The sequence below is a fragment of the Ranitomeya imitator genome, chromosome 2 (assembly GCF_032444005.1).
Source record: "Ranitomeya imitator isolate aRanImi1 chromosome 2, aRanImi1.pri, whole genome shotgun sequence".
Classification (NCBI taxonomy): Eukaryota; Metazoa; Chordata; class Amphibia; order Anura; family Dendrobatidae; genus Ranitomeya; species Ranitomeya imitator.
In genome coordinates, this window is record NC_091283.1 from 348,011,407 (window position 1) to 348,155,585 (window position 144,179).

General features: G+C 45.1%; 1 protein-coding gene across 1 annotated transcript; it reads right to left on the reverse strand.

Moving 5' to 3' along the window:
* Positions 1 to 20,430: 20,430 nt before the first annotated feature.
* On the reverse strand, positions 20,431 to 116,292 carry LOC138666534 (zinc finger protein 585A-like). Its single transcript, XM_069754747.1, has 14 exons — positions 116,215 to 116,292; positions 115,719 to 115,842; positions 115,538 to 115,635; positions 115,249 to 115,339; positions 95,164 to 96,421; positions 94,540 to 94,646; positions 38,370 to 38,557; positions 37,477 to 37,616; positions 37,133 to 37,193; positions 29,357 to 29,536; positions 29,151 to 29,274; positions 28,970 to 29,067; positions 28,517 to 28,607; positions 20,431 to 21,660 (listed from the first exon to the last, which is right to left on the reverse strand). The coding sequence occupies exons 1-14, from the start codon at positions 116,290 to 116,292 to the stop codon at positions 20,567 to 20,569; spliced, it is 3,732 nt and encodes a 1,243-aa protein (XP_069610848.1). The 3' UTR covers positions 20,431 to 20,566.
* Positions 116,293 to 144,179: the final 27,887 nt, after the last annotated feature.

Genomic DNA, 144,179 nt, shown 5'->3' on the forward strand with positions numbered 1-144,179 from the left:
CAGGAGGCTCAAGCGAAGGAACAACAGGTACCTCATACTTCCGCAACAACAACCGATGGAACACATTATGAATAGCAAACGATGCCGGGAGATCCAAACAAAACGACACAGGGTTAAGAATTTCCAAGATCCTATAGGGACCGATGAACCGAGGCTTGAACTTAGGAGAAGAGACCTTCATAGGAACAAAACGAGAAGACAACCACACCAAGTCCCCAACAAGAATTCGAGGACCCACGCGGCGACGGCGATTAGCAAACTGCTGAGCCCTCTCCTGGGACAACTTCAAATTGTCCACCACATGACTCCAAATCTGATGCAACCTATCCACCACCATGTCCACTCCAGGAAAATCAGAAGGCTCCACCTGACCAGAGGAAAAACGAGGATGAAACCCCAAATTACAAAAGAAAGGAGAAACCAAGGTAGCAGAACTAGCCCGATTATTAAGGGCAAACTCGGCAAGCGGCAAAAAGGTAACCCAGTCATCTTGATCAGCAGAAACAAAACACCTTAAATAAGTTTCTAAGGTCTGATTAGTTCGTTCCGTCTGGCCATTCGTCTGGGGATGGAATGCAGACGAAAAGGACAAATCAATGCCCATCTTAGCACAGAACGTCCGCCAAAATCTAGACACAAACTGGGATCCTCTGTCAGAAACGATGTTCTCCGGAATCCCATGCAAACGAACCACGTTCTGAAAAAACAGAGGGACCAACTCAGAGGAGGAAGGTAACTTAGGCAAGGGTACCAGATGAACCATCTTAGAAAAGCGGTCACACACAACCCAGATGACGGACATTTTTTGAGAGACAGGGAGATCCGAAATAAAGTCCATGGAAATGTGCGTCCAAGGCCTCTTCGGGATAGGCAAAGGTGACAACAATCCACTGGCCCGAGAACAGCAAGGCTTAGCCCGAGCGCAAACTCCACAAGACTGCACGAAAGAACGCACATCCCTCGACAAGGAAGGCCACCAAAAAGACCTGGCCACCAAGTCTCTAGTACCAAATATTCCAGGATGACCTGCCAACGCAGAAGAATGGACCTCGGAGATGACTCTACTGGTCCAATTATCCGGAACAAACAGTCTTTCAGGCGGACAACGATCAGGTTTATCCGCCTGAAACTCCTGCAAAGCACGTCGCAAGTCTGGGGAGACAGCTGACAAAATCACCCCATCCCTAAGGATACCAGTAGGCTCAGAATTTACAGGGGAGTCAGACACAAAACTCCTAGAAAGAGCATCCGCCTTCACATTCTTTGAACCTGGCAGGTATGAAACCACAAAATTGAAACGGGAGAAAAACAGTGACCAACGAGCCTGTCTAGGATTCAGACGCTTGGCAGACTCAAGGTACATCAGATTTTTGTGATCAGTCAAGACCACCACACGATGTCTAGCACCCTCAAGCCAATGACGCCACTCCTCAAATGCCCACTTCATGGCCAAAAGCTCCCGATTACCAACATCATAATTCCGTTCAGCGGGCGAAAATTTTCTAGAAAAGAACGCACATGGCTTCATCACTGAGCCATCGGAGCTTCTCTGTGACAAAACCGCCCCCGCTCCGATCTCGGAAGCATCAACCTCAACCTGAAAAGGAAGCGACGTATCTGGCTGACGCAACACAGGAGCAGAAGAAAACCGGCGCTTAAGTTCCTGAAAGGCCTCCACAGCCGCAGGAGACCAATCAGCAACATCAGCACCCTTCTTAGTCAAATCCATCAAAGGCTTAACAACACTAGAAAAATTAGTTATGAAGCGACGATAAAAATTAGCAAAGCCCAAGAACTTCTGTAGACTCTTAAGAGATGTAGGCTGCGTCCAGTCACAAATAGCCTGAACCTTGACGGGATCCATCTCAATAGTAGAAGGGGAAAAAATATACCCCAAAAAAGAAATCTTCTGGACTCCAAAGAGACACTTAGAACCTTTTACAAACAAAGAATTGGCCCGCAGGACCTGAAACACCTTCCTGACCTGCTGAACATGGGACTCCCAGTCATCAGAAAAAACCAAAACATCATCCAAATACACGATAATAAATTTATCCAGATATTCACGGAAAATATCGTGCATAAAAGACTGGAAGACAGAAGGAGCATTAGAAAGTCCAAAAGGCATCACCAAATACTCGAAATGGCCCTCAGGCGTATTAAATGCGGTTTTCCACTCATCACCCTGCCTTATCCGCACAAGATTATACGCACCCCGAAGATCAATCTTAGTGAACCATTTAGCCCCCTTAATGCGAGCGAACAAATCAGTCAACAATGGCAAAGGATACTGATATTTGACTGTAATCTTATTCAAAAGACGATAATCTATGCAAGGCCTCAAGGAACCATCTTTTTTGGCCACGAAAAAAAACCTGCTCCCAAAGGGGACGAAGATGGACGGATATGTCCCTTTTCCAAGGACTCCTTAACATAATTCCGCATAGCAGTATGCTCTGGCACTGACAGATTGAACAAACGACCTTTAGGGAATTTACTGCCAGGAATCAAATCTATAGCACAATCGCAATCCCTGTGAGGAGGAAGCGAACTGAGCTTAGGCTCCTCAAAAACCTCCCGATAATCAGACAAAAATACCGGAACCTCAGAAGGAGTAGATGAAGCGATAGAAATCGGAGGTGCATCATCATGAACCCCCTGACATCCCCAGCTTAACACAGACATTGTTTTCCAGTCCAGGACTGGGTTATGAGTTTGTAACCATGGCAGACCAAGCACTAAGACATCATGTAAATTATACAGTACCAGGAAGCGAATCACCTCCTGATGAACGGGAGTCATACGCATGGTCACTTGTGTCCAGTACTGAGGTTTATTCATAGCCAAAGGTGTAGAGTCAATTCCTTTCAAAGGAATAGGAACTTCCAGAGGTTCCAGACTAAACCCACAGCGATTGGCAAAGGACCAATCCATAAGACTCAGGGCAGCGCCTGAATCCACATAGGCATCGACGGAAATGGATGATAATGAACAAATCAGAGTCACAGACAGAATGAACTTAGACTGTAAAGTACCAATGGCAACAGACTTATCAACCTTTTTTGTGCGTTTAGAGCATGCTGATATAACATGAGCTGAATCACCACAATAAAAACACAATCCATTTTTCCGCCTATAATTTTGCCGTTCACTTCTAGACTGAATTCTATCACATTGCATTATCTCAGGTGCCTGTTCAGAAGACACCGCCAAATGGTGCACAGGTTTGCGCTCCCGTAAACGCCGATCAATCTGAATAGCCATAGTCATGGACTCATTCAGACCTGTAGGCGCCGGGAACCCCACCATAACATCTTTAATGGCCTCAGAAAGGCCATCTCTGAATTTTGCAGCCAGAGCGCACTCATTCCACTGAGTAAGCACCGACCATTTCCGAAATTTCTGACAATATATTTCTGCTTCATCTTGCCCCTGAGAGAGAGCCAATAAAGCTTTTTCAGCCTGAATCTCTAGGTTAGGTTCCTCATAGAGCAAACCCAATGCCAGAAAAAACGCATCCACATTGAGCAATGCAGGATCCCCTGGTGCCAATGCAAATGCCCAATTCTGAGGGTCACCCCGCAGGAAAGATATAACAATCTTGACCTGCTGAGCAGGGTCTCCAGAGGAGCGAGATTTCAAGGAAAGAAACAACTTGCAATTGTTCCTAAAATTCAGAAAACTAGATCTATCTCCAGAAAAAAACTCTGGGATAGGAATTCTAGGTTCAGACATAGGAGTATGTACAACAAAATCTTGTATATTTTGAACCTTAGCAGCAAGATTATTCAGGCTGGAAGCCAAACTCTGGACGTCCATGATAAACAGCTGAGGTCAGAGCCATTCAAGGATTAAGAGGAGGAAAGAAGCAGCCAGGCTGCAATTAAGGCTAGGCAGCAAACACTGAGGAGGGGAAAAAAAAAAGAAAAAAAAACTTCCTCAGACTACTTTTCCTCCTACTTCAGCCAAAACGATTACCAATTTTTTGGCCGGCTATACTGTCATGATACCAATGGCAGGGGATCACAAAAGGACAAGCACAAAAACAAAACAAGCTCTAGGGTGATGGAACCTGAGCTGACCGTGATCCTGAACCTAAACACACAACTAGCAGTAGCCGGGGAACGTGCCTACGATGATTCCTAGACGTTTCGCGCCAGCCGAAGGACTAACTTCCCCTATTAGAAGAAACACAGACCTCACTTGCCTCCAGAGAAACACCCCACAGAAATAGCAGCCCCCCACATGTAATAACGGTGAAATGAGAGGAAAGCACATACGTAGTTATGAAAACAGAATCAGCAAAAATGAGGCCCGCTAAAGCTAGATAGCAGAGGATACAAAAGTGAACTGCGCGGTCAGCGAAAAACCCTTCAGAAAACCATCCTGAAATTACTTGAACTCATGTGCCAACTCATGGAACATGAGGAGTAATTTCAGCCCACTAGAGCAACCAGCAGCAAGGAATCACATATCTGCAAGCTGGACTAAGACAAAAATTAAGCAAAACGGGGAACAGGAAAATCAAAACTTAGCTTGTCCTGAAGATTACAGAAGCAGGTAGCAGAGGTAAAAAGACACACTGATTACATTGATAGCCGGCGAGGAAATGACAAGAAAGCCAGGTTAAATAGGAAACTCCCATATCCTGATGGAACAGGTGGACACCAGAGACCGCAGAGAACACAAGTCACCCAGTACCATCAGTAACCACCAGAGGGAGCCCAAAAACAGAACTCACAACACCAATCATCCTGATCAGCAGACACAAAGCATTTCAAATAGGTCTCCAAGGTCTGATTAGTTCGCTCAGTTTGGCCATTAGTCTGAGGATGAAACGCCAAAGAAAAAGACAAATCAATGCCCATCCTAGCACAAAAGGCCCGCCAAAACCTAGAGACAAACTGAGAACCTCTGTCAGACACAATATTCTCCGGAATGCCATGCAAACGAACCACATGCTGAAAAAACAATGGAACCAAATCTGAGGAGGAAGGCAACTTAGGCAAAGGTACCAGATGGACCATTTTAGAGAAGCGGTCACAAACAACCCAGATAACAGATATCTTCTGGGAAACAGGAAGATCCGAAATAAAATCCATGGAAATATGCGTCCAGGGCCTCTCAGGGACCGGCAAAGGCAAAAGCAACCCACTAGCGCGGGAACAGCAAGGCTTGGCCCGGGCGCAAGTCCCACAAGACTGCACAAAAGCACGCACATCGCGCGACAAGGAAGGCCACCAAAAGGACCTAGTGTTACGCTCAGGGACCAGGAAAGCGAGATAAGTGGACCCACTGGACCGAAACAGCGAACCTCCCCAGGACGAGTGGACCAGGTGGACCGCCCCCTATACAGGGAGCGTTAGGAGCAGGCCCAGGGGAGACTACTGAACGGCAGCCGGTACCAAAGTACAAGGAAAGGAAAAGGTCAGGGCAAGGACAACGGAAAAGAGAACGAAGAAGGAAGAAGCGGAACGGGTAACGAGAACTGACAAGACAGACAGAGAATGGAAGGACAAACCGGAAGACAGGGTGGAGACACGAGACCACGGAAGCGCAGGAGACGATGGCGGAAGGACTAGGCAGAGGATCTGGAACACCAGGAAGAAACGAAGGTACAGGAGAACTGGAGCTGCAAGGGAAGCACGGAGACAGTAAATGATGATACACAGAAACGAAAAGTCAGATACAAGCAGCAGGGAGAACGTAAGGTATGCTAGGAAGCGAGGGAGCCAGAGGCATTTGCCAGAAAACAAATGACAGACAGGCACAGCCAAAAGGAAGAGGCGGCCTTAAATGCAGAGTGGCAGCATACCTTCCGTGTCATGGTCCTCCAGGACCACAGAGAGCAGGGGAAAGAGTGTCCAAAGAAAAAGGCAGAGTGCGCATACAAGTGCTCCCAGTAGAGGGCGCTGCTAGAAACGTCAGCGCTGCCAGCGAGACACAGGGCTGACCAGAGCAGGGAAGGCAGAGTGCGCGTGCGCAGGACACCCTAGTGCGCGCGCGCCCGACAGGAAGCAGGAGCCGGGAGAGCGAGCAGAGAAGGTGGCGCTGGAACAGGAGCGCGCCGGGACGCCGAGGAGCGGTAAGTAAAAGCGGACAGCAGGGGCCGCGGCGGTGATAATGGTGACCTGACAGTACTCCCCTCCTTACCTCCCCCCTTTCTAAGACCAGAAAGAAATCTAGCCAAAACTCGAGGAGCTTGGATGTTCTCCCGAGGCTCCCAGGATCTCTCCTCTGGACCAAAACCCTTCCAGTCTACCAAAAAATAGGTCCTCCCCCTCACTCTCTTCATGGCAAGGATGTCCTTAATCTCAAAAACATCATTAGCGGAGACCGGCCGGGAAGAAGGCGCAGTAGAGGCATGAAACTGATTGAGAACAAGTGGCTTCAGAAGGGAAACATGGAAGGAATTAGGAATGCGTAGCGAGGAGGGCAGCTTTAACTTGTAGGAGACATCATTAATACGGGTCAGAATCTCAAAAGGCCCAATATAACGAGGACCCAATTTACGAGAAGGAATCTTTAAGCGAACAAATTTAGAGGATAACCATACCCTATCACCGGGATGATATAACGGAGGGTCTAGGCGCCTCTTGTCAGCATGTCTCTTCATTCTGTCTCGCGCAAATTCAAGAGCGGTCTTGGTCTCCTGCCAGATCCTGGAGAACTCCCCGGACAAAAGATCAGCCGCCGGCACCCCCGAGACAGGAGGAACCGGTAGAGGTACACCAGGATGTTGACCGTAGACGATAAAGAAGGGCGACTTGGAAGAAGATTCACTGGGATGGTTGTATGCAAATTCTGCCCAAGGAAGAAGATCAGACCAGTCACTGTGATGTGCATTGGAAAAATGACGAAGATAAGTTACCAGAGTCTGATTGGTGCGTTCCACTTGACCGTTGGACTGAGGGTGGTAGGCAGAAGAGAAGTCAAGTGAGATGTTCATATATTTACAGAGCGCTCTCCAGAACCAAGATGTAAACTGAACTCCTCTATCCGAAACGATATGTTGAGGAAAGCCATGAATACGAAAAATATGGCGGACAAAAATTTTTGCCAGTTCAGGTGCAGAGGGTAAACCAGGAAGGGATAAAAAATTAGCCATTTTGGAGAACCTATCCACAACAACAAGGATGACAGTGCAGCCGGAAGAGCGAGGCAAGTCGGTGATGAAATCCATTGCTATGTGTTGCCACGGAGCTGAAGGAACTGGCAGCGGATGAAGAAGTCCTGAGGGCCGTTGTCTAGGAATCTTGTTCTTGGCACAAGACGGACAAGAAGCAACAAAATCTTGAACATCCTGGGAAAGAGTCGGCCACCAGTAGTAGCGGGAAAGAAGCAAGAGCGTCTTCTTAAGACCGGCATGACCAGCAAACTTGGAGGCATGGCCCCAACGTAAAACTCGCTTTCTGTTGCGCTCAGAGACGAAGGTCTTGCCCGGAGGCAGCGAAGACAGATTGACGGGAGCTACTACGATGACCTTGGAGGGATCCAGAATATGCGAAGCCTCTTCTTCTGAGTCGATAGGCAAAAAGGATCTGGAGAGAGCGTCGGCCTTAAGATTTTTATTGCCAGGACGAAAATGTAACTCGAAATTAAAACGAGCAAAGAAAAGGGACCATCTAGCTTGCCGGGGATTAAGTCTCTGAGCCGAACGAATATAAGCTAGATTCTTGTGGTCCGTATAGATCCTGAACGGGTGAACAGCTCCCTCCAAAAGGTATCTCCACTCTTGTAGAGCCAACTTTATGGCCAATAACTCCCTGTCACCAATAGAATAGTTTCGCTCAGAAGGAGAGAAGGTCTTGGAAAAGAAACCGCAGGTGACAAATCGCCCAGACGAGGATTCTTGAGACAGTACTGCCCCTGCTCCTACTGCAGAAGCATCCACTTCGAGAATAAAAGGTTTATTGACTTCAGGACGATGAAGTACGGGAGCTGTGGAGAAGGCTTGTTTCAAAGAAAGAAAGGCATCTTCAGCTTCAGGGGTCCAGATGTGAGGATCGGATCCCTTGTGAGTCAAGGAGATGATGGATTTGATTAGAGAAGAAAAGTGAGGAATGAATTGTCGGTAGTAATTCGCGAAACCAACGAATCGCTGGATAGCTTTGGTACCAAGAGGACGTGGCCAGTTGAGCACGGCGGACACCTTCTCTGGATCCATGCATAGACCAGAGTCGGAGATAATGTATCCCAGGAAAGGAAGAGATGACTGCTCAAAGGCGCATTTCTCGATCTTGGCGAATAGACGATTCTCCCTCAGACGTAGAAGAACAAGACGAACGTCCCTTCTGTGAGTAGATAGGTCAGGAGAATAAACGAGAATATCGTCCAGATATACCACCACGCAAGAATACAAAAGATCACGGAAAATCTCATTCACAAATTCTTGGAATACCGCGGGGGCATTGCATAAGCCGAAGGGCATGACGAGGTACTCGTAGTGACCATCTCTGGTGTTGAAAGCGGTCTTCCACTCATCTCCGGAACGAATTCGGATAAGATTGTAGGCCCCGCGAAGATCTAGCTTAGTAAAAATTCGAGCTCCCCGTAGCCGATCAAAAAGTTCAGGAATAAGAGGCAGTCAGGGCCGGCGTCAGCACCCGGCACAGCGGGCAAATGCCGGGGCCCTGGGGAGAGAGGGGGGCCCACTCATGCTGTCATAGATACAGCTGGGAGAGCAGAGCAGAAGATAACATGCTCTCTCCGCCCACAAAGTCACTGCTGGCTGTGTTCTCTTAACCCCTATGTGCCAGCTCTGACACAAGCATCTTATCACTCAGTGAGTGCAGCCAGGCAGGCACACATAGGGGTTAAGAGAAGGCAGCCAGTGTGACATTGTTTGTGGGGGGGAGAGAGCACGTTCTCTTCTCTGCTATCTGCCCCTGGCTGGCTGCCGTGCTGCTGAAGTTATGAGGCAGATTCAGGAGGAGCTCCTAGTCCTACCAATGCATGAGTGAGTGGCGCTGCTATATACTATGTGGGCTGCGCTGCTATATACTACGTGGGCTGCTATATGCTACGTGGGCTGCTATATACTACATGGGCTGCTATATACTACGTGGGCAGTGTTATATACTACATGGCTGTGTTTATATGCGATCATGAATCGGGGTATGTGTTAAAGGGGGGGCCCACTGAGACTCTTTCGCCCGGGGCCCTCAAAAACCTGGAGCCGGCCCTGGAGGCAGTGGATACTTGTTCTTAATAGTAATACAATTAAGACCACGGTAGTCGATGCAGGGACGGAGGGTTCCGTCCTTCTTCTTAACAAAAAAGAAACCTGCACCTGCGGGTGAGGAGGACTTCCGGATGAAACCCTTGGCCAAATTCTCCTGAACATACTCGGACATGGCTTGAGACTCAAGAAGATTCAGTGGATAGATTCGTCCTCTGGGTGGAGTTGAACCAGGAACGAGGTCGATCGGGCAGTCATATGGGCGATGCGGGGGCAAGTTCTCCGCTTCTTTCTTATCGAAGACATCAGCAAAGGAGTGATAGGCTGAAGGCAAACCTGTCGGAGGAGAAGTAGACATGGATGACCTTAAAGGAAGAACAGGACGTAGACATTTAGTTTGACAGGAATGACCCCATCGGAGGACATCACCAGAACGCCAATCTAAAACTGGCTCGTGTATTCTTAATCACGGAAGACCCAGGAGAAACGTATGAGATAAAGATGGCAACACGTAGAAGGCAATATTCTCCCGATGTAAAGCTCCGATTTGCAGTTCCACTTCTTCTGTGACCAAAGTAACGGTCTCCTACAAGGGCCGACCGTCAACTGAAGCTAACTGCCGAGGAGACTCCAAGGATCTGACAGGAATTTGAAACCTACTGACCGCCTCGAGTTGAATAAAATTTCCAGCCGCTCCAGAATCAACATATGCTACTTCAGAAAAGCGAGCGGAACCGATATGCAACTGAACTGAAAGAGTAAAAGGTAGAGAGGAATCACTATCACCCAGGTAAGCCTCCCTTACCTGACCTAGGCGGAAGCGTTTCCCGGCCTCACCGGACAGGAACGCAGAAGATGGGAGGCACTGCCACAGTAAAAGCAGAGACCCTGTGCCAGTCTCTCCTTACGACGCTGCTCCGCCGGCTTGATACGGTCCACCTGCATAGGTTCAGGAGCAGATACCACAGAAGCAGAGACTTGAGGAGAGCGAGGAGGACTGCGAGAAGATAGGACTGGACGAGGCGGTCTCCTCTCCCTGGCCGATTCACGGAGACGTTCCTGAAAACGCAAGTCAATGCGGGTCGCCAGGGAAATCAGATCCTCCAGAATTGTAGGAGTGTCTCTACCCGCCAACTCGTCCTTAATTCGACCAGACAGACCGCGCCAGAAGGCCCCAACCAAAGCCTCATTGTTCCAGCCCAGCTCGGACGACAACGTACGAAATTGAATGGCGTACTGGCCGATAGAAAGAGTACCTTGGCGGAGACTAAAAAGAGACTCGGTAGTAGAAGCCAACCGTCCCGGCTCATCGAAGACCTTACGAAAGGTCTCTAGAAAAGAAGAGAGTTGGGAGACGAGTGGATCATCACGTTCCCAAAGGGGGTTAACCCAGGCCAGGGCCACACCCTCCAAGTGAGACACAATAAAGGCCACCTTAGCTCGGTCAGTGGGGTATTGTTGTGGCAGAAGTTCAAAGTGCATCTGGCATTGGTTTAGGAAACCTCGACACAATTTAGGATCTCCCCCGTATCGCGGCGGCCTAGCCAGACGAGGAGGAGGGTGCGAAGCCGGAGCCTGGGCAGGGGCTGAGGTGGCAGTTTGAAGGGCGAGCAGACGATTATCCACAGAAGCCATGTAACTCAGTATGTGGCCCTGGGTATCACGTTGCTGGGCGAGCTCTTGCTGGAGACTGGCCAGCTGGGTTGCGCTCCCCGGGTCGGAGGGTTGAAGAGCAGCTAAACGGGACTCCATAGATTTAAGAAAACCCATAATTCGGCTTTGGTTCTCCCGTAAAAACAAGAGTTCCTTTTGGGTGGAAGCAGAGGTACCAGTGGGATCCATGGCCTGTCTGTACTGTTACGCTCAGGGACCAGGAAAGCGAGATAAGTGGACCCACTGGACTGAAACAGCGAACCTCCCCAGGACGAGTGGACCAGGTGGACCGCCCCCTATACAGGGAGCGTTAGGAGCAGGCCCAGGGGAGACTACTGAACGGCAGCCGGTACCAAAGTACAAGGAAAGGAAAAGGTCAGGGCAAGGACGACGGAAAAGAGAACGAAGAAGGAAGAAGCGGAACGGGTAACGAGAACTGACAAGACAGACAGAGAATGGAAGGACAAACCGGAAGACAGGGTGGAGACACGAGACCACGGAAGCGCAGGAGACGATGGCGGAAGGACTAGGCAGAGGATCTGGAACACCGGGAAGAAACGAAGGTACAGGAGAACTGGAGCTGCAAGGGAAGCACTGAGACAGTAAATGATGATACACAGAAACGAAAAGTCAGATACAAGCAGCAGGGAGAACGTAAGGTATGCTAGGAAGCGAGGGAGCCAGAGGCATTTGCCAGAAAACAAATGACAGACAGGCACAGCCAAAAGGAAGAGGCGGTCTTAAATGCAGAGTGGCAGCATACCTTCCGGGTCATGGTCCTCCAGGACCACAGAGAGCAGGGGAAAGAGTGTCCAAAGAAAAAGGCAGAGTGCGCATACAAGTGCTCCCAGTAGAGGGCGCTGCTAGAAACGTCAGCGCTGCCAGCGAGACACAGGGCTGACCAGAGCAGGGAAGGCAGAGTGCGCGTGCGCAGGACACCCTAGTGCGCGCGCGCCCGACAGGAAGCAGGAGCCGGGAGAGCGAGCAGAGAAGGTGGCGCTGGAACAGGAGAGCGCCGGGACGCAGAGGAGCGGTAAGTAAAAGCGGACAGCTGGGGCCGCGGCGGTGATAATGGCGACCTGACACCTAGCAACCAAATCTCTGGTACCAAAAATCCCAGGATGACCAGCCAACACTGAACAATGAACCTCAGAAATCACCTTACATGTCCATCCATCAGGATCAAACAGCTTCCCCACTGGACAGCGGTCAGGCCTATCAGCCTGAAATTCCCGAAGCACCCGCCGCAAATCAGGGGAGATGGCAGAAAGAATCACCCCTTCCTTAAGAATGCCAACCGGCTCAAGGACTCCAGGAGAATCAGGCGAAAAACTCCTAGAGAGGGCATCAGCCTTAACATTCTTAGATCCCGGAAGATACGAGACCACAAAATCAAAACGGGAGAAAAACAGGGAGCATCGAGCCTGTCTAGGATTCAGCCGCTTGGCCGACTCGAGGTAAATCAGACTCTTATGATCAGTCAAGACCACAACGCGGTGCTTAGCTCCCTCAAGCCAATGTCACCACTCCTCAAACGCCCACTTCATAACCAAACATCCAGCTGACGCAACACAGGGGCAGAAGTAAATTGGCGTTTAAGCTCCCGAAAGGCCTCAACAGCCGCAGAGGACCAATTCGTCACATCAGCGCCTTTCTTCGTCAAATCAGTAAGGGGCTTAACCACACTGGAAAAGTTGGCAATGAAACGGCGATAGAAATTAGCAAAGCCCAAAAATTTTTGAAGGCTCTTCACAGATGTAGGTTGAATCCAGTCATGAATAGCTTGGACCTTAACAGGATCCATTTCCATAGACGAGGGAGAAATAATAAAATCCAAAAAAGAGACCTTCTGAACTCCGAATAGGCACTTAGACCCCTTCACAAATAAAGCATTATCACGAAGGATCTGGAACACCATCCTGACCTGCTTCACATGAGACTCCCAATCATTGGAAAAAATAAAAATATCATCCAAATATACAACCATGAATTTATCAAGATAATTGCGGAAAATATCATGCATGAAGGATTGGAACACAGGTGGAGCATTAGAGAGCCTGAATGGCATCACAAGGTATTCAAAATGGCCTTCGGGCGTATTAAATGCAGTTTTCCATTCGTCACCCTGTTTAATACGAACAAGATTATATGCCCCTCGGAGGTCAATCTTAGTAAACCAACTAGCCCCCTTAATCTGAGCAAACAAATCAGAAAGCAAAGGCAAGGGGTATTGGAATTTGACTGTGATCTTATTAAGAAGACGATAATCTATACAGGGTCTCAAGGAGCCATCCTTCTTAGCAAGAAAAAAGAAACCCGCTCCCAATGGTGACGAAGACGGCCGAATATACCCTTTCTCCAAAAATTCCTTAACATAGCTCCGCATGGCGGCATGCTCTGGCACAGACAGATTGAAAAGTCGGCCCTTAGGGAACTTACAACCAGGAATCAAGATAATAGCACAATCACAGTCCCTATGTGGAGGAAGGGAACTGGACTTGGGCTCATCAAATACATCCTGGAAATCCGACAAAAACTCAGGGACCTCAGAAGAGGGGGAAGAGGAAATTGACATCACAGGAACGTCACTATGTACCCCTTGACAACTCCAACTAGTCACAGACATAGTTTTCCAATCCAGCACTGGATTATGTTCCTGTAACCATGGAAAACCCAGTACAACAACATCATGCAGGTTATGCAATACCAGAAAACGGCAATTTTCCTGATGTGCAGGAGCCATGTACATGGTCATCTGCGTCCAGTACTGAGGTTTATCCTTGGCCAATTGAGTAGCATCAATGCCCCTCAAAGGAATAGGGCTCTGCAAAGGCTGCAAGGAAAAACCACAGCGCCTGGCGAATTCTAAGTCCATTAAGTTCAGGGCAGCGCCTGAATCCACAAATGCCATGACAGAAAAGGACGACATTGAGCAAATCAGGGTCACAGATAAAAGAAATTTAGGCTGTACAGTATTAATGGTAACAGACCTAGCGACCCTCCTAGTACGTTTAGGGCAATCAGAAATAACATGAGCAGAATCACCACAGTAAAAACACAGCCTATTCTGACATCTGAATTCCTGCCGTTCTGTTCTAGTCAAAATCCTATCACATTGCATAGGTTCAGGACTCTGCTCAGAGGACACTGCCATATGGTGCATAGCTTTGCGCTCGCACAAACGCCGATCAATCTGAATGGCTAGAGACATAGATTCGCTCAAACCAGTAGGCGTAGGGAAGCCCACCATAACATCTTTAAGGGCTTCAGAAAGACCTTTTCTGAAAATAGCAGCCAGAGCATCCTCATTCCATTTAGTGAGCACCGACCATTTCCTAAATTTCTGGCAGTATAATTCTGCCGCTTCCTGACCTTGACACAAGGCCAACAGGGTTTTTTCTGCATGATCCACAGAATTAGGTTCGTCATACAATAATCCGAGCGCTTGAAAAAATGCGTCTACATTCAGCAATGCCGGATCCCCTGATTCAAGGGAGAATGCCCAGTCCTGAGGGTCACCACGCAGCAAGGATATGATTTTAACTTGCTGAATGGGATCACCAGAAGAATGGGGTTTCAAAGCAAAAAACAATTTGCAGTTATTCTTAAAGTTCAAAAACTTGGATCTGTCCCCAAAAACCAAATCAGGAGTAGGAATTCTAGGCTCCAAAGCCGGAGTCTGGACAACATAATCTTGGATACTCTGTACTCTTGCAGCAAGTTGATCCACATGAGAAAAGAAACCCTGAACATCCATGCCAGAGTATAAATCCTGAACCACCCAGAGATCAAGAGGAAAAAAAAAGACAAAAGAGAGCACAGAAAAAAAAATGGCTCAGAATTTTTTCCTTCTTTTGAGATGCATTTAATTCATTTTTGGCCACTTGTACTGTTATGATCTGGTGGTTTAGGAGCAACATGGGACGAGCTCTGAAGGAAGTGGTACCTGTACTGACCGCAGTCCCTAAGCTCAACACAACACTAGAAGTAGCCGTGGGATGCTCCTAACACTCCCTAGGCACCTCGTCACAGCCTGAGAACTAACTACCCCTAAAGATAGAAACGGGAAAACTATCTTGCCTCAGAGAAAAACCCCAAAGGATAGATAGCCCCCCACAAGTAATGACTGTGAGTGGAGAGCGAAAAGACATACACAGAATGAAACCAGGATGAGCACAGGAGGCCAGTCTAGCTAGATAGATAGGACAGGATGGAATACTGTGCGGTCAGTATAAAACACTACAAAAAATCCACACAGAGTTTACAAAAATCTCCACACCTGACTAATAGGTGTGGAGGGTAAATCTGCTTCCCAGAGCTTCCAGCATCACTGAATTAATTCATACTGACAAGCTGGGCAAACATAGAAAGCACAGAACGGATAAGTCCACAACCTGTGGACAGAAAAGAGCAAGCAAGGACTTAGCTTTGCTGAACTGCTCAGGATAACAGGGAAATCCAAAGAGATGTGAATCCAACCAGGAACCATTGACAAGTGGCACAAGCTGAAGGAAAGAGCCAGGCTAAATAGCCGAGCAGAATAGACAATCAGTTGAAGCAGCTGAAGACAGCTAAATCCAAGGAGCAGCCACTCCACTTAAAACCACCGGAGGGAGCCCAAGAGCAGAACTCACAAAAGTACCACTTACAACCACCGGAGGGAGCCCAAGGGCAGAATTCACAAGAGAGGATTGAAGAGGAGATGAACAGTTCCTTACTTGGTGTGGGGATTGGGGGAGGTAGCAGAAAGTGAAAAATTATAGGGGTGAAAGTGAAAACAAACAGAAACATTGTTTGCAGTGACTGGCCAGTTACCTTCAGTTCCAATTCAGGTTTTAATTCTAATGTAATCCACACTTTTAGGCCACACTTCTAGGATCACACTGCAGACTAAAGTCATGCAGACTTTTGCTAGGCAATATATGGAAAACTAAGTGCGTTCAGGTGTGAAGCAGAGAGGAGTGGTCTCTGCTCATCTTGGTCAGAGAATTAAGAGTGGACCAGATGCATACAATCAAGCCTGAGTAAACAAGGTGAGAAATATCACAGGGTAAGCTGGGGTTAGCTGAAAGGCATACCATGAGCAGAGGAATGTCTGTGTGCAAAGCTGGGTGATGTACTGTGTGCACTTCATAGACAGACAGCAGGAGAGCTGGGTGGATGAACATACCTGTCGGAAGAATAGAGATGCTTGTTGGAGTGCGATGGTGGCAGGTAGCAGGGCACAGTCTGTATACATCTTTCAGGTTTTAATTCTAATGTAATCCACACTTTTAGGCCACACTTCTAGGATCACACTGCAGACGCTAATATACGACTGCATAAGATCTACTAATACTAAACTGGGTGAGTTGCCCTCAGCCCCAAACTTGTAATGTCTTTTCCCTTGTTATTTCCATAATTTAGTTTAGTTTTTATCTACACTTTATCCCATTATCCTGCAGCGGTATCACACATTTACACCCATTGCGGCCATTACAGAGTCCCCAGGCCATACAATATCCCCGCCGGAGCCTTTAACTCTATCACATAGTGCCTTATTCTGAGCCACAGACAGCGCATAGTTACAGGGTTGCCACAACAGAGGCTGCGCATGCGCACTGAGGCCCCACAGAGTAGTGGTATGTCACTTCCGGTCCGCACCTTTCATTTCCGGTGCGGCGGTCATATAACACACACACGCCGTCCCTGCTGCAGACCAGACACGCGCGGAACCAGAGCAAAGCGCGGGAGCGCCACTCTATATCCCGACACCACAGGTAAACAGCTGATGTCACTTGCTTCTTCCTCGGCGCGCATTGAACAATTCAGGAGTGTTACATGCATACCATTTACCCTAAAACAGGTCCACACTATCTGATGGGAGCCTCTGCAAGCGTACTCAATACATTACTTAAGGTATTTGGTCAGTTCCCATGGGCACGTCTTTCCTAGTTTATCCAAACTAACCCTTATGCACTATCCTATTGAACTATTCAGGAGCATTACATACATACCATTTACCCTAAACAGGTCCACACTATCCGAAGGGAGCCTCTGTAAGCGTACTCAGTACATTGCTTAAGGTATTTTTGTCAGATCCTATGGGCACGTTTCTCCTAGCTTATCCAAGCTAACCTTTACTCACTATCGTCTGCAGAGCTTATACTTCACCGCTGTGACTTTTCCCTCTCTGCACTCTATTTCATAACTGGAACAAGGTAACTACCTGTGCTACTGTCTCATACCATGGGTTTTGAACCATATGTTAAATACTAATGTCATGTGATTTGCATATATGGTATCTGCAACTTATCTCGAGTATCTCCTTTTTCTCCGGCAAATGTCTGTATCGTATTTATTTATACTCACTATACTATCCCTACCCGCAGGATACGCAGGATCTTTTTGTATTCTACCCAGACACTCGATCCCTGATTCGTCACTTCTACAGACGTCCTTATATGTCTCTGTCGGTGGACATGTGTCTCTCCTTCCTTTGATCTCTAGGACGACCCATTATTGTTCTGACGATTCATCATTTTGTTTATTTATGTTATTTATTTTTATTTTGTTCTTCTACGTATTTTTTTCTTCACAGCGAATACGTGATAAAGGCTCTGGTCGAGCCGAAGCGTTGTTAATCGCATATACTGCAATATTCTGTTACGCTCCTAGTTCATATTAATAAATTGATATAACTTTTGCATAACTAATCTACAGAGAGCGCGGTGAATTTTGAAACTCTATTCTATGATTGTCAAGCATTAACACTTTTAATACATACCCATTATCTAAATCCTAATATTGTAATATAGTTTCTTATCTATGCAGATACTTTTGCAGTACATAATCATAGCACTCCATTATCCTTAATTATTTTCACCTCTCCCCTGGGAAGATACTCTTAGGGCAAATCATTGATACCCTTTAAAAGGGCCACTGTCACCCCCTCCAGGCGTTATAAACTAAAAGAGCCACCTTGTGCAGCAGTAATGCTGCATTCTAACAAGGTGGCTCTTTTAGTTTTTGGTGCATTTATTCCCAAAATAAAGCGTTTTATAACTTCTCCAAAATACCTGCCTTTATCCAGGGAGGCAGGTCCTCACCCTCCTGCTTAAAACGCCACACTGCCGTCACTCAAATCTTCAGGGGCGCTGGGCACCGCCCCCTCCGCGCTGTTTTCGCATGAAATCCGGCGCCTGTCTGGTGCAGGCGCAGTGAGCTCTGGCCGTCTGACGTCACAGCCAGGCTTGCAGACTGCGACTGTGCGGCCGCCCTGCCTGTGAATCCCAGCCCCGCACTGTGCATAATGCATAACACACTGCAGGGCTGGGATTCCCAAGGTGGGTGGCCGCACTGGCGCAGTCTGCAAGCCTGGCTGTGACGTCAGACGGCCAGAGCTCACTGCGCCTGCACCAGACAGTACTACACAGTGCAGGCGCCGGATTTCATGCGAAAACAGCGCAGAGGGGGCGGCGCCCGGTGCCCCTGAGGATTTGATTGACGGCAGTGTGGCGTTTCAAGCAGGGGGGTGAGGACCTGCCTCCCTGGATAAAGACAGGTATTTTGGAGAAGTTATAAAACGCTTTATTTTGGTAATAAATGCACCAAAAACTAAAAGAGCCACCTTGTTAGAATGCAGCATTACTGCTGCACAAGGTGGCTCTTTTAGTTTATAACGGCTGGAGGGGGTGACAGTGGCCCCTTAATAGATTTCACTTTGACATCCCTGTGGTGGTGTCTTTTTTTGCTGCTTGTACCTTCTCCGTTACATTTGCGCCTCAAACCTTCTATTGTTGTTCTATATACTCCTAATATATTCCTCTTGTATATATTTAGCCTACAGAAACAATGTGTCACAACAAAATGTTATACAGAGGTTATTACTATTTCTATTTTCAGTGGAAACCCATGAATTGACACAGAAAGAACATATGTCAGTGTAATTTTAAAAATTAACTGTATTAACTGCAACACTGACAAAATACGAGAGCAGAGTGAGCAACACCTGTCGGACAAGATGTGGATCAGAAAGAACCTGACCAGCAGGGTATGAAGGACGGCAGACAGACAAGCAGAGGAGGAAACACCAGAAGACAGATAGTTAGAAGTGTGGATGTTAATGATGAGTGAGTATACTCATTGCTCGGGTTTTCCCGAGCACGCTCGGGTGGTCTCCGAGTATTTGTTAGTGCTCGGAGATTTAGTTTTTGTCGACACGCAGCTGCATGATTTACGCTGCTAGACAGGCTCAATACATGTGAGAAATGCCTGTTTGTTAGGGAATCCCCACATGTATTCAGCCTGTCTAGCAGCCATAAATCATGCAGCTGAGACGACAAGAACTAAATCTCCGAGCACTAACAAATACTCGGAGACCACCCGAGCGTGCCCGAGCAACAATGCTATTCGCTTATCACTAGTGGATATACAAAGGAATTGTAGCTGTATAGTCAATATAGGACTTGCAGCAAACAAATGGTTAAAGGTACCTTCACACATAACGATTTAGTTAACGATATCGTTGCTTTTTGTGACGTAGCAACGATATCGTTAACGAAATCGTTATGCGTGACAGCGACCATTGATCAGGCCCCTGCTGGGAGATCGTTGGTCGCTGCGAATGATCAGGACCTTTTTTTGGTCGCTGATCACCCTCTGTCATCGCTGAATCGGCGTGACGCTGATCCAGCGATGTGTTCACTGGTAACCAGGGTAAATATCGGGTTACTAAGCGCAGGGCCGCGCTTAGTAACCCAATATTTACCCTGGTTACCATTGTAAAAGTTAAAAAAACCAAAACAGTACATACTCACATTCCGATGTCTGTCACGTCCCCCGGCGTCAGCTTCCCGCACTGACTGTGTCAGCGCCGGCCGGCCGTAAAGCAGAGCACAGCACTTAGTAACCCGATATTTACCCTGGTTACCCGGGGACTTCGGCATCGTTGAAGACAGTTTCAACGATGCTGAAGTCTTTCCCTTGATCGTTGGTCGCTGGAGAGAGCTGTCTGTGTGACAGCTCCCCGGCGACCACACGACTTACCAACGATCACGGCCAGGTCGTATCGCTGGTCGTGATTGTTGTTAAGTCGTTCAGTGTAACGGTACCTTTACTGTAGAGTTTTATGTATTAGCAGACATAGGCAATCAGCAGACAAAACGTTAATCACAGGCAGAATTGATCATCAGGCAAACTGAATACTTGCAGAAAGCTTACACACTATGCAGCAGTACTGTAGTGTAAACAGCAGAGAAGGGTTTGTTATTGTTATCATTACAACAGACAAACTGATAACTGCAGGTCTGATTCAGGAAGAAAATGCAGATAGTTGATAAACAGAAAATAAAATGGATGAGCACTCAGCTACTAGTGGGGGTGCTGGCCGAGCTGGACAAATCCAAGTAAACAAATTGAGGGTAGTCAGCTGCACTCAGAGATTTTGCAAGAAGTGTCTTTTATTGTACAAAAGGTAGTTGTACACCACAGTGTTCAATATAGTTGAAAATCTTTAGAGCTATATATAAAGGTTACGCTTCAACCCAGCCTGGGTCTTTTTCAATCATCTCTAGATCAGGTAGAATAGAGAAAGTAGGGTTGCTGCCTTGTGCGCGTATGAAGAAAGGTATATAATCCAAGGTATGATCTCCAAGAGGAGGGCGTATGTCTCGGGGACTGGGTATGAAAACGCAGAGTGCGCAATGCCACCACATTGCTTTTACAATTCTCTGTAAAACATTTTCCACATTCTTAACATGAAAATGACTTCTCTCCTGTGTGAGTTCTCAGATGTACAACTAGAGTTGATTTATAGGCATAACATTTTCCACATTCTGGACATGAAAATGGCTTCTCACCTGTGTGACTTCTCTCATGTCTAACAAGTCTTGATTTAATACTGTAACATTTCCCACATTCTGAACATGAAAAAGGCTTTTCCCCTGTATGAGTTCTAAGATGTATAACAAGTTTTGCTTTATTGCTATAACATTTTTCACATTCTGGACATGAAAATTGCTTCTCCTTTATGTGGATATTCTGATGTTTAATAAGTCTTGATTTAACGCCATAAGATTTTCCACATTCTTTACATGAAAATGGCTTTTCCCCTGTGTGAATTCTCTCATGTATAATAAGTTCTCCTTTGTAGGTAAAACATTTCCCACATTCTGAACATGAAAATGGCTTTTCCCCTGTGTGAGTTTTCTTATGTTTAAAAAGATCTCCTTTGTAAGTAAAACATTTCCCACAATCTGGGCATGGAAATGGCCTCTCCCCTGTGTGAATTCTCTGATGTGCATCAAGATTTTGCTTGTTTCTAAAACATTTCCCACATTCTGAACATGAAAATGGCCTCTCCTCTGTGTGAATTATCTTATGTTTAACAAGAGTTGCTTTGTAAGTAAAACATTTTCCACATTCTGAACATGAAAATGGCTTCTCCCCTGTATGCGATTTCTCATGTCTAACAAGATCTTTTCTGTAAGTAAAAGATTTTCCACATTCAGAACAAGAAAATGGCTTCACCCCTGTGTGAATTCTCTGATGTGCAACAAGAGTTGATTTGTGCTTAAAACATTTCCTACATTCTAAACATGAAAATGGTTTCTCCCCAGTATGATCTACTTGATCTTCATTGTTTCTCCAGATGTTTTTATTTTGATTAACAGTTTGTAATGTATGAGAGGATAGGACATGCTGAAATGTATCAGATGATGGATATTGGCTGTGAAGGTCTGTAGGTATATATGGGAAAATGACATGATCTTCATCTGGTGTGATATCAGGATTATCTGCCTTAAAATCTGAAAATATCTGAAGTTCCGCTGAGCTCCTGTCATCATCTGTCAAGAAAACAAAATCAAAATTATTGTAGTAAAATCAACTGACCAAGGCAGTGTAGGCAACAGGCAGACTAAAAGCTTATGATGTTAGTCGAACAACTTACACTCATATACTCCTTTAATAGTTTCATGCATTCTGGCAAAGAGAAAGGTACAGGGGAGAAGCAGTATGGTCATGTAACAAAAAGTCATGGCTTTGAAGCAAGTGTAGGGCTGGAGTGGCACATGCGATATGAATTGTGTTTTAGATTGTCCACTTCCTCTAAGCTCAGGTTTTAGAAAAGTGATGAGAGTGATGGAGAAAGTTTAAAAAGTTGTGCGAAAATTTGTGATTTCTGTACACCAGAAAACTGGTTATTGCATTAATAAATCTAACAAAGATAGAGCTGATCAGTTGTAAAAACAAACTTCTTACAATTGATCATACAATAAATTTAAATGCCTTTAAGTCAAATCATGACTACTCTGTAATGTACTTATATTGTCACATTCCTTCGCTGTCACTTCACACCTGCCATAAAAATAGAGTCCTTTGTCTGGCTGGTGGGAACGATCAGCCCAGTCTGTCTGCGAGCATGGCCAATTAGCCAATCTGCCTTTTCCAGTTCTGAATTTAGACTACTTGGCTCTGCTTTTGATCAGGAATGTTGATACTCAGTTCTTAGCTTGTTTCCCGACTTTGCTTTTAGCTTCACTTATGATCTCTATCTATATATTTATATACTTGCTATTGACCAACAAAACGGCTTTGATTCTCTTTTGCCTGCCTTTCTGGCACTTGTACTGCTGCTAGACATTAACCTGGTCTTGCAGTCTACCTGACTGGCTTCACAGTTTGACTACAACTTGTGACTTCAAGACTTTCTACAGCAAAATTCAAGTCCGTAATTGATGTTAAAGGGTGAATCCCAATGATTCCTTTAACAAATTGCATCAATTAGTTCAAACCAAGATGACTGGACTATGTCAAATTGCAGTTAAGCATAATCATAACAGAATAACTGACCAATACCAGTAGGAGTGCGGAGAACAAAAATTCTATTGTTACATGTGGGTGGAAGCTTAGCAGGAGACATGCTCTGAATTTATATGGTAGGCTACTGTCACAGGTGTGTCAGGTATGACAGACAGTCATCCTGGATCCGGCTGTAGAAGGTCTTTGCGAGTAGCTCAAGTACCTTATTGATTTTTACCTCTTTTATTGAGTGATATCCTTCTCCCTCTAGGACCCAACATCCAGCTTCTGCTAATTACACACCTGTGCTGTAGATTTAAATACATTCCATTGTTGCAGCGTGGTGCTGGTGTTAGCTCATACTGGCCTCTATCTTGTTGGAAGTTCAAGCAGTCGGTTAGAGTCTTCCCTGAGGACCCTTGTAGGATTGTTGGCGTGACATCTCGGTGGTCTTCTCAAGCTAAGTGTTTCCCATCATTCGTCTAGCCCCTTTCTTTACTTTCAGTGAGGACTGACTAGTGCATACCCTGTCCCCTCCCTATCTAGAGCCTATCGTCACGGTCAGGCAGGGATTAGGTTCCTGCTCGGCGATAGGTGCAGAACCTATATAGGAACATTTAGGGCAGACAGGGTGATTATAGATCTGCTTGGGGGTCTCCACTCTCCTTTTCCCTAGAGTTTTGGCTTCTCCTCCCTGTTCCCATTGTTGTGCACTTACTTATCCTTCAGCCAGGGTGACAGCTACAAATTCCCAGTGGAATTTTTCTGGCATTATAGTGCATTATCAAACACCTGACTCTCTGGACTCATCTCTGTCTGAAAGTTGGCTGCTTATTTTGATTTATTTTGAAACCAAATTGTAGCTCTAAAAAGGTCACACAACAGCAGGTTTTTAACAATTTCTAAATTTTGCTTGCTTTGTGCTTGAGCTGTTGAAAATTGCTGACAAAGCCATGTCACCATGTAGCCACAGTCTTAAAGGGGTTGTTCCATGAACAAGAGTATATTTTAATCACTAGATCCTGGAATAATAATAATTTCCACAATTGGATGTGTTTAAATAAAATGTTCCTGTGCTGAGATAATCTCATAAATGTGCCCCTTAAATGTTCCAAGATCTATTGATTAAAATGAACTTTTGTTTGTGGGAAAACCCCTTTAAGTGCATGGATTACAATTGAATAGTAACATAGTAACATAGTTAGTAAGGCCGAAAAAAGACATTTGTCCATCCAGTTCAGCCTATATTCCATCATAATAAATCCCCAGATCTACGTCCTTCTACAGAACCTAATAATTGTATGATACAATATTGTTCTGCTCCAGGAAGACATCCAGGCCTCTCTTGAACCCCTCGACTGAGTTCGCCATCACCACCTCCTCAGGCAAGCAATTCCAGATTCTCACTGCCCTAACAGTAAAGAATCCTCTTCTATGTTGGTGGAAAAACCTTCTCTCCTCCAGACGCAAAGAATGCCCCCTTGTGCCCGTCACCTTCCTTGGTATAAACAGATCCTCAGCGAGATGCTGCCTTTGACAGAGGTGTATAGTTAGCATCAGAGTTTTGGTGAGTACTATGTGAATTATTGTAAATGAAGTTAGATTTCTTTCCAGCCCATCAGCCTCATTCTAAAAGCAAATTTGAACAAGTCAATCACTCTAAACCAGGAGAGCGGTACTGAAGGTACAGTTAGGTTGAAAAATATTTGGACAGTGCCCAAATCTTCATGATTTCAGCTCTGCAGGCAACTATTTTTTATTTAAAATGAAAGTGAGATGCAATTCAATTTCATATAGATATAAAGAACCCGGCACTCAACTTGAATTAAACTTGAGTTTTTTTATTCCGTAGTATGAAAAAACGTTTCGGCCTAGTGTGGCCTTCGTCAGTTACGTACTGAAGGATGACTGAGAATAACCTCAGTATGTGTGATAGATCCTTGGGTTATCACTTAATGGTGGTCCGCTTAAATAGATATAGCGCAGCTGTGAGCTGAGAGTGGCCGGGTCCTGACGCGGTGTCCACCGCTGTCGGTGTGAAAGCTTTCACCGTGCTTTTCCAACCTTTTATTAGCACTTGCTGTTTACTGTTATTTTTTTTTGCAACAGAGTATATTTTTGGTTTTACTGTGCCTTTTTTTTGTGTGGGTTCAGTCTCCTGATGGTGTGAACAGTGTCCTTACAGACTTGTTCATTGTGTGCACGGCTCATGTGTTTGTTTTAATTGTTTTCTTGTTTCTACAAGACCAGGGAGTTTTCCACCCCTGCTTGTTGAGCCGTGCACATAAAAGCTGTTCTATGCTGCGTGTCCACACTGAACATTACCATTATTGGACTGCTCTAATATGGGTATACCTTGATGTTTGGTAGAGTGGCTTAATATACATTTTTTTTACAAAAAATGTATTAACCAAATACCCTGTGTTTTTCCATCCTTTTATTAGCACTTGCTGTTTACTGTAATTTTTTTGCAACAGAATATTTTTTGGTTTTATTGTGCCTTTTTTGTGTGGTTCCACTGGGATACCGGCAAACTATCCCGCTCTGCAGTGTGTTTGAAAGCGGTGAGGAAAGTCTCCATGTCGTCAGGACTCATTTTCCTCAGCGCTGACCGGACCCTGTACCGGGCTTCTGGCCACTGTCCCTTTATGAGGTTATAACTCTGGAACGCTTCAATGGACCCTGATGATTCTGACAATGTTTTCTTGTGACATATTGTACTTCATGATACTGGTAAAATTTCTTTGATACTACCTGCGTTTATTTGTGAAAAAATGGAAATTTGGTGAAAATTTAGGAATTTTCCAAGTTTGAATTTTTATGCCCTTAAATCGCAGAGATATGTCACACAAAATACTTAATAAGTAACATTTCCCACATGTCTACTTTCCATCAGCTTAATTTTGGAACCAAATTTTTTTTTTGTTAGGGAGTTATAAGGGTTAAAAGTTGACCAGCAATTTCTCATTTTTACAACACCATTTTTTTGAGGGACTGCATCACATGTCAAGAAACTTTGAGGGGTCTATATGATAGAAAATGTCCAAGTGTGACACCATTCTAAAAACTGCACCCCTCACGGTGCTGAAAACCACATTCAAAAAGTTTATTAACCCTTCAGGTGTTTCACAGGAATTTTTGGAAAGTTTAAAAAAAAAAAACCACAAATTTAATTCATCTCCAATTTGTTTTATTTTACCAAGGGTAACAGGAGAAATTGGACCCTAAAAATTGTTGTACAATTTGTCCTGAGTACGCCGATACCCCATATGTGGGGGTAAACCACAGTTTGGGTGCATGGCAGAGCTTCGAAGGGAAGGAGTGCTGTTTGACTTTTCAATGCAAAATTCACTGAAATTGAGATAGGACACCATGTCGCGTTTGTAAATCCCCTAATGTGCCTAAACAGTGGAAACCCCCCACAAGTGACACCATTTTGGAAAGTAGACCCCCTAAGGAACTTATCTAGATGTGTGGTGAGCACTTTGACCCACCACGTGCTTCACAGAAGTTTATACTATAGAGCTGTAAAAATAAAAAAACATATTTTTTCACAAATATGATCTTTTCACCCCAAATTTTTTATTTTCCCAAGGGTATCAGAAGAAATTGGACCCCAAAAGTTGTTGTGCAATTTGTCCTGAGTACGCTGATATCCCATATGTGGGGGTAAACCATTGTTTGGGTTCATGGCAGAGCTTGGAAGGGAAAGAGCGCCGTTTGACTTTTCAATGCAAAAATGACTGGAATTGAGATAGGACACCATGTCGCGTTTTGAGAGCCCCTGATGTGCCTAAACAGTGGAAACCCCCCACAAGTGACACCATTTTGTAACGTAAACCCCCGAAGGAACTTATCTAGAGGTGTGGTGAGCACTTTGACCCACCAAGTGTTTCACTACAGTTTATAACGCAGAGCAATGAAAATAAAAAATCATTTTTTTCCCCACAAAAATGATTTTTTAGCCCCTAATTTTTTATTTTCCCAAAGGTACCAAGAGAAATTGGACCCCAAAAGTAGTTGTCCAATTTGTCCTGAGTACGCTGATACCCCATATGTTGGGGTAAACCCCTGTTTTGGCGCACGGGAGAGCTCGGAAGGGAAGGAGCACTTTTTCAACTCAGAATTAGCTGAAATTGAGCTCGGACACCATGTCGCGTTTGGAGAGCCCCTGATGTGCCTAAACAGTGGGAGCCCCTCAATTCTGACTCCAACCCTAATCTGAACACACCCTTAACCCTAATCCCAACCCTAACCATAACCCTAACCACACCCCTAACCCGAACACACCCCTAACGCTAATCCCAACCCTAACCACACCCCTAACTCCAACCCACCCGTAACCCTAATCCCAACCATAACCCTAACCATACCCCTAACCCTGACACACCCCTAACCCTAATCCCAACTGTAAATGTAATCCAAACCCTAACCCTAACTTTAGCCCCAACCCTAACTGCAGCCGCAACCCTAACCCTAATTTTAGCCCCAACCCTAACTGTAGCCCTAAGCCTAACTCTACTCTAGCCCCAACCCTAACCCTAATGGGAAAATGGAAATACTTTTTTAAATTTTATTAGTTTTCCCCTAACTAAGGGGGTGATGAAGGGGGGTTTGATTTACTATTTATAGCTTTTTTAGCGGATTTTTATGATTGGCAGCTGTCACACACTAAAAGACGCATTTTATTGCAAAAAATAGTTTTTGCGTCTCCACATTTTGAGAACTATACTCTGTGGACCAAACTATGGAAAAATTAATGTGAGGTCTTGTTTTTTGCGGGACGAGTTGACGTTTGTATTGGTATTTCCGGGCACGTGATGTTTTTTGATTGCTTTTTATTCCGATTTTTGTGAGGCAGAATGACCAAAAACCAGCAATTCATGAATTTCTTTTGCAAAGCATTGTGTCAGATCAGCGATCTGACAGGCAGTGAGGAGGTTTGCAGGCACCTTCTCTCAGCAGGCGCTTGCAGGCCACCTCCCTGCAGGAAGGAAGGAGCCCCGTGGCCATTTTGGATCTGGGGCCTGCAGGGAGGAGATGCTCAGAACAACACGATCATATCGTGTTGTTCCAAGGGTCTCAGGGAAGCACACAGGGAGCCCCCTCCCTGGGCGATGCTTCCCTATGCTGCCGGAACGCTGCGATCGTGTTTGATCACAGTGTTCTGGGGGTTAATGTGCCGGAAGCGGTCCAAGACCGCTCTTGGCACATAGTGCCAGATGTCAGCTGTAATAATCAGCTGACACCCGGCGGCGATCGGCTGCACTCCCCCCGTGAGCACGGCCGATCGCCTATGATGTACTATCCCGTCCCTGCGAATTAAGTCCCAGGTCACCTCGACGGGATAGTACGTCATATGGATTAAGGGGTTAATGTCCAACTCAAAAACAAAAGAAATGGTGTCCTCCGGAACACAGGAAAACAGAGGGTGCTAGTTTTTTTGTTCCACTTGCCTCTGTTGCCTCACACAGATGGAGATCCGCAGAGCCGACTGCTTTGTACTCCTCCAGAAACGAAGCTGACGCACCCAAATCCTTCTTGCAGGGTTTTTTTCCTCTCAACTGGAATCTGTGGCCGTGGGCCACTTGCATGATCCGGCCAGGAGGAAACGGACTGGCCCCACTACCTTCCTGCAGTCCGTTTCAAATATAAAAGCCCATACCGGGTTTTCCTGAACAATTCCTTGGCCACATAATCTGACCAGATTCATGCTTATTTTTATTCTGCCTTGTGACCCACATACATCCTGCTGTGACCACAAGGCACTCCAGCGGATCTAATACGCTTCTGAGCGCATCCTGGGGGACACATAGCAACCCTCGCAAATAACACCAGTCACTGCCTCATGATACCTGTACCAGCCAGTGAATGAGTGGAATTAAAGAAGCAAATTCTCACCTGGATAATCATATGTAGGCATCTCCTCTTTACATTGCTCATCATCCCTCACATAGGTCTCTATAGTATTTATATGGGTCAGATCTTCACCCTGAAACAAATATTGTAAAAGTGGTGCAAAAATGGAATTAATATGACCAAAAACAACACGACAGCAATAATTATTGGAGGCAAATACTGTAGCTGCAGTTCTCCTACAGAAATCTAACCTGTTAGTTCCTTATTACAAATTTGGAAATTTGAACGTGTTTTACATCACAAAAGTGTCAAAAAAAACCTTGATCAATTGGGGGCCTAATGTCTATGGTCATCTTTATTAATGTCATTCCCACCATTTGCATTGCACAAGTTTAAAATGTATAATACTGGTAGATAAAACAAGACTGAGCACAAAACCCTCACAGCCATCTACACATCATAAGGGAGAACTTATGACACATTCACTCCATCTACCTGATGATCCTGAGGAACATCGGGATCTTCTTGTTTACAGTCCTGTGGAAGAAGAGGACTGGGACATCTCTCTGGTGTTGTCCTCTTACTGGATCGATCTGGAGGAAACACATACAGGGACTGAATTCATTCATCACATACAGATAATTATAGGCTGTGTGTATTTAGTCCTGTCTATTACCTGGTGATCTGAGGGGCTGGGGAACCTCCATCACGACGTCCTTGTACAGATCTTTGTGTCCTTCTAAATACTCCCACTCCTCCATGGAGAAATAGACAGCAACATCTTGACACCTTATAGCAACCTGACACATACAATGATAGCATCATCCCCCGATCCCTACATAGCGTCACTGTATAATGTCCCAGCATTCCCAGCAGTGTCACCTCTCCAGTCAGCAGCTCAATCATCTTGTATGTAAGTTCTAGGATCTTCTGATCATTGATATCTTCATGAATTAGGGTGTGAGGTGGAGGCCCCGTGATTGGGCTCATAGGTCTTCCCCATTCCTCAGACACAGGGTCCTGACAGTGCTCACTAGAGATCTTCTTCACTACTGTGTAATCCTGGTTATGGAGAGACACATTAATAAATCTCACTACAGACATTTCCAGAGTCCTCACCTCTCCAATTCTGTTATTCCCATAGACAAGAATGATGTAATGTGACGTCATCAGAATCTCTCACCTCTCCAGTAAGCCGGAAGAGGATCTCTAAGGTGAGGTGTAATATCCTCTCCACCATCTGGTCCTTGTTCTTATCCATCCTTGACCGATCAGGAAAGTTCTCTTAGATAGAGGTTCTCCACTGAAAGAATCCAATATTGCAAGGACCTGAATGTGAGTAAGATGAGCCAATGTAAAAATAAATAATCCCAAATAAAAAAATACAATTAATGGAGACTTTAGATCTAATCACTGACCACAGAAATTATGCTAACATGTACGGAACTTGACTATGGTAGACTATCATGTAGCATTACATATTTTTAGCTTTCAGCAGAGTCATTAGCACTGTTTGGGAAGAATGAACTGTTTTTACTTGGGACATACAACAGCCAAACACTACATCATCACAACATGAAATATACCGGTGCCATAGCTGCTGGCAGCATAACAGACAGGTAAAAAGATCATAAAACGCCAGCAAAATAACAGGGGCTTACCATATACTAGGGCAGGGTGGAGGGGCAGTCGGGAGGTGGTCCCCGACGCGCGTTTCGCGGCTACAAACCGCCGCTTTCTCAAGGGGTTCCCAGCAGCTATGGCACCGTTGTGTGCATGGGTGCTTACCTGTTAGGTTAGTGACACTGGAACCTTTTCCGTTTGCCTCTAGACCGGTGTAACCTTGGTACTATCCCCATGTTAGCCTCATGACTTCTGGTTCCCTATGGGGTCCTAATATATTATCTCACATGGCACATGGGGGCTCATGTTTCTCTGGGTGGACACACTTGTGGCTTTATTGTGATCCCTATTAGTGTTCAGTGTCTTACTTTCCTTTCTTTCCCTCCCCTAGTTTATTTGGGGAGGGCGGGCAGGGGTATGATATATACCCAGGTGGGTAGATATCATAGAGAGAGGGAATAGGGGTGTGGGGGTTATGTTTTCAGCTTATCATTAACAGTCATCTTTGTTCATATTACTTGAATATATTTGAAATGCAATTATATGTTATGTGTAGCTTTTGAATAAAGTTGATTTATATTGTTCATCGATGCTCAGTTTCTCTTCCTGGCAAATATATTGTTTTTTTTTTTTGTTTGTTTGTTTGTTTTTTTGGCTCAGTTATCGGTGGACACACTGGGGGGCAATGCTGGAGGACACACTGGGGGGCAATGCTGGAGACAGTGGGGCAGATTGGAGGACACACTAAGGGTACCGTCACACTATAACATTTCGATCGCTACGACGGTACGATTCGTGACGTTCCAGCGATATCGTTACGATATCGCTGTGTCTGACACGCAGCAGCGATCAGGGATCCTGCTGAGAATCGTACGTCGTAGCAGATCGTTTAGAACTTTCTTTCATCGCTGGATCTCCCGCTGTCATCGCTAGATCGGTGTGTGTGACACCGATCTAGCAATCTAGCGATGCGATCCAGCGATGCGTTCGCTTGTAACCAGGGTAAACATCGGGTAACTAAGCGCAGGACCGCGCTTAGTTACCCGATGTTTACCCTGGTTACAAGCGTTAAACTAAAAAAAAAAAAACAGCACATACTTACATTCTGGTGTCCGTCAGGTCCCTTGCAGTCTGCTTCCAGCACTGTGACTGCCGGCCGTAAAGTGAAAGCAGAGCACAGCGGCTGTGCTTTCACTTTCACTTTACGGCCGGCAGTCACTGAGTGCGGGAACCAGACTGCAAGGGACCTGACGGACACCAGAATGTAAGTATGTGCTGTTTGTTTTTTTTTAGTTTAACGCTTGTAACCAGGGTAAACATCGGGTAACTAAGCGCGGTCCTGCGCTTAGTTACCCGATGTTTACTCTGGTTACCCAGGGACCTCGGCATCTTGGTCGCTGGAGAGCGGTCTGTGTGACAGCTCCCCAGCGACCACACTACGATTTACCTACGATCACGGCCAGGTCATATCGCTGGTCGTGATCGTAGGTAAATCGTATAGTGTGACGGTACCCTAAGGGCAATGCTGGAGACACTGGGGGGCAATGCTGGAGGACACACTGGGGGGCAATGCTGGAGGACACACTGTGGGGCAATGCTGGAGGACACACTGTGGGGCAATGCTGGAGGACACACTGTGGGGCAATGCTGGAGGACACACTGTGGGGCAATGCTGGAGGACACACTGGGGGGCAATGCTGGAGGACACTAGGGGGCAATGCTGGAGGACACTAGGGGGCAATGCTGGAGGACACACTGGGGGCAATGCTGGAGGACACACTGGGGGGCAATGCTGGAGAAAGTGGGGCAGATTGGAGGACACACTAAGGGCAATGCTGGAGACACTGGGGGGCAATGCTGGAGGACACACTGGGGGGCAATGCTGGAGACAGTGGGGCAGATTGGAGGACACACTAAGGGCAATGCTGGAGACACTGGGGGGCAATGCTGGAGGACACACTGGGGGGCAATGCTGGAGGACACACTGTGGGGGAATGCTGGAGGACACACTGTGGGGCAATGCTGGAGGACACACTGTGGGGCAATGCTGGAGGACACACTGGGGGGCAATGCTGGAGACAGTGGGGCAGATTGGAGGACACACTAAGGGCAATGCTGGAGACACTGTGGGGCAATGCTGGAGGACACACTGGGGGGCAATGCTGGAGGACACACTGGGGGGCAATGCTGGAGGACACACTGGGGGGCAATGCTGGAGGACACACTGTGGGGCAATGCTGGAGGACACACTGGGGGGCAATGCTGGAGGACACTAGGGGGCAATGCTGGAGGACACTAGGGGGCAATGCTGGAGGACACACTGGGGGGCAATGCTGGAGGACACACTGTGGGGCAATGCTGAAGGACACACTGGGGGGCAATGCTGGAGGACACTAGGGGGCAATGCTGGAGGACACACTGGGGGGCAATGCTGGAGGACACACTGGGGGCAATGCTGGAGACAGTGGGGCAGATTGGAGGACACACTAAGGGCAATGCTGGAGACACTGGGGGGCAATGCTGGAGGACACACTGGGGGGCAACGCTGGAGGACACACTGGGGGGCAATGCTGGAGGACACACTGTGGGGCAATGCTGGAGGACACACTGTGGGGCAATGCTGGAGGACACACTGGGGGCAATGCTGGAGGACACTAGGGGGCAATGCTGGAGGACACACTGGGAGGCAATGCTGGAGGACACACTGGGGCAGATTGGAGGACACACTGGGGGGCAATGCTGGAGACAGTGGGGCAGATTGGAGGACACTGGGGGGCAATGCTGGAGACACTGGGGCAGATTGGAGGACACACTAAGGGCAATGCTGGAGACACTGGGGCAGATTGGAGGACACACTGGGGGGCAATGCTGGAGACACTGGGGCAGATTGGAGGATACACTGGGGGCAATGCTGGAGACAGTGGGGCAGATTGGAGGACACACTAAGGGCAATGCTGGAGGACACACTGGGGGGCAATGTTGGAGGACACACTGGGGGGCAATGCTGGAGGACACACTGGGGGGCAATGCTGGAGGACACACTGGGGGGCAATGCTGGAGGACACACTGGGGGCAATGCTGGAGACACTGGGGCAGATTGGAGGACACACTGGGGGCAATGCTGGAGACAGTGGGGCAGATTGGAGGACACACTGGGGGCAATGCTGGAGACACTGGGGCAGATTGGAGGACACACTGGGGGCAATGCTGGAGACAGTGGGGCAGATTGGAGGACACACTGGGGGCAATGCTGGAGACACTGGGGCAGATTGGAGGACACACTGGGGGCAATGCTGGAGACAGTGGGGCAATGCTGGAGACAGTGGGGCAGATTACTGGAGACAGTGGGGCAGATTGCTGGAGACAGTGGGGCAGATTGCTGGAGACACTGGGGCAGATGATTGCTGGACACACAGGGGCAATGCTGGAGACACTGGGGCAGATGATTGCTGGACACAATGGGGCAATGCTGGAGACACTGGGCCAGATTGCTGGACACACTGGTGGTAATATGCTGGACACACTGGGGGTAATATGCTGGACACACTGGGGGCAGGACTGGAGGCATGGGCAGAATGTAGACACGGGGCATGATTGGAGACACGGGGCATGATTGGAGACATGGGGCAGGATTGGATCATGGGGCAGGATGGATACGATGGAGACAGATGGGGCAGGATGGGGAGATCATATGGTGTAGAATGGATACTCATGAGTGCAGGATGGGAGAACATATGGCTGGAGCCAGGAATGAGATAAACGGGCCTGGGTGGGGAATATTATTACCATAGGGGCTAATTAAGGGATATTATTACTGCAGTGATGTATTTATTTTATTTTTTGAGTATACTGTTCTAAATGGGGGGGCGGTCCTGTTGCTGTGCAGAGTGACACTATGTCGCCTTTTTATCTTCATGTGGTGTAATGTAGAAGTTGTGAAAAAATTAAGTAATGTGTTCTGCAAGCGGAGCTCGAGATAACTGTGTTATTTCCTGCAGAAACGAGTCCTGGCTGGAAGAAATGATGGCGGTCTGTGCTGGATGAAAGATGAAGGACTTCACCTAGAGACGTCACTGGTGAGTCAGTGTTACCTATATACTGACACTATACACTGTATACTATATACAGCGGTCCTGTGTACAATGTCACCAGTGATCACTGTATTATCTATACATTATATACAGAGCTCCTGTGTATAATACCACCAGTGATCTCTGTACTACCTCTACACAGACACTGCATACTAAGTACAGATCTCCTGTGAATACTGGCACTTATGGTGATAGTATTGTGTTTTTTGTTTTTTTTATTACTGATCAGTATTGTAGTATTCAGTCACTATGTGGTGGTAATATGTGGTCTGGAAATGGTGTTGGGGTATTTGTCCCTTGTATGTGCTATTTGGTCACCAAGTGGTAATATGTGGTCTTGACATGGTGCGGTGGTATAGTTCCTTGTATGTGATATTATTCGATCACTGTGGTTGTAATTTGTGGTCTGGTCATGGCGCGGTGGTATTGGTTCCTTGTATGTGATATTATTGGTCAAAATATACCTAAATTGTATTGCAGATTTTAACAAATATTTAATAGGTTACAGTAGAGTAGGGCCCGGCCATTTTTCTGGAATAATCTGGTTCGGGTATATCATGACCCCCGTCACATGACCCCCGTCACATGACCCCCGTCACATGACCGGGGGGGCCCACAGTGTGTAAACAGCCCGGGGCCCTGGCTACCCTTAATCCACCCCTGTGGGCAGTATATATGTCATCCCAATCTAAACAGATAAAGTTCAGTCCATTAAGCCTAGCATCTTCATTAGCCAGGAATGTCTCTCTGGGCCGTCAGTGGAATTGCAAAAATATTCACAGCCATGTCCTCATTTGGGCAGCAATTCAAGTCTAGAAGTTCTGACTCCTGAAGATCCCTCAGAAAATAGAACCTCACCTGAACATTCCTGGTTCTTTTATTTAGTTCTTTTCATCTTTGCAAGTTCCTGATATCCTTAGTCATCCCAATTTACTGTTAACTGAAGTCTGTTAAAGGGGTTTTCCACCTTAACAAAAGTGCTCCCCAAATGCTTTTGATACATGTAAAATAACATAGATGGTACCCACCAGGGTGAGTGCCGATTCTCCATCTCTACAAAGAGACCAGAGCAGAGATGATGAGTAATGTACAGGTTGCAGCTGTGACATTACTACTACGACGCACATCACTGCTGCAGCCAGTCACTGAGTTCAGTACCTCTAACAATATTGACACAGCTAGCCACACTTAAGGCCCCGTCACACTAAGCGACGCTAAAGCGATCCCGACAACGATACGACCTGGCAGGGATCGTTGCTGCGTCGCTATGTGGTCGCTGGTGAGATGTCAAACAGTGAGATCTTCCCAATGACGCAGCAGCGATGCGGGGACCTGTAGCGACCTGTACAACGATGTCGTTATGACCCTGTCACATGGCAGCTATTTTGACGATTCAGACCTCGATGAGGGACGTCCTGGTCACACAGGCGTGCATTTGCGTTGCCTTTTCCGCGCCCATTCAGTTCCGATTGGTGGTCGCTAACTCTACAACGATCTGCAAACCACCACGCGGTCAGGAACAAAGGATGGAAGCGCTACTATGTCGCCTTCTGTTGAAGGCATGACCGCCAATCAGAACGCAGTAGCGACCACCAATCGGAGCGGAGGGGTGCGGAAAAGGCAACGCAAATGCACGCCTATGTGTCGGTGTCTGAGTCGTCAACGAGGTCGTTGGTAAGGTGTCAAACACAGCGATGTGTGCTACCCAGCAGGACCTCAACGATCAAAAAAATGTCCAGGCCATTCCGACACGACCAGCGATCTCACAGCAGGGGCCTGGTCGCTGCTACGTGTCAAACATAGCGAGATCGCTACTGAGGTCGCTGTTGCGTCACAAAACTTGTGACTCAGCAGCGATCTTGCTAGCGACCTCACTTTGTGTGACGGGGGCTTTATTTATTTTAGCGGCCTTCGGCTCAATCTTGGACCATGGCAACTTGATGCATGAACAATCTGTAGGAAGATCGATCTTGTGCGTGCCTAGTAAGGTCCACCAGGGACGTCTCTGCCGTTTCCACACTACACAGACTCATTGTCTTTCTGCCTCCTTTCTCTCTTTTATTATCTCCAGATTTTTTCTTTTCTGAAAAACCAGGACTCCTTATTGCTTAGGTTTCTTGTTCCTGTTAACCCCTTAATACATTGCCTCAGTAACCCGACAGTAATTTGAGTGTTTTATTTGGTCAATGCTACAACATATCCAATTAGAACTTCATTATTCTTGGCTCTATGCATTTATTTAGCTTTCTTGGATATGGTGAACTGAATGATCCGGTTTTTTTTACTATACATTCATGTCATATTTGAGATTTCTTTACACCTGACGAAGAAATGCGTCACAACTGTTATATATATTTTTTTCAAATTTTTTTTGGGTTGGTTTTATACTACACACTGGATGTTTCATCATTTTCGAAGTAAAGTATAAATTCATCAAAATATAAAAATAAACACCTTAAAGAAGAAATCCAGAACTGCCATTCTTCATTCGCTATACCACTCATAAATGATGTAATACGAAGAGAAATAAAATGCCAAATGTATCCAGAAATGGTAAAAACAAGATCTCACATAGCTCCATTGACAGTAGAATATGAAAATTAAAAGTTTCAGAAACCAAAATGTATTTATTTTTTCGTATTTTTACAGCTCAATCAACTCTGTAAAAACAAAACAAAGTATATTCTATGAATTGTGTATATAATGATTTCTGTCATTCAAGGCTACAAGTCAAACAGCAAAAAGACAAGTTTTCTTCACATGGCTTCGTCAACCAAAAAATAAAAAACCATGGCTCTTACGAGAAGAGGAAGAAACAGAAATGCAAAACATGAAAAGTGGCCATGTCCATAAGTGGTGCTATAGGACAGCATGGGGAAAGAGTGACGTCTCCCATCAACTTCTCGGAGTGAGACAGGAAGAGAAAAAAGGGAATTACACTTACCAGTAATTCGGTTTCCAGGTAGTCCCTCAGGACAGCACCATGGAGGACGTCCTTCCTTGACCTATAGCGGGACAGGATCATAGAGAGGTTAAAAGGACCCTCCCACCTTCAGCCTCCAGTGTTGTTTCAAAGTACCACCGAAGGATAGAAATAAATGGTCTAAACGTGCCCTTACAAACACGTGTGTAATAAACCCTTTAACGGCTCCATCTTAATTTCGTGTCATGGTTACCCAAAGGATGAACGATTTGCCGGTAGCTTAATCCCGTGCAAGCCTAAAAAGAGAAACATAAGGGAGGGAACTATGGGTGCTGTCCTGAGGGACTACCTGGAAACCGAATTACTGGTAAGTGTAATTCCCTTTTTCTATTACGTCCCTCAGGCCAGCACCATGGAGAATACCAAAGCAACTCTCCCAGGGTGGGTACAGAAGCCAGGAATCAAAGTCCAAGCCGAAAACCAGACTAGATGATATATAAATGATCTGAAAGATCAGAAAAACCATAGATATCAAAAGATATCCGCAAAGAGAATCACCGTAGTGTCTGATATACATCTATAATGGCCAATTTCAGTATGAAATGTGGTAAACGAAATAAGCATCAGAAGCAGAGAGTGTAATACACCCATTGTACTCCAAAACCAATGATGAACCACAGCAAGTTATTTATTGTGATAGATACTTATAGACATCACAGCCCCAGAATAGGGTTAGAAAACCTTATTGCCCAGCAAAATATGGTGAAAGTCACAGCCACCACACCATGAGGACTGTACCGACCAATAATAAGCTGCATGTGCCTATAACAGGACTGTTCCTTCATCGGTCTTTCTGGGCTCAGGTTAAGCCCTGGTTACAGACCAGCTTACCGTACTACACTGAGACCCGCAGGACAGAGGTCCTGAACTGCGGGAAGATCAAACCAATAATAGTTAGTACATGGATAATGGCAGAGCATTGGGATGTACGCACATTACTCATCCAGGAGATCACGTCTATTCCAAATCCTTAGATGTCTAACCCCAAGTAAGGGTTATAATAATAATAATAATTTTATTTATATAGCGCCAACATATTCCGCAGCGCTTTACAAATTATAGAGGGGACTTGTACAGACAATAGACATTACAGCATAACAGAAATACAGTTCAAAACAGATACCAGGAGGAGTGAGGGCCCTGCTCGCAAGCTTACAAACTATGGGGAAATATATATATTGTTGAAACGAAGGAATACACCATCCGGCAGGTAATATCTCCTGCCATTTCCAACGTCGGGCTTCTCTTTAGAAGCGCTGAAAGAAACGTGGATCATCACTCCTGTTTTACTTGGTGTTAGACACATGGAGTCTGGACTCTGAATCGATGAAGGTGGTGGCGGTGGTGATGCTAGTAAAATCTTCCGACACTTGAAATTATTCGAAACTGCATTTATACGAGTCATTTGTCCAGACAATATAAGTATGTCATCTTATTTGTCCATATCAGCATATATACACATATACATATCCCAAGAGGCAATCTTCCCAGGGATCTTTATACACTCAGACTGCCATTGTGGGAGTAACCATATTCCATGGCTAGAGAAAAGTAGGTTTCTTCCTCATCACAGAGGGAGATTATCTACTGTGAGGCAGTGAGACTATGGGGTCTTAACAGTAAGAGCCCTGGATACAGTTTCATTTATCTTAGGAGCCGCGAGTATGGGATCCTCAGCCACATGACACAGTGCTGCTGCTTCACCACAAGGGACAGTATGGTATCCTCTGCCACACGACACAGTGCTGCTGCTTCACCACAAGGTACAGAAGGCAGTGCTGATGTCCCTGGTAAACAAAGCGCAACAGACTTATGGGACAAGAATCTGTCTGATTGCCAAATGTGGAGTTTGGAAGGATTAATAATAATAACAACAACAATAAACTTTATTTATATAGCGCCAACATATTTTGCAGTGCTTTACAGTTTGACAGTTTCAAACACAACAGTCATAAGTAATAACCATATAATAATTAAAGCAAAATAAAACAACCCTGCTCGTGAAAGCTGACAATCTACAATGAGGTGGGGAAGATACAAAGTACAGGTGTGTATTTACAATGATGTATTTACAATGATGTATTTACAATGATGGTCCAGCCATCTTCAGGGGGTGGGGGATAGATGGAGATAGTGAATGGGCTACACACACACACAGACATAAAATAACTTTTATTAGGGAAAGTGACAGGCCGCTCTGAACAAATGTGTTTTAAAGGAGCGCTTAAAACTATGCAAATTGTAGATGGTCCTAATATCTTAGGGCAAAGCATTCCAAGGCGGAAGGAATCCTTACTTTCAACTCGTGGGATCTTCCGCTCCCAGGACAGAAGTATGTCCTTTTATAGGATATACCAAAATGACATATGTAATCTTTTAAAGCTAATTATGTAATAGACTTGCCTTTAGCACTCAAGGTAAAACCTACCTGAGAGATCTGTTCCAAACAGAAGAAATGCAAATTTTACTAAGCCAATTCAAGCATATCTGTTTGCTTGACTAAGCCCTGTTGTAAAGAAAGAAGTAACAGAAGCTGGATCTGGGTCCAGAAACACAAGGACTCCATATTCGGAGTTGAGGCCCAAGACAAAAATGTGAAGTTGTAGGCCCATGATACAATGTGCGGCCACACGACAAGGCACCAGACAGAAGGTCTAACCCAGTGGCTCACAGACAGAGGCGAAAAAAAGGCACCAAGCCCGGCACACTAATGATACCCCCTGCCTTGCAAAGGGCACCGAAACCCTATGATGCAAAATGATGCATATAGGAACTATGAAGCAATATGATGCACAAAGTTACTATGAAGTGCTATGACGCATATAGCAACTATGGAGAAATATGATGCACAAAGGCAACTTGAAGCACTATGATGCCTGTAGGAACAATGAAGCAATATGAAGCATATAGGAATCATGAAGCAGTATGATGCAATATGATGCATGAAGTAACTATGAAGCACTATGGTGCATATAAGAAGAAAGAAACAATATGATGCATATAGGAACCATGAAGCAATATGCTGAAATATAATGCACAAAGGCAATATGAAGCGCTATAATGCGTATAGGAACCATGAAGCAATATGCTGTAATATAATGCACAAAGGCAATATGAAGCGCTATAATGCGTATAGGAACCATGAAGCAATATGCTGTAATATAATGCACAAAGGCAATATGAAGCGCTATGATGCGTATAGAAACAATGAAGCAATATGCTGAATATAATGCACAAAGGCAATCTGAAGCGCTATGATGCATATAGGAACAGTGATGCAATATGATGCACAGAGTCATTATGAAGCGCTATGATTCACATAGGAACCATGAAGCAATATGATGCAATATGATGCAGAAAGGAACAATGAAGCACCATGATGCATATAGGAACCATGAAGCAATATGATGCAACATGATACACAAAGTAACTATGAAGCGCTATGATGCATATAGGAACAATGAAGCACCATGATGCATATAGGAACCATGAAGCAATATGATGCAATATGATGCATGAAGTAACTATGAAGCGCTATGATGCATATAGGAACAATGAAGAAATATGATATAATATGATACATGAAGTGACTATGAAACAGTATGATGCCGTATGAAGTCACAGAGGCACTCAATCTAATGCATAGATGTGCTATAATGCAGTATCATGCACAGAGGCACTCAATATGATGCAATATTATGCACGGAGGCACTCAATATGATGCATAGAGGCACTATGATGCAGTATTATGCACGGAGGCACTCAATATGATGCATAGAGGCACTATGATGCAGTATTATGCACAGAGGCACTCAATATAATGCATAGAGGCACTATGATGCAGTATTATGCACGGAGGCACTCAATATGATGCATAGAGGCACTATGACTAGGCCATGCCTGAAGGTGCCAAACAAGAGACCAGACTTACACTTTTAAGCAAAAGAGCAATCTATCAGAGTTCCAGATAAATCTCCACTCTGAACAGTACATCTCATTTGTCAGACTGACTCCACCCGAAGGAGCTAATTAATGAGCCACAGCTGAAGGGCAGTCTTCATGGAGACAATGTGCCAAATTAACACCTTGTGTCCCCCTATGGATGGAGTAGTTAAGTTGCAAAGAAAAGTGAAACGCTTGCTTATTGAACCAGAAAATGGAAAGCCTGCTTCCAAAAAGTCACTCTGAAGCCCAATCATAAGGCTCTGTGCAGACAAGACCTGCAACTAACTGAAGTCCAGTCATGAGATGGAGCCTGGACATATGGCCTCATCACAGCCTAGAGCAGGGGTCCCCAACTCCAGTCCTCAAGGCCCACCAACAGGTCATGTTTTCAGGATTTCCTTTGCATTGCACAGGTGATGCAATTATTACCTGGGCAAGACTAAGGAAATCCTGAAAACATGACATGTTGGTGGGCCTTGAGGACTGGAGTTGGGGACCCCTGGCCTAGAGGTCCAAGGCCTAGCTGCAAATGGGTTCCAGGTACAGCTTTGGCACCAAAGCCTGAGACTAGAGTCAGCCCAGAGGCCCAGGCCATCAATGCAACATTAAACCATGCACTCACCTGTGCTGGCTCCCTACCTGCTAGAAGACAGAGGGAGCTTGTAACGCCGAGAGCCTACCGTGGAAGGAAGCGGCGTCCCGTCAGAAATGCTGCATTACTGCCTGTGCCCCCTTCCGTGTTCCATCGTGGAACGCACGCCGATCCCAAGTGCCGGCGCCCCTCTCTGACGTCGGTCACTGGAAGCGCAACGGCCTTCTCCACCACATGACTTTCAGAAGTAGCGGTGTTTTGCTGGTCGGCGTCCGAGCCGAGAGCCCCCCACTGGGAGGAGGCGGCTCTACCCAGGAGCCCGTCCGCTCGACTGGTCTCTGGGGCTGAGGGACTCCCCACCGGGAAGTTTCCACCCTGGACTACTTGACAGGGGGAAGGATTGGACCTGCCGCACGATCCCCCTAAGCCCATTACACAGGCTGTTTGCTGAGGAACCTCTCAAAGAGGAGTCAGCCATGGTCCGTCTGACCAGGAAAAGGGAAGGCTGAGACCCCCGAACTCTGAGTCCATCTGGTACAGCACTGATAGCTGAGGGACCTCTACCCAGTGAGGTGTCAGCCACGGACCACTTGACAGGGGGAAGAGAATCCACAGGCTATCTTCGCTCTAGGAGCAACCTCTCATACAACCGTCCCTGTAGGGACAGGAAAAAACACTGGAGGGTGAAGGTGGGAGGGTCCTTTTAACCTCTCTATGATCCTGTCCCGCTATAGGTCAAGGAAGGACGTCCTCCATGGTGCTGGCCTGAGGGACGTAATGGAAAAAGGCAATAAGCTGAAGTCATGTCAGTCCTGTCAGGAAGACCCAGGGAGAGAAGTGAGAATCCACTATAGTCCTCCGACTTAAGAGGCCGCCATTTTCTTAAAGGGAATGTCCCTTTAAAATTGGCCTATAAACTTAAGGTACCTTCACACTGAACGATATCGCTAGCGATCCGTGACATTGCAGCGTCCTGGCTAGCGATATTGTTGAGTTTGACAGGCAGCAGCGATCAATATCCTGCTGTGCCATCGTTGGTCGGAGCAGAAAGTCCAGAAATTTATTTTGTCGCTGGACTCCCGCAGACATCGCTGAATCGGCGTGACGCCGATTCAGCGATGTCTTCACTGGTAACCAGGGTAAACATCGGGTTACTAAGCACAGGGCCGCGCTTAGTAACCCGATGTTTACCCTGGTTACCAGCGTAAACGTAAAAAAAAAAAAACACTACATACTTACATTCCAGTGTCTGTCCCTGGCGCTGTGCTTCTCTGCACTGTGTAAGCGCCGGCCGGAAAGCAGAGCACAGCTGGCGCTCACAGTCAGTGCAGAGAAGCACAGCGCCGGGGGACAGACACCGGAATGTAAGTATGTAGTGTTTGTCTTCTTTTACGTTTACGCTGGTAACCAGGGTAAACATCGGGTTACTAAGTGCGGCCCTGCACTTAGTAACCCGATGTTTACCCTGGTTACCAGAGGACTTCGCATAGTTGGTCGCTGGAGAGCTGTCTGTGTGACAGCTCTCCAGCGACCACACAGCGACGCTGCATCGATCGGGATCGTTGTCTAGATCGCTGCAGCGTCGCTAAATTCTGTAATGCTGTAGATAAGCCCCTGATGTATCCTGAAAGATAAGAAAAACAGGTTATATTAGGCCGGGGTCACACTAGGGAGTTTTATGAACGTATGAGAGGCGCAAAAAATACGCATTGCACACGGACCAATGATTTTCTATGGGGCAGCTCCTATCTGCCATATTTTACGCATCCGTATTATACGGCCGTGGAAAATTGCAGCATGCTGCGTTTGTCAGCGTATTGTGCAAAAAATCCGCCAATGAAAGTCAATGGAGGCGAGAAAAATACAGATTACACACGGACCAACAGTGTGACTTGCGAGAAATACACCAGACATCTCCAGGTGCAAGGAAATGTGCCAAGCCCTCAATCAGGAAGCTCAGACATGCTAATTAGCTGAAAAAGACAGACAGACATCCCGGAAGTCTGGCGCTTGCCTCCACGGAGTTGCAAGCAGCATGGCAAGCATAATAAATGTCGATATGCTCCTGGTCCTGGTCCAGGAAAGGCCCGAAATTTGTTACCAACGAGATGCCAATTATGCCAACAGGGCTCGGAAAGAGGCTGCTTGGAGGAGCATTTGTGGGATCCTTTTCCCAGAATATAACCAGCGGCCACGTGAGGTCCAGAATCAAATGAGTAAGTACTCTCATGTTTATCTATTCATTAATATTGGAAACTGCATTACCTACATGATTTGCTGACTATTGTATTTTACATTAAAATTATTATCATTTATTTATTTAGCACCATTAATTACATGGTGCTGGACATGAGAAAGGGGTTACGTTCAGAGTTTTATAAATGTCGTTTACATTATCAAAATTTACAATGACATACTGTTACAGAGGGAAGAGGACCCTGTCCTTATGGTCTGAAATTCTTGGTATTTTGCATCAGAACATATTGTGCTGTTTGTGTTGACAATATTTATATTGATGATCTTTTTTAAGAAATGCAGGTTACTAGGCCACATTAAAATCTGTAAAATCACTGTCGCCTTGTGTTACCACTGTGCACAATGACCTTATCCATTATTTTTTGCTCTTTCATTGCAGTGGAAGATGTTATTAGACGATGGCGCAGCATACGCGACCAGTATAGGTGAGAAAGACAGCAGAGGGCCAGGAGTGGGTCCGCAGCGCCTGCCAAAAAGTGCAAATATATTTATTACGACCGGCTCTCCTTTTTGGATCCCAGTATGGATCTGAGACCGTAAGTAAAAACATCAAAACACATTACACATATATTTTTTTACGGTCAAAGTTAAAATTTAAATTACTTGTTCTCATACTTTAATAACAGAACACAGTCCAACCTCGCTGAGAGGGATACCGGCTTGGACTCGGAGGCCAACATAGATCCGGTTGGGGAAGGGGAAGAGGTGGCTGGCCCATCTTCACATCCTTCCAGTGTCATCCCTCCTGCAACATCTTCAGTTGCAACTCAAGATCCGGCAACAACTGGACAAGAAACTGCACCACCACCCACAGCAGCACCACATCCAGGAAGCCAGGAGGAAGCAGGAAACAGTAGCAGCCCTACTGTTCCTCTAGAGACATCCCCACAGCCTGCTGTCATTTCCCGACATGGCCGCAGGAGGAGAGAGCTGCAAGAAAGTCGCAGGAATGTGGACACTGGTGTCCTAAATTACTGCATTTGGCCAGGGCTGCACAGGATGATGGTGAGGAGGCCTTTGCGAGGAGCCTGGCCCGGTACCTCCATCCCATACCCCGTGAGGCAAGGCTACATGTGAGAGGGTGTATTCAAATACTTATTGATTCATGCACCCCCCAAATGATCCATATGAATTGTTTGAGATCATTGAGAGGTGGCAGCTCTGATCATGTAACCTCCTGCGCATTCCATCATCTCACCAGGTGCATGATCAACAAGTATTTGAAGCACCCCCTCCACGTGTGCCTACACCTCTACCTCTTCCCACCCAAAACCAACCAAGGCCATCACATTACCAGAATCCGACTTTCCATCAACCTTCCCAATATGGCCACTTGTCCAGACCCAGTGCTGGAGGCTGGTCCCAACCTGGTTTTGGATGACATGGCCATATTGGGTGGGGTTATGAGCCAAGGCCTTTATTTCAACCTCATGAGGGCCAGACTCAAAACACGTATTTTTCTAGCCAATACCCAACTGGCCAATATGATCAAGGGCATCATTTTGAGCATGGTCAAACATCCAACACACAGGATGATGTACAATTGGCCCAACAAAGGCCACCTGAACAGAACCCTTAGCTTCCAACATCTCCTCCACCAACGTACAGAAATTTGTAATGCTTTTTTGTTTTAATTTTGCTAATTTTTTACATTTCATTTTCTTACAATTTTATGTTTTAATCTGCTGTGATAGCACTTGGTTATATATATGTTTTTATAATTTAAAAAAAAACCATATGCTAATAATATGGTGTTTAAACACAAAAAGTGGCTTGGGCTCCAAATAAAAAAAATAGCGTCCAAAATCATTTACAGTTTGCTTGACCAATCATTCCAACATCAGACTCAATTACTCGGTTGTTGAACATCTGCTACCTTAGTCAAAGAAACACACATAGTTAAGTAATGTTTTTTTTTTAAGTTTTTAACTTTGCAAAACATATATAGATATATATTAAAACATTACAACATAGAAACAGCATTATCTTGCCAGGGAGTAGCTCCATGAGTTGACACAAAATAATTTGTCAATATATCCCTAACTTTTAGGCCAGAAAGGGGACGCCGCGGAGGAAGGACTTGTGTTGTAGGCCTACCCACATATAGGCGACATGCCTTCACCACTGTCAGTTGAGGAGCACTCATGAATTCTTGTGAAGTTGTGTAGAACAACACAAGCTTTTATTACTTCATTAACATTTGCCTCACTCAACTGAATGGCAGACTGGAGAACACGCCATTTTGCTGCCATAATGCCAAAGGCGCACTCCACCAGTCGCCTTGCCCGTGAAAGTCTGACATTAAATACACGCCGCCGGTGATCCAGGTTGCGCCAGGGATAAGGCCTCATGACATGCCTGGTCAATTGGAAGGCCTCATCTGCCACAAGTACATATGGCACTGGTTCAGCATTGGAGCCTGGGAGTTGTTGTGGTAGTGGGAGGTCCTACAGGTTTTCACGTAGGCGCTGACCCATAATGGACGCATTGAAGATTCTAGAGTCTCCAGTTCGCCCATAGGCCCCAATGTCTACAATTATAAACCTGTAGTTACTGTCAACTACAGCTAACAGAACTACAGAGAAAAACTGCTTATAATTATAGAATTGGGTGCCTGAGTTCGGTGGCTTACGCACCCTGATATGTTTCCCATACAAGGCTCCAATACAGTACGGAAATTGACAAGATTGTGAAAAAGCACGGGCTATTTTGAGCCAATCCTCCATTTTAGGCTCTGGCATCACAAGTTCAGTCTGTCCCAGATTTCAACACATGTGTTACGTACAATGCCTGAAATTGTTGACCGCCCTGTTGTGAGTTCTGTTTTTTGGCTCCCTCTGGTGGTTACTGATGGTACTGGGTGATTTGTGTTCTGCTGTCTCTGTGTCCACCTGTTCTATCAGGATATGGGAGTTTCCTATTTAACCGGGCCTTCTTGTCATTTTCTGGCCGGCTATCAAGGTTATCAGAGTGTTTTGTTACCTCAGCTTCTGGCTTCAGTAATCTTCAGGATAAGCTAACTTTTGATTTTCTTGTTTTTCGTTTTGCTTTATTTTTGTCTTGTCCAGCTTGCAGATACGTGTTTCTTTGCTGCTGGTTGCTCTAGTGAGCTGTAATTGCTCCTCATGTTCCATGAGTTGGAACATGAGTTCAAGTAATTTCAGGATGGTTTTTTGAAGGGTTTTTTGCTGACCGCGCAGTTTACTTTTGTATCCTCTGCTATCTAGTTTTAGCGGGCCTCATTTTGCTGAATCTGTTTTCATACTGCGTATGTGCCTTCCTCTCATTTCACCGTCATTATATGTGGGGGGCTGCTATTTCTGTGGGGTATTTCTCTGGAGGCAAGAGAGGTCTGTGTTTCTTCTAATAGGGGAAGTTAGATCTTCGGCTGGTGCGAGACGTCTAGGATCAACGTAGGCACGTTCCCCGGCTATTATTATTTGTGTGTTTAGGTTTAGGGTTGCGGTCAGCTCAGGTTCCATCTCCCTAGAGCTCGTTTGTGCTTGTCCTCTTGTGATTCCCTGCCATTGGGATCATGACACCGCCCTATCAGAAATTCAAGATGTAATCCTGCATAAGATAAGCCAGTTGAAAGCAATCTGAAAGCACAAAACATATAAACGTTACAATGCTTAGACAAAACCATAGTAAAAGAAAGTAATATGAGTAAAAAAAAAAAAAAGGCAGAAGAACAGTGTACCTTAAAAAATTTACACTGGATAACATTTAACATTTACTACATATTTGTATAGGATTGATAAAACATATAGTAATCTAATTAAAAGAATATGCTAGGTTGTTAACATTACAAAAAAAATATCATCAACATACAGTATGTGAGGATGGTGATTACATACCGAAAGGTAAGGAGAAGATGCTCCTTTGCGGATATGCATTTCCGCATCCTGGTGTCCTGATACGTGATTCCTGGACGTACGATCTCCAACAACATATCAAAGGTGGATATTGTCATGCGACAGTAGTTGTAGAATTTTCCCGGATGTGTCCGCAGAGCTGAATAGAGCCTGTGAAATGCCCTTTAGTGGAGCGTTGCAGCAAAAGTGGATGCACCCACATTCTTCAACTCCTCCTTCGCGGATCAACTATCACAGCGTATGGCTGGCCACAGCGGCGTGACAAGACCCAATTAAATAACACCCGCTGAGTTGGTGTGAATTGCAGGAGGTCAGACATGTTGAACAAGTAACACCACAACACCTACCCTAGCACAGCAACAAAATGGCCATATGGGAGGGTTTCATCTGTTGTTGAGGCCTTAAATAGGATTAGGCTGATGATTTAAATTATTTTCAGGCCTCAAAACCGTTAACATGTCCAATTTGTGAGTTTGCGTAAAAAAAACGCATTACGGATGGCATACGGATTACATACGGAGGTAAACATGCGTAAAATACGCTGCCACAGCCTGCCTACGGATGACATACGGATTACTATTTTGGGAATATTTTTGCGTATTACGCAGGTAAAATATGGACCATATTTCCCTATGCTGAGTGTTACCCCGGCCTTATACTCACCCAGGGGCCGTCCTGCTGCGGTCCGGTCTGATGGGCGTCGCGGTCCGGGTCCAGCGCCTCCCATCTTCATACCATGACGTCCTCTTCTTGTCTTCCTAATAATATAAATTGACGGGGCACCACAGACAAATCTAAAATAGATCCAACCCCGGCCTAAACAAAAAAGGTCACACTATTACAAAAAAGGAAAAAAAAAGGAAGGAATAGGTCATGGTGAGGGGATCACCTGAGGCAGGAATGCAACGTGAAATTGATAAATTTTTATTATTTGATTCAATGCACACAAAAACATGCAAAAAAAATTAAAAAACACTAAAATTAAGGTACCGTCACATTAAGCGACGCTGCAGCGATCTAGACAACGATGCCGATCGCTGCAGCGACGCTGTTTGGTCGCTGGAGAGCTGTCACCAGCGACCAACGATCCCGAAGTCCCCGGGTAACCAGGGTAAACATCGGGTTACTAAGCGCAGGGCCGCGCTTAGTAACCCGATGTTTACCCTGGTTACCATTGTAAAAGTAAAAAAAAAAAACACTACATACTAACATTCCTGTCGCGTCCCCCGGCCTCAGCTTCCCTGATCTGTGTAAGCGCGCTTGCCGGAAAGCAGAGCGGTGACGTCACCGCTGTGCTTTGCTTTACGGCCGGCCGGCGCTGACACTGGGGGATGCAGGGAATCTGACGCTGAGGAACGTGACAGGAATGTAAGTATGTACTGTTTTTTTTTTTTAACTTTTACATTGGTAACCAGGGTAAACATCGGGTTACTAAGCGCGGCCCTGCACTTAGTAACCCGATGTTTACCCTGGTTACCAGTGAAGACATCGCTGAATCGGCGTCACACACGCCGATTCAGCGATGTCAGCGGGAGATCCAGCGACGAAATAAAGTCCTGGACTTTCCCCAGCGACCAACGATCTCCCAGCAGGGGCCTGATCGTTGGTCGCTGTCACACATAACGATTTCGTTAACGATATCGTTGCTACGTCACAAAAAGCAATGATATCGTTAACGATATCTTTATGTGTGACGGTACCTTTAGTCACACATGTGACATGACATCTATTAACCAGAGGCTCATTAATAGGGCTAACCACCTTCTGCTGAACTCCAAAAGTATATATACTGTGCACACTGATGTACTGCCTATATAAACAGCATATCAAAGATATATGTAACCCACGCACCACATCTGACAATATGTGCCATGCTTACAGCAAATAATTTCTTTGCAGAGGATTACTATCAATATATAACTCGATAAACCAAAAACTATACTACTAGCTGAAATCAACAAACCAACAGGACATACATGAAATAAGAATAATATATACAAATCAAAAAGGAACTGCCTCTTGTTAGTATGACTAATTTTAGTGTTTTTTGCATGTTTTTGTGTGTGTTGAATCAAATAATAAAAATTTATCAATTTTACGTTACATTCCAGCCTCAGGTAATCCTCTCACTATGACCTATTCCGTCCTTTTTTTAATAGTGTGACTCTTCTTGTCTTCCTGCCGCGGCTCCTGCGCAGGCGTACTTTGTCTGCCCTGTTGAGGGCAGAGAAAAGTACTGCAGTGCGCAGGTGCTGGGCCTCTCTAACCTTTCCCTGCACCTGCACACTGCAGTACTTTGCTCTGCCCTCAACAGGACAAAGTATGTCTGCGCAGGAGCCGCAGCAGGAAGAAGATGACGACATGGTATGAAGATGGGAGGTGCTGGACCCAGACCGCAACGCCCATTTGACTGGACCGCTCCTGGGTGAGTATAATATAACCTGTTTTTTTTTATCTTTCAGGTTACATCGGGGGCTTATCTACAGCATTACAGAATGCCGCAGATAAGCCCCTAATTGCGGTGGCCGCATCTTATATACGAAAAATGGGGTGACAGATTCCCTTTAAGCCGAATTGAAGAGAGTATCGTCCATTTATCTGAGGTAAAGAGAGGGAAGATCCTCCATTTTATGTGAAAAAGAAAGAAGCTTTCCCCTGATCTGAAATACAGAGCCTCCACCATTTTATCTGAGGTTCCACGAGAGACAGGGCCTCCTCCATTTTGTGTTGCACACACTGTCCGCTGAATTATTATTATTATTAACTCTCAGACTATTGTCCGTTGCGGCCGGTGTCAGACCGTTCCCTCAGCAGTTATTCCTACAGGTGGAGTTATCAGTCTGCTCAGTGTGAACGGGACGTTGTGTGTGAGGAAACCGCTGAGATGTTCCCGGCGTCCGGTATCAGGGACTCGCTGCTGTACTGAGTCCTCTTGTTCTCTCTGTACAGCAGGGGGCGCAGTAACAGCCAATATCCCTGTGCTCCTCTATAGTGGCCCTGGTATCAGTCTAATGCCGGCCCTGCTCGTCCCAAGGTACCAGGCTGGACAGACATCGGTCTGAGATGGTTTAGTGAATCCTGCATTGAGCAGGGGGTTGGACATGATGACCCTGGAGGTCCCATCAAACTCTCACATTCTATGATTCTATAGCTGAGGAGAAGGGCCCTGAAAGAGAACTAGTCTCAGCACTGAAGGAGTTACTGCCGCCCAGTAATGGAGAATCTCCAGCACCTACCTCCACCCGCACAGCCACACTCCACATATATGGCTGCTCTGTGCGCACAGGACCTGTGATGAGGTCACAGGAGGGGAGGAGTCAGGGGTCACATGATCAGGGGCCTCAGTGTATGCAGGACTCTGCTGTGCTGGTTGTCATGGTGCTGGATGAGGGGAAGTTTATGTGTGGGGTCAGGAGGGGTTTAGGCTATGTGCCCACGTTGCGGATTTGCCTAAGGAATTTTTTGTGCGGATTCTGCATCTCTTGGTAGAAAACGCAGGTGCGGATTTGTCACGTTTTTTGTGCAGATTTCTTGCGTTTTTTACCCCTGCGAATTTCTATAATGGAAGGATACAAATCTGCTACTTGCTCCTTCTTTTAATCCGCAGCGTTTCCGCACGGAATTTTCCACACCATTAGCACAGCGGGTTTTTTTTCTGATGGATTTACATTGTACGATCTGCAGCGTTTCTGCACAGTAAAAAACGCGGATCCACAGGAAATCCACAACGTGTGCACATACCCTAACAGTTTGATTGTAACAGAGCCCTGTGTGTACAAGGTGTACGGAGCAGAGCCGTGTGTGTACGAGGTGAACGGAGCGGAGACACATGTGTACGAGGTGTACGGAGTGGAGACACGTGTACGAGGTGTACGGAGCGGAGCCATGTGTGTACAAGGTGTACAGAGCAGAGCCGTGTGTGTACGAGGTGTACGGAGTGAAGCAGTGTGTGTACGAGGTGTACGGAGCGGAGCCGTGTGTGTACGAGGTGTACGGAGCAGAGCCGTGTGTGTACGAGGTGTACGGAGCGGAGCCGTGTGTGTACGAGGTGTACGGAGCGGAGCCGTGTGTGTACGAGGTGTATGGAGCAGAGCCGTGTGTGTACGAGGTGTACGGAGTGAAGCAGTGTGTGTACGAGGTGTACGGAGCAGAGCCGTGTGTGTACGAGGTGTACGGAGCAGAGCCGTGTGTGTACGAGGTGTACGGAGTGAAGCAGTGTGTGTACGAGGTGTACGGAGCGGAGCCGTGTGTGTACGAGGTGTACAGAGCAGAGCCGTGTGTGTACGAGGTGTACGGAGTGAAGCAGTGTGTGTACGGAGCGGAGCCGTGTGTGTACGAGGTGTACGGAGTGAAGCAGTGTGTGTACGAGGTGTACGACAGCGGAGCTGTGTGTGTACGGAGCGGAGCCGTGTGTACGAGGTGTACTGAGCAGAGCCGTGTGTGTACGAGGTGTACGGAGTGAAGCAGTGTGTGTACGAGGTGTACGGAGCGGAGCCGTGTGTGTACGAGGTGTACGGAGTGAAGCAGTGTGTGTGCGAGGTGTACGACAGCGGAGCCGTGTGTGTACGAGGTGTACGGAGCGGAGCCGTGTGTGTACGAGGTGTACAGAGTAGAGCCGTGTGTGTACGAGGTGTACGGAGCGAAGCAGTGTGTGTATGAGGTGTATGTACGGAGCCATGTGTGTACGAGGTGCATGGAGCAGAGCCGCGCATGTACAAGGTGTATGTATGGAGCGGAGCTGTGTGCGATCGATACATGAGGAGCAGAGATGCGTGCTTCTCCCCTCTGCAAATCCCTCCACTAACTCACAATTCCCCAACAAATCCAGTTCAAACTACTAACACTGATGTACAAAGCCATCCACAACCTGTCCCCTCCCTATATCTCTGAACTAATCTCCCAATATCTTCCCTCACGTAATCTTCGATCCTCCCAAGACCTCCTACTCTCCTCCACACTTATTCGTTCCTCACACAACCGCCTCCAAGATTTCTCCCGAATATCCCCCATCCTCTGGAATTCCACACCTCAAGACGTCCGATTATCCACCACCCTCGGATCCTTCAGACGGAACCTGAAAACCCATCTCTTCAGAAAAGCCAGTGCAGTGCCCCAGAGACCTGGTCGTTGCAGTAGTATCGCTCTGCCACTCAGGGGAGTGATGGTACATCTGATGGCACTAAAGGAGTTCATCTGACCAGGTATCACCAGCACACATTATACTTCACACTCTGGCCACTAGGGGGAGCAAAGGGTTTTATTTATTAGGCCACTCCTCACACTGGTAAAACTAGAGGTTGGATAGGAAGTTAGTCAGAAGCTGACTGGGTTTTGTTCAGGCAACATCCCGTGGCAGGGGGTGTTGTGGGGGAAGATTCAGGGGGGTCCCTGTCAGGTGTGGGAACCTGGCAGGCACCTAGTGACAGTAGGAGAACGGCAACATCCTACTGAGGCGCGTAGCCGGTGCCCGGAACACCGAGGAAGTAACTGACTTTATGCCTTACTTAAAATACCGCAGGACAGTTAATTATAGGTTGGCTGTCTACCTTACATCACCTAAGCAGACATAGGGGGCAACGCGTGGAGAGGGGCATCTCTAGGGTCCCGGAAGAGCTCCGAGCCTTCCTGTCCAATGGGTGCATCCTAGTCATAACAAACCTGGGGGACGGAGAATAGAAAGAACTGGAACGAACGAGAACAGAAGTTGTGAGGACTATCCCGAATGCTCAGCAGGGAAGCACTACAACACACAGGCGCTAGTGGTAGGCCACGATTTCCACCTGCAAAGGGAACGCTGGATGTGCCTTCGGACCGGCCGGTCTCAGACAGCCCTGTTAACCATGCTCTGGATTGAGGATCCTGAAGTCTTCAGTAAAGAGGTAAAGAGACTGCAACCCTGTGTCCTCGTTATTGACTGCACCTCACACCATCACCATCTACATTATCGGGAAGCCCTGGGGACACACTTCACCTGTGGGAAGGTATACCATCTAGCTGCCATTCCATCACCCCAGCGGACCCCTAAGCAGCGTCGGTCACCCTGACCGAACACCACAGATGGCGTCACAAACCCTTGACAAACTATCATCAACCCTTTCATTGGACGCCCCTTAGCAGGGTCACGGACCGGGTCCAGCCACCGTGACAACCCCAGAACTGACACAGAGAGGACCGGTACCGAGTAACCTGTGGCCCTGTGTGTGGGGGCGCTCCACCTACAGCCTACAATAACCATTCTGCTGCCTCACCACGACCAGAGCTGCCGACTCACCACCACCAGAGCTGCTGCACCCCCAACCTTCTGTGTCTTCCCCATTATTCCATAGAATGCAAGTCCCCAAGGACAGGGTCCTCTCCCCTCTGTATCAGTCTGCCATCTTAAATTCGTTTACTGTAAACAATATCTATAACTCTGTACGTAACCCCCTTCTCATGTACAGCACCATGGAATTAATGGTGCTATATAAATAATAATAATGTATTCAGAGCAGTGTGTATGGCGTGTGCATAGAAGAGCCACATCCATGTGTATGAGGCGTGTGGTGTTGCGCGTGTGCATTTGTCTTGTCCCTAGTGTGTGTGATGTCTGTGGAGCTGCATATGTGTCTGTGTCACCTATGCGGAGCCACGGGTGGGTACGATGTGTGTGATGAATATAGGGCACAGCTTTGAGTGTATGATGTGTCCGGAGCAGTGTGGTATGATGATCTCGAGCAGAACTGTCATGGATATTGTGAGGCAGTGACCGGTGTCATATGCGAGGGTCGCTATGTGTCCCCCAGGATGTGCTTAGAAGCATATTAGATCCGCTGGAGTGCCCTGTGCTCACAGCAGGTTGCCTGTGAGACACAGGGAAGAATAAAAGAAAGTGTGAACTGGGTCAAGTTATTTGTCCCAGAATTTATTCAGGAAAACCTGGTATGGGCTTTTATTTTGAAACGGACTGCAGGATGGTAGTGGGGCCGGTCCGTTTCTTCCAGCCCAGATCTTATAGTGGCCCATGACCATAGAATCTAGAGGATAGAAAAAAAACCCAGCAAGAGAGTTTGGGTGTGTCAGTCTGGTCTGGGATTCAGACCCAGCAGGAGGCTTGTGCAGAGCTCCTTCCGTGTGGAGAAACACGGCCAAGGCAGAGCCTGAAAAGCCAGACACCCCAGCGTACACGGGGGTGTAATACGCTCACGGCAGCGGACTGTGGACTGTTGTTATTTTTCCCGGCTGCATACCGAAGGACTTGTTTGCTTTCTTTTCCGGTTTGTGAGTATGCTGTGAAATAAACAAAACTTTGTTTGAACTTTATGTGGGTCACTGCCTATTCACTGCACAGCAAGGACATCGCTACATCACATTTGGTTGGAGAATGCGGAGCAGTGTGAATTAAGGCATACCCCAATGCCATTTGCATGTCTGTTATTAAGCCTGCTACATTGCAATTCAGGCCTACAGACAAAATGGAGGAGATCCTGAGGCAGCTAGTCCTCACACAGCAACATCAGCAACAAACTAATAATCTGTTGCTGCTGCAAATTACAGCCCTGCGAGAGGCACCTCCAGCACCAACCCCGGAACGTCGCGATGCCCGAGACAAGGTCCGCTCCGCTTTGAGGAAATTGAGTCCGGAAGATGACGTGGAAGCTTTCCTCACCGTCTATGAGCACACGATATCTGCCAGCAGCACAGTGGGCTGAAGTTGTGGCTTCGTTCTTGAGGGGTGATGCGCTAAAGGCCTACTTTGACCTCAGTCGGGAGGATGCCCAGGACTATTCCAAGTTAAAAGGTGAGATCCTTGCCCGACTGAGGGTTAATACTTATGTGAGAGCTCAACGGGTGTTTTCTTGGACTTTTGTGGAAGCCCAGCCTGCCCGGTCTCAGATTTTTGACTTATTGCAGCTTGTGAAACGGTGGCTCCAACCTGAAACTTTATCCACAAGTCAGATAGTGGAGAGGGTGGTGGTCGACCGACTGGTGAGGGCTCTGCCAGCGGCCATTCAGCGTTGGGTGGGTCAAGGGGACCCGGGTACCCTAGACCAGGTTGTAGGCCTGGTAGAGCGATATAAGGCCACTCAGGACTTTATACGGGACACTGCTCCGCTTCGGCTGTCACGTAAGGCTCCGCCAGCTCAGGAGTCTGAGAAAAGTCCACGGCCCTCCACTGGGACAAGACCGGACCGAGTCCGTGCTGAGGGGTTGTCTCGGAAAGAGAGTGACCACAGACCTGTGTCCCCTAAACTGGCTCCAAGGTTACCTCGTGCCACAGTCGTTACGTGTTGGCGGTGCCAAGAACCTGGACATGTGGTTGCTAATTGTCCCCTAACAACAGAACCCATGGACTGCGGGTATACCCGCCGCGTGTCAATGTATGCCCAGCCAGTCTGCATTGCCACTACAGACCCTGCCGGTACCGAACCTCAGCTGTGCAGAGTGCTCGTTAACGGGTACCAAACGGATGCTCTCTTGGACTCGGGGAGCTTGGTGACCCTGGTACACGGGTCCCTGGTTGCTGGGGACAGTCCTATTGGACGAAAGGTGGGGGTAGTGTGCATACATGGGGACCTCCGAGAGTACCCGACTGCGGAGGTCACATTCTCCACCCCATGTGGAGAGATAAAACATGTGGTGGGAGTGGTAAAAACTCTTCCGTATGGGACTGTGATGGGTAGAGACTTACCGTTGTTCTGGTCCCTCTGGGAGACCAGAGTTAACCCTCTCAGGGTAAAAAGCATTCCGGGTGCAGAACCCGAAGATCCCGAGTCAGGGATACCTGCCGTAGGGGTCGCCACGATAGGGACAGTGTGTAATCCCGATAGGTTTCCCCTAGAGGTATTGGCAGGGGAAGTGGAAGAGAATCCACCAATTCATGAGCTGGAGGTGTCACCTGGTAAATTTGGGACTGCCCAGCTCCAGGATCCCACTCTGACCCGGGCAAGGGAAAGAGTAATCGAGGTAAATGGGGGGGGGGGGCACTTGGGGGCCAAAAAGACGTTAGAGCGCATATTACAGAGGTTCTTTTGGCCTGGTGTCTACGCTGAGGTTACAAAGTACTGTGACACTTGTCCTGAGTGTCAACTAACCTCACCCACCACAAACTACCGGAGTCCGTTAGTACCTCTGCCCATCATAGAAGTACCCTTTGAGCGGATAGCGATGGATCTGGTGGGACCAATAGTAAAATCCGCACGGGGCCATCAGCACATAGTAGTCGTAGACTACGCCACCCGGTATCCAGAGGCGATACCGCTCCGGCACACTTCGGCTAAGCTAATAGCCCGTGAACTGTTTGCCATGTTTTGTCGTCTTGGGCTCCCCAAGAAGATCCTTACAGATCAGGGAACCCCTTTTATGTCTAAAGTGACTAGGGAGCTATGTAAATTGCTCCAAATTAAACAGTTGCGTACGTCAGTGTACCATCCACAAACCGATGGGTTGGTCGAGAGGTTTAATAAGACCCTCAAGGCCATGCTCAAAAAGGTGGTCGCCAAGAATGGGAAGGATTGGGATATGTTATTGCCATATTTAATGTTCGCCATACGCGAGGTACCGCAGGTGTCCACGGGGTTCTCCCCATTTGAGCTATTGTATGGCAGGCACCCGAGGGGACTGCTGGATGTAGCCAAAGAGACATGGGAACAGGAGCCCACTCCACATAAGAGTGTTATCGAGTATGTGGCAAGTATGCAGGATCGGATTGCAGTCGTGCAACCCATCGTAAAGGAGCATCTGTTGGATGCCTAGGCCGCTCAGAGCCGTACCTATAATAAAAGGGCCACTGTCAGGTCCTTTAAAGAAGGAGACCGGGTGTTGGTACTAGTGCCCACCCCAGAGAGTAAACTCATGGCCAAGTGGCAAGGGCCTTATGAGATACGGGGAAAGGTGGGGGAAGTGAATTACAAAGTGTACCAACCCGGGAAAAGAAAACCCGAGCAGTTGTACCATGTAAACCTGCTAAAGGCCTGGAAGGACCGAGAATGTTTGGTCATAGATGCAATTACGGTCATACAATCGGAGGTTCCTCTGGCCCTGGCCAAGGACACAGCCAGGTGTGAGGTAAAAGTCAATGATGCCCTCACAAAACAGCAGCGGCGGGAGGCTCGAGCTTTGGTACAGCAGAATATGGATGTATTCTCAGAGCTGCCGGGGCGAACCTCAGTGATTCAGCATGACATTGTCACTGAGCCCCGGGTAAAGGTGCGGATGAAACCGTACCGAGTGCCAGAAGCCCGAAGGCAAGCCATCGCGGCCGACGTAAAGCAAATGCTTCAGTTGGGAGTCATTGAGGAGTCCCGAAGTGAGTGGGCTAGCCCCATTGTACTTATACCAAAACCTGATGGGTCATTACGCTTCTGTAATGACTTTAGGAAGTTAAATGAAGTGTCAAAATTTGACCTGTATCCCATGCCACGGGTGGACGAGCTAATTGAGAGACTGGGGAAGGCCCAGTACTTCACCACGCTGGATCTCACGAAAGGTTACTGGCAGGTTCCCTTAACAGAGTCAGCGAAGGAAAAGACTGCTTTTATAACCCCAGAGGGTCTCTTTCAATACATTGTCTTACCTTTTGGGTTACATGGGGCTCCGGCCACATTCCAGAGGCTGATGGACATTGTGTTAGCACCACATAGAGATTACGCATCGGCCTATTTGGATGACATAGTCATCTTTAGTACCGACTGGGATACCCATCTGTCCCAGGTACAAGCAGTGCTAGAGTCTCTTAGAGCAGCAGGGTTAACAGCAAACCCAAAGAAATGTGCGATAGGTCTCACGGAAGCTCGGTACTTGGGATACGTGATTGGCCGGGGGGTTATCAAACCTCAAGTGAACAAAATTGAGGCCATTCAAAACTGGCCCAAGCCCTTAAGTTCCAAACAAGTGAGGGCATTCCTTGGCATCATTGGGTATTACCGTCGGTTTATACCCAATTTTGCTGGTAAATCGGCTTCCCTAACAGACCTGTAAAAAGGGAAGAAAACGGTGATGGTCAAGTGGAATCCTCAAGCAGAGGAAGCGTTCCAGTCTCTGAAGTCAGCGTTGTGTGGACAGCCGGTCCTCATCAGCCACGACTTCAAGAAAACCTTTATTGTGCAAACTGATGCCTCAGAGGTAGGCTTAGGAGCGGTGCTGTCGCAAGAGGTGAACGGGGATGAGCATCCAGTCACCTATTTAAGCAGGAAACTGACCTCGGCAGAGAGAAATTATAGCGTAGTGGAGAAGGAGTGCTTGGCGATTAAATGGGCCTTGGAGTCCCTACGCTACTATTTGCTCGGGCGTCAGTTTCGGTTGGTAACAGACCATTCACCTCTTGTCTGGATGAGAAATGCAAAGGAAAGGAATGCCCGAGTCACCAGATGGTTCTTGTCCCTACAAAATTTCAGCTTCTCTGTGGAACATCGGGCTGGGAAATCACAGGGAAATGCAGATGCCCTGTCACGGGCACCATGTATGCTGACAAATGTTCAACCCCACAAGTCTGAACAGAGGGGGGGGGGGTATGTGAGGCAGTGACCGGTGTCATATGAGAGGGTCGCTATGTGTCCCCCAGGATGTGCTTAGAAGCATATTAGATCCGCTGGAGTGCCCTGTGCTCACAGCAGGTTGCCTGTGAGACACAGGGAAGAATAAAAGAAAGTGTGAACTGGGTCAAGTTATTTGTCCCAGAATTTATTCAGGAAAACCTGGTATGGGCTTTTATTTTGAAACGGACTGCAGGATGGTAGTGGGGCCGGTCCGTTTCCTCCAGCCCAGATCTTATAGTGGCCCATGGCCATAGAATCTGGAGGATAGAAAAAAACCCCAGCAAGAGAGTTTGGATGTGTCAGTCTGGTCTGGGATTCAGACCCAGCAGGAGGCTTGTGCAGAGCTCCTTCCGTGTGGAGAAACACGGGCCAGGCAGAGCCTGAAAAGCCAGACACCCCAGCGTACACGGGGGTGTAATACGCTCACGGCAGCGGACTGTGGACTGTTGTTATTTTTCCCGGCTGCATACCGAAGGACTTGTTTGCTTTCTTTTCCAGTTTGTGAGTATGCTGTGAAATAAACAAAACTTTGTTTGAACTTTATATGGGTCACTGCACAGCAAGGACATCGCTACATCACAATATGATGTGCGTGGAGCAGTGATATCTATACACTGCTATTAAAAAGTTAGGGACAAAATTTCAGGATGAACGTAAAATGCCCTCCTAACCTTTTCAGGTGAACTTAAAGGGAACCTGTCACCTCCCCCCCCCCCCCCAGGCGTTTTTAACTAAAAGAGCCACCTTGTGCAGCAGTAATGCTCCATTCTGACAAGGTGGCTCTTTTAGTTCTGGGTGCTGTAACTGCCGAAATAATCAGTTTTGTCATTTGTCCTAAATACCTTTTCTTCAGTCAAGGAGGCAGGCCTTTTCCCCCTGCTGCAGATGCCACACAGCTGTCACTCAAGTCTTCTTGGCGCCAGGCGCCGCCTCCTCACCGCTGTTTTAAAATGAGCTGGTGCCTTTCTCCTGCCTTGGGCAGGCGCAGTGAGCGCTGCCCGTCTGTCCTCATATGCAGTCCAGCTAACTGCGCCTGTGCGGACCCCCTGCCTGTGAATCCCAGTGTCTTCTTATTTATTCATAGTACGGGGCTGGGATTCACAGGCAGGGCGTCCGCACAGGACAGACGGGCAGCGCTCACTGCGCCTGCCCAAGGCAGGAGAAAAGAGCGCAGGCACCAGCTCATTTCAAAACAGCGGTGCGCGCCCGGTGCCAAGAAGACTTGAGTGACGGCTTTGTGGCATCTGCAGCAGGGGGGAAAGGCCAGCCTCCAGGACTGAAGACAGGTATTTAGGACAAATTACAAAACTGATTATTTTGGCAGTTACAACACCCAGAACTAAACATTACTGCTGCACAAGGTGGCTCTTTTAGTTAAAAACGCCTGGGGGAGGAGGGGGGGGGGGGGGGTGTGACAGGTTCCCTTTAATGTGACCTTCTCTAAACTTTTAAATGCCTGCGTTGAAATTTTCAGTGTTTCAGTACTTTTTGCACAACCTGCTGTTCTCTAACAAGGAGCAAAATTCACAACAGGTGAATCGGCCGATAAATTTTGGGGTTCAATTAGAATTGGTATTAAACAGTCCTGCTCATCATACTGTTCTCATTTTTGCATCATGAGCCCAAGATGACACCTAACAATTGATCAACAGTATCTCGATATTGCGAGGCTTCAAGCAGGATATTCTCAGACATCCTGCTTGAATGTCTATATTGGAAACCACTGCACATGCACTATTCAGAGACCACTTTGGGTATCCTGTCTTGTGTGATCTGTCACGGGTTTTAATAGATTCATTGAAAACTGTCTGGCTATCAGAACAATTGCGTTTTATCCTAATTAATTCCCCAAAGAGAAACGATTTTTAATGTGTGGAGAGTAACAGGATTGAGCTGTGAGAATGGAATTGCTAGAAGTAGGTTTTCTATAAAACCCACCGTATATACTCTAGTATAAGCCGAGATTTTCAGCCCAAATTTTTGGGCTGAAAGTGCCCCTCTCGGCTTATACTCGAGTCACGGTCGGTGGCAGGGTCGGCGGGTGAGGGGGAGAGGGCGCTGAGGCATACTTACCTGCTTTCGGGGCTCCTGGCACTGTCCCTGCAGTCCCACGGTCTCCGGGTGCCGCAGCTCTTCCCCTGTTCAGTGGTCATGTGGGACCGCTCATTAAAGTAATGAATATGGACTCCACTCCCATAGGGGTGGAGCCGCATATTCATTTCTCTAATGAGTGGTAACGGTGACCGCTGATAGAGGAAGAGGCTCCGGCACCGAAGACCAGCTGTCCGGGGGAAGGAGCGGGACGCCGGGAGCAGGTAAGTATTACATATTCACCTGTCCGCGTTCCACACGCCGGGCGCCACTCTGTCTTCGCGTCCTCTTGCAGTGACTGTTCAGGTCAGAGGGTGCGATGACGTACTAGTGTGCGCGCCACCCTCTGCCTGATCAGTCAGTGCGAAGAGACGCCGAGAAGGGACGCTGAGGAGCTGCAGGCAAGAGAGGTGAGTATGGCATTTTTTTTTATTGCAGCAGCAGCAGCAATGGCACAGCTTTCTATGGTACATCTATGGGGCAATAATGAACGGTGCAGAGCACTATATGGCACAGCTATGGGGCAATAATGAACGGTGCAGAGCACTATATGGCACAGCTATGGGGCCATAATGAACGGTATGGAGCATCTATTTTTATTTTTGAAATTCACCGGTAGCTGCTGCATTTTCCACCCTAGGCTTATACTCAATTGAATAAGTTTTCCCAGTTTTTTGTGGCAAAATTAGGGGGGTCGGCTTATACTCGAGTATATACGGTACTTTTTGCAGGTAATATACTACCTACAAAATAAAGATCCAAAAAGTTGATTCTTGTAACATGAAAAAGTTAGTAAATTTTAAGTTGAACTGATTGTTGATATATTCCAAAAATCCTTTAGCTTTGTCTGATGTATCCAGCTATACCATGAAAAGGTCGTCAATAAAACGACCATACCACACTATCTTTGAACTATAGATATTTTTGTCAATATATAAAAATAATTCCTCCCATCTGGACATCATTATGTTTGCTAAGGAAAGAAAAATTTAGCTCCCATACTCACTCCTCTCTTCTGTAGAAAAAAATGGTTATCAAAACGAAAATAATTATATGTAAGAAAAAAATTGACTGAGGATAATATATTCCTTAATTTCAATACTATAAGTGCTGAAAGTATCTAGATGGTATGAAAGAAAAGATAAGGCTGTATAGTGTGGAATGGAAGGATAGAGAGCGACCACATCACAGGAGAGCCATTTGTAATGTTTTAACCAGGTAAATTTGTCAAAAGCCGTAACCTCATAGTTTGTGCATTTGAAGTAATGAGGCGTATCCTGAACTAGCGGTTGTAAGTAATGATCCACTCATGCCCCTAATATTTCTCCCAAAGAGCCTATACCCTCTACTATTGGTCTCAGTGGTGGTGTAAAAATATTTTTGTGTACTTCTGGTAGTGATTGGTATATACTGTATGTATAACAGGGTAATCACATATAGTGTGCTCAGCATCACTGGAAGATACCCAGCCTCCATTATTTATTTATCGCAGACAGGGGTGCTTGTTCTCGATTCTGACATGCAGGAAAATGTAGGCCACCCTCAGTCATGGAGGTCAGCTTCGTGATCTGTATGTTGGATTGCTTGTTGGATGATAGGCATATTCTTACCATCCACCAAAGGGATACCTCTTGTATGGTCATGTTTAAACCCTTGTTATAAAAGCAAAATATCAGATTTTTTTTCGGTCTTGTGAAAAGAGTCCAAATTGACTTACCGGTAATAAAGGGATGAACTGTGTTGCCTGCTTTGTGAAGCTTTCACCAAGCGGATACCTGCTGCCCATACGACAATCAGCAGACCATTCTGTGATCCATGCAGACCCAATGCTCCCCATCTTTGCCAGCATTAGGTCTATAACAAGTAGCTAAGGCAAAAGCAACCGCTACAGTGTATTTGACATGATGGATCAGATGTTGTTTCTGCATTTGCGACAACCTGACACACTTCAGCACACAGACGCACAAACTGAGCAGCCAGTATTAGTCAGACCTAGAGTGTTTCCTTTCTCAGGCAGATTCCCTGACCCCATGGACTTCTGGTCAACAGATGGGACCAGTGGCAAGAACTGTGCCACTTTGATAAAGAGCAAAGAAAAGAAAAGTCAAAAGTATGGTTCAAAGATTACCGTATTTTTCAGACTATAAGACGCACCGAACCATAAGACGCACCCCAAATTTTCAGAAGGAAAAAAAATGAATGCGTCAAATGGGGGTCTATCTTATAGTCCGAATTCAGCTAGCTGGGGGAGAAATCGGCAGCGCTGGTGGAGCGTGGTCACAGGGGGTGTTCTGTGGTCCAGCAATATGACTCCCATCCCAGACTGGTGCGGCAGGCTCAGCGGTGATTGTGGTGCAGGGGCTCCGCCAACATTTTCTGAAAGCCCAGAGTCCCCTGCACATCCATTGCTGTGATTCGGTGGCCTCCGGGAAATCCCATTCCAGGCTGGTGCAGCACATTTGGTGCTGCTCTGTGGCATGGGGGGCTCTGCTGGCATTTTGTGAAAGCTCAGAAGCCCCCACACATCCATTACTGCGATGTCGTGGCCTTCGAGAAAATGGCCGCTGGGGGCGGCGCATGCTCAGATTGAGATCTCGGCAACTAAATCTCGTCTCCTGAGATCTTGAGACAAGATCTTGTTGCCTAGATCTCAATCTGAGAATGCTCCGCCCCCGGCGGCCATTTTCCTATCCTATTACTGAAAATAATCCACTGTAGATCAGTACACCATTAATGCTTCATACAAGGGATAAATACCACCACACCATGACCAAATAATACCATCATACTGATCATTATCAAAAACCACAGTATTGACACTAATATAGTATATAGAACAAGTAAATCCAGTGACTTATCTGTGTCACCTCCAATTGAAGTAATCCAGTTTTGCTTTTGTTCTCCATCCACCACAGACTGATATTACTTCTTCTAGGACTTGTCTCTGCAGAAAGTAACACACAGATATCTATGTTTGATCACTTCTACCGCATCCCCCACTTCTACACTGTAACAGTTGAAGAAGAAAAATGCCATAGTTCCACCCTGGTGCCATGCACAGGAACAGGTCCTCCCATTTTTCCATGCGCTATAAAATTTTCCCCAAAAATAAAATATATTACAGTACTTATGTCCCCATTTGTGACCCCCTCACAACAAAAATGTCCCCCTATGTGGCCGCCATATAATATTAATGCATATATTCCCTTTTGTGGCCCCTCTGCAATATTACATTTCCTTTTATTTTTGCATCATTCACCACAGAGTCTTTTTTCACCTTCCTGACAAGGTCAGATATTATAATTCTGACCAGTGTCACTTTGTGAGTTAATAAGTCTGGAACACTTCAAAATATCCAAGTGATTGTGGGAATGTTTTTTTGTGACACATTCTACTTTGTTAGTGGTACATTTAAGTTAATATTTTTGCGTTTGTGAAAATATCGAAATTTCACAATTTTCACATTTTTCATTTTTATGCCCTTAACCTCTTCATGACGGAGGTATTTTTGTTTTTGCATTTTCGTTTTTGTGCTCCCCTTCTTCTCAGCGCCATAATTGTTTTATTTTTCCATCAATATGGCCATGTTAGGGCTTGTTTTTTGCGGGACGAGTTGAACTTTTGAAGGACTCCATTGGTTTTAACATTTAACACAGTTGGTTTTGGTTTTGCTTTTTTACTATGTTCACTAAATGCTAAAACTGACCTGCTATTATGATTCTCCAGGTCATAGATGAGTTCATAGACACCAAACATGTCTAGGTTCTTTTTTATCTAAGTGGTGAAAAAAAATTCCAAAAAAATAGTGCCATTTTCCGATACCTGTAGCGTCTCCATTTTTCATGATCTGGGGCTGGGTGAGGGCTTATTTTTTGTGCGCCGAGCTGGCATTTTTATTGATACCATTTTGGTGTAGATACGATCTTTTAATGGCCTGTTATTGCATTTTAATTCAATGTTGCGGTGACAACAAAAATGTAATTCTGGCATTTTGACTTTTTTTCTCACTACGCCTTTTAGCGATCAGGTTAATTATTTTTTATATTGATAGATCAGGCAATTCTGAACATAGTTATGGGATTATATTTTATGTATTATATCTTCAATTGAAGGAATATTGGATGACTTCCAATTGGTTGCCAACAAATGTTTCATAATCCAAAAGCTATGCATCATAATGAATCTGGAATTAGTAGGAAAGTCATCTATGTCTAGTGAAATTATTAAAAGGGAGGCTTCCCTAGGAATATTTATGTTGGTAATTTTCTTTAAAAGAACTAAGATATCATCCAATAGCTTCCTGATCTTGGGACAATCTCAGAAAATATGATAGAGGTGAGCTCTACGTCCACAATCGCTCCAACATTTGTCCAAACAGGTATTATTAATCTTGGTCAGTTCTCTGAGAGTATTCATCTGGTCTGATAAACGAAAAATGGTATCATCTGCGAGTAGGCTGATTTTTATATTGTCTAGTTAATATGAATTCCCTTGATTAGAAGGTTACTTCTTACTGATTCTGCAAATGGTTGCATTGTTAAGGTAAACAGAAGTGGTGACAAAGGATAACCTTGCGGTGTTCCATTGGAAATTCAAAATTTTTTAAATAGGCAATTATTGGCTGAGAGACAAGTAAATAATGCTTGGATGGTGTTTAGTATGTGGCCTTGAAACCCAATTTTTTTTTTTAAAAAACACAAAAGGTAAATCCCCAATGTATGTGATCGAACACCTTTTTGGCATCCATTGAGATAATTATAGAGTGCGTTCTGTCTTTCTCCATCAAATATATTTAGTCTAAAATCTTTCTAGTGCGGTCAGATGCTTGTCTTCCATATACGAAGCCTACTTGATCAGTATTGACTAGTTCAGGAATAATCTTAGTATTTGGGCTATACTTTTTGCGTAAGGTTTGAAGTCAGTGTTCAACAAGACATCTTTGTCTATAGTTGGATATATTGGATAGGTCGCTATTTTGTTTTGGAATTACTGTTATTGTGGCTTGTAATAATTCCCTGGGAAAATGCCTTTCTTGGCCGCATAGTTGAACATGTTGGTTAATGGGGTACTTAGTGGGTCGTTAAAATTCTTGCAGTATTCATTTGTTATTCTGTCTGGGCTTGGTGATTTGCTCGCTTCTAGCTTGGATAACGCTGATTTCACTTCATCTGGGGGATAAGGGAATATTTAGTCCTGATAGCTGTTCCTTATTTAAACTAGGGAGCTGTATCTTATTAAGAAATTGGTTAATAGTATCATTATTTAGGTGAGGAGTGTTCGTATCCCTATCTAAATCATATAGAGCAGGATAGTATGAGGCGAACACGTTTGAAATATTACCGTAAGTAGCTGAGAGTAAGACTGATCGTCGAATTTAATTGTGGGCATTCTAGTTTTGGTCATCTGAGTTTTTGCTTTATTCGCCATAAGTTTTGTCTTGTTTTTTTACATAAAAAATAATTATTAGCGTTGAAAGATTGAAGTAATTAATCATAAACATTTATTACAAAAGCTTCCAGTTCTGTTCTTAATTTTAAGTTATTTACATGTGTCATCTCCATGAGTTGCTTTTACATTTCAGTTCTTCAATATCATTTTTTTGTATAACCATTTGAATCTCTTTTTTAGTACTTTTCTTATGTTGGGAGTTTAACTGTTTTAATATACCCCTGATAACCACTTGCTTGGCAAGCTGCCTTTTTCATTTATATAATTTTGGGGACCATAGGAGGCTTTGATGGCTTTTCATTGTATTTTTTTATGAAAGTGTGGAGACCAAAAAAAAATAAATTCTGGCATGTTTAATTTTTTCTTGCTACGGCATTTATCGATGGCTTAATTAATTTTATATTTTAGAGATTAGAATTTCACGTACAACTATACCAAATATGTTTATTTTTTTAATTTCTTAATCTTTAACCCCTTTCTGACATGGGACGTACTATCCCGTCGAGGTGGGGTGGGCCCCCATGACCACGGATGGGATAGTACGTCCAGCGCGATCGGCGGCGTTCACGGGGGGAGCGCGGCCGATCGCGGCCGGGTGTCAGCTGCCTATCGCAGCTGACATCCGGCACTATGTGCCAAGAGCGGTCACGGACCGCTCCCGGCACATTAACCCCAGGCACACCGCGATCAAAGATGATCGCGATGTGCCGGCGGTGCAGGGAAGCATCGCGCAGGGAGGGGGCTCCCTGCGGGCTTCCCTGAGCCCCCCGCAGCAACGCGACGTGATCGCGTTGCTGCGAGGGTCTTACCTCCCTCCCTGCTTGTTCCAAGCCCGGATCCAAGATGGCCGCGGATCCGGGTCCTGCAGGGAGGGAGGTGGCTTCACAGAGCCTGCTCAGAGCAGGCACTGTGAAGGCTGCACTGCTCTAAGTCAGATCAGTGATCTGACAGAGTGCTGTGCACACTGTCAGATCACTGATCTGTGATGTCCCCCCCGGGACAATGTAAAAAAGTTAAAAAAATTTTTTCAAAATGTGTAAAAATTAAAAAACAATATTCCTAAATAATGAAAAAAATAAAAATATTATTCCTCTAAATACATTTCTTTATCTAAATAATAAAAAAAAAAAACAATAAAAGTGCACATATTTAGTATCGCCGCGTCCGTAACGGCCCGACCTATAAAACTGGCCCACCAGTTAACCCCTTCAGTAAACACCGTAAGAAAAAAAAAAAAAAAAAAACAAGGCAAAAAACAACGCTTTATTATCATACCGCCGAACAGAAAGTGGAATAACACGCGATCAAAAAGACGGATATTAATAACCATGATACCGCTGAAAGCGTCATCTTGTCCCGCAAAAAAAGAGCTGCCATACAGCATCATCAGCAAAAAAATAAAAAAGTTATAGTCCTGAGAATAAAGCGATGCAAAAATAATTATTTTTTCTATAAAATAGTTTTTATCGTATAAAAGCGCCAAAACATAAAAAAATGATATAAATGAGGTATCGCTGTAATCGTACTGACCCGAAGAATAAAACTGCTTTATCAATTTTACCAAACGCGGAACGGTATAAACGCCTCCCCCAAAAGAAATTCATGAATAGCTGGACTTTGGTCATTCTGCCTCACAAAAATCGGAATAAAAAGCGATCAAAAAATGTAACGTGCCCGAAAATGTTACCAATAAAAACGTCAACTCGTCCCGCAAAAAACAAGACCTCACATGACTCTGTGGACCAAAATATGGAAAAATTATAGCTCTCAAAATGTGGTAACGCAAAAAATATTTTTTGCAATAAAAAGCGTCTTTCAGTGTGTGACGGCTGCCAATCATAAAAATCCGCTAAAAAACCCGCTATAAAAGTAAATCAAACTCCCCTTCATCACCCCCTTAGTTAGGGAAAAATTAAAAAAATGTATTTATTTCCATTTTTCCATTAGGGCTAGGGTTAGGGCTAGGGTTAGGGCTATGGTTAGAGCTAGGGTTAGGTCTAGGGTTAGGGCTAGGGTTAAGGCTACAGTTAGGGTTGGGGCTAAAGTTACGGTTAGGATTTAGATTACATTTACAGTTGGGAATAGGGTTGGGATTAGGGTTAGGGGTGTGTCAGGGTTAGAGGTGTGGTTAGGGTTACTGTTGGGATTAGGGTTAGGGGTGTGTTTGGATTAGGGTTTCAGTTATAATTGGGGGGTTTCCACTGTTTAGGCACATCAGGGGTTCTCCAAACGCGACATGGCGTCCGATCTCAATTCCAGCCAATTCTGCGTTGAAAAAGTAAAACAGTGCTTCTTCCCTTCCGAGCTCTCCCGTGTGCCCAAACAGGGGTTTACCCCAACATATGGGGTATCAGCGTACTCAGGACAAATAGGACAACAACTTTTGGGGTCCAATTTCTCCTGTTACCCTTGGGAAAATATAAAATTGGGGGCTAAAAATAATTTTTGTGGGAAAAAAAAGATTTTTTATTTTCACGGCTCTGCGTTATAAACTGTAGTGAAACACTTGGGGGTTCAAAGCTCTCACAACACATCTAGATGAGTTCCTTAGGGGGTCTAGTTTCCAAAATGGTGTCACTTGTGGGGGGTTTCTACTGTTTCGGTACATTAGGGGCTCTGCAAATGCAATGTGACACCTGCAGACCATTCCATCTAAGTCTGCATTCCAAATGGAGCTCCTTCCCTTCCGAGCCCTCCCATGCGCCCAAACAGTGGTTCCCCCCCACATATGGGGTATCAGCGTACTCAGGACAAATTGGACAACAAATTTTGGGGTCCAATTTCTCCTGTTACCCTCGGGAAAATACAAAACTGAGGGCTAAAAAATAATTTTTGTGGGAAAAAATTTTTGTTTTATTTTTACGGCTCTCCATTATAAACTTCTGTGAAGCCCTTGGTGGGTCAAAGTGCTCACGACACATGTAGATAAGTTCCTTAGGGGGTCTACTTTCCAAAATGGTGTCACTTGTGGGGGGTTTCAATGTTTAGGCACATCCGTGGCTCTCCAAACGCAACATGGCATCCCATCTCAATTCCTGTCAATTTTCCATTGAAAAGTCAAACGGCGCTCCTTCCCTTCCGAGCTCTCCCATGCGCCCAAACAGTGGTTTACCCGCACATATGGGGTATCAGCGTACTCAGGACAAATTGTACAACAACTTCTGGGGTCCAATTTCTTCTCTTACCCTTGGGAAAATAAAAAATTGGGGGCGAAAATATAATTTTTGTGAAAAAATATGATTTTTTATTTTTACGGTTCTACATTATAAACTTCTGTGAAGCACTTGGTGGGTCAAAGTGCTCACCACACCTCTAGATAAGTTTCTTAGGGGGTCTACTTTCCAAAATGGTGTCACTTGTGGGGGGTTTCAGTGTTTAGGCACATCAGGGGCTCTCCAAACGAAACATGGCGTCCCATCTCAATTCCAGTCAATTTTGCATTGAAAAGTCAAATGGCGCTCCTTCGCTTCCGAGCTCTGCCATGCGCCCAAACAGTGGTTTACCCCCACATATGGGGTATTGTCGTACTCAGGACAAATTGTACAACAATGTTTGGGGTCCATTTTCTCCTGTTACCCTTGGTAAAATAAAACAAATTGGAGCTGAATTAAAGTTTTTCTGAAAAAAAGTTAAAAGTTCATTTTTATTTAAACATTCAAAAAATTCCTGTGAAGCACCAAAAGGGTTAATAAACTTCTTGAATATGGTTTTGAGCACCTTGAGGGGTGTAGTTTTTAGAATGGTGTCACACTTGGGTATTTTCTATCATATAGACCCCTCAAAATGACTTCAAATGAGATGTGGTCCCTAAAAAAAAAAAAGAGAAATTGCTGGTCAACTTTTAACCCTTATAACTCCCTAACAAAAAAAAAATCTTGGTTCCAAAATTGTGCTGATGTAAAGTAGACATGTGGGAAATGTTACTTATTAAGTATTTTGTGTGACATATCTCTGTGATTTAATTGCATAAAAATTCAAAGTTAGAAAATTGCGAAATTTTCATAATTTTCGCCAAATTTCCGTTTTTTTCACAAATAAACGCAGGTACTATCAAAGAATTTTTACTATTGTCATGAAGTACAATATGTCACGAGAAAACAATGTCAGAATCACTGGGATCCGTTGAAGCGTTCCAGAGTTATAACCTCACAAAGGGACAGTGGTCAGAATTGTAAAAATTGGCCCGGTCATTAACGTGCAAACCACCCTTGGGGGTAAAGGGGTTAAAAGGAATCTGTCACCAGTTTTGGCCAATATAAGTTATGGCCATTACCTTTCAGGGCTGATATACAGTATTCTATAATGCTGTATATCTGCACCCAACCCGACCTGTAAGAGAAGAAAAAGAGTCTTTATTAGGCTGCCGTCACACTAGCAGTATTTGGTCAGTATTATACATCAGTATTTCTCAGCCAAAACCAGGAGTGGGTGATACATGCAGAAGTGGTGCATATGTTTCTATTATACTTTTCCTCTTATTGTCCCACTCCTGGTTTTGGCTTACAAATACTGATGTAAAATACTGACCAAATACTGCTAGTGTGATGTCAGCCTTATACTCACCTGCGGGGCGGTCTGGTCCAAGGGGTCTTGCTCTTCTTGGTCCTGAGCCTCCTATCTTCTTACGATGCCATCCTCCTGCTTGCTTTGTGAGGATGACGTGTCCCTGCGTCATCCACACAGTCTCCTTGGCACAGCGCTCCTGCGCAGGTATACTTCTCTGCCCGTATCCTCTGCCAGTCTCTGTATCCTGCTAGTCAGTGACCTCGGTCACGTTTCCCCATGTCAGAAAACCCGACCCCTGGGATTGGCCGCTGCAGTACCGGTGCCTGTCTAGGAGTGGTACCTGGTGGCTACCTGCAGCCCAGTCTGTCTTCACCATCAGGATCTCCAGCAAACACCAGGTAGCTGCTTAGCTACACCCCTTCCTAGGCAGATCCAGCCCTGTGGCACAGTGGGTCCACAAACCACGTGCGTCACCTGCGGACGTGACACTTTTTATTGTGAAACAAACAAAAAGTAGGACAAAATAACTGTAAAATTTCAGTGTGCATCAATATTCACCCCCCAAGTACTTTGTAAAGCCTCCTTTTGCGACAATTACAGCTGCAAGTCGCTTTGGATAAGTCTCTATGAGCTTTCCACATATTGCCACTGGTATTTTTGTCTATTCCTCAAGGCAAAACTACTCCAGCTCCTTCAAGTTAGATGGTTTCCTCTGGTGAACAGCAATCTTCAGGTCTGCCCACAGATTCTCAATTGATTTAAGGTCTTGGCTTTGACTAGGCCACTCACAAACATTTACATATTTCCTCTTAAACCACTGAAGTGCTGTTTTGTCAGAATGCTTTGGGTCATTGTCTTGTTGGAAGGTGAACCTCAGTTCCAGTTTCAAACCACTGACAAACTCACTTTCCTCAAGAATATCCCTGTATTTTGCACCATCCGTCTTCCCCTCGACTCAGAACATTTTCCCAGTCCATGCTGCCGGAAATCATCCACACAGCATGATGCTGCCACTACGTTTTTCTGTGCTGTTCTTGGGGTGATGAGCTGTGTTGGTTTGGTGCCAGACATGGTGTTTCCCTTGGTGGCCAAAAAGTGCAATTTTGGTCACATCTGACAGCAGTACCTTCCTCCATACATTTGGAGCGTCACATGTCTTTTTGCGAACTCAAAACAAGCCTTACAATTTTTGTGTGTAACAAGTAAAGGATTTTTTTCTGCCCACTCTTCCATAAAGGCCATCTTTATGTAGTGTGTGTTACTTATTGTGGTTGTATAAACAGATATTCCACTCTCTGCTTGGGAACTCTGCAGCTCCTTCAGGGTTACCTTTGTGTATTGTTGCTTTTATTTACTGTTAAACTTGGATTGTGTTTTTTCAATCTTAATGCATTCAACAAAACAATTTTGTTACTCGTTAGTACCTCGCTTAGATTAAAAAACTGCAATTGAATCATTCTCATTTAATGATTCTTTCTCCTGTCTCTTGATTTGATAACATGAATCCACCAATATGCTCACCGGAACAGATGTTGATAGATCTTGAATAATGGTGCAGAGTGCACCAAAAACGCGTTGATCTTGCTAATGGACAACATGTGTCTGTAACAACGTTTTCATACTACATCAATAAAGCTGAAGATTTTTATCTGTCAAGCTGGATTATTTTACATAGTAACATAGTTAGTAAGGCCAAAAAAGACATTTGTCCATCCAGTTCAGCCTAAATTCCATCATAATAAATCCCCAGATCAATGTCCTTCTACAGAACCTAATAATTGTATGATACAATATTGTTCTGCTCCAGGAAGACATCCAGGCCTCTCTTGAACCCCTCGACTGAGTTCGCCATCACCACCTCCTCAGGCAAGCAATTCCAGATTCTCACTGCCCTAACAGTAAAGAATCCTCTTCTATGTTGGTGGAAAAACCTTCTCTCCTCCAGACGCAAAGAATGCCCCCTTGTGCCCGTCACCTTCCTTGGTATAAACAGATCCTCAGCGAGATATTTGTATTGTCCCCTTATATACATGGTTATTAGATCGCCCCTCAGTCGTCTTTTTTCTAGACTAAATAATCCTAATTTCGCTAATCTATCTGGGTATTGTAGTTCTCCCATCCCCTTTATTAATTTTGTTGCCCTCCTTTGTACTCTCTCTAGTTCCATTATATCCTTCCTGAGCACCGGTGCCCAAAACTGGACACAGTACTCCATTGGCAGGCTAACTAGGGATTTGTACAGAGGCAGTATAATGCTCTCATCATGTGTATCCAGACCTCTTTTAATGCACCCCATGATCCTGTTTGCCTTGGCAGCTGCTGCCTGGCACTGTCTGCTCCAGGTAAGTTTATCATTAACTAGGATCCCCACATCCTTCTCCCTGTCAGATTTACCCAGTGGTTTCCCATTCAGTGTGTAATGGTGATATTGATTCCTTCTTCCCATGTGTATAACCTTACATTTATCATTGTTAAACCTCATCTGCCACCTTTCAGCCCAAGTTTCCAACTTATCCAGATCCATCTGTAGCAGAATACTATCTTCCCTTTGTTTTAACTGCTTTACATAGTTTTGTATCATCTGCAAATATCGATATTTTACTGTGTAAAACTTCTACCATATCATTAATGAATATGTTGAAGAGAACAGGTCCCAATACCGACCCCTGCGGTACCCCACTGGTCACAGCGACCCAGTTAGAGACTATACCATTTATAACCACCCTCTGCTTTCTATCACTAAGCCAGTTACTAACCCATTTACACACATTTTCCCCCAGACCAAGCATTCTCATTTTGTGTACCAACCTCTTGTGCGGCACGGTATCAAACGCTTTGGAAAAATCGAGATATACCACGTCCAATGACTCACCGTGGTCCAGCCTATAGCTTACCTCTTCATAAAAAACTGATTAGATTGGTTTGACAGGAGCGATTTCTCATAAACCCATGCTGATATGGAGTTAAACAGTTATTCTCATTGAGATAATCCAGAATAACATCCCTCAGAAACCCTTCAAATATTTTACCAACAATAGAGGTTAGACTTACTGGCCTATAATTTCCAGGTTCACTTTTAGAGCCCTTTTTGAATATTGGCACCACATTTGCTATGCGCCAGTCCTGCGGAACAGACCCCATCGCTATAGAGTCCCTAAAAATAAGAAATAATGGTTTATCTATTACATTACTTAATTCTCTTAGTACTCATGGGTGTATGCCATCTGAACCCGGAGATTTATCTATTTTAATCTTATTTAGCCGGTTTCGCACCTCTTCTTGGGTTAGATTGGTGACCCTTAACCCCTTTACCCCCAAGGGTGGTTTGCACGTTAATGACCAGGCCAATTTTTACAATTCTGACCACTGTCCCTTTATGAGGTTATAACTCCGAAACGCTTCAACGGATCCTGGTGATTCTGACATTGTTTTCTCGTGACATATTGTACTTCATGATAGTGGTAAAATTTCTTTGATAGTACCTGCGTTTATTTGTGAAAAAAACGGAAATTTGGCGAAAATTTTGAAAATTTCGCAATTTTCAAACTTTGAATTTTTATGCAATTAAATCACAGAGATATGTCACACAAAATACTTAATAAGTAACATTTCCCACATGTCTCCTTTACATCAGCATAATTTTGGAACCAATTTTTTTTTTTGTTAGGGAGTTATAAGGGTTAAAAGTTGACCAGCAATTTCTCATTTTTACAACACCATTTTTTTTTAGGGACCACGTCTCATTTGAAGTCATTTTGAGGGGTCTATATGATAGAAAATGCCCAAGTGTGACACCATTCTAAAAACTGCACCCCTCAAGGTGCTCAAAACCACATTCAAGAAGTTTATTAACCCTTCAGGTGTTTAATAGGAATTTTTGGAATGTTTAAATAAAAATGAACATTTAACTTTTTTACACAAAAAATTTACTTCAGCTCCAATTTGTTTTATTTTACCAAGGGTAACAGGAGAAATTGGACCCAAAAAGTTGTTGTCCAATTTGTCCTGAGTACGCTGATACCCCATATGTGGCAGTAAACCACTGTTTGGGCGCATGGGAGAGCTCGGAAGGGAAGGAGCGCTATTTGACTTTTCAATGCAAACTTGACAGGAATTGAGATGGGACGCCATGTTGCGTTTGGAGAGCCACTGATGTGCCTAAACATTGAAACCCCCCACAAGTGACACCATTTTGGAAAGTAGACCCCCTAAGGAACTTATCTGGATGTGTGGTGAGCACTTTGACCCACCAAGTGCTTCACAGAAGTTTATAATGCAGAACCGTAAAAATAAAAAATCATATTTTTTCACAAAAATTATATTTTTGCCCCCAATTTTTTATTTTTCCAAGGGTAAGAGAAGAAATTGGACCTCAAAAGTTGTTGTCCAATTTGTCCCGAGTACGCTGATACCCCATATGTGGCAGTAAACCACTGTTTGGGCGCATGGGAGAGCTCGGAAGGGAAGGAGCGCCGTTTGACTTTTCAATGCAAAATTGACAGGAATTGAGATGGGACGCCATGTTGCGTTTGGAGAGCCACTGATGTGCCTAAACATTGAAACCCCCCACAAGTGACACCATTTTGGAAAGTAGACCCCCTAAGGAACTTATCTGGATGTGTGGTGAGCACTTTGACCCACCAAGGGCTTCACAGAAGTTTATAATGCAGAGCCATAAAAATAAAACAAAATTTTTTTCCCACAAAAATTATTTTTTAGCCCCCAGTTTTGTATTTTCTCTAGGGTAAGAGGAGAAATTGGACCACAAAAGTTGTTGTCCAATTTGTCCTGAGTACGCTGATACCCCATATGTGGGGGGGAACCACCGTTTGGGCGCATGGGAGGGTTCGGAAGGGAAGGAGCGCCATTTGGAATGCAGACTTAGATGGAATGGTCTGCAGGCGTCACATTGCGTTTGCAGAGCCCCTAATGTACCTAAACAGTAGAAACCCCCCACAAGTGACACCATTTTGGAAAGTAGACCCCCTAAGGAACTCATCTTGATGTGTTGTGAGAGCTTTGAACCCCCAAGTATTTCACTACAGTTTATAACGCAGAGCCATGCAAATAAAAAATATTTTTTTTTCCACAAAAATTATATTTTAGCCCCCAGTTTTGTATTTTTCCAAGGTTAGCAGGAGAAATTGGACCCTAAATGTTGTTGTCCAATTTGTCCTGAGTACGCTGATACCCGATATGTGGGGGGGAACCACCGTTTGGGCGCATGGGAGGGCTCGGAAGGGAAGGAGCATCATTTGGAATGCAGACTTAGATGGATTGGTCTGCAGGCGTCACATTGCGTTTGCAGAGCCCCTAATGTACCTAAACAGTAGAAACCCCCCACAAGTGACCCCATATTGGAAACTAGACCCCTCAATGAACTTATCTAGATGTGTTGTGAGAACTTTGAACCCCCAAGTGTTTCACTACAGTTTATAACGCAGAGCCGTGAAAATAAAAAATCTTTTTGTTTTCCCACAAAAATTATTTTTTAGCCCCCAGTTTTGTATTTTCCCAAGGGTAACAGGAGAAATTGGTCCACAAAAGTTGTTGTCCAATTTGTCCTGAGTACGCTGATACCCGATATGTGGGGGGGAACCACCGTTTGGGCGCATGGGAGGGCTCGGAAGGGAAGGAGCATCATTTGGAATGCAGACTTAGATGGATTGGTCTGCAGGCGTCACATTGCGTTTGCAGAGCCCCTAATGTACCTAAACAGTAGAAACCCCCCACAAGTGACCCCATATTGGAAACTAGACCCCTCAATGAACTTATCTAGATGTGTTGTGAGAACTTTGAACCCCCAAGTGTTTCACTACAGTTTATAACGCAGAGCCGTGAAAATAAAAAATCTTTTTGTTTTCCCACAAAAATTATTTTTTAGCCCCCAGTTTTGTATTTTCCCAAGGGTAACAGGAGAAATTGGTCCACAAACGTTGTTGTCCAATTTGTCCTGAGTACGCTGATACCCCATATGTTGGGGTAAACCCCTGTTTGGGCACACAGGAGAGCTCGGAAGGGAAGGAGCACTGTTTTACTTTTTCAACGCAGAATTGGCTGGAATTGAGATCGGACGCCATGTCGTGTTTGGAGAGCCCCTGATGTGCCGAAACAGTGGAAACCCCCCAATTATAACTGAAACCCTAATCTAAACACACCCCTAACCCTAATTCCAACGGTAACCCTAACCACACCTCTAACCCTGACACACCCCTAACCCTAATCCCAACCCTATTCCCAACTGTAAATGTAATCTAAACCCTAACCCTAACTTTAGCCCCAACCCTAACTGTAGCCCCAACCCTAACCCTAACCCTAATCCTAGCCCTAACCCTAGCCCTAGCCCTAACCCTAGCCCTAACCCTAGCCCTAACCCTAGCCCTAACCCTAGCCCTAACCCTAGCCCTAACCCTAGCCCTAACCCTAGCCCTAACCCTAGCCCTAACCCTAGCCCTAACCCTAACCCTAGCCCTAACCCTAGCCCTAGCCCTAGCCCTAACCCTAGCCCTAACCCTAGCCCTAATGGGAAAATGGAAATAAATACATTTTTTTTTATTTTTCCCTAACTAAGGGGGTGATGAAGGGGGGTTTGATTTACTTTTATAGCGAGTTTTTTAGCGGATTTTTATGATTGGCAGCCGTCACACACTGAAAGACCCTTTTTATTGCAAAAAATATTTTTTGCAATACCACATTTTGAGAGCTATAATTTTTCCATATTTTGGTCCACAGAGTCATGTGAGGTCTTGTTTTTTGCGGGACGAGTTGACGTTTTTATTGAAAACATTTTTGGGCACGTGACATTTTTTTATCGCTTTTTATTCCGATTTTTGTGAGGAAGAATGACCAAAAGCCAGCTATTCATGAATTTCTATTGGGGGAGGCGTTTATACCGTTCCGCGTTTGGTAAAATTGATAAATCAGTTTTATTCTTCGGGTCAGTACGATTACAGCGATACCTCATTTATATCATTTTTTTATGGTTTGGCGCTTTTATACGATAAAAACTATTTTACAGAAAAAATAATTATTTTTGCATCGCTTTATTCTCAGGACTATAACTTTTTTATTTTTTTGCTGATGATGCTGTATGGCGGCTCTTTTTTTGCGGGACAATATGACGCTTTCAGCGGTACCATGGTTATTTATATCTGTCCTTTTGATCGCGTGTTATTCCACTTTTTGTTCGGCGGTATGATAATAAAGCGTTGTTTTTTGCCTCGTTTTTTTTTTTTTTTTTCTTACGGTGTTTACTGAAGGGGTTAACTAGTGGGCCAGTTTTATAGGTCGGGCCGTTACGGACGCGGCGATACTAAATATGTGTACTTTTATTGGTTTTTTTTTTTTTATTTAGATGAAGAAATGTATTTATGGGAATAATATTTTTTTTTTTTTTCATTATTTTGGAATATTTTTTTTTATTTTTTTTACACATTTGGAAATTTTTTTTTTTACTTTTTTACTTTGTCCCAGGGGGGGACATCACAGATCAGTGATCTGACAGTTTGCACAGCACTCTGTCAGATCACTGATCTGATATGAGTGCAGGCTGCTTCACAGTGCCTGCTCTGAGCAGGCTCTGTGAAGCCACCTCCCTCCCTGCAGGACCCGGATCCGCGGCCATCTTGGATCCGGGGCTCGAGCAGGGAGGGAGGTGAGGAGACCCTCGCAGCAACGCGATCACATCGCGTTGCTGCGGGGGGCTCAGGGAAGCCCGCAGGGAGCCCCCTCCCTGCGCGGTGCTTCCCTGCACCGCCGGCACATCGCGATCATCTTTGATCGCGGTGTGCCAGGGGTTAATGTGCCGGGGGCGGTCCGTGACCGCTCCTGGCACATAGTGCCGGATGTCAGCTGCGATAAGCAGCTGACACCCGGCCGCGATCGGCCGCGCTCCCCCCGTGAGCGCGGCCGATCGGCTATGACGTACTATCCCGTCCAGGGTCAGATAAGCCCAGGGCACCTCGACGGGATAGTACGTCTAAGGTCACAGAGGGGTTAATATAGGGTTTTCATTGTTTCTTGGGATTTCATCTATCATTTCATTTTCCACCGTGAAACTATACTTTGGTTGTTTCCATCTCTGGCAGAATCACTGTTCCGTGCTCCAAAGGAAAACATGGTTATTACCTGTAATGTGTTGTTTTGTAACCCATGAAGGCATCACGAGAGAGGGGATCCGCCCTTCAAGGACAGGAAACCTCCAAGATAAAAAAGGGTAGCTTCTCTCTCGGCATCAGTTGATTTACAGAGCATGAGAGGAAACTCAAGGCTAGTATACACACATAAATCATATATTTGTTCATTCTAACCACCAAACCGAAAAGGGAGTGAAGAAACAAACAACTCACCAAGCCAAAAAAAAGAGTGATGAGACAGGAAGGGAATATAAGGGTGCCATCCAGGGTTAAGAAAAAACACATTACCGGTAAGTAATATCCGTGTTTTTCAGTCACCCATGATGGCACCATGAGAGAATTACAGAGAATTATACTCTTAGGGAGGGACCACAGGCTGCAGACCCCTTCTCCTGAACGTGAGGTCAGAAGAGGCCGATAGATCCAGCCTGTAGTGCTTAAAGAACGTGGACTGAGAGGACCATGTGGCCGCCTTACAGATCTGGTCGATGGAGGTGTCTGCTCTCTCCGACCAGGATGCAGCCACAGCTCTTGTGGAATGAGCCTTTAAACTTCAGGAATGGCCCTGCCTGCACTAACATAGGTTAACTTGATGGCCTCTCTAACCCATCTCGCTAATGTCTGCTTAGACACTAAAGCTTTTCCTGTCCCCTTGGAAAGATACAAATAGGACCCTTTGCTTCCTCCAGGGTTCTGTCACCTCTAGGTACCACAGTAAGCACCTTCTGACATCAAGGATATGTAACCTCTCTTCCTTCTGATTGCTAATTGGAACAAAAGGATGGCAATACTATCTCCTGTGTCCTATGAAACCTAGTAACCACCTTAGGGAGATAGGCTGGGTCTAATGTTAAAATCACCCTGTTCTCCATGATTTGAGTTTAAGGGTGTCTGCTGATAAAGCGTGTATGTCGCCAATTCTGGGGGCTGAAGTAAGAGCTACCAGAAGGGAGATTATTTTTTTCTGAGACTGAGTGCAGTGGCTCAAAAGGACTCTCTATTAGAGCATTTAACACTAAGTTCAAATCCCATGGAGGGAGTTCTACACCTAGGGGATGACCCCACAGATCTATAATTTGCTTGAACTGTTATGAAAGGTAATTCAGTACCACAATGGACATAGAGATCAGCGCACATACAGTGACCTGGCAATAACCCAAAAAACAAGAACGAGCTCTGAGACGTGGGAACTCTGTTGACCGCAATCCCTAATCCTCTCAAACCACACTAAAGGCAGCCGTGGATTGCGCCTAACGCTCCCTATGCAACTCGGCACGGCCTGAGAAACTAGCTAGCCTGAAGATAGAAAATAAGCCTACCTTGCCTCAGAGAAATATCCCCAAAGGAAAAGGCAGCCCCCCACATATAATGACTGTGAGTTAAGATGAAAAGACAAACGTAGAGATGAAATAGATTTAGCAAAGCGAGACCCAACTTTCTGAACAGAGCGAGGATAGGAAAGGTAACTTTGCGGTCAACACAAAACCCTACAAAAACTACACAAAGGGGGCAAAAAGACCCTCCGTACCGAACTAACGGCACGGAGGTACACCCTCTGCGTCCCAGAGCTTCCAGCAAGCAGGAAAAAACAAATAGACAAGCTGGACAGAAAAAAACAGCAAACAAATAGCAAAGAATAACTTAGCTATGCAGAGCAGCAGGCCACAGGAACGATCCAGGAGGAGACAGGTCCAATCTTAGAACATTGACTGGAGGCCAGGATCAAAGCACTAGGTGGAGTCAAATAGAGCAGCACCTAACGACTTCACCACATCACCTGAGGAAGGAAACTCAGAAGCCGCAGTACCACTTTCCTCCACCAACGGAAGCTCACAGAGAGAATCAGCCGAAGTACCACTTGTGACCACAAGAGGGAGCTCTGCCACAGAATTCACAACAGTACCCCCCCCCTTGAGGAGGGGTCACCGAACCCTCACCAGAGCTCCCAGGACGACCAGGATGAGCCATATGAAAGGCACGAACAAGATCGGGAGCATGGACATCAGAGGCAAAGACCCAGGAATTATCTTCCTGAGCATAACCCTTCCACTTAACCAGATACTGGAGTTTCCGTCTAGAAACACGAGAATCCAAAATCTTCTCCACAATATACTCCAACTCCCCCTCCACCAAAACCGGGGCAGGAGGATCAACAGATGGAACCACGGGTGCCACGTATCTCCGCAACAATGACCTATGGAATACGTTATGTATGGAAAAAGAATCTGGAAGGGTCAGACGAAAAGACACAGGATTAAGAACCTCAGAAATCCTATACGGACCAATAAAACGAGGTTTAAACTTAGGAGAGGAAACCTTCATAGGAATATGACGAGAAGATAACCAAACCAAGTCCCCAACCCGAAGTCGGGGACCCACACAGCGTCTGCGATTAGCGAAACGTTGAGCCTTCTCCTGGGACAAGGTCAAATTGTCCACTACATTAGTCCAAATCTGCTGCAACCTGTCCACCACAGTATCCACACCAGGACAGTCCGAAGACTCAACCTGCCCTGAAGAGAAACGAGGATGGAACCCAGAGTTGCAGAAAAACGGTGAAACCAAGGTAGCCGAGCTGGCCCGATTATTAAGGGCGAACTCAGCCAAAGGCAAAAAGGACACCCAGTCATCCTGATCAGCAGAAACAAAGCATCTCAGATATGTTTCCAAGGTCTGATTGTTTCGTTCGGTCTGGCCATTAGTCTGAGGATGGAAAGCCGAGGAAAAAGACAAGTCAATGCCCATCCTACCACAAAAGGCTCGCCAAAACCTCGAAACAAACTGGGAACCTCTGTCAGAAACGATATTCTCTGGAATGCCATGTAAACGAACCACATGCTGGAAAAACAATGGCACCAAATCAGAGGAGGAAGGCAATTTAGACAAGGGTACCAAATGGACCATCTTAGAGAAGCGATCACAGACCACCCAAATGACTGACATCTTTTGAGAGACGGGAAGATCTGAAATAAAATCCATAGAGATGTGTCCAAGGTCTCTTTGGGTCCGGCAAGGGCAAAAGCAACCCACTGGTACGAGAACAGCAGGGTTTAGCCCGAGCACAAATCCCACAGGACTGCACAAAAGTACGCACATCCCGCGACAGAGATGGCCACCAAAAGGATCTAGCCACTAACTCTCTGGTACCAAAGATTCCAGGATGACCAGCCAACACCGAACAATGAACCTCAGAGATAACTTTATTCGTCCACCTATCAGGGACAAACAGTTTCTCCGCTGGGCAACGATCAGGTTTATCAGCCCGAAATTTTTGCAGCACCCGCCGCAAATCAGGGGAGATGGCAGACATAATTACTCCCTCTTTGAGGATACCCGCCGGCTCAGATACACCCGGAGAGTCGGGCACAAAACTCCTAGACAGAGCATCCGCCTTCACATTTTTAGAGCCCGGAAGATATGAAATCACAAAGTCAAAACGGGCAAAAAAAACGACCAACGAGCTTGTCTAGGATTCAACCGCTTGGCGGACTGGAGATAAGTCAAGTTCTTATGATCAGTCAAGACCACCACGCGATGCTTAGCTCCTTCAAGCCAATGACGCCACTCCTCGAATGCCCACTTCATGGCCAGCAACTCTCGATTGCCCACATCATAATTTCGCTCAGCAGGCGAAAACTTCCTGGAAAAGAAGGCGCATGGTTTCATCACCGAGCAATCAGAACTTCTCTGCGACAAAACAGCCCCTGCTCCAATCTCAGAAGCATCAACCTCGACCTGGAACGGAAGCGAAACATCTGGTTGACACCACACAGGGGCAGAAGAAAAACGACGCTTCAACTCTTGAAAAGCTTCCACAGCAGCAGAAGACCAATTGACCACATCAGCACCCTTCTTGGTCAAATCGGTCAATGGTTTAGCAATACTAGAAAAATTGCAGATGAAGCGACGATAAAAATTAGCAAAGCCCAGGAACTTTTGCAGACTTTTCAGAGATGTCGGCTGAGTCCAATTATGGATGGCTTGGACCTTAACAGGGTCCATCTCAATAGTAGAAGGGGAAAAGATGAACCCCAAAAATGAAACCTTCTGGACACCAAAGAGACACTTTGATCCCTTCACAAACAAAGTTTTAGCACGCAGGACCTGAAACACCGTTCTGACCTGCTTCACATGAGACTCCCAATCATCCGAGAAGATCAAAATGTCATCTAAGTACACAATCAGGAATTTATCCAGGTACTCTCGGAAGATGTCATGCATAAAGGACTGAAACACTGATGGAGCATTGGCAAGTCCGAATGGCATTACTAGATACTCAAAATGGCCCTCGGGCGTATTAAATGCAGTTTTCCACTCATCGCCTCGCTTAATACGCACAAGATTATACGCACCATGAAGATCTATCTTGGTGAACCAACTAGCCCCCTTAATGCGAGCAAACAAATCAGATAATAATGGCAAAGGGTACTGAAATTTAACCGTGATCTTATTTAGAAGGCGGTAATCTATACAAGGTCTCAGTGAACCATCCTTCTTGGCTACAAAAAAGAACCCTGCTCCTAATGGCGACGATGACGGGCGAATATGCCCCTTCTCCAAAGACTCCTTCACATAACTCCGCATAGCGGCGTGCTCAGGCACAGATAAATTAAACAGTCGACCTTTTGGGAATTTACTACCAGGAATCATATCGATAGCACAATCACAATCCCTATGCGGAGGTAGGGTATCGGACTTGGGCTCATTAAATAAATCCCGGTAATCAGACAAGAACTCAGGAACCTCAGAAGGGGTGGATGACGAAATAGTCAGAAATGGGACATCACCATGTACCCCCTGACAACCCTAGCTGGACACAGACATGGATTTCCAATCTAATACTGGATTATGGACTTGTAGCCATGGCAACCCCAACACGACCACATCATGCAGATTATGCAACACCAGAAAGCGAATAACCTCCTGATGTGCAGGAGCCATGCACATGGTCAGCTGGGTCCAGTACTGAGGCTTATTCTTGGCCAAAGGCGTAGCATCAATTCCTCTCAATGGAATAGGACACTGCAAGGGCTCCAAGAAAAACCCACAACGCCTAGCATACTCCAAGTCCATCAAATTCAGAGCAGCGCCTGAGTCCACAAATGCCATGACAGAATACGATGACAAAGAGCAGATCAAGGTAACGGACAGAAGAAATTTTGACTGTACCGTACCAATGGTGGCAGACCTAGCGAACCGCTTAGTGCGCTTAGGACAAACAGAGCATGAGTGGAATCACCACAGTAGAAACACAGCCCATTCAGACGTCTGTGTTCTTGCCGTTCAACTCTGGTCAAAGTCCTATCGCACTGCATAGGCTCAAGTTTAAGCTCAGGTAATACCGCCAAATGGTGCACAGATTTACGCTCGCGCAAGCGTCGACCGATCTGAATGGCCAAAGACATAGACTCATTCAGACCAGCAGGCATAGGAAATCCCACCATGACATCCTTAAGGGCTTCAGAGAGACCTCTTCTGAAAATAGCCGCGAGCGCACCACATTCCACTGAGTGAGTACAGACCACTTTCTAAATTTCTGACAATATACCTCTATCTCATCCTGACCCTGACACAGAGCCAGCAAATTTTTCTCTGCCTGATCCACTGAATTAGGCTCATCGTACAGCAATCCGAGCGCCAGGAAAAACGCATCAATATTACTTAATGCAGGATCCCCTGGCGCAAGGGAAAATGCCCAGTCCTGAGGATCGCCACGCAAAAAAGAAATAACAATTCTCACTTGTTGAACTGGATCACCAGAGGAGCGAGGTTTCAAGGCCAGAAACAGTTTGCAATTATTTTTGAAATTCACAAATTTGGCTCTATCACCATAAAACAAATCAGGAATAGGAATTCTTGGTTCTAACATAGGCTTCTGAACCACCAAATCTTGAATCTTTTGTACATTTATAACGAGATTATCCAATGAAGAGCACAGACCCTGAATATCCATGTCCACACCTGTGTCCTGAACTACCCAAATGTCTAGGGGAAAAAAAAGGCAAAACACAGTGCAAAGAAAAAAAAATGGTCTCAGAACTTCTTTTTTCCCTCTATTGAGAATCATTAGTACTTTGGGCCTCCAGTACTGTTATGAAAGGTAATTCAGTACCACAATGGACATAGAGGTCAGCGCACATACAGTGACCTGGCAACAACCCAAAAAACAAGAACGAGCTCTGAGACGTGGGAACTCTGTTGACCGCAATCCCTAATCCTCTCAAACCACACTAAAGGCAGCCGTGGATTGCGCCTAACGCTCCCTATGCAACTCGGCACGGCCTGAGAAACTAGCTAGCCTGAAGATAGAAAATAAGCCTACCTTGCCTCAGAGAAATATCCCCAAAGGAAAAAGCAGCCCCCCACATATAATGACTGTGAGTTAAGATGAAAAGAGAAACGTAGAGATGAAATAGATTTAGCAAAGCGAGGCCCAACTTTCTGAACAGAGCGAGGATAGGAAATGTAACTTTGCGGTCAACACAAAACCCTACAAAAACCACGCAAAGGGGGCAAAAAGACCCTCTGTACCGAACTAACGGCACGGAGGTACACCCTCTGCGTCCCAGAGCTTCCAGCAAGCAGGAAAAAACAAATAGACAAGCTGGACAGAAAAAAAACAGCAAACAAATAGCAAAGAATAACTTAGCTATGCAGAGCAGCAGGCCACAGGAACGATCCAGGAGGAGACAGGTCCAATCCTAGAACATTGACTGGAGGCCAGGATCAAAGCACTAGGTGGAGTCAAATAGAGCAGCACCTAACGACTTCACCACATCACCTGAGGAAGGAAACTCAGAAGCCGCAGTACCACTTTCCTCCACCAACGGAAGCTCACAGAGAGAATCAGCCGAAGTACCACTTGTGACCACAAGAGGGAGCTCTGCCACAGAATTCACAACATTGAACGCAATGTCTTTCAGAGACCATTCCCTCTGACTTTGTTGATTGCGACTCAGGAAGTCTGCCCTGACATTTTCTGTTCCTTTGATGTGCAGGGCCGACAATGAGAGTAAGTATTTTTCTGCCTTTACAAACACTTGCTCCACTACCACTATTAGCTGACGGGAACAAGTACCTCCTTGGTGATTTATATAGGCCACTGTAGTGCAGTTGTCAGAGAGTACTCTCACATGGTGGCTCCGCAGGAAGGGCAACAGTCCATCCAACGCCTTGTCTACTGCTAAGAGTTCCCAGCTGCTTGAGAGTAACCTCACCTCCTGCGACCAAGCCCCCTGTAGGCAGTGTTCAGCCATATGGGCTCCCCACCCCAGGGACTGGCATCCGTTGTGACTACCTTGGATACATCCTTTGCTCAAGGAACCTCCTTGGCAGGGCCGGCGTTTGGCACAGGCAGACCAGGCAGACGCCTGGGGCCCCCACCTAAAAAGGGGGCCCCCTACCTCTGCAGCCCCTGTATGAAGTGCCCAGAGGGTGTACAGCAGTGGCGTCTCTCCCAAACCCCCCTTGAGACCACCTCCGTGCTCTGATTTACTCATGTGCTCCCAGAGCTCTGTGCTGTTTGCTGTAGGATCAGGTTTCACAGTCACATACAGCAGCCATAGGCTCTGACCACAGTCACTGCTTGTAATCTGAAAGTGCGACCTGCTGTTACTACAGTCTGGATGACACAAGGCAGGAATATTGTCTGCTGAATCAGGGTATTTATTATATAGAAATAAATGAATTCCCATGTGAAATAATAAGGGTAAACTATACACATATAGTACAGGTGTGCATAGGAATCAGCGTTTTGGGTGCATTTTTTTTTTTGCAGCCACAGCCTACTATCTTGGCAGTAAAAACACTGCTTTCAAAACACCCATTTTTTTAGGGTATGTGCAGAGGATCCAGAAATGGCAGCACCTTGGATGCAGTGGACATGTGCTGCGTCCAAAGTGCTGCCATCTTTTGAACACAGGTGATTCCGCATGTGTTCATTGATCTGTGCGGAATCACCGCGTCCTATACATTGCACGGGTGAGATTTCTCTTGTGGAGACTCGTGTCTACGCCAGATAAATTGGCATGCTGAGGTCTGGAGAGACGCGCCGCATGTCCGTCTCCGCAGGTGAGGTGCGGGTGTCAGTGCACGCATAGTAGAGATGGAATTTCTTGAAATCCCATCCACTATACTGTAACATCTGGCCGCTGCGGGTTGGACGCTGCACAAGTACACAGCAGCCGACCCACAGCGTTTACTGATTGCGGGCACACACCCTTAGAGCTTTTGCTGTTTGTTTTTTTTACAGCATGCATTTTGTCTACCGTACATGTTTAATAAAGTTAGTGTTATTCACAAAAAAACGCAGCAAAAAACAACATTGCAACATTTGCAGCATGTTTTAAACTTTTTCATTGCTTTCTATGGGTGAAAAAAATTGCTGAAAGTGACACGATTCAGATTTAAAAAAGGCTGCAGTTGTGAAATTCTGTCAGGGGAAATAAAAGGGTGTGCAGGAGATTTCTGAAAATCTCAGTTTTTGCTTGTGCTGTAAAATGCTGTAAACTTCTTATTTGCAGAAGAAAAAGCTGCAAAACTTCTGCATATAAACATGGCGAAAAGCTGCTTTATAAAGAGCCAGCAAAACATAGGAGATTTCCGAAATCTCCTGCAGGCGCTTGTTTGTTTTCTGACTGGATTTCAGAACTGTAGCACTTTTTAAATCCCCTCAGCTTTACCTGCAGATTTACTGCAGATTTATCATGGAATTACCGCGGTTTTTGTGCAGTTTTCAACAGCGTTTTTACACCTGCGGATTCCTATTATGGAGCAGGTGTAAAACGCTGCGAAATCCGCTCAAAGAATTGACATGCTGCAGAAAATACAACGCAGCGTTTCCGCGCGGTATTTTCCTGCAGCATGTGTACTGCGGATTTTGTTTTCCAGACATTTACATGGTACTGTAAACGCATGGAAAACTGCTGCAGATCCGCAGCAAAATCCGCAACGTGTTCACATAGCCTGAGAAACACGTCACTACTTCTGTAGTTCTCACCCTCCTGGTTTTGGCTTACATATGCTGATGTGAAATACTGACCAAACACTCAACGTGTGAACGTGGCCTTAAAGGGAACCTGTCACCCCGTTTTTTGAGATTGAGATATAAATACTGTTAAATAGGGCCTGCGCTGTGCGTTACTATAGTGTATGTAGTGTACCCTGATTCCCCACCTACGCTGCGCAATACATTACCAAAGTCGCCGTTTTCGCCTGTCAATCAGGTTGGTCAGGTCGGGTGGGCATCTCGGCTTTGGGAAAATGGCCGCCGCGATCTCTTGTGCGCACGCGCGGCATCCCGCGGCCATTTTCCTGAAGCCCCGTGCAGCAGAGCACTACATCTGCGCACGCGCGGCCCCAGGAAGATGGCCGCCCCCACCGATGACAGGGGGTGATAGCGCAGATCGCGCGCTCCTTGTTCACATGCCCACAGTGGATTAGTCACCTCAACGTGCGGACACCACTATGCCACCAACGTAAAGCTGAGGAAGAAACAGCGCTGTGAACACGCCCACCCGACCTGATCAGCCTGATTGACAGGCAAAAACGGCGACTTTGGTAATGTATTGCGCAGCGTAGGTGGGGAATCAGGGTACACTACATACAATATAGTAACGCACAGCGCAGGCCCTATTTAACAGTATTTATATCTCAATCTCAAAAAACGGGGTGACAGGTTCCCTTTAAACATACTGTAGAGTGTAGACAAAACAAACATCCTCACTCCAAAAAAAAAGCTGAAATAAGTGTGAAGAACACCACAAAACAAGCTGAAAAACAGGTGTTTTGAACGCAACATTTTTACTGCTAATAGAAAAGGTTTTGGCTACTGAAAAAAATGCTGCATGTGAACATAGTCTTAGTCTGAAACGCTATGTCTATCTGTTGTGTTACATAGGACTGCAGGTGACCTCTACTACATTATCTGTTCTCAGAGAGTTAGCACTGTTTTATCAGAAGAGTTAAAAAAAATTAAGAGGGGGTTGGGGGCAACTCTTTGTCTTAGGCCCCCAATCTTTTCTGACCCTAGCAACGCCCCTGCATACAGCTAATAGTGGCAGACCCGTTGGCCGATATATGGCCCCTAAATATGGGGGCCACAGTGCAATGTTATCATTTGGGGCCCCCACTTTAAATTTTTGCCTAGGGCCCCACTTTGTCTAAAACCGGCCCTGCTCCTTGGGTGTCACATCGATCTTTAGCCACCATCGGAGGGAATCGACCGCTGACTCTGAAAGGCTCAGCTTCCCGTCTTATCGCCCCTGCAGGCGTATCTTGCTTTCCAACACGCACTACTGCAGGACTCGTGTGTGTGGAACTGCACCCATTTTACTGCTGGTATACAGGCATCAGGGACCCTAAAATAGACATCGCCCTCCTGATGGACATACTTGGATCCACAACAACCGATGATACAAGGGTCTTGATACCTCTTTCCTTTTCCTCCAGAAGATGACACTCCTGATTTACTGAGTCTATAACTGAACCCCAAAAGACCTGCAATGTTACTGGATGTAGGTTGGATTTTTTTTTAGATTCACATGCCATCCTAGAGTCTCCAAAGCAGTGTTTCCCAAACTCCAGTCCTCACAGACACCACAGGTCATGTTTTCAGCTCTATACTGGAAATGTCTGATTTTTGACTGAATCTGTACTGCCACAGTGAGAATTTTCTGATCTTGTTTGTGAATTGGGGCATGATAATATGCATCCTTTGGGTCCAGGACTGCCATATAACAATCTGGAAACAGAAATTTCACTGCTGTCCTCACTGACTCCATCTTGAATGAGGGGATGATTAAATATTTGTTCAGCGCTCTTAGATTGATAATGGTCCTCAAGGATGCATCCGGTTTCTTTATCAGAAATAGGGGAGTAGAACCCTTTTCCTATCTCCCCTGGGGGCACTTCTTCCAATACTAGTTTCTCTATGAGATACAGGATTTCTGCCTCTAGCACCTGCTGTTTGTGAGATGGTTGTACGGGGTTTTTTACATATCTGTCTTGAGGTAGGGTCTGGAACTTCAACTTCAGGCCTGATGTTACAATCTGAAGGATCCAGGCATTTGAAGAAATCCTATTGCAGGCTTGGAGGAAGAGTGAAAGTCCCCCTTGGGAGAATGAGTCACTGGGGTTGCATTTGGGACTCTCAGGAGGATTTTCTGAAAAAGAAACCCCGTCTCTTTCTCAGTCTCTGAGTAGTTTCCTGTGTGCATAACGACCTCTCCTAAAGGAGCGTCGAAAGAATTTAAAGGGCACACTTTAAATTCACACTTGCCTCCTGCCTTTTCAAGGATTTCATCCAAGGCTGGACCAAATAGAAACTTACCCTTACAGGGGAGGGAACAAAGTTTGGCCTTTGCCTGTATGTCTCACAGATCGCCCTGCGACCTGCGTTAGACAATGCACCCGACTTGGCTGCCAATCTCGCTGATGCATCTGCGAGAAATGCTGCTGCTCCTTTGAGGGTTGGTATTGACGCCAGGATCATCTCCCTAGGTGCCTGCTGTTCTAGCTGCTCCTTCAGGTTATCCAGCACAGACTTTCAGTGACCTGGCCACACACCTGGCTGTGATAGCTGGTCTTAAGGCTCCTGCCGAGGACTCCCAGGTTGCTTTGGGAAACCTGTCAGTTTTTCTGTCCAGCGGCTCTTTTAGCGACCCCAGGTTTTAAAAAGGCAAAGAAGATCTTGAAATTTTAGATATCGCTAAGTCCAGTCTTGGGTCTTTATCCCAAGAGGAGAAAGCCTCCTCGTCAAAGGGGTACTTTTGTTTAAAAGAAACCAGACTCTACTTCCTTTCGGGCTTCTCTCATTCCCTTCTGATGAGACTCTGCAACTACTCATTAATTGGGAAATTTCTGTGCTTCTTCTGCTCAAGCCCCTTGAACATAACATCCTGTGCTGACCTCTTAGCTTTCTGGTCTACCAGACCCATAGTGGACCTTGCTATCATGCTAACTTCATTTATACTTACCTTTATCTATATGGGCCATAATCCATGTAGCTATTATATTGGCATGCTCCATCAGGTTGTTGTAGTATTAGCGGCAATATTAGTTCACCAATTATAGATCACTATGATATAATATTTTTTTCATCTATGTGGACTTAAGATATTAGGATAGGTCACTCTCTGTCTTTTGTCTTTGTTGCTCATTTTTAGCTGTGTCCATGTGCAGCAGTGGGTTTACCACTGCTGCTTATTATACTTACAGATATTTGTTAATTAATATAGTTATAATCTACGTATTGATATATATGGAATATCCCTGTTTAATGTACCAATAAAGAGTTATTTTTTTATATGATTTGGATCGTGTTGTGACTTCACTATCTCAGTTGGTTATATATTGTGTTCTGTGAAGAGGATCAGAGTTAGTTGCTATAGAGGAATTTTTTTGGTGGTCCATAGTGGACCTTATAGCCTTTAACAACTAATCCATTCCCTCTATAGGGAAGCAGTGGCTATCTTCTGAGCTAGTATCCGATGAGACGGCCGACTGGTCAGATGCACACAGGTCCTCTGACCCAGTAGATTCCTCAGACGTCAAAGAGGATTCTTTAGATCTCCTTTCCCTCCCCCATGCCTCTATGCCCAGCCGGAACCAAAGCACTAACAGACTTCTGCACTTCCGATTTAATCAAGGACCTCAGACTGGTAGCAAACCCAGGGGATTCTTCTGAGATCATCTGCTCTATACAGGACTGGCATAGTTTTTTCACCCATTCATTCAATAACTGTTGTACGTAGGAGGGGGCACTCCCTATGGTTTGCCTTGCTCCTACATTTTCTAAGTACCTCCTATACCACCACATAAGCCATCAAGGATCATGAGAAGGAGGGCAACAGAAGAGAAAGAGAGGGAGAGAGAGAAAGAACATTAGACTACTGTATTTTCTCGAAGCTCACTCACCACTCGGACGCTTATATGGCTACCGGATCAGGAGGCTAAATAATGTCAGGAAGATCTCTTCTGGAGACTGTAGTTCCCTCCTTCCTGGCACTGCAAAGGCTGCTCGCTGTATCCCGTGTGCTGACCGAGTGGCCCAAACTGCTGCTGGCTCAATGAGGCTGCTGGGGTACTGGTTTTCTCCTCTCATAAGGACGTGACGGGCATCTTTTCTCTGGTGTTTGTAGCAACATTGGTTGCTCCTGCGCTGGCTGAGCCTCCTGGGCGACTGAGCCTCCATTCTGACACCACCATCTACTTATTGGCGGTCCCCTTTATGCTCACATGGGACCGCCAGCCAGCATACACAGCCCCCGTGCCTTCCTCCTGAAGCCGCCCATGATGACTTCTGGTCATTTGGACATGACTTCTGGTCCATGCTCCCGGCCGTACCTGCAGAGCTACTCTGGATCTCCCGTGGTAAGTGCCACGCTGCTTCTTCTCTTCCCCCGGTACACTGATGCTTCCGGGGAGACCTGGCTTGGCTAGCCCACACCCGCTCAGGGAGGGAACCCCTTGGGACCTCAGTGGCACTACCGGCCCCTGGCGTTGGCCACAGCAGCACCCAGTCTGCCTTCTCCCGACCAACCCAGGTCCAGGCATCCTCTTCCATATTTGCCCGGAGCACCGATGTGCCTCCGGGCAGCGTGGCTAGCAAAAGCCCGCACAGGTTTGCTCAGGGAGGGCATCCCACTGGGACCTCCGAGGCACTACCAGTACCTGAATACGGCAGCAGCAGACCCCTGTCTACCCAGATTCCCGACCGTCCCAGGCATCCACTTCCATCTTCACTGCTGCCTTTAACTAGGGTTTCCTATCAGTCCGTGCTCGAAGCGATGTGCACAGACATCTGAATGAGTCCTCATTCACTTAAGCTGGGATTTATTACTAGAAACACTAAAATCACAACTATAGTTTACTGTAAATGAAAGATTTATTTAAAATACATCAGTATTAATGAAGGAGGAAGGCCTGGTAGCATAATATACCAAGTAGGAAAGGGAATTATGTTGCAAATTTCATGGGAGTAAAAGTTAGAGGACCCCATCTTGTCCCTTGCAAAGTAGAATGCAAAGACGTTCTTGAATCCCATATAACTGTTTCTCCTGCAGCTAACAATACATATAATAAACTACACATTTTTTGTACATTAATACTAAGTTTGTATATAGAGTAATATAATTACAATGTTATAAATGCCAAGAGGGGGATGATGATTATAGGCATCTATTATTTCCCTTTTCTTGTGTTTGTACCTTTTTGAGCTGGTCCGATCTCCAGTACTATTTATTCATGGGATATGCCAGTTGGGTCTTTTTAATGATGATGAGCCTTGGATACATGATTCCTGTATATTATTAGTATCAGTAGTGTAATATGATTCATAGAATTATCTCTGCATGACCTATAAATAATAATTTCCCAGAAGAGCATTGCATGGCCTGTAAGTATCCTTACACCAGCATGTCAGGCATGTGGCTCTCCACAAGGAAAGACATTACCCCTTACACTCCTCTGAAAGGATCATTTTAAAAACAGAAAAATATCTTTACATACCTACGAAGTATAAGAGGCATCATATTAGAACATTCCTTTAAAACCTATAGGAATGAGGGAGAGCTAGTAGGCATTTTGGATAGAAATAGTGGCGAGGATTGTTCTAATATGATGTCTCTTACTTATGATTGGCCAAAATAATGCAGGCGGAATAAATCTCTGGTAATGCCACCTTGGTTGAAAGGGAAATTAGCATATAAAGTGTAAAGCTAATATCTCCATAACGGAGCTGAAAAATAAAATGATTAAAAAAATACATTTTATTCAGATCTGCAACCACTTAATCAAGTACGTAAAATGTAATGAAAGGTCTTTTTTAAAGGGGTACTTTTATGGGATCTGATTTTGGGGGGTGACGTGGGCATGGCCTGCTCTCTGCTGCTAATATCAGCAGCCTGTCCTCTGATAATATCGGACCACATACAAGCAGATAGTATCAGGGGGTAGGCCGCTACTAGCAGCTTGGAGGAGACCACGCCTCCAATATTGGACTACGTACAAGCAGATAGTATCATGGGGCTGGCGGCTGCTACTAGCAGCGAACAGGCCATGCCCTCTGATGTGTGACGTAACATTCCATAAGGGAGGGAGAACAGTGAGGAGCAGCTGCAGAGTCACACAGAATTACAGTTAGCGTGAGGGTAGGAAGCACTATTCATGTTATCCTAATAGTTTATGAAGGTATCGCCATTACAATAATTTTTCTATCTCCCCGGAGCACCCCTTTAAGATAAAGTTTAGGGTTTATTTGAATGTAAAGTATTCTATACATGTTAAAATAGGAGTGTTATTTGCTGATGTTTATTGGCAGTTGCAAACATTTCCTAATCATCATAACTTAGTGCTCTGACTTGCTTTACCTTATTCTTTGAAATGTAACTTTGATCAACTTTTTTGATGCTTTAGAAGATGTAATTTCTCTGAAAAACATTTTTCAAATTTTCATCATGAAAATAGTTTCTTCCCTGTGTAAGTTCTCAACTATAAAAAAAAAAGAGTTGACTAATAGGAATAACATAAAGATAGACATAAAAATGGCTTCTCATCTGTGTGAATTCACTTATATGCAGCAAGATTTGGTTTGATGTTAAAACGTTTCCCACATTGAGAACATAAAAATAGCTACTCACCAGCATGTGTTCTCTTATGTTTAACAAGATCACCTTTGTAAGCAAAACATTTTGCACATTCTGAGCATGAAAATGGTTTCTCTCCTGTGTGAATTCTTTGATGTGCAGAAAGATTTGCTTTCTGATTAAAACATTTCCCACATATTAAACATAAATATGGTTTCTCCCCTGTGTGAGTTCTCAGATGCATAACAAGGTTTGATTTATAGGAAAAACATTTCCCACATTCTGTACAGGAAAATGGTTTCTCCCCTGTGTGAATTCTCTGATGTGCAGTAAGATTTGATTTCTCGTTAAAAGATTTTCCACATTCTGAACATGAAAATGGCTTCTTCCCTGTGTGGTTTCTCTGATGTCTAATAAGTTTTGATTGAATGCTATAACATTTCCCACATTCTGAACATGAAAATGCCTTCTCGCCTGTGTGAATTCTGTGATGCGCAAAAAGATTTGCTTTGCTGTTAAAACATTTCCCACATTCAGAACATAAAATTGGCTTCTCTTCTGTGTGAGTTCTCTGATGTCTAACAAGTTTTGATTTAACACTATAACTTTTCCCACATTCTGGACAAGAAAATGGCTTCTCCCCTGTGTGAACTCTAAGATGTACAGAAAGAGATGGTTTGTCATTAAAACATTTCCCACATTCTGAACATGAAAATGGTTTCTCCCCTGTGTGAGTTCTCGTGTGTTTAACAAGATCTCCTTTGCAAGTAAAACCCTTTCCACATTCTGGACATGAAAATGGTTTCTCACCTGTGTGAATTCTCTTATGTGTAACAAGATCTCCTTTACCAGCAAAACATTTTCCACATTCTGAACATGGAAATGGTTTCTCCCCTGTGTGAGTTCTCTTATGTACAACAAGATTTGATTTCCATGTAAAACATTTCCCACATTGAAAGCATGAAAATGGCTTCTCCCCTCGGTGAATTCTCTGATGTGCAACAAGAGTTGATTTGTGCTTGAAACTTTTCCTACATTCCAAACATGAAAATGGCTTTTCCCACGTATTAGCTATTCGATGGTCAACGTCACTTGAGTTATTTTCACTTTGATTCACAGTCTGTAATGATTCAGAAGATAGGACATGTTGAAAAGTATCAGATGGTAGATCTTTGCTGTCAAGGTCTGGAATTATATATGGGATAATTACATTTTCTTCATATGTATCTTCGGTTTTAAAACCATTATCATCGTTTTTAAAATCTGAAATTATCCGAAGTCCATCTGAGCTCCCGGCACAGTCATCTGCCGAGATAAAAATTTATATATGCATATTTATTTTCCAGTAACATTATAATAAAATTCAATTAATAACTGGCCAAAACAGCAGCGGCAACAGGAGATCTCAATCCAGACACTGATAGATTATGATGTTAGGCCAACAGATTATATATTCAAACATTCCATTACAAAGGCCATACTAAGAAGCAGGTGTCATTCATTACCGGTAAAAGAAAGGCAATTCTAGCAGCTAAATAAGAAAGGGTTCTTTACAATTAGAGCAGTCAGAATTGGGAATGCCAACCACAAGAGGTAATAATGGCAGACACTATAATAGCTTTTTTAAAAGGACTGGATGATTTCCTTGATGAATATATCATTGTGGGTTATAGTTAAATTAGTGACAAAATGTACAATTAGTAGAGAAAGATTGAACTCCATGTACCTAAGTCTTTTTTTCAACCTATGTAACTATGTACCGTATATACTCGAGTACAAGCCGAGATTTTCAGCCCAAAATTTTGGGCTGAAAGTGCCCCTCTCGGCTTATACTCGAGTCATGGTGGGCAGCAGGGTCGGTGGGTGAGGGGGAGAGGGCGCTGAGGCATACTTACCTAGTCCTGGCGGTCCTGACGCTCCCTCTGCCCGTCCCACGGTCTTTGGTGCTGCAGCTCTTCCCCTGTTCAGAGGTCACGTGGGACCGCTGATTAGAGAAATGAATATGCGGCTCCACCTCCCATAGGGGTGGAGCCGCATATTCATTTCTCTTAATCAGCGGTGTCGGTGACCGCTGATAGAGGAAGAGGCTGCAGCACCGAAGACCGTGTGACAGGCAGAGGGAGCGGGACGCCGGGAGCAGGTAAGTATGTAATATTCACCTGTCGGGCCGGGCGCCGCTCTGTCTTCGCGTCCTCTTGCTCGGACTGTTCAGGTCAGAAGGCGTGATGACGCATATAGTGTGCGCGCCGCCCTCTGCCTGATCAGTCAGTGCGGAGAGAAGCCGGGACCGGACGCTGGGGAGCTGCAAGCAAGAGAGGGGAGTATGGCATTTTTTTTTTATTGCAGCAGCAATGGCAGAGCTTTATATGGCACAGATATGGGGCAATAATGAACGGTGCAGAGCACTATATGGCAGCTATGGGGCAATAATGAACGGCGCAGTGCACTATATGGCACAGCTATGGGGCAATAATGAACGGCGCAGAGTACTATATGGCAGCTATGGGGCAATAATGAACTGCGCAGAGCACTATATGGCAGCTATGGGGCAATAATGAATGGTGCAGAGCACTATATGGCACAGCTTTGGGTCAATAATGAACGGCGCAGAGCACTATATGGCACAGCTATGGGGCAATAATGAACGGCGCAGAGCACTATATGGCACAGCTATGGGGCAATAATGAACGGTGCAGAGCACTATATGGCACAGCTATGGGGCAATAATGAACGGTGCAGAGCACTATATGGCACAGCTATGGGGCAAGAATGAACGGTGCAGAGCACTATATGGCACAGCTATGGGGCAATAATGAACGGTGCAGAGCACTATATGGCACAGCTATGGGGCAATCATGAACGGTGCAGAGCACTATATGGCACATCTATGGGGCAATAATGAACGATGCAGAGCACTATATGGTACAGCTATGGGGCAATAATGAACGGTGCAGAGCACTATATGGCACATCTATGGGGCAATGATGAACGGTGCAGAGCACTATATGGCACAGCTATGGGGCAATAATGAACGGTGCAGAGCACTATATGGCACAGCTTTCTATGACACATCTATGGGGAAATAATGAACGGTGCAGAGCACTATATGGGACAGCTATGGGGCCATAATGAACAGTATGGTGCATCTATTTTTATTTTTGAAATTCACCGGTAGCTGCTGCATTTTCCACCCTAGGCTTATACTCGAGTCAATAAGTTTTCCCAGTTTTTTGTGGCAAAATTAGAGGGGTCGGATTATACTCGTGTCAGCTTATACTCGAGTATATACGGTAACTATCTGCACTCTAGCACAGAAAAAGGCACAGTGATGCATCAGTATAAATGATGGCTGTGGAGAAAGTTTAGGGCTGGAGTAGAACATGTAGTTTGTATAATTTTGTGTTTTTATTATTAACAAAAGCAAGGAGTGGATACAAAAAGTAGCACTAGTCATTCATACTTCGTTATACTCAATATAGGCATTGGTAATGATGGAGGAGATTTATTAAGACCGCTGTAGTTCGTTGGCTGGTGGAGATTTCCATTATAATTTACGTCACTTTCTAACAAATTATAGTAGATTGCTCAGGCCCTTCATGCTCCTCACATCCCACACCAATACTAAGCTTCAACGACATTTTGGGAAAGTGTTGAAAACAGAGGTGAAAGTTTAAAATTACATAAGCTAAGTTGGACATCTAGTGTGTGTCAATTTGCGTTTTGCTGGGTTTTTTTTACTTTGGAAAAAATATGGGTGCACTGGAAGACCCAGAAAGACTGGAAGACCTTTGGTTCAGTCTCTGGTTCTTTGGTTAATCAACTAGCTTGAGTAACATAAACATTTTTTGGGATACATCTATGTAGAAGACAACACTCATAGTATTAGATAAAACAATAAGTTTATTGTTCAGATTAAAAATGTGAGTGGCAAAAAGCAGCAAAAAATGATTAAAAATGTATAATAATGGTAGAGAATGGACGCACATCTAATCAGGCATCTGGGCAACTTGCTTGTGACCTGTGTGTTTCTTAGCCTGCGCCTCAGACTAAGGGCTCACACTCATTTGCATTTATAAAATCCGTCCGATGTTGGTCTTGAAAAGTCGGACGAGCGTCATGTAATTGTTATTTAAGTACAATGCGATTTTTCTTTCCTACCATCCGTATGACATTTGTATGTAATCTGTATGTAATGCATTATTAACAACAGCTTTTACATACAGGAATTCTCTGTCATTTCAAGCTATTTTAGTAACTAATTAAACAATCATAGATACAGATAGATGATATATGGATAGGTAAATTGATGTACCATATATACTTGTGTATGAGCCAAGATTTTCAGCACTTTTTTTGTGCTGAAAATGCCCCTCTGTTTATACACGAGTCATTGCCGGCGCGGGAGGGTGGAGCAGAAGGCATCATACTCACCCTCCTGGTGTCATTGCTGCATATCAGTCCTTGCATCTTGGGCGCCGGCATCTCTCTTCCTGTGTTCCTTCCTGTGCTGAGCGGTCACATGGTACCGCTCATTAAAGTAATGAATATGCACGCGTCTCCACTCCCTTATCCCATATCACTGACCGCTCAGCACAGGAAGGAAGACAGGAAGAGAGATGCTGGCGCCCGAGATGCAGGGACTGATATGCGGTGTCAGGAGGGTGAATAGGACTGGGGGAGGGTGAGCCATGCGATATTCACCAGTCCCAGTTCCACCGCTGCGCATCACTGTCTTCCGGGTCCTCTGGCTGTGATGTTCAGGTCAGATGACGCGATGACGTGGTTAGTGCGCGCCCTCTGCCTGAACAGTCACTGCAGAGAGCCGGCGACGCTGAGGAGCAGCGGCCAGCGAAGAGAGGTGAATATGTAATTTTTTTTATCGCACAACAGCAGCATTATATGGGCATATTTTAATATGAAGCATCTTATGGGGCCATCATTAGCCTTTACACAGCATTATATGGGGCATATTTTTGTATGGAGAATCTTACGGGGCCATCATTAATTTATGCAGCATTATATGGGGCATATTTTAACCCTCTAACCGCCCCCCCCCCCCCGGAGCTTTTTTCTTTTTTCGCTCCCCTTCTTTCCAGAGCCATAACTTTTGTACTTTTGAACAATACCATCGGATTTACCATGTTGTGTAACAGAAAAATGGGAAAAAAATTCCAAGTGCAATGTAATTGCAAAACAAAGTGCAATCCCACACTTGTTTTTTGTTTAGCTTTTTTGCTAGGTTCACTAAAAACTAAAACTGACCTGCCATTATGATTCTCCAGGTCATTACGCGTTCATAGTCACCAAACATATCTAGGTTCTCATTTATCTAAGTGGTGAAAAAAAATTCCAAAATTTGCAAAAACAAAATGTTAAAAAAATTGCTCAATTTTCCAATACCGATAGCATCTCCATTTTTCGTAATCTGGGGTCGGGATTGAACCAAACAACGGCAACCACACAAAAAAGTCCAGTTTCCTATTTATTTCTCTCTCCTCTGATATGATCTAGCACATCAGAGGAGGGAAATGGGGTCCTCGGAGCCCCCCCAGTACCTCCGATGTCCCCGGTCCCTCTGGGTCTGTCCACCGGCCCTCGGCGTCTTCTTCCGGGAAGAAAATGGCGGGTGCATGCGCAGTGTGCCTGACGAAATCTGCCGGCATGCACCCGGCAACAATAGGAGATTATTCCTATTGGTTAATTTTGATCACGTGATTGACCCTATCACAGTGATCAAAATAACAAAAATAGTAAATCAAATGCCCCTGTATCTTCCCCCTTAGTTATGTAAAAATAATAAAATAAAAAAAAAAATGTATTTATTTGAATTTTCCATTAGGGTTGCGGTTAGAGCTAGGGTTAAGGTTGGAGCTAGAGCTAGGGTTAGGGTTGGGCTAGGGTTGTGTTGGGGTTAGGGTTGTGTTGGGGTTTGGGCTGTGGTGTTGGGGTTGTGGTTAGGGTTATGGTTGGGATTACAGTTAGGGTTGGGATTAGGGTTATGGTTGGGATTAGGGTTAGGGGTGTGTTTAGGGTTGGGATTAGGGGTGTGTTAGGGTTATGGTTGTGTTAAGAGTTGGAGTTAGAATTGGGGGGTTCCATTGTTTAAGTACATCAGGGGGTCTCCAAATGCAACATGGCGCCCACCATTGATTCCAGCTAATTTCGAGCTAATAAAAATCAAACGGTGTTCCCTCCCTTCCAAGCCCTGCCATGTGCCAAAACAGAGGCTTTCCCCCACATACGTGTATTGGAGTACTCAGGAGAAATTTCACAAAATTTGTAGTCCATTTTCTCCTGATACCCTTGTGAAAATAATAAAGTTAATAAACTTCTTGAATGTGGTTTTGCGCACCTTGAGGGGTACAGTTTTTAGAATGGTGTCACTTTTGAGTATTTTTTGTTATATTGACCCCCCAAACTCACTTCAAATGTGAGGTGGTCCCTTAAAAAAAGGTTTTGTAAATTTTGTTGGAAAAATGAGAAATCGCTCGTCAACATTTAACCCTTATAACGTCCTAGCAAAAAAAAATTATGTTTCCAAAATTGTTCTGATGTAAAGTAGACATGTGGGAAATATTGTTTATGAACTATTTTGTGTGACATATCTCTCTGATTTAAGGGTACAAAAATTAAAAATTTTTTAACATTTTTTGCCAAATTTCCATTTTTTTCCATAAATAAACGCTAGTTATATCAAATAAATTTTACCACTAACATGAAGTACAATATGTTATGAAAAAATAATCTCAGAATCACTGGGATACGTTGAAACGTTCCTGAGCTATAACCTCATAAAGTGACAGTGGTCAGAATTGTAAAAATTGGCTTGGTCATTAAGTACCAAATTGGCTCTGTCACTAAGGGTAATGATCCCCATATTAAAACAATAAAAAAAAAAAATATCCACCTATCCTCATTCCCCCGCTGCCCCAGTCTCAACAGAGAGTGCTCTGAAGTGAGATGGAAATTACATTACACATGTAAAAATATTATAAAACACAAATGAATCAGCTGTAAGGGGCTGGCTACAGTCATATGAGACCACAGAGTGTCATACTCTTTTCAGTACATAGGGAGTCTTTTGATATCTTGCAATTCTGGGCAAACAGATTTGAAGCAAAACAAATTTTGAGGTGGAATTGAACAAATCAAACCCAAATTGAGTTTTGAAAAATGTGCTCATCTACTATATAATTGTCTAAGGGTCACTTCCATCTTTCTGTCTGTCTGTCCTTCTGTCTGTCACGGATATTCATTGGTCGCGGCCTCCGTCTGTCATGGAATCCAAGTCGCTAATTGTTCTCGCCAGCTGCCTGTCATGGCTGCCGCGACAAATGAGCGACGGCCACAGTCTGATTAGTCCCTCCCTACTCCCCTGCAGTCAGTGCCCGGCGCCCGCTCCATACTCCCCGCAGTCACCGCTCACACAGGGTTAATGCCAGCGGTAACAGACCGCGTTATGCCGCGGCTAACTCACTCCGTTCCCGCCGATATTAACCCTGTGTGGCCAAGTTTTTACTATTGATGCTGCCTATGAAGCGTCAATAGTAAAAGGATCTAATGTTACGCTCCGGTGACGGCTCCATTCAAGTGGCAGGTTCCGGTGGCAAGGATGGTATGCGAGAAGGACCTGCCATGACGTCAAGGTCATGTGACCGCGATGTCATTGCAGGTCCTGCGCGAGAAGGACCTGTTATGACGTCACGGTCATGTGACCACGATGTCATCACAGGTCCTGCGCTCATACCAACCCTGGGACCGGAAGCTGCCGTGTGCACCGCACACAGGCGACATGACTACAAGGGGCCCTCGAGGAGGTGATTATATGTTTATTTTTTATTTTTTAACCTGTGACATACGTGGCTGGGCAATATACTACGTAGCTGGGGAATATACTACGTGACTGGCCAATATACTACATGGCTCTGTGCTGTATGCTACGTCACTGGGCAATAAACTACGTAACTGGGCAATATACTACGTGACTCAGCAATATACTACATCACTGGGCAATATACTAAGTGGCTGGGCAATATACTACGTCACTGGGCAATATACTATGTGGCTGGGCAATATACTACGTCACTGGGCAATATACTACGTAGCTGGGCAATATACTACGTGACTGGGCAATATACTACGTGACTGGGCAATACACTACGTGGCTGGGCAATATACTACGTGGACATGCATATTCTAGAATACCCGATACGTTAGAATCGGGCCACCATCTAGCCTTAAGATAATGGTCAAATCAATAAAAAAAGATTATCTAAGGCTCAGGTCTGTATCCCTAATCTTTCTTCTCCTAAATAATTTTTTTAACCGATTCAGAAGCAAATCAAACTGGAAAATATCTCCTCTAAATGTTAATATCAGAGAAAATCAGATTTATTTGAAGCAGTAACGTAGCTACCGAGGGGGCAGAGGGGGCCCCGGGCCCGAAGCTCAGAGGGGGCCCACCCGGAGCTACGCTACTGTAACTGTATCGGCGCGCGCAGAATCAATCTCCCTGCTCTGCCGCCCACTATGGGGCCCCTGAGCAGGCCGGGGGGGGTGGTGCCATTAGTGAGCACCCTGCCCGTCACCGCACTGATGAGGAAAGGAGCGTCTGGCATCACCGATGCTGACAGTGGGCGCGATGACGTCACCACCCGGCGCCCGCTGTCAGAAGATGAGCGGGAGGTCGGAGCACCACTGGAACAAGGAGGAAGAGAGGTGAGTCTTTATTGTTTTTTTTATGGGGGCTGCCTTATACTTCAGGATCTGCCTATGGGAGGGGGTGCTGCCTTATACTTCAGGATCTGCCTATAAGGGTGCTGCCTTATACTTCAGGATCTGCCTATAGGGGGTTACCTTATATTTCAGGATCTGCCTATAGGGGGGCTGCCTTATACTTCAGGATCTGTCTATAATGGCGGTGCCTTAGACTTTAAGATCTGCAGGGTGTGTCAGCGTATTTTGCGCATGGCATCCTCCGTATGTAATCCGTATGGCATCCGTACTGCGAGATTTTCTCGCAGGCTTGCAAAACCGACATACGGACATACAATGGATCCATGTTCTCAAAAACTCATAAAAACATATATACTGTCTATATATATATATATATATATATATATATATATATATATATATATATATATACACAATGCCTACAAGTAGTATTCAACCCCCCTACAGATTTAGCAGGTTTAATAAGATGCAAATAAGTTAGAGCCTTCAAACTTCAAACAAGAGCAGGATTTATTAACAGATGCATAAATCTTACAAACCAAAAAGTTTTGTTGCTCAGTTAAATTTTTATAAATTTTAAACATAAAAGTGTGGGTCAATTATTATTCAACCCCTAGGTTTAATATTTTGTGGAATAACCTTTGTTTGCAATTACAGCTAATAATCGTCTTTTGTAAGACCTGATCAGGCCGGCACAGGTCTCTGGAGTTATCTTGGCCCACTCCTCCATGCAGATCTTCTCCAAGTTATCTAGGTTCTTTGGGTGTCTCATGTGGACTTTAATCTTGAGTTCCTTCCACAAGTTTTCAATTGGGTTAAGGTCAGGAGACTGACTAGGCCACTGCAACACCTTGATTTTTTGCCTCTTGAACCAGGCCTTGGTTTTCTTGGCTGTGTGCTTTGGGTCGTTGTCTTGTTGGAAGATGAAATGACGACCCATCTTAAGATCCTTGATGGAGGAGCGGAGGTTCTTGGCCAAAATCTCCAGGTAGGCCGTGCCATCCATCTTCCCATGGATGCGGACCAGATGGCCAGGCCCCTTGGCTGAGAAACAGCCCCACAGCATGATGCTGCCACCACCATGCTTGACTGTAGGGATGGTATTCTTGGGGTTGTATGCAGTGCCATCCAGTCTCCAAACGTCACGTGTGTGGTTGGCACCAAAGATCTCGATCTTGGTCTCATCAGACCAGAGAACCTTGAACCAGTCAGTCTCAGAGTCCTCCAAGTGATCATGAGCAAACTGTAGACGAGCCTTGACATGACGCTTTGAAAGTAAAGGTACCTTACGGGCTCGTATGGAACGGAGACCATTGCGGTGGAGTACGTTACTTATGGTATTGACTGAAACCAATGTCCCCACTGCCATGAGATCTTCCCGGAGCTCCTTCCTTGCTGTCCTTGGGTTAGCCTTGACTCTTCGGACAAGCCTGGCCTCGGCACGGGAGGAAACTTTCAAAGGCTGTCCAGGCCGTGGAAGGCTAACAGTAGTTCCATAAGCCTTCCACTTCCGGATGATGCTCCCAACAGTGGAGACAGGTAGGCCCAACTCCTTGGAAAGGGTTTTGTACCCCTTGCCAGCCTTGTGACCCTCCACGATCTTGTCTCTGATGGCCTTGGAATGCTCCTTTGTCTTTCCCATGTTGACCATGTATGAGTGCTGTTCACAAGTTTGGGGAGGGTCTTAAATAGTCAGAAAAGGCTGGAAAAAGAGATAATTAATCCAAACATGTGAAGCTCATTGTTCTTTGTGCCTGAACTACTTCTTAATACTTTAGGGGAACCAAACAGAATTCTGGTGGGTTGAGGGGTTGAATAATAAATGACCCTCTGAAAAGACTTTTCACAATTTAAAAAAAAAAAATAAACAAAGAAATAACATTCTTTTTTGCTGCTGTGCATTTCACACTTCCCGGCTGATCTACAGTCCAAATGTCACAATGCCAAGTTAATTCCAAATGTGTAAACCTGCTAAATCTGCAGGGGGTTGAATACTACTTGTAGGCACTGTATATACGTGTCATTGAGACACACACATTATATATATATATATATATATATATATATATATATATATATATATATATATATATATATATATATATATATATATATATATATATATATATATATTAATATTTACTTCAGCGCGATATAGCAGAAAGCCGGTAATTCAATTGCCGGCTTTTGCTATCTCCTTCCTAAACCCGACATGATATGAGACATGGTTTACATACAGTAAACCTTCTCATATTCCAATTTTTTTTGCATATTCCACACTACTAATGTTAGTAGTGTGTATGTGCAAAATTTGGGCGCTCTAGCTATTAAATTTAAGGGTTAAATGGCGGAAAAAATTGGCGTGGGCTCCCGCGCAATTATCTCCGCCAGAGTAGTAAAGCCAGTGACTGAGGGCAGATATTAATAGCCTGGAGAGGGTCCACGGTTTTTGGCCCCCCCTGGCTAAAAACATCTGCCCCCAGCCACCCCAGAAAAGGCACATCTGGAAGATGCGCCTATTCTGGCACTTGGCCACTCTCTTCCCACTCCCGTGTAGCGGTGGAATATGGGGTAATGAAGGGTTAATGTCACCTTGCTATTGTAAGGTGACATTAAGCCAGATTAATAATGGAGAAGCGTCAATTCTGACACCTATCCATTATTAATCCAATAGCATGAAATGGTTAATAAAAACACACACACATTATTAAAAATTATTTTAATGAAATGAACACACAGGTTGTTGTAATATTTTATTGTTCTCTCAAATCACCTGAAGACCCTCGCTCTGTAACAAAGGAAACATAATAAACCAACAATATACATACCTTCCGATGATCTGTAACGTTCCACGATGTAAATCCATCTGAAGGGGTTAAAATATTTTACAGCCAGGAGCTCTGCTATAATGCAGCTGTGCTATTGTAAGCTGTCAGTGTGATTTTACTATACACCGCGCTGAATTGCCGGCTTTTCTCTCTAACACCGCTGCGTATTTCTCGCAAGTCACACTGCTGGTCCGTGTGTAATCCGTATTTTTCTGGCCCCCATAGACTTTCATTGGCGGATTTTTTGCGCAATACGGTGACAAACGCAGCATGCTGCGATTTTCTACAGCCGTAGAAGACCGTATAATACGGATCAGTAAAATACGGCTGATAGGAGCTGGGACATAGAGAAGCATTGTACTGTATGCAATCCGTATTTTCAGCACCCCTCTCACGTCCGTAAAACACGGTAGTGTGACGCCGGCCTAAATCTTCAGCTTAGCGAGTGTGAACGAGCTGAGTGTGACCTGAGTGTAACTGTGAACGGTGGTAAGTGTGACTTGTGATTCAGTGACTTTGGATTCAGGGAGTTTCCAAGGGAGGAGTTACTGAATTGCAGTCTGTGTTTTATTGATACTTAGCATTTATTTTTTATTTAACGTTTCTGTGTGGTGCAATCCCCATTAGGAAATGTGCTCCACTGTTGTTAATGCCATACAGTGCACATCTTGCCACATGTATGCAGTCCTTGAGCAGCCGGTCGAGGGTGCATACTGGTGTGCGAGATGTGAGCGTGTTGTGCATTTGGAAGCCCAGATTCTGAATCTAAATGTGCAGCTGGCAACACTGAGATCCATTGACAATATGGAAAGGAGTCTTCTGCTCACTGAGCAGACGCTCAATGGGATAGATGAGGCGGGGGATGGTAGGATGGAGCTGCAGGACAGTGAAGCAGCAAGCTGGGTGACAGTTAGAAGGCCGGGTAGAGGGAAGAGTGCCCGGGAGGCTAGTCCTGATCTGGCACACCCCAATAAGTTTGCTAAGTTGGCAGATGAGGGGGGTGCCAGTACAGGGGTAGCACTGCTGCAGCAGGCATGTCCTCTGAAAGCCGGAGGAGTGACTGCTCCAGTAAGGAGGGAAATAGGAGAGCAGGGCAGGCCAGACAGGTGCTGGTAGTGGAAGACTCAATTATTAGGGGAACAGATAGGGCAATCTGTCACAAAGACCGGGATCCTCGGACGGTGTGCTGCCTACCTGGCGCTCGAGTCCGACACATCACTGATTGGGTGGACAGATTACTGGAGGGGCTGGTGAGGACCCAGCGGTCATGATGCACATTGGCACAAATGACAAAATTAGAGGTAGGTGGAAGGTCCTTAAAGATGATTTCAGGCAATTAGGCTGCAAGCTGAAAGCAAGGACCTCCAACGTGGTATTTTCCGAAATACTGCCTGTACCACGCCAGAGAGGCAACGGGAGATTAGGGAGGTTAATAAGTGTCTCAAGAAATGGTGTAGGAAGGAGGGGTTTGGGTTCCTGCAGAACTGGGCCGACTTAGTATACTAATGCCAGAAGCCTCGCCAACAAAATGGACGAATTAGAATTAATGTTGTTGAAGCATAATTATGACATGGTGGGGATATCTGAAACGTGGCTGGATAAGAGCCATGACTGGGCTATTAACTTGCAGGGCTATAGCCTGTTCAGAAATGACCGAATGGATAGGCGAGGGGGAGGGGTGTGTCTATATGTAAAATCATCCTTAAAACCCATCCGGTGTGATAATATAGATGAATCTAATGAAAATGTAGAGTCCCTGTGGGTGGAGATAAGGGGAGGTGCAAAAAATAATAAATTACTGATAGGGGTTTGTTATAAATCTCCAAAAATAATGGAAGCAATGGAGAATATCCTCGTAAAGCAAATAGATGAAGCTGCGACTCAAGGAGAAGTCATTATTATGGGGGACTTCAACTACCCTGAAATAGATTGGGGAACAGAAACCTGCAGTTCCAGCAAAGGTAATCAGTTTTTGACAACTATGAGAGACAATTACCTTTCACAACTGGTTCAGGACCCAACAAGAAGGGGGGCACTGCTAGACCTAATATTAACCAACAGGCCAGACCGCATAGCAAATATAAGGGTTGGGGGTCACTTGGGGAATAGTGATCACAAAATAATAAGTTTTCATGTATCCTTTAATAAGATGTGTAGTAGAGGGGTTACAAGGACACTAAACTTCAGGAGGGCAAATTTCCAATGGATGAGAGATGATCTTGGTGCAATTAACTGGGACGATATCCTGAGACATAAAAATACACAAAGAAAATGGGAGATGTTTATTAGCATCCTGGATAGGACCTGTGCACAGTATATACCGTATGGGAATAAACATACTAGAAATAGGAGGAAACCAATATGGCTAAATAGAGCTGTAAGGGGCACAATAAGTGACAAAAAGAAAGCATTTAGAGAATTAAAGGAAGTAGGTTTGTGATGAGGCATTAAATAAATATAGAAAATTAAATAAATTCTGTAAAAAGCAAATCAAGGCAGCAAAGATTGAGACAGAGACTCATTGCCAGAGAGAGTAAAAATAATCCCAAAATATTCTACGTAAATAGTAAGAAACTAAAAAATGATAGTGTTGGCCCCCTTAAAAATAGTCTGGGTGAAATGGTGGATGAGGATGAGCAAAAAGCCAATATGCTAAATGACTTTTTTTTCATCAGTATTTACAAAAGAAAATCCCATGGCAGACAAAATGACTAGTGATAAAAATTCACCATTAAATGTCACCTGCTTAACCCAGCAGAAAGTGCGGCGGCGTCTAAAAATCACTAAAATTGACAAATCTCCGGGCCCGGATGGGATACACCCTCGAGTACTGCAGGAATTAAGTATAGTCATTGATAGACCATTATTTTTAATCTTTAAAGACTCCATAATAACAGGGTCTGTACCACAGGACTGGCGTATAGCAAATGTGGTGCCAATATTCAAAAAGGGGACAAAAACTGAACTTGGAAATTATAGGCTAGTAAGCTTAACCTCTACTGTGGGTAAAATCCTGGAGGGCAATCTAAGGGATGCTATACTGGAGTATCTGAAGAGGAATAACCTCATGACCCAGGATCAGCACGGGTTTACTAGGGACCGTTCATGTCAGACTAATCTGATCAGCTTCTATGAAGAGGTAAGTTCCGGACTGGAAAAAGGGAACCCAGTGGACATAGTGTATATGGACTTTTCCAAAGCTTTTGATACGGTGCCACACAAAAGGTTGATACATAAAATGAGAATAATGGGGACAGGGGAAAATATGTGTAGGTGGGTTAAGAGCTGGCTCAGGGATAGGAAACAAAGGGTGGTTATTAATGGAGCACACTCGGACTGGGTTGCGGTTAGCAGTGGGGTACCACAGGGGTCAGTATTGGGCCCTCTTCTTTTTAACTTATTTATTAATGACCTTGTAGGGGACATACAGAGTAGAATTTCAATATTTGCAGACGACACTAAACTCTGCAGGGTAATCAATACAGAGGAGGACAATTTTATATTACAGGATGATTTATGTAAAATAGAAGCTTGGGCTGATAAATGGCAAATGAGCTTTAATGGGGATAAATGTAAGGTCATGCACTTGGGTAGATGTAATAAGATGTATAACTATGTGCTTAATTCTAAAACTCTGGGCAAAACCGTCAATGAAAAAGACCTGGGAGTATGGGTGGATGACAAATTCACATTTAGTGGCCTGTGTCAGGCAGCTGCTACAAAGGCAAATAAAATAATGGGATGCATTAAGAGAGGCATAGATGCTCATGAGGAGAACATAATTTTACCTCTGTTCAAGTCACTAGTTCGACCACACTTAGACTACTGTGTACAGTTCTGGTCTCCGGTGTATAAGAAAGACATAGCTGAACTGGAGCGGGTGCAGAGAAGAGCGACCAAGGTTATTAGAGGACTGGGGGGTCTGCAATACCAAGATAGGCTATTACACTTGGGGCTATTTAGTTTGGAAAACCAAGGCTAAGGGGTGATCTTATTTTAATGTATAAATATATGAGGGGACAGTACAAAGACCTTTCTGATTATCTTTTTAATCATAGACCTGAGACAGAGACAAGGGGGCATCCTCTACGTCTGGAGGAAAGAAGGTTTAATCATAACAGACGCGGATTCTTTACTGTAAGAGCAGTGAAGACTATGGAACTCTCTGCCGTATGATGTTGTAATGAGTGATTCATTTCTTAAATTTAAGAGGGGACTGGATGCCTTTCTTGAAAAGTATAATGTTACAGGTTATATATACTAGATTCCTTGATAGGGTGTTGATCCAGGGAACTAGTCTGATTGCCGTTTTTTTTTTTGCCTTCCTCTGGATCAACATGTTAGGTTAGGCTAGCGGTTGAACTAGATGGACTTAGTCTTCCTTCAACCTTAATAACTATGTTACTATAGGGGGGCTGCCTTATACTTCAGGATCTGCCTATAGGGGGCTGCCTTATACTTCAGGATCTGCCTATAGGGGGGCTGCCTTATACTACAGGATCTGCCTATAGGGGGTGCTGCCTTATACTTCAGGATCTGCCTATAGGGGGCTGCCTTATACTTCAGGATCTGCCTATAGTGGTGCTGCCTTATACTTCAGGATCTGCCTATAGGGGGCTGCCTTATACTTCAGGATCTGACTATAGGTGGGCTGCCTTATACTTCAGGATCTGCCTATAGGTGGGCTGCCTTATACTTCAGGATCTGCCTATAGGTGGGCGCCTTATACTTCAGGATCTGCCTATAGGGGGCTGCCTTATACTTCAAGATCTGCCTATAGGAGGGCTGCCTTATACTTCAGGATCTGCCTATAGGGGGTGATACCTTATACTTCCGGATCTGCCTATAGGGGGGCTGCCTTATACTTTAGGATCTGCCTATAGGGGGGCTGCCTTATACTTCAGGATCTGCCTATAGGGGTGCTGCCTTATACTTCAGGATCTGTCTATAGGGGGGGCTTCCTTATACTTCAGAATCTGCCTATAGGGGTGCTGCCTTATACTTCAGGATCTGCCTATAGGGGGGCTTCCTTATACTTCAGGATTTGCCTATAGGGGTGCTGCCTTATACTTCAGGATTTGCCTATGGGGGGCTGCCTTATACTTCAGGATTTGCCTATAGGGGTGCTGCCTTATACTTCAGGATCTGCCTATAGGGAGGCTGCCTTATACTTCAGGATCTGCCTATAGGGGGGATGCCTTACACTTCAGGATCTGCCTATAGGGGGATGCCTTATACTACAGGATCTGCCTATGGGGTGCTGCCTTATACTACAGGGTCTGCCTATAGGGTGCTGCCTTATACTTCTGGATCTGCCTATAGCGGGGCTGACTTATACTTCAGGATCTGCCTATAAGGGTGCTGCCTTATACTTCAGGATCTGCCTATAGGGGGACTTCCTTATACTTCAGGATCTGCCTATAGGGGTGCTGCCTTATACTTCAGGATCTGCCTATAGGGGGGCTGCCTTATACTTCAGGATCTGCCTATAGGGGGGCTGTTTTATACTTCAGGATCTGCCTATAGAGGTGCTGCCTTAAATTTCAGGATCTGCCTATAGGGGGGCTGCCTTATACTACATGGTCTGCCTATGGGGTGCTGCCTTATACTACAGGGTCTGCCTATAGGGTGCTGTCTTACACTACAGGGTCTGCCTATGGGGGTGCTGTCTTGTGCTATACAGTCTGTCTATGGGTGCTGTCTTATACTACAGGATCTGCCTATGGGGTGCTGTCTTATACTACAGGGTCTACCTATGGGGTGCTGTCTTACACTACAGGGTCTGCCTATGGGGGTGCTGTCTTGAGCTATAGTCTGCCTATGGGTGCTGCCTTGTGCTATAGAGTAGGACTATGGGGAGTGCATTATACTATATGGAGTCCTATTGGGAGTGCATTATACTATATGGAGTCCTATGGGGAGTGCATTATACTAAATGGAGTCCTATGGGGAGTGCATTATACTATATGGAGGCTTAGGGGAGTGCATTATACTATATGGAGACCTATGGGGAGTGCATTATACTATATGGAGACCTATAGGGAGTGCATTATACTACATATAGGATGATCTGGTGCATTATACTATATAGAGGCCATCTAGTGGGCCATCATACAGTGTGGAGATTACAGTGAAAGGGCCATCATAGAGTGTTGGAGCCATGAAACAGTTTGGGGGCTACTAAGGGGTCAGATTACTGTGAGGATGGTACTATACAGTGAGGGGGCATTATATTGTATAGGGGAACTGTACAGGGGGGGGCAGACTCAGGACATTATTAAATGTAAAGTGGGCACTTCTTGTTATAGGGAATCTCAGGTTACTGTGACTATCAAAGGGGCACACATGGCAATATTACTTTCTAAGGAACAAAATGTGAGCAATGTTTTCTAGGGCACTTGCACCCGGCATTACTATATTATAGAGGGGTGCTTTAGAATTTAGAAGGCACAGAGAACCACACAGCAGGTGCAGTAATAAAGACACATACTGCAGCAGCAGCTCAGTATTGGGGTATCAGGGGCAGTAATAGGGACACATACGGCAGCAGTGGCTCAGTATTGGAGTATCAGGTGTAGTAATAGGGACACATACGGCAGCAGCGGCTCAGTATTGGGGTATCAGGGGCAGTAATAGGGACACATACAGCACCAGCGGCTCAGTATTGGGGTATCAGGTGAAGTAATAGGGACACATACGGCAGCAGCGGCTCAGTATTGGGGTATCAGGGGCAGTAATAGCGACACACACGGCGCCAGCGGCTTAGTATTGGGGTATCAGCAGATGAAGAGTTTGTGCAGGTTGGGAATAGATGGTGATGGGGCTGGAATGAGAAGTGAAATGTGTCTTTGTTGTATTCTCTGAAGACGAGTCCTGGCTGGAAGAAGTTGTCATGTCGGTCTGGGCCAGATGGAAACAACGGGAAAAATGAACGATTCCATCAGAGAACATCAGCGGTAAGTCATTATCTATAACTGTGCTGTGATCTCTTATATGTTCTGTAGGACTGGTATTTACCACTGACCACATGGCGGTAATATCCATGTTGGTCGTGATATAGAGATTATCTTCAGTAATAGCGCGGTCATCTGCTGAGGTTCTCCTCCACTATTAGGGCGCCTCACCGAATTGTAATGAAGGTTACCTGGTTAAGGGCTCACTCAGAAGCTTCGCCCACCCCTGAACCAAAACCCTAGCTACGCCTCTGAATTGAAGGAACCTCATCCAGCAGCCATATCAGAAGTCCTTGGTTGCCAGATGGGACCTCTGCAACCACCTCCTACCAGCCAGCATAACCAGCTTCTGTTTTGATTTCTAGGCATGGTGGGGCAGGGTCATGGGACAGATGGGACAGGATGGAGCAGTATTGGGAGATCATATGGGGGAAGGATGGGACATCACATGGGAGCAGAATGGATACTCATAAGGGCTGATGGGAGAATATATGGGACCAGGATGGGAGAACATATGGCTGGAGCCAGCAATGCGACACACGGGGCAAGGATGTGGGATATTATTACCATAGGGGATAATTAAGGGATATTATTACTGCAGTGATGTATTTATTTTATTTTTTTGAGGATACTGTTTTAAATGGGGAGGGGGCGGTCCTGTTCCTGTGCAGAGTGACGCTATGTCACCTTTTTTTCATCATCTGGTGTAGTGTAGAAGTTGGAAAAAAATTAAGTAATGTGCTCTGCAAGCTGTGCTCTATATAACTGCTATTTCCTGCAGAGATGAGCCCTGGCTGAAAGTGATGGTGGTCTGTGATGGATGAATATGAAAAGCAAAGATGAAGGACTTCACCTAGAGATGTCACTGGTGAGTCAGTGTGTTACCTGTACACTGACACTATACACTGTATACTATATACAGAGGTCCTGTGTACAATGTCACCAGTGATCACTGTATTACCTTTACACTGACACTATATACAGAGGTCCTGTGTACAATGTCACCAGTGATCACTGTATTACTTTTACACTGACACTATATACAGACCTCCTGTATATAATGTCATCGGTGATCACTGTATTACCTGTACACAGACATTGTATAGTAAGTACAGATCACCTGTGTATAATGGCACGTATGGTGATATTAGTATTATTTTTGTTTATTAATGATCAGTATTGTAGTATTCGGTCACTATGTGGTGGTATTATGGTGTCTGGACATCGTGCGGTGGTATTTGTCCCTTGTATGTGATATTATTGGTCAATTTAAAAATTTAAAAATAAATAAAAATATACCTAAATTGTATTAATTTATTAATTGTTTAATAGCTTAGAGTAGAGTAGGGCCCGGCCAGAAGAGTCTACTTGTCTTGGTGGCAGATTAAAAAATCTTTTGGCCAAAACAAAAGCTGCTGGCAATGTTTGTGATCTGGTGATGGGAACTGTTAATGTGTGATTGGTGAGAAGTGGAGTTTTTCCAAGAGAGGGCAGTGGGACTGTGGACAGCTTGAGGGGTGGAGGTGGGGCTGAGGTGACGCCTGGGCGGAGTCTCAAATAAAACACTTAATTCTACCAAGTAGTGAATGAGCAGAAGGTGGACGCTACAACTCACCTGCGCTGTCATCTGAAGCAATTTCCACTTTGTACCAATCATCATCCCTCTCAAAAGTCTCAGTTGTATTAAAACTGTCCAGATCTTCATCCTGAAAAACATATTGCAAAAGTCACAGACAGAAAGAGCAGTCACATCTATGATCAGCTCTAAACCTGCCATCTCCACCGTTCTCATTACACAAGTGTAAAACATATAATACTGCTGGACAAAACAAGGCTGAGCACAAGATCTTCACAGCCGTCTACACATCGTTGGAGAGGTCTCATGACACCTTCTCTCCATCTACCTGATGATCCTGAGGAACACTGGGATCTTCCTGTTTACAGTCCTGTGGAAGAAGAGGACGGGGATATCTCTCTGGTGTTGTCCTCTTACTGGATAGATCTGGAGGAAACACATACAGGGACTGGATTAATTCTTTATATACAGATAATTATAGGCCATGTGTATTTAGTCCTGTCTATTACCTGGAGATGTGAGGGGCTGGGGAACCTCCATCATGACTTCCTTGTACTGATCTTTGTGTCCTTCTAAATACTCCCACTCCTCCATGGAGAAATAGACAGCGACATCCTGACACTTTATAGGAATCTAACACATACATTGATAAGTCATTCTCCCGATCCCTTCATAACATTACTTTATAATGTCCCAGAATTCCAAGCAGTGTCACCTCTCCAGTCAGCAGCTCAATCATCTTGTAGGTGAGTTCTAGGATCTTCTGGCCATTGATGTCCTCATGTATCAGTGGGTGAGGTGGAGGCCCTGTGATTGGGCTCAGGGGTCTTCCCCATTCCTCAGACACAGGGTCCTGACAGTGCTCACTAGAGGTCTTCTTCACTACAGTGTAATCCTGGTTATGGAGAGAAACATTCATAAAACTCACTACAGACATTTCACCTCTCCAGTTCTGTCCATCTATTATTCCCATAGATAAAAGTGATGTAATGTGACATTTCTCACCTCTCCAGTAAGACGGAGGAGGATCTCTAGGGTGAGGTTTAATATCCTCTCCACCATCTTGTCCCTGTCCCTATCCATCCTTGACGAGTCAGGAAACTTCTTTTTTATAGCAGATGCCCACTGAGAGGATCCGATATTGTAGGGACCTGAATGGGAAGAAGAAGAGCCGATGTAAAATCATATAGGATCCAGTATAAAAATAAAAATACAGGGGAAGTGGCTATGGAGTGAACTGACAGACAGCTGCCATCCAAAGCTCCACCAGTCAAGATGAAATCCAATAATTATATTAACTCCTATCTGCCATTGGAAGTACTATCCCGTCCATGTGACCTGGGACATAATTATTTTGGAAGGGATAGTATGTCATAGGCGATCAGCTGCGGCCTATCGCGGCTGGGTGTCAGCCGTGGCCAATCGCGGCTGGATGTCAGCTAATTATCACAGCTGACATCCGGCACTATGTGCCAGGAGCTGTCACAGACCGCGCCCGGCACATTAACCCCCGGAACACTGCGATCAAACATGATCGCAGTGTTCCGGTGGCATGGGGAAGCATCATGCAGGGAGGAGGCTCCCTGCATGCTTCCCTGAGACCCTCAGAACAATACGATGTGATCGCATTGTTCCGAGGGTCTCCTACCTCCTCCTCCCTGCAGGCCCGAATCCAAGATGGCCACGGGGGTCCTTCCGGGTCCTGCAGGGAGGTGGCTTGCGAGCGCCTACTGAGAGCAGGCAACGGCAAGCCTCCAGCACTGCATGTCAGATCGCTGATCTGACACAGTGCTGTGCAAAGTGTCAGATCAGCGAACTGACACTACATAGTGATGTCCCACCCTAGGACCAAGTAACACAGTAATAAAAAAATTACACTGTGTAAAAATATTGTTTTAAAAAATCATAAATAAAGAAAAAAAATGTTGTTCCAATACATACATTTCTTTATGTAAATAAAAAAAATCAATAAAAGTACACATATTTAGTATCGCCAAGTCCGTAACGACCCGACCTATAACACTGTCCAACTAGTTAACCGCTTCAGTGAACACCGTAAAAAATATATATAAAACACGAGGCAAAAAACAATGCTTTATCATCATACCGCCAAACAAAAAGTGGAATAACACGCGATCAAAAAGACAGATATAAATAAACATGGTACCGCTGAAAACGTCATCTTGTCCCGCAAAAAATGAGCTGTCATACAGCTCCATCAGCAAAAAAACAGTTATAGCCCTCAGAATAAAGCGATGTAAAAATAATTATTTTTTATATAAAATAGTTTTTATTGTATAAAAGCGCCAAAAACATAAAAAAAAGATATAAATGAGATATCGCTGTAATCGTACTGACCCGAAGAATAAAACTGCTTTATCAATTTTACCAAATGCGGAACGGTATAAAGAAATTCATGAATTGTTGGTTTTTGTTCATTCTGTCTAACAAAAATAGGAATAAACAGCTATCAAAAAATGTCATGTGCCCGAAAATGTACCAATAAACACGTCAACTCGTCCCGCAAAAAAGAAGACCTCACATGACTCTGTGGACCAAAATATGGAAAAATTATAGCTCTCAAAATATAGTGACACAAAAACTATTTTTGCAATTAAATGCGTCTTTTAGTGTGTGACAGCTGCCAAACATAAATACCTGATATAAAAATCTGCTATAAATAGTAAATCAAACCCCCATTATCACCGCCTTAGTTAGAGAAAAATAATAAAATAAAAAAGTATTTATTTGCATTTTCCCATTAGGGTTAGGGTTGGGGCTACATTATAAACTTCTGTGAAGCACTTGGGGGGTTCAAAGTGCTCACCACACATGTAGATAAGTTCCTTAGGTGGTCTAGTTTCCAAAATGGGGTCACTTGTTGGGGGTTTCCACTGTTTAGGCACATCAGGGGCTTTCCAAACGCGACATGGTGTCTGATCTCAATTCCAGCCAATTCTGGGTTGAAAAAGTCAAACAGTGCTCCTTCACTTCTAAGCTCTGCCATGCACCCAAACAGTGGTTTACCCCCACATATGGGGTATCAGCATACTCAGGAAAAATTGCACAACAACGTTTGGGGTCCAATTTCCCCTGTTACCCTTGGGATAATAAAAATTTGAAGGCGAAAAGATCCCATTTGTGAAGAAAATATGATTTTTTATTTTTACTGCTCTACATTATAAACTTCTGTGAAGCACTTGGGGGTTCAAAGTTTTCACCACACATCTAGATATGTTCCTTAGGAGGTCTACTTTCCAAAATGGTATCACTTGTGGGGAGTTTCCACTGTTTAGGCACATAATGGGCTCTCCAAACACGACATGGCGTCCTATCTCAATTCCAGCAAATTTTGCATTGAAAAGTCAAATGGCGCTCCTTCCCTTCCGAGCTCTGCCATGCGCCCAAACAGTGGTTTACCCCCACATATGGGGTATCAGCGTACTCAGGACAAATTGTTCAACAATTTTTTTGGTCCAATTTCTCCTGTTACCCTTGATAAAATAAAACAAATTGGATCTGAATTAATTTTTTTTTGTGAAAAAAGTTAAATGTTCATTTTTTTTTTTTAAACATTCCAAAAATTCCTGTGAAGCAACTAAAGGGTTAATAAACTTCTTAAATGTGGTTTTGAGCACCTTGAGGGGTGCAGTTTTTAGAATGGTGTCACACTTGGGTATTTTGTATCATGTAGACCAGAGGTCCCCAACTCCATTCCTCAAGGCCCACCAACAGGTCATGTTTTCAGGATTTCCTTAGTCTTGCCCAGGTAATAATTGCATCACCTGTGCAATGCAAAGGAAATCCTGAAAACATGACCTGTTGGTGGGCCTTGAGAACTGGAGTTGGGGACCTCTGATGTAGACCCATCAAAGTGACTTCAAATGTGATGTGGTCCCTAAAGAAAAATGGTGTTGTAAAAATGAGAAATTGCTGGTCAACTTTTAACCCTTATAACTCCCTAGCAAAAAAAAAATGTTTTTTCCAAAATTGTGCTGATGTAAAGTAGACATGTGGGAAATGTAACTTATTCAGTATTTTGTGTGACATATCTGTGATTTAAGGGCATTAAAATTCAAAGTTGGAAAATTGCGAAATTTTCAAAATTTTTGCCAAATTTCATTTTTTTCACAAATAAACGCAAGTAATATCAAAGAAATTTTACCGCTACCATGAAGTACAATATGTCACAAAAAAACATTGTCAGAATCACCAGGATCCGTTGAAGCGTTCCAAAGTTATAACCTCTTAAAGGGACAGTGGTCAGAATGGTAAAAATTGTCCCGGTCTTTAACATGCAATGGTAAAGGGGTTAATGATGCACAATCTCAGTTGATACAACTCCATTAAAAAAAACTGACTGGCGATCCTACTGTTAGTAGAAAATGGGAAATTGACTGTTTTCCGGATCAGACTTATTACTTGGGGATTATCAATCTGTCCTTGAAAAATGTCCTGACTAATTTGTATCTTTATTTTGCAATCAATCTACTGCCCAAAAGCTATAAGTACATGGTTAGTCCCCTTGGGTATCTCGGGTTCGGCATATTGTGGATCAAATAGACAGATTGCTGGGTGGGGCTGGGGAAAGCTCAGCGGTCATGGTACACATCGGTACGAATGACAAAGTTAGAGGGAGGTGGACAATCCTCAACAATGATTACAGGGAACTAAGAGAGAAGCTGAAGGCCAGGAAATCCAAGGAGCATCAGAAACACTATCAGTGCCACGAGCATCACTACATAGGGAGCTGGAGCTTTGGGAGATAAATAAGTGGCTTAGAGATTGATAAAGGAAGGTAGGTTTATTTTTAATCTAAGGAAGTGAAATAGTTAGACTTGGCATTTAAAAGGAACTTGTCAGCAGGATTGTGCACAGTAACCTACAGACAGTGCCAAGTTGGCACCGTTATACTGATTACAATGATACCTTGGTTGATGAAATCTGTCTTGTGGTTGTTGTTTAATCCTTATTTTCAGTTTTGAGTTAATGATATGCCCGCGCTCCAGGGTGGTCTGTGGGGGGTCTTCATGTAGTGCTCTGACAAGGTATTCATAATGCAGACTTCTGTCAGGTCACTGATCCCTCACTGACCTGCCCCCTAGTTAACATAATGAATATTATATATACATACTAAAAAAAAAAAACCTTCTGCAGGCAGGCGCCAGCCATGGCACCTGCGCTGCAGCACAATCGCATGTGTACTGTGTTTATAATTAATATGGTTGAGGTTATCTTCATGTTAAAAAAAAATCTATTTGAAAATAGCGCCACCAGCGCTTGCGCAATAGCAACTATCGATTTATATAGAAGTGATCCAGTAGCTACTAGTGCGCAGGTACTGTTGGTGCCATCTTGCTAGAGAAAACCAAAAAATGTCCTCCTCCAAGATGGCGGCGTCTGAACAGTAGCAGCTATCGGCGATTGCCAACAGCTGCTATAGCGTAGGTGCCATCTTGCTAGAGAAAAAGAAATTCCTCCCCCAAGATGGCGCCGCCAGTGACGTTTCAATACATTAGGCTATGTGCACACGTTGCGGATTAGGCTTAGGAATGTCTGGTGCGGATTCTGCCTCTCCTGGCAGAAAACGCAACTGCGGATTTGTCGCATTTTTTGTGCGTTTTTGCTGCGTTCTTTTGCGGATTTGCTGTGTTTTTTACCCCTGCGGTTTTCTATAATGGAATGGGTACAAAAATGCTGCAGATTCTCAAAAAAGAAGTGACATGCTACTTCTTTTAAACCGCAGCGTTTCCGCAGCGGATTTTCCGCAAAGTGTGCACAGCATTTTTTTTTACTCATTGATTTACATTGTACTGTAAATCAATTGCGGATCTGCAGCGTTTCTGCACCGCAAAAATGCTGCGGAGTAGCAGAGAATCCGCAACGTGTGCACATACACTAACTGAGAAAGGCTTGAGAAAGGTTCTCACTAATGAACCGAACCGTCGCCAACTTGGGCTATTAAACAGAAGTCCTTTTTTTCACTCTGAATGGTGTGCTGCTTCCAATCTCTGAATATCTATATTGTATATATGCAAACAAATAAAATTGAGGATACATTTTGCATATTTATATAATAAGAATAATACATTTTTATTTATATAGCGCCAATATATTCCGCAGCACTTTACAAATTATAGAGGGGACTTGTACAGACAATAGACATTACAGCATAACAATAATCACAGTTCAAAACAGATACCAGGAGGAATGAGGGCCCTGCTCGCAAGCTTACAATCTATGAGGAAAAAGGGAGACACGAGAGGTGGATGGTAACAATTGCTTTAGTTATTCGGACCAGCCATAGTGTAAGGCTCGGGTGTTCATGTAAAGCTGCATGAACCAGTTAACTGCCTAAGTATGTAGCAGTACAGACACACAGGGCTAATAACTGCATAAAGTGTATGAGAACATGATGCGAGGAACCTGATTATGTTGTTTAACTTCTATGAATAGGCCACACAGGGATAGTTAGATTAATGCGTTGAGGCGGTATGCCAGTCTGAACAAATGAGTTTTTAGGGAATGCTTAAGGGTATGTGCACACGTCCGGATTTCTTGAAGAAATTTCCAGAAGAAAACCGGAAATTTTCTGCAAGAAATCCGCATTTTTTTTTATTTGCGTTTTTTTCACGTTTTTCTTAGCATTTTGCAAGCGAAATTAGCTTGCAGAATGCTAAAGTTTTCCAAGCGATCTGTAGCATCGCTTGGAAAACTGACTGACAGGTTGGTCACACTTGTCAAACATAGTGTTTGACAAGTGTGACCAACTTTTTACTATAGATGCTGCCTATGCCGCATCTATAGTAAAAGATAGAATGTTTAAAAATAATAAAAAAAATGGTTATACTCACCCTGCAGACAGCCGATCTCCTCAGCGGCGTCCATTCCTATAGATGGTATGTGTGTGCAGGACCTTCGATGACGTCTGTTGTGATAGGCAATTCAGTATCACAATGGACATAGCGGTCAGAGCACATACAGTGATCTGACAATAACCCAAAATAATAGAAAGAGCTCTGAGACGTGGGAACTCTGCAGACCGCAATCCCTAATCCTCTCCAAACAACACTAGAGGCAGCCGTGGATTGCGCCTAACTCTGCCTATGCAACTCGGCACAGCCTGAGAAACTAACTAGCCTGAAGATAGAAAATAAGCCTACCTTGCCTCAGAGAAATACCCCAAAGGAAAAGGCAGCCCCCCACATATAATGACTGTGAGTAAGATGAAAAGACAAACGTAGGGATGAAATAGATTCAGCAAAGTGAGGCCCGACTTTCTTAACAGAGCGAGGATAGGAAAGATAACTTTGCGGTCTACACAAAACCCTAAAGAAAACCACGCAAAGGGGGCAAAAAGACCCTCCGTACCGAACTAACGGCACGGAGGTACACCCTTTGCGTCCCAGAGCTTCCAGCAAAACAATTAGACAAGCTGGACAGAAAAAATAGCAAACAAATAACAAAGAAGCACTTAGCTATGCAGAGCAGCAGGCCACAGGAATGATCCAGGGAAAAACAAGTCCAACACTGGAACATTGACAGGAAGCCAGGATCAAAGCATTAGGTGGAGTTAAGTAGAGAAGCACCTAACGACCTCACCAGATCACCTGAGGGAGGAAACTCAGAAGCCGCAGTACCACTTTCCTCCACAAACGGAAGCTCCCAGAGAGAATCAGCCGAAGTACCACTTGTGACCACAGGAGGGAGCTCTGCCACAGAATTCACAACAGACGTCGCGGTCACGTGAGCGGTCAATGAACGGTCACGCGACCAATCACAGGACCGCGACGTCATCGTAGGTCCTTCACACAGAGCATCTATAGGAACAGAAGCGGCAGCATGCAGCGCAGAGAGGCGGGAAGACACCGGGGCCATCAGAGGGTAAGTATATGACTATTTTTTATTTTAATTCTTTTTTTTTTTTTTTACCAATTATATGGTGCCCAGTCCGTGGAGGAAAGTCTCCTCTCCTCCACCCTGGGTACCAACCGCACATAATCTGCTTACTTCCCGCATGGTGTGCACAGCCCCATGCGGAAAGTAAGCAGATCAATGCACTCCTAGGTGTGCGGAATCCCCGCAATTCCGCATTTTTAATGAACATGTTGCTTTTTTTTCCGCAATGCGGTTTTTTCGTGGAAAAAAAAGCAACATAGTAACATAGTTAGTAAGGCCGAAAAAAGACATTTGTCCATCCAGTTCAGCCTATATTCCATCATAATAAATACCCAGATCTACGTCCTTCTACAGAACCTAATAATTGTATGATACAATATTGTTCTGCTCCAGGAAGACATCCAGGCCTCTCTTGAACCCCTCGACTGAGTTCGCCATCACCACCTCCTCAGGCAAGCAATTCCAGATTCTCACTGCCCTAACAGTAAAGAATCCTCTTCTATGTTGGTGGAAAAACCTTCTCTCCTCCAGACGCAAAGAATGCCCCCTTGTGCCCGTCACCTTCCTTGGTATAAACAGATCCTCAGCGAGATATTTGTATTGTCCCCTTATATACTTATACATGGTTATTAGATCGCCCCTCAGTCGTCTTTTTTCTAGACTAAATAATCCTAATTTCGCTAATCTATCTGGGTATTGTAGTTCACCCATCCCCTTTATTAATTTTGTTGCCCTCCTTTGTACTCTCTCTAGTTCCATTATATCCTTCCTGAGCACCGGTGCCCAAAACTGGACACAGTACTCCATGTGCGGTCTAACTAGGGATTTGTACAGAGGCAGTATAATGCTCTCATCATGTGTATCCAGACCTCTTTTAATGCACCCCATGATCCTGTTTGCCTTGGCAGCTGCTGCCTGGCACTGGCTGCTCCAGGTAAGTTTATCATTAACTAGGATCCCCAAGTCCTTCTCCCTGTCAGATTTACCCAGTGGTTTCCCGTTCAGTGTGTAATGGTGATATTGATTCCCTCTTCCCATGTGTATAACCTTACATTTATCATTGTTAAACCTCATCTGCCACCTTTCAGCCCAAGTTTCCAACTTATCCAGATCCATCTGTAGCAGAATACTATCTTCTCTTGTATTAACTGCTTTACATAGTTTTGTATCATCTGCAAATATCGATATTTTACTGTGTAAACCTTCTACCAGATCATTAATGAATATGTTGAAGAGAACAGGTCCCAATACTGACCCCTGCGGTACCCCACTGGTCACAGCGACCCAGTTAGAGACTATACCATTTATAACCACCCTCTGCTTTCTATCACTAAGCCAGTTACTAACCCATTTACACACATTTTCCCCCAGACCAAGCATTCTCATTTTGTGTACCAACCTCTTGTGCGGCACGGTATCAAACGCTTTGGAAAAATCGAGATATACCACGTCCAATGACTCACCGTGGTCCAGCCTATAGCTTACCTCTTCATAAAAACTGATTAGATTGGTTTGCACTAGAATTGCAGAATACACTGTAATTAATAGGAGGCATATGTAAGCGTTTTTTTCGTGTTTTTATCACGTTTTTATAGCGAAAAAACGCGAAAAATCCTGAACGTGTGCACATGGCCTAAAACTTTGGGGATTAATCGTATTAACCTAGGTAGTGCATTCCAAAGAATTGGCGCAGCACGTGAAAAGTCTTGGAGACGGGAATGGGAGGTTCTGATTATTGAGGATGTTAACCTCAGGTCATTAGGAGAACGGAGAGCACGGTTAGGGTGGTAGACTGAGACCAGAGAGGAGATGTAGGGTGGTGCTGAGCCATGCAGTGCATTGTGGATGAGGGTAATAAGTTTGTACTGGATTTTGGAGTGGATTGGTAATCAGTGTAATGACTGGCACAGGGTAGAGGCATTGGTGTAACGGTTGGTGAGGAAAATAATCCTGGCAGCAGCATTCAGGACAGATTGGAGCGGGGAGAGTTTGGTAAGAGGGAGGCCAATTAGTAGAGAGTTACAATAGTCCAGACGAGAATGAATGAGTGAAACATTAAGGCTATGTACACACATTGCGGATTAGGCTTAGGAATTTCTGGTGCGGATTCTGCCTCTCCTGGCAGAAAATGCAACTGCAGATTTGACGCATTTTTTTTTGTGCGGTTCCGCAACGTTTTTTGTGCGTTTTTGCTGCGGTTTTCTTGCGGATTTGCTGCGTTTTTTTACCCCTGCGGTTTTCTATAATGGAATGGGTACAAAAACGCTGCAGATTCACAGAAAAGAAGTGACATGCTACTTCTTTTAAACCACAGCGTTTCCCCAGTGGATTTTCCGCAAAGTGTGCACAGCATTTTTTTTTCCTCATTGATTTACATTGTACTGTAAATCAATTGCGGATCTGCAGCGTTTCTGCACCGCAAAAATGCTGCGGAGCCGCAGAGAATGCGCAACGTGTGCACATACCCTAAGAGTTATTGCAGAGTCGAAAGTAAGAAAAGGGCGAATTCTAGAAATGTTTTTCAGATGCAGATAAGAAGAGCGAGCCAGTGATCGGATGTGGGGGGTGAATGAAAGGTCAGAATCAAGGATGACCCCAAGGCAGCCGGCATGTCGCTTTGGAGTAATGGTGGAACCGCACACAGAGATGGGAATGTCAGGCAAAGGTAGGTTAGCAGAGGGAGGAAACACGAGGAGTTCAGTTTTTGACAGGTTCAGTTTCAGATAGAGGGAGGACATGATGTTAGAGACAGCGGTAAGACAATCACTGGTGTTTTCTAAAAAGGTCGGCGTGATAACAGGAGAAGAGGTGTATAATTGGGTGTCATCAGCATAGAGATGGTACTGGAAACCAAATCTACTGATTGTTTGTCCAATAGGGGCAGTATACAACGAGAAGAGGAGGGGGCCTAGGACTGATCCTTGAGGAACCCCAACAGTAAGGGGAAGGTGAGAGGAGGAGGAGCCAGCAAAAGTATAGTATGTTATTCAGTGATTATAATGATATATTAAAAATTATGTATTTGTATGTGATCCCACTACACATTGGATATAAAAAGTCTGCTGATCACTTAAATTTCCAAGTTTTTGTCATGTAAAAAAAAAAATCACACGAAGAAGAATAATTATAGATATATTTCCACCTATAAAGTTGCCCATAATCTGTACAAATTAATTGAAAAATAAACTGAAATCTTTTCAGGTGGAAAAAGAAAAATAAAGAACTAAAAATGTGTTTTTATGTGTTTTCATCTAGCTTTTTAGCAGATGCCTGAAGGTATTGTAGCAAAACTGAATGATATTTGAACTGCTCATAATTCCCTCCACTAGGACTAAAGCCCAAGTTTCAGCTGCTGAAAAACATCCCCAAACCATGATGCTGCCTGATTTCAGTATGTCTCTCAATGGATCTGTACAGATTATGGGCGACACTAAAGGTGGAAAAAGTTCTGAAATAATTATTCTTTGTAGGATTTTTTTACATGACAATAACCTGACATTTTAACGGGGGGGTGTAGACGTTTTTATCTCCACTGTATGTACTCTTGGACGTGCTTCATGTGTACTTTATATAGATTTATACATTTTTTTTATTAAATTGTATATTTTTTTTTTATTTTGGGGGAGTGACAGGTTTTCTCACTTTTTTTTATATTAAATACGGTTTAAGTAGCTTGTTAAATGGAATCTATCTGCAGGTTTTTGCTGCGTAATGGGAGTACAGCATGAGGTAGGGATAAAACACTGAATTCAACAATGTGTCTCTTATTAAGCTGTGTGTTATTTACTTACAGTGAATGTTTCATCGCTAGGACCAGATCTGATGGGCATGTGACTGCTAGTCCAACTCCTCCCCCTCCTGTGTTAAGCAGCTCACTGTCAATAGACAATGTGCAGAGAGAGCCTGGTGGGGGCTGGCTTAGCTTTCTCAGATCTGCTGCATTCTGGATCTAAATACTCAATTGTGTCAAGTGCTGCTGCACCCAGTAAACTAAGTGATACATTGTTGGATTCAGGGTCTCTTTTCCTACATTACATTGCTCACAGATGGGGTAGCAAAGACCTGCCGACATATTCCCTTTAATCAATGTAATATTACATTTGCACTACGTTTTAATATTTCTTATGTTGTACCGTATGGAGGTTATCTATACTTGTTGACTTGTATTTGTAAGAAAAGAACAGAATTATTGAAGGGACATTGCGAGATTGTGTGATTTATGGTCGCTATTCTAATTGAATGCTTTGTAATACCACATTATTTTGGCCTGTTTATCATCTGAGGTAGTCGGAAAGACCCTCCGAGGAATAGTTTGAGACTTCTCGGCTCTCAATCTGAGCATTTTTTTTTTGCTGTGGCCTACTGCCGTGACTGAAGCCTTGGGATCGATTTTCAGGTGTCCCAAGGACATCACTCAACACTTACGTGCTGATGAATGTAAGTTAAATAGCCCGATTTTCACTTGGGATCACATTTAAGCAGATATCAAAGCTCTTACCTCAGAAAAAGATCTCCATCCTGCTTACACTGCTCGGAGTGGACAGACCAGGCCCTGATTTAATATTCTAGCTAAACCTAAAGTTATATAGCACCATTCGATCTTATATGTATCTAGGCTGCCATCTAGAGGGGATAACTGGTCGTTACTTGAATACGCGGCCCCTTTGCAATTCAACAGAAAATTAGCCTGGAGATGTGCTCTTGCTCCACAATTTGCTGTCAACTACAATTATTGAGTTGCTGCCTCTATTTCTTGGGACTCTCCGCAAGCCCATCAATTGTTTTTCTTTTTTTCAATATCTGACGTACTGCCACAATTTGAGTAAGATTTCTAATGTAAGGCATATCACAGGTCATTATTAGTCATGAGCGAATATACTCGTTACTCGAGATTTCTCGAGCATGCTCGGGGGTCCTCCTAGTATTTTTTAGTGCTCGGAGATTTAGTTTTCCTCACCTCAGCTGAATGATTTACATCTGTTAGCCAGCTTGATTACATGTGGGGATTGCCTGGCAACCAATCTCGAGTAACGAGTATATTCGCTCATCACTAGTCATTAAGAATAAGACAAGATACGGAGCTGGGCGAACCTTGTGTGAAAAAAAGAAAGAACAAAATATTTGATCAATTTGACATGATTTACGGCATATTTCATGCATCATTACTTTGGTGAATAGGGGCATATAAGTCTATATATTAAAGCAGCTATTTGGGGAGTATTTCCAGAGTCTGCTCAAGAATCACCCCTATAGCTATAGGATGTGCAGGTGTGTGGCTGGAAATGTAAATGAGCCACTGGGCGCTGTGGACTCTTTATCCTCCTGCTAACAAAGCCAATTATTTGCTGACTTAATTCCTTTAAACATCCCTGCAGTGATTCATCCTGATACCCTGATGCTGAGGGGAACTAAGATGAGGTCTGTGTCCAGTTGCAAAACACTCAGTGAACTCTTCAGTATGTCTCCGATTTGTCCATCTTCCCCAAACCCATCTGTGAGTTTTATCACGGACTCTACTATTCTTGATTCTCTAGGTACTCCTGACATAGATTTTTATTCTCCTCCTCTTCGACTCTTAGATCATCAAATTCACCCTTATCTGGCCTGGAAGATGCCCAGGTTCCTACCCCTGGTGCATCTCAGGATCCTACCTATAGACAAGTGGATCATCCTTCACCTTCTTCCTGCTATATGACTCACCTTGTGAGGTGGATCCTCTAAACCCAGGTTTGGGTGAGCAATCCAGGGAATCAATGTAGCAGCAGAAAGGCGTGTATGAAGCAAAGACTTGAAAACACTTGAAGCCCCAGGCAGAACATATAAAGGAGGTATATTTGCACAGTCAAAGAAACAGAACCAAGAGTCTTAGTACCAAGACACAGGTGTGTATCTTACAGGCCTAGGCAGACATCACACGAGAACAGGCCAGCCACTTTTAAAACCTGGCATTGAGAGCAGCAGAGAGCATCAACCATAGGGGAAGGTGAAGTCCTCCCGATTCGAGGCCGATGCGTAACAGTACCCCTCCCTTTTGGATCCTTCCCAGATGAGTTGCTAATAGATGAAGCAGAATTCTTTCCACAAATTTTCTTCAGCAGGATTGGAGCATTTATGTCCTTTTTGGGTACCCTGCATCTCTCCTCAGGGCCACGAGTCATTTTACAGTCCAGAACATGGTTGAATTCATAAACTGTCATTGGACCAAAAGCAGAAACAGTAACTTTCGTGATTGTAGAAGAGGATTTCTTGAGGGCCAGCGGACGACTTGTAGCTGGCGTGTTGGAAAACGAAGACACAGAAGAAAGGACATTGCTTAGGCTGAGTCAATCTTCCCTGCAGTTCTCCTTGGCTCCATGCTTGGAGAAGACATCTTCAGGGTTTTGATAGGGGCAGGAATATCAGAGGCAGCGGAATCAGTGCAGAGTTTCTGAGAAGGTGGTTGAGGTGGAATTTCGAAGCAGTTATTAAAACAAGATGATCCCTACCAGGCACTCTAGTCACATGACCAGTCAATAACCAGAGCGTGTAGCTGTAGCCATGGTGGTCCCTAAAGCATTGGTGCCTCAAAAAGTGCCTCAATGTGTAGTGCACCAATCTGAAGCGTTATTTCACTGTCCGGAATTGTTGGGCTATTCATCAAGTTTAACTTCAGAGGCATCGGGAAACAAAATAAAGGAATTTTTAGCATTTTAGTCAGAGAGAAGTCCATAGAATTTTTTACTGCTCTGGAATCGTGTGTCCAGTGAACAAAGTAAGAAATTGACATAGGCTCAATTCATTTATCTTTAGTGGAGAGAACAGTTAATGCAAGGGCGATATCTCCCTTTTCACCTAGAGTCTGAAGTTCTCCCCATTTGGCCTTTGGTTTGGAACAATTTGTGCAATAATGATCCTGTTCACCTCAATGCAGAGTCTGTCAGTAAGGCGATGGGATCTCTTAGCTGGACATAATCAGTTCCAACCAATCTCCAAGGGTTCCGGTTCAGCCATTCTGGGAGAGATTTTGGAGACGTTTCAAAATGTAACACACGGGCATCAAGTGTTTTTCCTTTAAACCATTTTTTTAAGACGCAAGCACACCCGAATGGCAAGAGAAATCAAGAGGTCACCGAGGGAGGATGGCTAATGTCTACCAGCGACTTCATCTTTGATCCAACTGGATAAGTTGCCGTAGAAAACAGCCAGGAGAGCGTCATTGTTCCATTTCAATTTAGCATACAGAGTCCAGAATTCTATGGCATATTGTCCTACAGAGCTAGTCCATTATCTTAGCCTCACTGTGAAATCAGAGGTGGAGTGGACCTGACCTGATTCTGTCAAACACTTTAAGGAAGACAGACAGAAAAGATGGCAGTAGTGCAGCACACACCAATGCATCTCCAGACAATAAAGAAAAAATGTAGGCAACTTTAGACAGTCAGAAAAAAAAAGCTGGGAACATAACTAAAAATGTACAGTGCACTAGCGTACAAAGACCCGGCAGGAATTAATGTCTCAAACAAAATGTGCAGGAGTAAGCAAATGTGGAGACATGTCCCAGGCCAAGTGCTACAGGTGAGCATTAGATTGTAGAAGTTATGGATGAGCTGGTGGAGACGCTACAGTAATCTTGGAGAGTGCGTCCACAGAAGCTGTGAGTGTCACGGGTTTACCACGACAGAGAGGGGCCAGAAGACCAAAGCATCTTATTTCACATACTCCTGCACTGATTACAAGCACTTTTGCTTCATACTAAACGGTGCAGGTTTCTGTTAGCAGTGCAGGGGTTAAACTGTTCAGCTTAGAGTACCTTAGGCTATTCCTGCCTGGATGATCTCAGCTGTTCAGTATTGGCCACTCCCCTATCCTATATATACTCCCTTCTGGCAATCTAGATTGCCAGTGTTAGTCTTGTACTGCCTGTTGAGGAGTGGAGGTGGCAGTTGTTTGTAGAGGCATTTGGAGTGTTGATCTGTAACTGTTGATTGGAGTTTCAGCTGTGTGCAAATCCTCTTCCTCTCCTATTTTGTTTTCCTACCTTTTCTCACCTGTGTTTCAGCCTCGTCTGTGAGTTCATATTTGAATGTTTGGTATATTCATTTATCACTGCACAAACTTGTTAGTCTGGTTTGTGTATATAAGTAAACTATTATTCCCAACTTGCCTGGGTGGGGAGGGAGACAGATATAGGACTTTTTCAGGAGTTCAGCAAGATATGTGATGTTTTCACCATCAGAAGTAATCCTGGGAGCATGGATAGCTAGGACGCCCCTAGTGTTAGGGACACGGAAGGAGTCCCTGACCCTGAATATTCCGACAACAGAGTTGTGACAGTGACATCCTGCATAGCCTGGACAAGCTTCCATTAACTTGCAGTGAGTTGCATTACCAATCCAGGCAGATCATCCATATGCCACAGCAACTGTGCCATTACCGCACCTTTGTGATCCATCCTCTTGGTATTCTGTAATATGGCTCACCTTGTGAGTTGGAGCCTATAAACCCAAGACTGGGCCAGCACATGGATCCTGAGCATTGATGCAGCAGCAGAAAGACACATATGGAGCGATAACTTGAAGCATTGGAAGCTGCAGGCAGACATGACATAGGAAATTAGGTATGGGTGCACAGTCAAAGAAACAGAACCAAGAGTCTTAATACCAATACTCAGGTTTGTGTCTTGGTGGGCTTTATATTGGCCTAGGCATAGATCACATGGGAACATGCCAGGCCACTTGTAAAACCCAGTGTGGAGCAAAGAAGAGGGCAGCGGTCATAGAGGATGGTGATGAAGGCCTGCCGAGCCAAGACAGATGCATACCACTTCCTGTTTGCCTCGAGCTCAACTGGTGCCATGTTAGAAGCTAAATTGGCTAATACTGAAGCCTCCTTGAAGAGAGAGTTTGCTGAATTCAATTAACAAGTTAATGAGGTGGTCTTCAGGGTTAAGCAAAACTCCATAGATGAGAGAAAATAGAGGACCTCGAACAGAGGTCCAGAAGAGTACATTTCAGAACCTGTGAAGTGTCCGAAACAGTTAAAGTGGTTACAGCTAACATTACAGAAATTGCTACAGGTATTTTCATTTGTCTTGTGGTATTTGTTGCCTATTTAGATGCAAATTTTTCAAAATGGCACACACAATTCATAAATTTTGCACAAAATAAAAAACGGGCTATGAAACGATCTTAGGTTCAAGACAAAATAGATAAAACTGAAATAAAGAATTGGAAAAATCGCATGTTTAGTATCAACAAATCTGTGCATGCCCAGTCTATCAAGATATAAAGTACAAAATGTTGTATGTACTCCAAAATGGTAGCAATAAAAATGACAAGTCAGTACGATAATAAAATGAAGCCCTCAAACAGCTATTCAGCCTAAAAAAATGACAAAAATTGCAGGTCTCAGAAAATGGCAATAATAAGCAAACTTTCTTAAAAAAACCCACAAACTTTTTTAAGCCTCAAAAATAACTAAAAACAAATCATATTCCATTTTTTTCACTGCACAATGAACACTGTAAAAACTAACTTTTACACCACCTTCCCCCCCAATAATCATTTTTTTCACATTTTTCTGTAATTTATATGATAAAATTAGCATGTCATTCATAACTAAAACACATCCTGCAAAAAAACAAGCCCTCATATGGCCATGTATATGGTCTAAGAAGAGGGAAAAATGTAAATTGTCTGCATCCTGTACACACTGCACTGAGGTGACACTGTCATGAACCCCATGCACTCAGCTACTCTCCATAGAGGTAAATTGAGAAAAGTTAAGCAATCAGAAGTATGCATACCTTTAGGATTCAGCAATCTGCAGTCCAAGAGTTAATGCCTGGATATCTCCTATAAGGGGTTAAATAAATCATTTTGGGGAAAGAACAATATCTCCCGCCAACCACCAAAAATTAAATGGGAACAAGGAGGAGCTAGAGAAGTGAAGAAAGAGTGAGCCGATGAGATGTCAGTCCTATCAGGAGAATGAAGGGAGAGAAGAGAGGATTCATCAAAGTTGTCTCACTGAGCGTCCGCCATTTTTTCAAAACAGACTGAGTGATATTGTTTTTCATGAGATAAACAGAGAGAGAACACCCTCCTTTTAATATGGAGAGAGAAAAATAAAGAAAGACACAAAGAGAAACAGAAAGGGAGAAATAAATACTGAGAGAGAAAAAGAAAGAGAAAAGAAAGAAAAGGTGAAAGAGTAAAGAAGAACGAATTAAAGAAGGAGAGGCGTAAAAGACAGAATAAAAGAAAGAGAAAATAAAAGAGAAAAAAAGCATAAGCAGCATGGAACAGAGAGAAAGGGAAAGAAAGTTTGAGAGAAAGAAAGAAAGAACGAGGGGGCGTGGCCTAGCAAGCTATGTGAGCGGACGTGTGTCGGGTCTCTCTGCCCGCACCGCTCTTAAAACTAATGCTTGGAGGCGCCGCCAAACGCCGAAATCGGGCAGGGCAGTGTCGCAAGACCCCAGTGAGCGGAGACCAGCTACAATTGCGAGCGGTGAGGATCGGCGATGCCACGCCGTAAACAGTCGGCGCCTGCAGTGGGCGCGAAAATCTAAGATGGCGCCGTGGCAGTGGAGGAGGCAGCCAGAGCCAGCGATTCATACCGCCGGAGGCTGGAGGTAATAGCCCGGCTGAAGCGGTTCACCCGCACTGAGGAGGGGGGTGCCCTGCTGCTGGATGCCGAGGGGCCTGGAGAGAAGGGGGTCCCGCAGAGGAGAGGAGAACAATCTCAGCGAGGTGGAGGAGCAGTGTTCCCCAGTGAGGGAGCAGGAAGCGCACGGAGCTGACAATATGACACCTGCTGCTAGCCCAGTGCAGGCTAATGATTCTGATGATGTGGAGCAGTCAAACTCAGAGGAACCAACACTGCAGAACATCTTCTCTGTTATATACTGCAAATCTGCCTTGGCCGCATTAAACTTAAGGGTGGATGACTTAAAAGTTGAAATGAAGTCCCTTAATTCTGCCATGCGCAAGGTGGAGAAAAGAGTTAAGGTGGTGGAGGAACGTGTGGGCAGTGTGGAGGACCAAACAAACGAACTGCTACAAAGAGAAAAGAAATATATCCAACGTATTGCAGAATTGGAATTTAAAACAGATGACTTGGAAAACCGTTCCCGAAGGAACAATTTACGAATAATTGGGGTGCCAGAGAACGTGGAAGGGAATAATCCCACTGAATATATTAAGGCATGGCTTAAAAATTCGGTGGGCGGTGAAGACCTCACCAATCACTTCGCGGTGGAGAGGGCTCATAGAGTCCCCACTCGGCCCCTGCCGCCTGTCTCTTCCCCTCATGCTATACTGGCAAAAATTTTGAACAACCAGGATCGAGAAACCCTACTAAGGAAGGCTAGGATCAGCGATGGTCTAAGTATAAACGGAAATTGGATCTCCATTTATCCGGATTATTCGGCATCGGTGCAAAAACTCAGAATGAAGTTTGGTGAAGTCAAGCGACGGCTCCGAGAATTGGACTTGAAATATTCGATGCTCTACCCGGCTAAGCTCAGGGTGGTGGCGCTGGACCGTGTACACTTTTTCCAAAGTCCGGAGGAGGCTATGCAATGGCTGGATACTAACGCTAAGAAAATTGGCACAGAACGGAACCGATGAGGCTGATACTGAGGATCCGTAATTTTACTGGTTTTACCTCTTTTTGATCTTTGAACGTGCTTTGTGGTTATCAGACAGAATGCACCCAAATGTCAAAGTATTGTGTTCGGCGGCGCAATGAATAGTTCATACTGGTCACGGTGGGAGGGAGAGAGATTGACGGTGAAGGGCATAGTTCTAGGTTGTTATTAAGTGCTCTCAGTTCTCATACAGAGAAAGTTCGGTTTATTTGAATTCTATTGAGTTTTAGAAAGGGGGAAGTTGGGATGGTTCAGGGGGGAGGGGGGAATTGGCGGAGACCTGGGCGAGACTGTATTCACTTATTATCTTTCTTTGAGGAAATCGGAGGTGATGTTAACATTTTAAGTTGGAATGTCAGGGGGTTAGCGGATGCTACTAGGCGAGCAGCAATGTTTCAGCACTTATTGAAACAGAGGCCTTCAGTGATATGCCTGCAAGAAACCCATCTATTGGAGGAAAAAGTTGATATGCTGCAGAAGCGATGGGTGCGTAAGGCGTATCACTCGACGTTCTCTAATTATGCAAGGGGGTGTCAATTTTAATTCATATGAATACCCCATTTGAAGAAATTGAGGTTAAAATTGATAAGGACGGTCAATATATCTTTTTAGTGTGTAAAATTTTCAATCGTTTAATCTGCATAGCTTCATTATATATACCCCCGCCATACTCTGGTAAGAAAATTCAGGAAATATTGGAGTTTATGAGAGGATGGGATGGGGTTCCCCTTCTTGTGGTGGGAGAAGTGAACAATATAATTAATGACCACTGGGACAAGAGTAATCACGCATTGTTGCGCAGAGACGGTAATGACACTTCTTTTGGAAACTATCTTAGAGAAATAGGGTGGATTGACTTATGGCGGGTTCGCAATGTTAACACATACTCTTACTCCTGTTATTCGACTACATACAGCTCTATATCACGAATCAATGTCACCTTGGGAAATGATAAGATGAACGAATTGCTAAGTGGGGTGGAATATAGTCCCAGGATCTTATCAGATCATAGCCCAATTCAGGTATCTCTGAAGTTGTCAGATCAGGCTGGGTCGTGGAGGATGGCATAGACGGGATGGAAAATTCACCCCTCCTGGTTACAGCTCTTGGACATGGAAATGGTGGGGGCAGAGATTGAGGAGTTTTTTAAGATCAATGAAGGTAGTGCAGAACGCCATGTAGTATGAGACACTATGAAGGCATATTTAAGGGGAATTTTGTTCCGGGACATCTCAAGACATAAGACGAAGACTATAGCACAGGACCAAGCTGTCTTGGAGGAACTGAAGGCAGCTGAGGTAGCATTGGGTGCCCAACGCACTAAGGAGTCTCAGAACCGTATGAGGGTGGCTCAGCAGGAGGTTAATCAGCTATATCTGAGAAAAGCGGAGAGGTTGAGGGCTTTTCAAAAATAATCTTTCTACTCAGAGGGGGAAAAGGTGGGGCATCTACTTTTGGTAGTGGCTTCCGCGCAGAGAGGTTCCTCACATGTCTACTCAATAAAAACTGAGGAGGGGACTCTGGCTAATCAGGGGGAGCAAATTTTGGAAGCTTTTAGAAAATTCTATGGGGAGTTATATACTTCTAGTGTAGAGAAAGGGTTAGAGGACACGACCAGGTACTTAGAGGGGATTGATTTGCCTAGGCTGAGCAGAGAGGAATGTGAGTTGTTGGATGAGCCAATTGGGGAGGAAGAATTGGGGGCTGCCTTGGCGGGCGTTGCTGGGGGCAGGGCTCCGGGGGTGGATGGTATTCCAGCTGAGGTCTATAAGATTTTAAAAGAAAATTTGTTGACCAAATTGGCTGGGGTGTACAATAGTTCGTTGGAAAGGGGGGAGCTTCCTTTGTCAATGAGAGAGGCTATTGTGGTGGTCATCCCTAAAGCCGACAAGGACTTACAGCTACCAGAATCCTATAGACCAATATCACTTCTGACGGCTGACATAAAGATTTTGGCAAAAGCCTTGGCAAATAGGCTGACTCGGGTGACTGATAAACTAGTCCACCCGGATCAGTCAGGCTTTATGCCCAATAAGTCAACGGCACTCAATCTGAGAAAGATGATTGTGATGCCTCAACTTCTTTATGTGTTACACAACTCCCCTACCTGGATATCGCAGAATAGATTTTGTAGGATTAGATCCTTGTTTGGTGAGTTGATCTGGGGAGGAAAAAGCCCCAGATTTAAACAAGAAACCCTACAAAGGTTCAAGACGGAGGGTGGGTTGGTGCTCCCTAATCCTTGGCTATACTTCTTGGCATCACAGTGTCAGCATTTTAGGGGATGGGGTGAGGAGTCTAGTGGGGAGCGGATACCCTGTTGCCTGAAGACACTGATTGGGCTGAAGGTATTGTGTGAGGGTCTGGAGGATGGACATTTCCGGGAGAAAGGTTCTAAATTCTGTACTATTAGACTTATTCATAAGGTTTGGGATAAAGTAAAGGGGATTAGGGGAGTAAGGGCACTTACTAGGTTTTCACCCATCTGGAATAACTGTTTTTTACAAGAGTTCAGACAGATGTCGGGATTCCATGTTTGGAAGGAGGCAGGCATTTCTCGGATGGGACAAATTTTACACCAGGGTAAGATTAAGAATTTTGAGGTACTGCTGGAGGAATTCCTATTGCCAGACTCTGAGGTGTATCAGTATAGCCGCATCTCTCATGCGTTCCAAGCACAGTATAAGAGGGCCTGTGGAGATACAGGTAGATCTCATGCTGGATTTTATTCTTATGGGGGGCGGCACGAAGGGGGCGATCTCAGGAATATACGAATACCTTCTATTCTCTTTCTTGGAGGGGCACCCTATTAGAGCCAGAGTGAAATGGGAAAATGACCTGGGGGTGATCGACAATGACCGATGGGATTCAATATTGGAATACGTACCCAAAATCTCAATGAGTGAGCCTGGGAGGTTGTCAAAACTATTTGTTATCCATAGGGCTTACAGAACTCCGGACATGTTATTCAAGGCTGGTCTGAGACCTAATTCAGAATGCCCTAGGTGCTCGCAGTCCGAGGCGGGTATCATCCATATGATGTGGCAATGCACCAGGCTGTCCTCCTTTTGGATTGTGGTGCTGAACAAAGTGGAACTGTCATATAATTGTTCTATACCGCGAGATCCCTTGGTATGTGTTCTAGGTTATGTAGAAGAGATTGTAACTGATAATATGTACAAAATGGCTATTGCTAGATTGCTATTTATCGCGCGGAAGTTGATCGGCAAGTTCTGGATTAGGGAAGAGTCACCAACAAGAAGAGATTTTCTGATGCAAGCGGACTATATTATTGCTTTGGAGAAAAGTATCTACTTTAAGAGAAACAAGATGGACCTCTTCCACAGGTTGTGGAATCCTTGGCTTGAGTCAATTTGATTTATGGGACTTTGTTCGCATTCTTGGGCTTTTTGTCCTCCTGGGAGTGTCATTGATATGCCATCTTCCTTTTTTCTCTATGTAAGATGTAGCAAACGGGGGCGGCTCACGACAGGTCTCTAAAGGGTGGAGGGGAGGGGGGGTGGGAGTTCGGCTTGGGGTTAAAATGTTTTAAAAATTAAAAATTATATGTTTATTGTTAACAGTAATGCAATTTCCATGTATTATCCTTACTGTTCAATAAAAATATCTGATTAAAAAAAAAAAGAAAGAACGAGAAAAAGATTAAAAAAAGAAACTAAAAAAATCAGAGAGAAAAAAGTCAGGGCGAAAAAGATAGAGAAAGGGAAAGAAAAAGAGAAAGAAAAAGAGAGACAGAGCCTCCTTCACATTGTGCTGCACACAATCACCATTGTCCACTCTGACTGCTGCCCTCTCTGACCCCTGATCTATCTGACTGCTGCCCTCTTTGACCCCTGATCTATCTGACTGCTGCCCTCTCTGACATTTCTAACCACTGATCTGACCGCTGACTTCTCGGACGACTGACCTCTGCCCTCTCGGACATCTCTAAACACTGATCTATCTGACCGCTGACTTCTCGGACCATTGACCTCTCTGACATCTCTAACCACTGATCTATCTGACCACTGACCTCTCTGACCGCTGCCCTCTCTGACATCTCTAACCACTGATCTATCTGACCGCTGACTTCTCGGACCACTGACCGCTGCCCTCTCTGACATCTCTAACCACTGATCTATCTGACTGCTGACTTCTCGGACCACTGACCTCTGCCCTCTCTGACATCTCTAACCACTGATCTATCTGACCGCTGACTTCTCGGACCATTGACCTCTCTGACATCTCTAACCACTGATCTATCTGACCACTGACCTCTCTGACCGCTGCCCTCTCTGACATCTCTAACCACTGATCTATCTGACCGCTGACTTCTCGGACCACTGACCGCTGCCCTCTCTGACATCTCTAACCACTGATCTATCTGACTGCTGACTTCTCGGACCACTGACCGCTGCCCTCTCTGACATCTCTAACCACTGATCTATCTGACCGCTGACTTCTCGGACCACTGACCTCTCTGACCGCTGCCCTCTCTGACATCTCTAACCACTGATCTATCTGACCGCTGACTTCTCGGACCACTGACCTCTCTGACCGCTGCCCTCTCTGACATCTCTAACCACTGATCTATCTGACCACTGACCTTTGATCTCACACTACTGTGCGATGCAGCCGGTGTCAGACCGTTTCCTCCGCAGTTCTTCCTACAGGTGAAGTTATCAGTCTGCTCAGTGTGAATGGGACGTTGTGTGTGAGGAAACCACTGAGATGTTCCCGGCCTCCGGTATCAGTGACTCGCTGCTGTACTGAGTCCTGCACTTGTTTCTCTTACTTATTATGCTTTGCTTATATAGCGCTAACATATTCCACGGCGCTTTACAGTTTTTGCACACATTATCATTGCTGTCCCCGATGGGGCTCACAATCTAAATTCCCTATCAGTAGGTCTTTGGAGTGTGGGAGGAAACCGGAGAACCCGGAGGAAACCCGCGCAAACACGTTGAGAACATGCAAAATCTTTGCAGATGTTGTCCTTGGGGTGATTTGAACCCAGGACCCCAGCGCTGCAAGGCTGCTGTGCTAACCACTGAGCCACCGTGCTGCCCACTGTACAGCAAAGGGTGCAGTAACAGCCAATCCCTGTGCTCCTTTATAGTCACCCTGGTAACAGTCTAATGCCGGCCCTTCTACACACTGCTCCCCCCGAGGTGTGAGCCGTCTACCGCCGAGGAGAAGGGCCCCGAAATATTGTCAGTGCTGAAGGGGTTAATGTCCCCTACCTACGCCCAATAATGGGCAATCTCTACCACTTACCTCCACCTGAGGAGCTGCACACTAGATGATCCTGTTTACAATGGAGGCATGATGTCACAGGAAGGGGCGGAGCCTCACACAGTGCAGAGGTCACACCAGGGTGCTGCAGGATGGAGCTGAATGGCAATGATTATTGTTCTCTTCCTTGTTATACATAGGACTACGTGTGAGTAGTGTAAGTGGTGCATCTGCTGGAGGAAGGAGCACTACTACTACTACATGAGAATGGACGTGTGAGCGGGCTGGAAAGTGAGAGGTGACGAGGGGATTTATGTAACAGCACGGATGACTGAACGGTCTAAAATGAACTGGATTCTTCTCGCCACCCTGCCACATGTATGGCTGTTCTGTGCGCACAGGACCTGTGATGAGGTCACAGGAGGGGAGGAGTCAGAGGTCACATGATCAGGGGCCTCAGTGTATGCAGGACTCTGAGTGGTGGGATCATTCAGGAGAGGTTTACAGTGTGGACATAGCAGATCTGTGTGTGTACGGAGTAGAGCCGTGTGTGTGACGTATACAAAGTGGATCCGTGGTTTGGCTCCATCATATGTGGCTCTTTAAATGTGCAACAGAAATATGCCAGAAGTGACCAGAAGATACGAGTAACCACTATTTATTAACTGTAGTTATCTTTTCTATTCCCCACACTCAGTGGCGTAACTACAAAGTTATGGGCCCCGGTGCGAACTTTCAAATGGGCCCCCCCCCCCCCCGCCAAAATATTTTTCACCCAAATCCACATCCTGCCCATGCTCCTGCCCCATCCGACTCCGCACTCTGCCCCATCCGACTCCGCACTCTGCCCCATCAGACTCCGCACTCTGCCCCATCAGACTCCGCACTCTGCCCCATCAGACTCCGCACTCTGCCCCATCAGACTCCTCACTCTGCCCCATCCGACTCCTCACTCTGCCCCATCCGACTCCTCACTCTGCCCCATCCGACTCCTCACTCTGCCCCATCCGACTCCTCACTCTGCCCCATCCGACTCCTCACTCTGCCCCATCCGACTCCTCACTCTGCCCCATCCGACTCCTCACTCTGCCCCATCCGACTCCTCACTCTGCCCCATCCGACTCCTCACTCTGCCCCATCCGACTCCTCACTCTGCCCCATCCGACTCCTCACTCTGCCCCATCCGACTCCTCACTCTGCCCCATCCGTCTCCGCATTCTGCCCCATCCGTCTCCGCATTCTGCCCCATCCGTCTCCCCATTCTGCCCCATCCGTCTCCCCATTCTGCCCCATCCGTCTCCGCATTCTGCCCCATCCGTCTCCGCATTCTGCCCCATCCGTCTCCGCATTCTGCCCCATCCGTCTCCACATTCTGCCCCATCCGTCTCCACATTCTGCCCCATCCGACTCCGCACTCTGCCCCATCCGTCTCCGCACTCTGCCCCATCCGACTCCTCATTCTGCCCCATCCGACTCCTCACTCTGCCCCATCCGTCTCCGCATTCTGCCCCATCCGTCTCCGCATTCTGCCCCATCCGTCTCCGCATTCTGCCCCATCCGTCTCCGCATTCTGCCCCATCCGTCTCCCCATTCTGCCCCATCCGTCTCCCCATTCTGCCCCATCCGTCTCCACATTCTGCCCCATCCGTCTCCACATTCTGCCCCATCCGTCTCCACATTCTGCCCCATCCGTCTCCACATTCTGCCCCATCCGTCTCCACATTCTGCCCCTGTCTCCACATCTCACCAGAACAGCAGGAACCGGAAATCTGCTGCTGGTTGATACCAGAGAACACGAGCTGCACACAACCAGGACTGAGCTGCTGAGAGCTGAAGGACCTGTGGTGACGTCATCGTCATGTGATCAGGAGGCGGAGCTGATAAATGGTGAAAGCCCTATGATAGTGATGACGTCACCACAGGATCTTCAGCTCTTCCTTTCAGATCAGGCGTCGGCTGCTGATCTGATGTGTGCGCCCGGCAGGTCAGGTGGAGGGCCGGTCTGTCTGTTGCCGTGCGGGAGGAATCGCCTGCACGGCAACAGTTTTTAACTTTTTGCTGGTGTCGGCGTGCATCTGACCTGCCGGGGCCCCTGACTTCCCCCGGGCCCGGTCGCAGTGGCGACTGCTGCGACCGTGGTAGTTACGCCACTGCCCACACTTACTCTCACCATGATTACATCGGCCCTTACAGTGTTTGCTCCACTAATCCTCACTCTCCTTCGCTATCCCCAAACCCCAGCACCCCTCTAACAAAATAATCATCTCTCCTTCCCTCTTACCCCCCCACCTGACCTCATCTGTAGACCTGCTCCTCAACCTCAAATCTGTCCTAATAAAACATAAAACAAGCTAGCCACTCTCGCACCTGCTCTCTCTGTCTCTGCTTCTCCTCACTGCTGGCGACATGTCTCACAATCCTGGACCCCCCAAAGCTGGTACTTCCCATTAATTCCCCTTCTATCGCTCCCTACCTAATATGAACAATTGCAATCTCTCCTACATAAAAATCCCTTGCCTCTGACGCCCACTCCATCTCCCTGGATCACACTAGAACTCCCATTCTGTCTGCAATAAGCTCCATATGATTCACAATCTCTTTACCTGTCACAATCTTATCTTCCTGGGCCTCACCAAAACATGGCTGACACCTTCCGACATGGCCTCCACTGCTGTCCTGTGTTATGGTGGCCTCCACTTCACCTACACTCCTCGCCCTGGCAACAGACATGGGGGAGTGGGTCTTCTTTCTAACACCTGCACCTTCAACCCAATCCTACCTCTACCCTCCCTCATCCTTCCCTCTTTTGAAGTCCACTGTGGCAACATTTACTCTACTTACAACCTCCAAGTGGCCATCATATACTTCTGCTTTTGAACATGTCTCAATTATGCATATTCTCAAAAAGCCATCCTCGACCTGACCCCCATGTCCAGCTATCACCCCATATCGCTGCTCCCATTCACTTCCAAACTCCTTGAGCAGCATTTTCACGCTGAACTTTCCTTCCACTTCTCCTCTAACTCACTCTTCGACAACCTACAATCTTGTTTCCGTCCCCACCATTCCACTGAAACTGCCCTGACCAAAATTACTAACAACTTATTCACCTGTCCTCTGCCTTCGACACAGCTGACCACTGCCTCCTACTAAAGATCCACTCTTTCTTTGGCATCAGAGACCTAGCCCTATCCCAGATCTCCTTATACCTTTCCAACTGCACACTTAGTGTCGCCTACTCCTACACTATCTCCTCATCCTGCCCTCTCTGTGTTGGAGCCCTCAAGGCTCTGTCCTAGGACCCCTACTTGTCTCTATCTATACCCTTGGCCTGGGACAACTCAAAGTCCTATGGCTTCCAGTACCATCTATATGCTGATGACACTCCGATCTACCTCTCTGGCCCAGACGTCACCGCTCTGCTATCCAGAATCCCAGAGTGTCTATCAGCCATATCCTCTTTCTTCTCCTCTCTATTCCTCAAACTCAATGTGGACAAATCTGAACTCATTATCTTTTCTCCATCTCGCGTGTCTTACGTACCTGATCTATCACAATAAATTAATTCACACTTTCCCCTCTACTAAAAATCTGCTGCCTCGGAGTAACCTTTGCCTCTGCCCTGTCCTTCAAACCGCACATCCAAGCTCTTGCCACCTCCAGTTCAAAAATATTTCCTCAACCCTCAATCTACTAAAATGCTTGTGCATGCCCTCTCCCGCCCCGACTACTGCAACATCCTCATCTGTGGCCTCCCTACTAACAGTCTCGCACCTCTACAGTCTGTCCTTAACTCTGCTGCCCGACTAATTAATTTCTCTCCTCGTTACTCCCCTGCTTACCCCCAAAGCAAATGTGTTCAATGACTCCCAATTTCCAAGCGTATCCAGTTCAAACTACTTTGAACTTTGAACAGCTTTCTCTGTACACTGTGCATAGGCAGAAAGCTGCCAATCAGTGGTGGGGACGGAGTATTGAGAATAAATAAGGACTATCTGGCAAGTAAGCTTACTAGACCTCCAGTGATAATCTCCTTCTGATAAAAGTGATTTTATTAAAACTACAGCAAGCTGCCCAGCAAGTGACATATTCTATTTAGGAAAAAGGGGGAAGTTGTTCGGTCTCTTGCTTAATGTGACAAGCCTCATGAACGTTGTTTCTCAAGCCATTGCAATTACTATGTCTTAGAAAGCTTAGAACATTAGCC

What these genes read in the sequence shown, in the direction of transcription:
- LOC138666534 (XM_069754747.1), bottom strand. Translation starts at nt 116,292, where the DNA reads ATGGATAGGGACAGGGACAAGATGGTGGAGAGGATATTAAACCTCACC. An exon ending in TCCTCCGTCTTACTGGAGAG is followed by an intron (nt 115,843 to 116,214) that starts GTGAGAAATGTC and finishes TGTATGTGTTAG; the next exon opens with ATTCCTATAAAGTGTCAGGA. An exon ending in GATATTACCTGCCGGATGGT is followed by an intron (nt 37,617 to 38,369) that starts GTATTCCTTCGT and finishes CTGATCTTTCAG; the next exon opens with ATCATTTATATATCATCTAG.